The sequence below is a fragment of the Amblyomma maculatum genome, chromosome 11 (genome assembly GCF_055883805.1).
Source record: "Amblyomma maculatum isolate TAMU_Amacu chromosome 11, ASM5588380v1, whole genome shotgun sequence".
Taxonomy (NCBI): domain Eukaryota; kingdom Metazoa; phylum Arthropoda; class Arachnida; order Ixodida; family Ixodidae; genus Amblyomma; species Amblyomma maculatum.
Window position 1 is genome coordinate 97,798,760 of NC_139354.1, and position 121,166 is coordinate 97,919,925.

Genomic DNA, 121,166 nt, shown 5'->3' on the forward strand with positions numbered 1-121,166 from the left:
CCTCGGCCATCGACTACCGAAGCTACCGCTGCACCTGTTCTGCCACTTGCCGCATCAACATAGACTACTTCCTTTGCTCCCATGTTCTTGAACCGTCGCTCTAGAGCTTCGGCTCGTTTGGCCCTTCTTTCGACATTAAATTCTGCATGCATAACTCCTAAATTCTGGATGCATAATCCCATTGAAGGGGGGGACTACCAAGGCATTCCTGATTGCACTATTAATCGTGGCTTTTTTTGAACTCCTCTGTCTGGGTTGAGGACTACTTTTGCAAGGATTACCCTGCCCGTCTCAGTCGTGCTTAGTCTCTCTAATTGGGAGACTCGCACTGCCTTCGCCAATTCTACCCACGTGTTATGCACTCCGAGTTCGTGCAGTCGTTCGCTCGAGGTACATATTGGCAGTCCTAGTGCCTTCTTAACGCATCTTCGAATCAGGCAGTCTAACTTCTCTTTTTCGCCGGCCTTGATGTCCAGGTAGGGCGTGGCGTAACTTATTCTGCTTATTACGTATGCCTGGACTAGTTTTAGTAAATTTCGCTCCTTGAGGCCTCTTCCTTTAGAGGCGACCCTCCTCAAGAGCCAAGAGTGAAGAGTAGAGTGGTGGTGGTGAACTGTTTTATTGCGCCCAAATGCGCACTGGTTGCGCTGGCTTAGAGGAGTTTCGCATGTATAACATTGATTTGTCGCGGCCTCCACAGCGCCCTGGATACGCCTGTGTTAGTCTGCTGGCTTGGAAGTACGCAGGAGAGACTCCCAATTCTGTGTGGTCTTTAAGTTGTCTGTGTTGTAGTGTGTACAAGCCCACGCCATGCGTATGAGAGTGGACGGAGTTGAGCAGTGCTTGCACATTAGGGCTAGCTATTTTGAAAAGATCCTGTTGTATAAGGAGGTATGTCGGAGGCTGCGGTTAGTAGTTTCGCCATTAACGTCCTTGCGTCATGTTAGATTGCGGTGTGCGGGAGGATATGTGCATCTTTGGAGTCGATAGTGCTGAAGTTTGTCTGTGTAAGTGGTGAGTAGAGAAGCGTGTGAGATATTAGTGTCAGGGGAAGCAGGGTGGCTGATGATTCTCTCGGGTCAGCAGCTGATATCTCGAGCGAGAGTGTGCGCCGGGGCGTTTCCGCTGAGCGACTAATGGGCTGGAGCCCAAAGAATTAAGCGAGATGTGTAAGATGGTTCTTTAGAACGTAGAATGAGTAACGCCTGGCAAGAGATACGGCCAGAATCGTAGTCGCGAAATAGCCTGTATAGAATCGATGGTGACGACTTTGGTATTAGGGTCGGCTAGCGCTAGTGAAATGTCAATCTCCTCAGCTGCGGTGACTGTTTTTGTATTGCGAATGCTGCAGGCTGTGTACAAGGTGCGATGAAGGGCGAGAGCTACCTGCCCATTGCTCGCTTCGAGTGATGGTAAGAGACGTCAGTATACGTGACGTCTGGGTGTCCCGAGAGCCACGAGCTTATGAGAAGCTCTGGACATGGAAAGTGACATTTCTAGCCATTTGCTTTCGGCAGACGTGAGACGTAGGTAGAGTGCTATGTAGGTTATGCGGGAGCAGATGAAAGCTTGAACGCGGCGCAGGAGGTTGGATTCTCGCATGTCAGGATGCTTGTTGGATACTCGCCTAAGGAGACGTCCGATCTGTACCACCGACTGGTCGATGCATTTAAGCATGATGTTAGCTTCTACTGCTGGACGTGTCGGGTGCGTTTGATAATATCTGCAGCGCTCTTATTCTCGCGACGCTTCAGAAGGCTGGCGCGGGCGGACGCTTGCTACAATACGTTCCGAGCTTTTTCCAGGCGCGCTCCATGCGCGTTCGCGTGGGGTGTGCTCTCTCGGCGCCTCGCCCGGTTGGGCTAGGCGTGCCGCAGGGCTCTATCCTGTCACCTTTTCTGTTCAATGTGGCGATGTCGGTGGTGCCGGGATGCCTGCCTGCAGGCTGCCGGCATCATGTGTACATCTCCATATACGCAGATGAGATTGCTCTGTGGTGCCTGGGAACGCCGGGCGAGACAGCACGGGTGCGCGCGTGCCTGCAGGCAGCTCTGACGGCGGTGAGCAACTGTTTGCACGGCCTAGGTCCCTCGCTCAGCGCGGACAAATCCGTCGCAATGGCCTGTGTTCTGAGCTCGCGCAAGCGACCACCGCCGCTCACACTGGACAGGACCCTCCTGCCGTGGCGACGTTCGGTGCGGTACCTGGGGTTGGACATAGACCAGCGCCTTTCCTTCCGACCCACAGCGATCAAGGCCTACCTGCAGATGAAGAGAACCACCGCTGCCGTACACAGGCTCACTGCTCGAGGCCAGGACATGTGCCGGCAAGCTGCGTTACGACTGTACAACTGCGCTGCTGTGGGGGAAATATCTACGCGCTACCGCTCATCACACTGAGCAAATTATGCTGGAAGAAACCGGAGGTCGAACATCGCAAGGCGCTTCGCATTTGCCTCGGCCTTCCTCAGAACTCTCAATGCGCAACTACTTTGGCCGAGGCAGGTGCGCAGACTTTACAACTTCTAGCCACGCGGCGGGCGCTCCGACACATCGATCACCTACAGGTCGCAGAGGACGGTGGCCCGCTATTACATCGGTTGCGAGATCATTGCCACTTGCGCTTTGGAGCGGCGCTGCTCGAGTACAAGCAGCTCACCAAGGCAACGTCCCTCTACAAACTCTTCTCGCCCTGGCTCGCTGCTACGGGGGTTCAGCGAGAGATTGTCGGAATCGCGGGGAAACACACCACACCGCTCTGTTCAGTGCAGCAACTGACCAGAGCCGTCATCTACGAGGAACTCCAACACTACCTCGTCGTTTACACCGACGGCTCCGTGGCCAGAGATAGTTGCTCGCTAGCAGCGGCGGCTATCATCCCCGCTATGCAACTGCACAGACAGCTGCACCTGTGATTACTGGGTTCTTCTACCACGGCGGAGCTGCTGGGCCTACGTCTAGGCCCGGGTGTAGTACTTGAACTGACTCCGCCGCCACCGAGGTGTGCCGTGCTATGTGACTCCCGCGCTGCCCTCAGCCGCCTTCGAACCACCGGCCGGGGAACTCCGCTGCTGTGTCAGATTCGCGCGCGTCTCGAGCGCTTGGCGGAGCGCGGCTGCGCTGTACGGGCACAATGGATCCCCGGGCACTGCGGCAAGAGGGCAACGAACGTGCCGACGAGCTCGCGACCGCAGCACATGAACTCCCTCCTAGCGACGAGCAACTCGCTTTGGAGGACGTGCGTGCGGTAATCGACGACCACTTCCGGACGCAGCACTCCGACCCACGCATCGCAAGAGGTGAGCGCATTCACAGTGTCAGTGGCCGCTCGCTGACTCGGCTGCACCGCGCATTGATCCTCCGTGCACGCATTGGATGCATGTGGCCACGGAACGACGGATGCGCCACACACTTGCCACCAGTGACGTGTGTGACGGCTGTAGCGCGGTAGAAACTCTTGAACATCTTCTACGGCACTGCTCCCCGCTAGCCGGACCACGACGTGAGTTGCTGGCGGCTTGGGGAGCGCAGGGGGTAATCCCGGACAGCGTAGCTGTGCTCCCTTGGCCGCTGGACAGTGCGAGAGACCGCGAGCGAGCACACATGAGCCTGTGTGACTATATCAAAAAGGCGGGCTTGATGACCCGCCTACTTCACCTTGCCAGGTAGTGCGCGTTGTGAATGAACGCTCCTCGTGTGCTATTTTGCACAATAATGGCCGATCGCACACGACAGCCGTCAGTGTTTTGTACAGTGTGCAAGTGCGTGCATTGTGAACAGTTGCCTTAATGCAGAGCTATTGCGGAGGCCCGCCCGATGTGCCGAATGCTCAGTGACCTAAGGCATTTGCGGGTGGGCCTCAAAAAAACTACTGTACACTGTACCATAGTGTATATGTTTCTTTTACTTTTACCTACCCTTTTCTTTCTCCCTATCGCTCACCTCTTTGATTTCTTCTACCTTTTCCTCGCTGTCCCTTTATTTCTGCCGCCACAGTTCAGGTGCTTCAGATATAAGATAGCAGGTACCGGGGCTGCCAAACATCTTTTGTTTTCTTTTGTATGTACAATAAATAACCCCCCCCCCACCACCACCTGTCGCCCTGCAGGTGTAATTCCAAGCTTCTGATGTGGTCTGTGCGATGAATCGGATTTCCGTGCACCTGGAGATAGATGTCAGGAAGTATCCTTGCAGGGCGTCGTCCCGGAGACGGGATGATGGTATACTCTGACTTTGTCGCTTACCAGGTGACGCCAACGGTGCTGAGAGAATCTCTGATCCGTTCGATGACGGTCTCTTCACCATCATCATCAGCCTGACTATACCCACTGCAGGGCGAAGGCCTCTTCCATATTTCTCCAATTAGCCCTGTTCTGTGCTAGCTGCATCCTTTTTAACCCTGCGAACTTAACCTCATCCGCCCAACTACCTGTCTGCCGCCCCCTGCTACACTTTCCTTCCCTTGGAATCCAGTTTGTTACCCTAAGCGACCATCGCTTATCCTCTCTCCGCACTACATGTCCTGCCCATGTCCATTTCTTCCTCTTATTTTCCACTAGAATGTCGGTAACTTGAGTTATTTCTCTGACCCACTCTGCACGCTTCCTATCTCTTAATGTCGCCCCTACCATGTTTCGTTCCATAGCCCTCTGGGTTGTCCTCAACTTAAGTAGACCTCTCTTGGTTAGCCTCCACGTTTGAGCCCCATAGGTGACTACAGGTAAGATGAACTGTTGTATACTTTCCTCTTGAGCGATACCGGCAAGCTGCTAGTTATAATCTGCGGGTGCTTGCAAAATGCGCTCCATCCCAATCTTATTCTTCTTGTTATTTCCTTTTCATGGTCCGGATCTGCGGTTACTACTTCTCCTAAGTAGACATATTCGCCTACTACTTCCACTACTTCGCTACCTAATGTAAACTGCTGTTCCTTCCCGAGGCTGTTGAACATTACCTTAGTCTTGTGGAAATTGATTTTCAAGCCTACCTTTTTATTTTTCCGGTCTAGGTCATCAATCATTATTTGCAGTTCATCCTCCGAGTTTCTTAGCAAGGCAATGTCATCAGCAAATCGCAGATTACTGAGGTATTCTCCATCTACCTCTCTCTCGCGGCGGTCTCTTGAGTCTGTTCAATCTGGGCGTCACTGCAGCGCGTGATCAAAAGCGTGAGTTCGTCAGCATAAGTGCTGTGATGCAGGTGGGGGATATCGGCCAGTAGTTTGGGCAGGCCTATCATGGGCCTGAAAAGAACAGTTTCGGCATGAGAATGCGTTTTGTGCCGAAAAATGCACAATATAGAAACCCCTAGCCAATTGAAGGTGCACACCAGGTCACGTAAAAAACTGAGGGTGGTTCTAGGCAGACCGAAGCACAGAAATCGCTGACAAAAGAGAAAACCGTTTCGTTGTTTCAACTGTCAGGAGACCGGACACGTTGCAGCAAGATGCAAAACGCCGCGGGTAGCCTTTTCCTACGCAGATGACAGTGACGAAAATTTGGAGCTCCTACGGTAGTACATTCACGAGCTCAAAATAAATGGAAAGCCGTACAGAGCCCTTAGGGACAGCGGGGCAACAGCGGACATTGTTCATCCTTCCTATGTTAAAGAGGAAGACTTGACTGGGGAAATGGCATGGATAAAGCAGGTGCTAGAAGATCAAAGTGCGTGCCTTCGATGGCAAGGGTACTGATTTCGGGCCAGTTCGGAGAGTAAGCGACAGAAGCCGCTGTCTCGCGCGCGGTTTCAGTACAGTATTCGTACCTATTTTCGAATAGGTCGAATCAGTTGCTGCATGAGCGGGGTCAGAAGCTCGCAGAGGAAAACACAACATCCTACACCAGAACCCTGACCATCTCTCTTCGGCAAGTGATTGCGACCACTGGCCGATCAAGATTTTCCCCGGCCGCGGAGGAGCTGTTAAGGATGGCGACCACGAGACGGGCGCGGGAGCTGCCGCTTTCAACCATCCAGACAAGAATTCCCGATCGAAAAGGGTGGAGGGGTCCAGAAGGGCGACAGCGAGACTCCACCTTGCTGGGCCATCGAGGAACACAAAAGCTGAAGTGAATCCCGGCGTCTCTCGCATGAGTCAGTACCTTCATGGTGGTCACGCGGTCACCGCCTTCGTCTGGCAGACAGCGCGCAGCGGCCCTTGTGACGCAGACGTTTGTGCCCAGACCGTGAGGCACCGGCGGTCAACGCTTTTCCGATTCGTCTTGCCGACGGCGCGCGGTGGCTTGTCCGACAAAGGTGAGTCCCAGACTATGCGATGCCGGCAGTCAGCGAGCTCCTCGTGTGGTGCTCTCTACACCGCCACAGCGGCTTCCTTCTTCCCCACCAAGTCTAAACTTTCGAGGGGGCGCGTCTGTGAGAGTGAAAGTGTGGCAATTTGAGTGACATTAGAGTGATAAGGACACTCCCTCAACGACGAGCGCTCCCTTTACCTAGGGAACCTGGGAAACACGGGCACTTTAAAACTATGTGTGTGTACGGGCATCATCACTTCTTCTCCGGAGTCTTTTCTATTACTAACAATGTTAATAAATCAAGTTTTCGTGTTTCGACTCCAACTCCTTCGCTCAGCGGTACTTTTTCCTGAGGTGCAGCGGGCGTCGATGCGGCCGACGATCCGCCCAGCGACACCTGCGTCCCACCTCTAACACTACACGTTCCCGCAAAGAACATAATTCCTACGGCACGTCTTCAGTAATGCACTACAAGCTTCAAGCTAAAATGAGGCTTACTTTTTACGCTCAGGTGCAGCACTTGCAATGACATATTTAAAACTTTCTAAACATGCGCCGGGTATAGTTAACGAAATTACGTTATGAGGAAATGAGCAGAAACTTGTTATCCTTGATGACAAATGCTTATTTTTCAGAAAGCTGATAAAGTGGACGCCCTCGTCCTGCAGCATATTCTACCATATATATAGATGGATTTATTGAAAGGAAAAGGCAGAGAGGTTGGCCCGAATTATTCAAATCTGGCCTGCTACTCTGCACTGGGGAAGGGGAAGGAGAGAAGAAAGAAGGTCATGATGGGTGACGATGTGGGAGAAGGCACATGAAATATATATACAGACACAGCAGCTTGCTTTACAAACGTGAATCAAGTCCGCTGGCGCTCAAATAACGGCAAAGAGCGCGCACGGCCTGGACGCCCTTCCCTTGTCCTGCCAAGCGCCCAGCAGCAGTTCCTCCGACAGAGGCCTCTTGTCTAAACGCTTCAAGGAAGCAGCTAGCACATTTCTTTCGTTCGCATACTCTGGGCACACCAATAATACATGGTCCACAGTCTCTGGGATGCCACAAGTTAAACATTCCGGTGAGTCCATCTGTCCAATTAAATGTAAGTAGTTGCGCGTGAAAGCCACGTTTAAACGAAGTCGATGTATCAAGCATGTCTGATGACGCGGAATATCACGCGGAACATTAAATTTAAATGTTCGATCAAGCCTTCTTAGACGGATGTGTCGGGCGTCTGGTTGAGCCCAGTAAGCTGCTGTAGCAATATTCATATAACTCTTTAGAAGACACGTCGTATCCGCTCTTGAAAAAGGCACAGCTGTTTGGAAGCCATTGATGAGTGCGCTTTTCGCTTCAACATCGGCCTGCTCATTCCCATGGAGGCCGCAGTGGGCAGGAATCCATTGAAACATTATCATGTGGCCTTGCAGCTAGGCAGATGTGATGAGATCCATAATGTTTAGTGCCAGGGACTGATAGGCAGTGTGGCGTAAGAAGTTTTCCAAAATTTGTAATGCAGTCTTCGAGTCCGTGAATATACACCATTTTCGAGGTGGTTCCCCACATATATAGCGAATAGATTCCCGAATGGCTACAAGTTCGGCAGCGGTTCATGTAGAGGTATGTCCCAAAAGGAAATGCAGAGTCGTTTTCTGAGCGGGTATGACCACAGCTGCAGCGGATGCCTGTGCTGACACAGATCCATCGGTGTATACGTGAATATAACTGGGATATTCTGACCAGATGTGTGCCAGAGTAAGTTGTTTGAGTCCACTAATTGGTACCATTGATTTCTTTAGTATTCCGGGAACACGAAGGTGCACCAAAGGTTTATTCATCGTCCATGGTGGTTGGGTGGGATGATATGGGAGGGCATATCCTGTCGGTACTTGCGACTGATGGCAGCGGAGTGCGGTTGTAAAACTGCAGTCCGGCTGTCACCCGTTAATAATTAAGGGGGTATTATTAACGATGCGCCCTTAACGGTGCGCACACTCCCAGACACCCTTAGAGTGAGTGGGGGTAGCTGTTCCGGTCGCAAAGGAGATGCCCTCGACTTGCGTGGCAAGCTCAGCCGGAATTCAACTACCTTGTAGTGACAGAAGGGGGGTGGTCGTTTGGTGCCCAGCGGTCGCCGGTTCAAACCAGAGTAAGGATCGGAGTCAGAGGTAACAAACAAAACCACAATTTATGCACAGCAAGAGACGATACAAAGGAATACACAATATCACTTGAAGTACAACAGACGAGAGGTTCACAGAATACAAACGCTAAGCATGCAATTACACAGGTATCCAATAACGTAGAGGCTTTACAACAGATGAAACACGAGAGAGTACATAAACAAACACCAAATTGTTCACCGGGCACTGTTGCAGTCCGACGCCTCAAGAGTCACGATGTGGCCGCCATACGAGACGAGCGCCGCTCCCTTGAAAGTCCGTGGGCTTGCCAGCAGCGGGTGATCCCCGGGAGTCCAGCCGAAGCGCGAGCACGTCGCAAAACACTTGACGAACTGAATGACTGACTCAACAAGCGGCGCGGTCGCTTTAAATAGGGCGCGCCGCGTCTGTTTGTTAACACGCGCCAAAGCTAGCGCGCACACACACATAGCTTCGCTGGTTATAGCTCCCTCTTTTCCTCCCGTCGAGACGCGCGTCGTCATTGGCCAGGTCCCATAGAAGATTCTCGATTTTTCTGGCTGATTCCAGTCCGATGAATCACCGTCTTCCCCGGGCAATGGGAAAGAGGGTGACGGCAACGCGTACAAAGCTACGCGCTCTCCCGCGCGGGGAAGGGAGCTTTTCTCTACATGCTTTCCACGCGACGCCGCGCGGGCCTCGCGCCGTGCGGACTTGATGAATATGTGCGCCGATTTCGTGACACTGCCCCTCCCTTAAAGAATATTGTCCCACAATATTCACAACAACCACGAACATCGCGCGCACATGCATGCGCTCACAAATATATGGGGCAAATGTCCACACATTGCACAAATTTCACAACTGCCATAACACATTACAAAATTCACACATCAATGCCATGATGTTCACAAACATAGCACCACACTGTTGTCGGATACACATAGGAATCAACAACACACAGCTCTTCAAATGCGAAGCGCACAAACCTAAATTTCCGAGCGTAATTCTAACCCGCGATCAGTGCGTGATACGCCTCTGTCCGCCAGGGATTCTGCCTTCGCTCTAGTCTCTCGCATTTGAGACGCTTCTATGTTCTCCGATCGGGCTACTGAAAATTCCCTGAGGCAGGACTTATCCTCTTGCAAATCACACAACCAATGTGTGCCGATAATTGCCCCTACAATCAGTAGCGCCGACGGATACACGGGAACCTGTGTCAACGCGCACAGACCAACAAAAAGAATCACTGTAATAGTGTTCTTTCCTAGGCACCGGTATTCCTTCCGCTGAAGGTGAAGTATCCCAAGTAAAGCCCCCATAAGTAGGACAAACACTTGGGCTACCTGCATCAATGACGGCCTAGGCATTCCTGACTTAATTTTCTGAGCCGTCTCTTTCTTTTCGGTTTTCTCCTGAGGTGCTCCCTTTTGGTTCTTCATGTCTCGAGTCTTTTCTTCCGGCTTCTCATAGCCTTGCTTTCCTCGCCCTGCCTTTTTCCTTTTAGATTCCTTGCAGCGCACAGGCGCGGGACTTTGTTCAGGATCCTCGGGAAATTTTGCGCCCTTGATATTTCCCAACACCAAATCGTAGATAGGGCGTTCCATGCACAGGGCTGTCAGTTTCCCAGAATAGTATTGCGTCTGCACTTCCAATTTTGCCTCAGGTAGCAATTGAATGGAGCCGTCAATCAGCCTCACAGGGCATTTCTCGCCAGTTAGATCATTCTCATGAATCAAACTGCGTCTAACGATTACGGCACTGCTACCTGTATCTCGTAGCACAGAAACGGACTTTCTTCCTATCTTTCCCCTCGAAACCGGCATCCGATTCACCGGAGATCCAGGTTGTGCATGTACTACGGCGTTCACCACCCGGATTTTCTTGTCCTTCCGATTAACAACCTTCTCTGCTTCCTCCTCCTCTAAGTCGTGCACCACGCGGACTTTCCTGCCGTTCTTAAGCTCAACAAAGCCATCGGCATCTTCTTCCTCCAGGCGACATTCCGACTCTGACAGAGTCCTCGCGCATGCCGCCTGCGGAGCTGCCTTGTCAGCGTCGGGACACGACATCGCTTTGTGGCCCTTCTGTCCGCATTTCCAACACGAGGATGGATTGTTGGTTACAAGTTTACGGCAGTTAGGTGCGATGTGGCCTAGCTGTCCGCAGAGATAGCACCTCGGGGGTGACTTTACAATAGGTTGTGTCTGTCGGAATTCGGGCTTTCGAGGGGTTTCCAAATTTACAATTTTGCTCAAATTTTCGCCTCCCTGGGCTTCCAAATACTGGTCTGCGAGCTCCATCATTTCATCTAATGTATGTGCCTTTCTTTCTTTTAAATAAAGTGACAAACCAGGGTGACAGCTACCCAGAAATTGTTCCTTAATTAGGAGTTCGCGAAGTGCGCCATACTCTAGTTTAATTTTTGAGAGTTCAGTCCAGCGGTCAAAATAATGACTCAGTCGCGCAACATACTGTGTTGCCGTTTCGCCGTCCATAGGTTTTCCAGTCCTGAACTTCTCTCGAAACCCATCCGTCGTAAATCTAAACCTTTTAAGTAATGCAGCTTTCACTTTGTTATAGCTGCCTGCATCCTCAGGAGGAAGTCTTCCAAACACACTTAATGCTTCGCCGCTAAGGCAAGTGCTCAAGATGGTAGCACATTCACTGTCTGTCCAATTTGCATTTATGGCGACCCTTTCAAAACGCAAGAGGAACGCGTCGAGATCGTCTCTTCTCTCGTCGTATTTCGGAATCAATTTACTTGCGTCTATACGCAAGCTGCTATGTCCTTCACTGGCGCTATGCACTTCAGCTAAACCGTTGGTGTTCCCTGAGTTTTGGAGCTGAAGTTTCATAGTAAGTAATTCCTTTTCTCGCTGAAATTCCTCTTCACGCTCCTTTCGAGCCTTCTCTCGCTCTTTTTCTGCTCTCTCTCTTTCTTCCTCGGCTTCCTTTCGAGCCCTCTCTCGTTCTTTTTCTGCTCTCTCTCTTTCTTCCTCGGCTTCCTTTCGAGCCCTCTCTCGTTCCTTTTCTTCTCTCTCTCTTTCTTCTTTTTCCCCTCTCTTTTTCCTCTTTTTCTCTCTGGCTAACCCATTTGCGCAGTTCGGCACCGGACAACCCCAGCTGGGTGCCAGCCTCAATCAACTCTTTCAGATTCATCTCTGAAGCGCGAACCGTCTGGGTGTAGCCTAAACACTGCTTAGCGAACCTCGCCTAAACGCTTCCGCGCGGCACTACCTCTCGCTATCGCTCTGCTGCTACACAGTTTACGACCTCTTCGTAAACTCTTCCAACTCGTTCTCCGTCCTCTGAGCTTGAATGCACCAAACGTCCTGTCGCGGACGCCAGATTAATTGTCACCCGTTAATAATTAAGGGGGTATTATTAACGATGCGCCCTTAACGGTGCGCACACTCCCAGACACCCTTAGAGTGAGTGGGGGTAGCTGTTCCGGTCGCAAAGGAGATGCCCTCGACTTGCGTGGCAAGCTCAGCCGGAATTCAACTACCTTGTAGTGACAGAAGGGGGGTGGTCGTTTGGTGCCCAGCGGTCGCCGGTTCAAACCAGAGTAAGGATCGGAGTCAGAGGTAACAAACAAAACCACAATTTATGCACAGCAAGAGACGATACAAAGGAATACACAATATCACTTGAAGTACAACAGACGAGAGGTTCACAGAATACAAACGCTAAGCATGCAATTACACAGGTATCCAATAACGTAGAGGCTTTACAACAGATGAAACACGAGAGAGTACATAAACAAACACCAAATTGTTCACCGGGCACTGTTGCAGTCCGACGCCTCAAGAGTCACGATGTGGCCGCCATACGAGACGAGCGCCGCTCCCTTGAAAGTCCGTGGGCTTGCCAGCAGCGGGTGATCCCCGGGAGTCCAGCCGAAGCGCGAGCACGTCGCAAAACACTTGACGAACTGAATGACTGACTCAACAAGCGGCGCGGTCGCTTTAAATAGGGCGCGCCGCGTCTGTTTGTTAACACGCGCCAAAGCTAGCGCGCACACACACATAGCTTCGCTGGTTATAGCTCCCTCTTTTCCTCCCGTCGAGCCGCGCGTCGTCATTGGCCAGGTCCCATAGAAGATTCTCGATTTTTCTGGCTGATTCCAGTCCGATGAATCACCGTCTTCCCCGGGCAATGGGAAAGAGGGTGACGGCAACGCGTACAAAGCTACGCGCTCTCCCGCGCGGGGAAGGGAGCTTTTCTCTACATGCTTTCCACGCGACGCCGCGCGGGCCTCGCGCCGTGCGGACTTGATGAATATGTGCGCCGATTTCGTGACACCGGCCTCTCATCCAGAATCTTGCTGAGTGGGTGAAAACGGTGTCTTGTAAGTGCTCGTAAATATACACGAAGTGGTTCGTGTGACAAGTATATGGACATTGGGCGAGCGTGTGCCTCTTCAATTGTGCCTTTGTTAGAGGTGCATCTAGGCAGTCCAAGGCATATTTTCAGTGCCTGCGCTTGCCCGCTCTCTAAAGTCCGCAAGCAGGAAATGCTCATACTAAAGAGTACTGGGAGACTGTGCCGGATGTAGCCAACAAACAGAGCCTCGTAAAGGCGTATTAAGGAGCGCTCAGTTGGACCCCATTTGATGCCAGCTATGTAACGAAGTACATGGCAAAAATTAATTAGCCTCTTCTTCACCATAACAATATGTTTCGACCAAGATAGTCGGTGGTCAATAATTACTCCCAAGAATCTGTGCCTGGAGACGTATGGTATTACGACTCCATGAAGGGTAATCGGGTAGCGGCTGACACATTTTCCCGTAAACGCGATCACTGCACACTTTTCTGCCGCTAAAAATAAACCTTGACGCCGTAAGTACATCGATGTTGATGACACAGCTCGTTGCAGTCTCGAACGTAGTTGTGGGCGCCTCGAGCCAGAGGCCCAGATGCAGATGTCGTCAGCATATGCACTTATGTGGATGTTAGTTGGCATTTCACTCACCAGGCCAATTATCCAATCAGCCCAACTTTATTCTACCACGCTTTGCACACAACCCTCTTGAAAGGATAACAATATAAAAAAGCCAATTTTCAAACGCCTTACATCGTATTAGTTATTATTCCTCGCGGCTTGCATTCACATGTTTCCCAGGATGCCGTTCAGGCAATGCACTCTTAATGCATAACTTACCACGATCACTACGTGCCTGTGGGGCAATGACTCGAGGCTTTAAATGGGGAGCGGAAATTCACACGAGCACGTAGTGGGAAGAGTAGTTTTCTGAAGCTGAATTTAAAATTGAACTGGGTAACAAATACACTGATGCAGCAAAAACTTGAATAAAGAAAGAAAGTTTTAAACCCCTTTCGAGCCCCATATAAACCCCGGTTCCAGTCAACGTGAGTACTGCTGTCAAAATGCCGCAAGAGTGCAGATTCTTGTGCTTTCATACATCCCTCGCCGCGTTCTTGATGACTCTGACCTTGTCGAATGGTTACGCCCCTGATGTGGAACGCCAAGCAGATATGACTACGGTAAGTTGCCTAAAGGCGAAATGAGTAATTACCGCAGCCTATTTTCAAACAAAAAGCGTATTCGCTAATCATATATATGCACTTCAAGAGACGTATGTAAAACACGAAAGCACTTGAGATGAAACAGGAACCACATGATGTGCCGGGAACTTAAAGCCTGTATTTTAATAAAGGAGGCATTTTTCAATTTTGCGGGTTACCTAGCACTGATCGGCGCTGCATACAAATTCAGGCTATTCTAATAATTCACTATTCCTTTTCTCTATGCAGATGTATAACGTGTGTATTTAACAGTTATGGTTAATTTATTACATCAGCGGTTGAATACCTATCACGGATTCTGCTTCAATTTTCTTCCGTAATTTGAGAAATGCATGAACATTTATTTTAGGGATGGTGTCTTTAGAAGTGTCGAGTGACAATTTATTGCTGTTTTACTTACGACCTTTGCACGGACCACCAATAGCTCTTCGAAGATCAGCAGAGACAAAGATTATGTAGTTGTTCTCAGTGCTGAGTATTACCAGCCATACTTATGTAATAAATAGGTATAGAAATATTCTGAGTGATCTGCTTGAAGTTTTTGTTAGGCGTCGGCACCGTTGCATATTTTAGGAGTTAATATAATCTGTGAGCCGGAAACGTTCCTATTTTCTCTTATGAAACATGCCCACAGTGATTATAGTGGCTCATGCACTTTGAAACATTAACTGGTAAAATATTAAAGCAAAATGTACCGCTGGCAATTCCTTGTAATATTGATAGCCCAATGCTGCCTGTATACTTTTATAAACAGGGATAAAATAGTTTGGCCAGTGTGAGAGCCGCTTTAATAAAAAAAGAGGATAAAACAATGTCACAACTCGAGAAGGTGTTTTCTGCACTAGCACTTTCTCTTTATCGAACCCATCTGCTGCTTAACAGGAACAATTCTCTATACGCGGCATGTTCATTGGCGATCAGCTTGTGATTTTAGACTTTTAGCATTCCATTTTAGTGCATGATGGCGGTTTTTGCTTCTTTAACGCGAAGTATCCATTTAATAACTTGCAGCTGCGAAGGAGGTATCTCAGGCATATTTAAATATATAAGCGCTGTCAAATCGCAAATAAATGGGAAGAATAGGTATTTACCAGTAATGAGCTTGCGCTTCCGCTAATCATTATCCCACTTTATTTCTGCATACTAATTAATTCCTCTGTAAACACCTCGGCTCAGGTCCCAAAGTGCAGTTCTTACTCGCCGCTATAGAGTTGTCGATCGAGAATCACCGTCAGTTTTAGCCTTTGTGTATTCACAAGAGCCAACTTCGAAATAAAGCTCAAGATGAAGGACAGCAACCCACTCTCCTACGTTCTCACCGAAGAGCCAAAGCTGAGGTGTGGGGTGAGAACACCAGCGGCAGCAAGCATGCCCCCTTACGAGTAATAAAGTAGGACAGCTAATAATATCCTTGGCAACAGAGCTTCGAATGAATGAATGAATGAATGAATGAATGAATGAATGAATGAATGAATGAATGAAGACGTGGAGGCGACTTTATTGATGGCCGAGAAACAGATGCTGAGCTAAAATTTTGTCTTACCGATATTCGTAACAAAGGGCAATTTTCTTGCTGACTAAGCCGCACGCAAACGGTTATCACAAATTCGTCCCTTAACTGTTTCTTACACTTAAACAAGAAAAAAAGAAGTAGGGAGTTATTTCAATAAATTAGGTTGGCTGTCTGTTACATTAGGTGATCCGCAAACAGTGTAGGTGTGTTTCGAGGAATGTCCTGGAGGCGAAGTAAGAGTAGATGTTATTGCAGCTGACGCGCAGACTAGCATGCATTGGCAGCTGTGTGGACACTGCAGGAAATGCGGCGTATCCGTCTCGTGCACTTCTGTCAGCAAAAACGAAAGGCCAAATTATCCGGTTGTGGTGACACGCAGCTGCACATTCTTGTTTTCGATAAAAAGCAGAATCTCACGCAGTTGCATGAATACCAGCAAGGCACTGCTGAGTTAGCAGCCTATTGAGCGTATTTTACCAACCCCTTAGGCTGCGTAGAGGCTGAAACGATTGCAGGTGCTATTTCTTTGATTGTAGTTCTGTTGTAGTGTGAAGTTAAATATTCAAAAAAAGCAAATTCTGCGATTAGTTCAGAGGTGACTATAATACTTGGAGCACATCTTTCTTTCGTCAATTCCCTACAACGCGGTTCAGGTATCCACAGAAACACGCGTGACAGATACGGCGACTTTCCCTTTCTGTGAACCTATTATTTTTATTAATATTGTTATTATGACCAGATGAGAAGTGTGTTCTGAAGAATTGACCGGCGTTACAGGTCAGCGCAGAATGCCATAAAGATAAATTTAGTCGTGCGCATTGCCTATTCGCAGTTTTGCGCATATTAATAAGGCAGACAGGCAGCGGGAAGACTGAAGAGTGCGCTAAGTAGCTGCAGCCCACCGAGAATATTTGGAAACAAAAGCAACGCATGGCGGCTAAGCAGAATACGTGCCTATATGCTCACCTAATGAAATGGATAACGGGTTTTCTCACCGAAGAGAAACAAAGTCTCAGTAGAAGGATGGCTGGGCGGATGAGCTTAAATTCTGCGATATTCAAATGAGTAGTGCTGGCACAAGACCATATTATTTGAAGGAAAGGGGAGACTTTGTTGCCATGGAATGATCGTTAGGCTGATGGCAATGATGATGAAAATGATGACATCTCGCCCAATCGGAAAAACTGCAGAAAAGTTGATGTTACGGTAACATTTCTGTGTGGTTTTTCACCTGAAACTTCTTGTGAAAACATCACGCTCTTTACCAACATAATAAATTTCTGTACTTATAACAGAAACGTGTTACGGAACTACAGATAACCGAAGCATACTACAGAAAAACCACAGATGTATAGAAAAATCTGACATTGGGGGGCGGTATATATTCGCCACGAAAATGAAGGGTACTGTGTGTGCGTGATGCATTATTCGTGTGATAACGCAGTGTGTCTTTGACGTAATGGTGCGTGTTTGGTGGGTGATTGAACGGTGAATAGGTGTGGACACCCTAGGTTTGTCCGTGGCATCTGTGTGGTAGGGCATAAAATTAGAAAGTGTTGCTCTAGCGGCCGTATCCTGGAGAAGGATGATTTCGGCTGATGGGGGAGGATGGGAACGAGTATAATTGGAAAGGCGCGGTCTTGCCCCGGAAGCCGCGGCAATTTCGCTGGAGAATGGGTAACTTAAGTTCCTGCCCCGCCATTGTGGAGGAGGGGGGATGGGGGAAAGGAGGGTGGGTGAGGAGGGTTGGTGTGGGGTCTGTATAAGAGAGGAAAGACAGCTTACCTCTTCCCGCAGGGCCCTGAGTTCCTTGCCACATGAATCCTCCTGGTGGGGCGGGGGGGAGGGGGGGGGGGGTGTTTGGAGATGACTTCAGCTGCTCGGTCGCCTAATGACATCTTTTGTTGGTCCTTTGCGCGGTCTCCTTTGCAAAGCGGCGTGGAGCGAGTGGCGTTGAGTGCTGTCTTCTGAGTAGTTTTTCCGGGTGGCTTGTCCTTACTAGAGAGGTGTTGAGGTGCAAGGGTGGTCGCAGGTCTTCGCCGTCTAGCCAATATTACAAGGGCATTTAGATGTATATTATAAGCACTGATATCAGCTATTGCAGTAAAGTGGATTATGAGTTTAGGCTTTCTGGTAAAGAGAGATCGACTAGGTAGTTCAGTAGCTGTAGCACCCAGCGTGCGGAAATCCACACTCTCGATGTCCATTGCTCCTCATCTCAGTCAATGCCCATTATGTGCGCAACAGCTTTGGCATCTCTTATGCATTTTAAACCTATAATCCTCCATGTCTGTGGGATACAGTATATTATGCAATAAAATTGCCGCAGTCAACCTTCACTTATTTGGAAATAATAAAATATGTTATCGTATCGGCGGGTAATCACTTGAAGCAGTCCATTGATTTTGCATATACGGCTGGCTAACAACATCCTGCGTTAATCTCAAAGAAAGGAAGGCACCATGTTTTAATAATATAATATATTGAGACTAATTTGGTCATTTAGACAACCTCATTTGACTGCACAATCTGCTCTGAGTAGCTTTAAATCGGTGGAAGAAAAATTGCGAATTGTTGCACCCATGATCAATTTTTTTTCTGTATTTGACAGTGCGAGCTGGTCCAAGACTTCGGCTATTCCTGTGAGACATTTGAGGCCACCACATCTGATGGGTACGTTCTCGAAATAGACAGAGTGCGAACACTTGCCCAAAGGAATGCGACAAATACAACGCAGCTTCAACCCGTTCTGCTTGTGCCAGGAATATTTTGCGAATCCGGTGCATGGTTCGTCAATTTCCCGGAGCAAAGCCCAGGTGACTAATTATTTACATTCCATTGCATCTCTTTCTGTCTGACATTTCTAAAACACCCCGAGCTTGACATGTCTACCTCCGAAATACGTGTAAGCGAGTAGGAAGCGGAATATGTGGAGGCAAACTTAGAATGCTGCAAATATGGTTTGTCCGCGGATATAATAGGTGCGTTGCCTGATATGAAAGCAGTTGCGCTTGCTGGACATGGTTTTTAGGTTTGTAGGAGGGCCAAATCTCTTGCAGTGTGGACATTAAGGCGTATGACTATAAATATTGCACGGGGTGCGATTGTAGAGGTGTCTTAGAGTTTTGATTAAACGGCACTGGCGATGCAGCAATAAGGGAATTGTTTTTCCAAGGGCGAATGCATTGGCTTTCATTTTCAATATGTGCGGAACGGAATGTGATTGACCATCGGCCTGCATTCACCAATGAACTATCACCATGCATTATCTTGAAAAAATGCCTTTGGGATATGTGAACACCGTAGGCACTAATTCCGAAATGCAAGCAGAAGAAATGAAAAAAAAAAAACAACTAATGTAAATCATGCAGAAACCTAGAATACATGAGAATAAAGTGATGAAGAAAAGCCCATGTTTAGATGTAAAAAAATAAACATGAAGAGAAAAAAAAACGGAAGAAAAAGGCATAAATAGGTTGGTTGGTTTGTAGGGTTTAACGTCCCAAAGCAACTCAGGCTATGAGAGACGCCGTAGTGGAGGACTCCGGAAATTTCGACCACCTGGGGTTCTTTAACGTGCACTGACATCGCACAGCACACGGGCGCCTTGCTTTTCGCCTCCATCGGCTGATAGATATGTAAGCAAAAACTAACTCAAAACTACCACCCGGTGATGTGGAAAATAACCTAAGAATTTAGGAATAGTAAAACGCCCCTGAAAAAGCTATGTTTTAGAAGTATAAAATGCGCATTAGCAATAGGCGTCACATCAGTATTTTCTGCAACGCAAAAATGTTTAATCTAGCAGGATAAGCACAGAACATAAGGACGATCAAAAAGTATGCTCCTCTCCCTAATAAACTCAACCCGTGTCCGCGCGCAGGTAAAATGAAGCAAACAGATCGCGAGGGCCACTTGTTGAAAATTCCGAGAGCAGTACGGAATTTACGCTGCAGAAATGCGAATAGCTGAGCCTTGTTACTGCACACGGTGCATGAAGAGTGCTGCCATTATCATTATCAATATAAATGGCCGTCATTGTCATCGCTACTGTAACCATTATCATTATCACGAATTGTAGCGTCATTGTCATTGCTACTAGTATCCTCGCGGTAAAGGGGCTTTAGGATGTGTGTTTCAAGATCCCAGACGCGGCGCAGTTGCTTAAAGTGCTCGGCTGGGGGTCCGAAAAATAGATATTCGATCCCCGTAAGAGACAGAACTTTCATTTTCGGATGACTCATCAGGTTGATTAAAGCTAATTTTTCTCCTCATACAGCGGTTATTAGCAAGTGACACATGAGCGCACAGATTCGACGCACAGATACCGCGCACAACTCGAGCGCAGGGGATTTCGGTTCTTGAGCCTAATAAGGGTTCCGTCTTAATATCATTTGCAAATTACCGGCTTCACGCAAAGCTTTCAAATCTCGGCTTCATCATCATCAGCCTGACTATACCCACCGCAGGGTGAAGGCCTCTCCATATTTCTCCACTTAATCCGGTTCTGTGCTAGCTGCATCCACTTGACCCCCGCGAACTTTTGACCTCATCCGCCCACCTAACTTTCTGCCGCCCCCTGTTACGCTTTCCTTCTCTTGGAATCCAGTTTGTTACCCTAAGCGACCATCGATTATCCTCTCTTCGCACTACATGTCCTGCCCATGCCCACTTCTTCCTCTTAATTTCCACTAGAATGTCGGTAACTTGAGTTATTTCTCTGACCCACTCTGCCCGCTTTCTATCTCTTAATGTTACCCCTACCATTTTTCGTTCCATAGCCCTCTGGGTTGTCCTCAACTTAAGTAGAACTCTCTTGGTTAGCCTCCACGTTTCAGCCCCATAGGTGAGTACGGGCAAGATGCAACTGTTGTATACTTTCCTATTGAGCGATACTGGTAAGCTGCTAGTCATAATCTGCGAGTGCTTGCCAAATTCACTCCATTCCAATCGTATTCTTCTCGTTATTTCCTTTTCGTGGTCCGGATCTGCGGTTACTACCTGTCCTAAGTAGACATATTCGCCTACTAATTCCAGTATTTCGCTACCTAATGTAAACTGCTGTTCCTTTCCGAGGCTGTTGAACATTACCTTAGTCTTCTGCATATTGATTTTCAAGCCTACCTTTCTACGTTTCCTGTCTAGGTCATCAATCATTATTTGCAGTTCATCCCCCGAGTTGCTTAGCATGGCAATGTCATCAGCAGATCGCAGGTTACTGAGGTATTCTCCATCTACCCTTATCCCTAACTGCTCCCATTCCAAGTCTCTGAATACTTCTTCTAAACAAGCTGTGAATAGTACTGGGGAGATTGTGTCTCCTTGCCGAACACCTTTCTTTATGGAAATTTTGTTACTTTCTTTATGCAGAACTATGGTTACTGTGCAGCCACTATATATATATTCCGGCACTTTCACGTACGGCTCGTCTACCCCCTGATTTTGCAATGCCTTCATCACCACCGATGTTTCAACTGAGTCAAATGCTTTTTCGTAATCAATGAATGCTATGTATAAGGGCTGGTTATATTCCGAGCATTTTTATATCACCTGATTGATGGTATGGATATGATCGATAGTAGAGTACCGATTCCAAAACCCTGCTTGATCATTTGCTTGATTGCAGTCTAAGGTTGTCCTTATGCTATTAGCGATTACCTTAGTAATAACCTTATACGTAACAGACAATAAGCTGATTGGTCTGTAATTTTTAAGGTCCGTAGCGTCCGCTTTCTTATGAATGAGGATTATGTTCGCGTTCTTGCATGGTTCCGGTACCGTCGATGACACCACGCACTGCGTATACAGGGTAGCCAGTTTTTGTAGCACTATATCCCCCTCGTCCTTCAACAAATCCATAGTTATTTGATCCTCTCCAGCTGCTTTCCCCCTTTTCATAGTTTCTATTGCTTTCTTAACTCGTCCTTCGTCACTGGTGGAACGTCTGACTGTTTTTCCCAACCGCCAATCGTCTTACGGTCCTGACTACTTTGCCTACTGCAGAGCTCTTTATAGAACTCCTCGGCTACTTTCACTGTCTTGTCCATATTAGTGATGACGTTGCCCGCCCAGTCGCTTATCGCATTCATCTGGTTTTTGCCTATGCCCAATTTCTTCTTTACCGCTTTTAGGCTTCCCCCGTTCTTTACAGCATGCTCAATTTGTTCCATGTTATAGTTCCTTATATCGGTCACCTTACGCTTGTTTATTAGCTTTGATACTTTGGCCAATTCTATCTGGTATGTTCGATCGGGTGCTTTCATACACTGGCGTTTCTTAATCAAATCTTTCGTCTCCTTAGCCAGATTACTGCCTACTTCTTCAGCGCACACGGTAATAATATCTCTCAAAATTATTGTTTATTGCTTCAAGGGTAATGTCTTCATGCTAGCTTAGAGCTGAATATCTATTCTGTAGCGAGATCCTGAACTCTTCAGCCCTCCCCCTCATCGCTAATTCTTTGATGGACTTCTTTTTTACTAACCTGTTTCGTTCCTTCTTCAGATTTAGACCATACAGGACCTCACCATTCTGTGATCACTGCATCACATATTCCCGACTACCTCTAACATCTTGCATAATAGCGGGGGTTGAACATAGTATGAAGTCAATTTCATTTTTAGTCTCTCGGTTAGGACTATTCCATGTCCATTTTCGATATTTCCGTTTGCTGAAGAAGGTATTCATGATTCTTAAGTTATTGCGCTCTGCAAACTCAACTAGTATCTCCCACCTGTTATTCCTAGAACCAATTCCCTATTCACCTACTGCCTGGTCTCCTGCATGCTTTTTCCCTACATTGGCATTGAAGTCGCCCATTAGTACAGTATACTGCGTCTTTAATTTTCGCACCCCCTGTTACTCCTTGAAACACCCAAGGTTGGGCATTGCACGACGCAGTTTCCATGTATCGCTCTGGCTTAGTTACCGGGGTTCAACATCCCAAAGCGACTCAGGCTATGAATGACGCCGTAGGGGAGGGCTCGGAAATTTAGACCACTTCTGATTCTTTACCGTACACGGATATCGCAAAACACACACGCGTCTCGCTTTTTGCCTCCATCGAAAAGCGACCTCCACGGCCGGGAATCTATCCCACATCTTTCGGGATAGCAGGCGGGCACCCTACAACCGACCACCGATGCAAGCGTTTTTGTTTATTATATGACAGCGTTTTATAAAAATATAATGTATGACAGTGCAGAAGTAAGAAACAAGTCGCCTACAAACACTACCAATCGATATTTACTACGAGAACCTAAAATGAAGGCATCCACGGCGCATTATGCACCTGTACTGTCCAAACCGTACGAACATTTATGAAACCAACGGCGTCGTCGAGCTACATATGCGTGGCGGTGCAGCCACGTCTGGGCCAATCAATGTCGAAAAAACTCCTAAATCTGACAGTGTCAACAAATCAGCAAGCATTGCTGAGTGGAATGCTAGGAAACTAGAACTCTGGAAAAAAAGGACAAACATATAACAGTATCATGAAGTCAGTGTGAGCAAATTCCTCTTAATCTAGAACATCACTATAAGTTTGTGGTAACCAAAACTCAACTCTTACTCCACCCATGCATGCAGCAGCCCTCACCGTTAGACAGACCTGGAGTAGACAGCCGTGCCTTCACTTTCCGAATAACGAATATTGTATTATATTGCCGCGAAACCTTCGAAACAGTATTTGTTGTATATTTAACAGCCGCCGGCATACAGGCTTATCACTCTGATTCTAGACCGCGTACCAGTTCCGTAATCTTTGTTTGTTAATGCTCGATGTCGCCAGTCACACCTTTATCAGTTTTGTTGTAGCGAAAGACGCACCGAGATCTGTCTCGAAGGTTCCGGCCACTCGGGTGTCTTTCCACAATGTTCCAGCCCGTGCTGGTAGCTGTTTGCGACGTTATCTAGATTGTTCTGTGCAGCCTTTAAATTGAGCGTTGACGAGTGTGACGGGCATTCTTTGTTCGACGATCGACGAGCACGTTTGTTTCTATCGCCGCCGCCGAGTTGCTTAGTTCTTTTGCGGGCGCAAGTCAGCCCAAATAAACAGTTTCTTTAGTGCAATCATCGACCCTTCAATTGTGTCGTGGACCTCGTCACCACAACGTGACATCTGGTGGAGGTGCTGCCTTTGATCCTTCAAGCGAAGACCCAAGCCGCGTTCCTGTCGCCCTGGAAAACCAGCCTACAGGTCACCGAGCCAGCCGCCGACTTCAAGGCCTACAACCCGAACACGGTCTGCTGCTTGACCCCATTCGATTTCGGAAGGCATCGACGCTGACAATGGCCCAGACTACAGCACCGGTTATTTTCTTTAAACCCCGGGAGCCCCCCTGCTTCCATGGACTACCGGATGAAGATGCGGGAGATTGGATGGACCTTTTCGACCGTGTGTCAGATTTCAACGGCTGGAATGACGCCGCGAAACTTAGGCAAGTCTACTTTGTTCTTCAAGGACATGCCCGAGTTTGGTTTGAAAATCATGAGGCAACTATGAAGGATTGGGAGACTTTCAAGGAAGCGTTTCTGACTGTCTTTTTAAGCATCGTCCGGAAGGAAAGAGCCCAGGCCGTCCTTCAGTCAAGACTGCAACTTCCTAACGAGTCTGTCCTGGCGTACGTTGAGGAGATGAAGCGCCTCTTTCGCCGCGCCGACCCTAACATGACTGAAGGTGAGAGAGTCAAACTTTTAATGCGAGGCGTCAAAAAATCGCTTTTTTGGAAATCTTGTCCGAAATCCGCCAAAAACAGTGGCGGAATTTGAAACGGAAGCGTTTGCCATCGAGAAGACGTTGTACACCCGGATGCGCCACTACGAGCGGCCACTTCAGCCAGACTACTCAAGCCACTACCCCAGCGCATCTGCAAGTGGAGAGAACCTTCGTGACCTCATCCGGGAGATCGTGCGAGAAGAGCTCCGCAGAATGCAGCCATCATCGCAGCAACCCCAGGTGGCGACGCTCGCGGACGTCGTCCGTGAAGAAGTCCAGCAGGCGCTGGGCGTTCGTGAAGCGACGGCTGCGACTGTTCCAGCACAAGAGGCAACAGCGATGAACTACGCTGGTGCATTACGTCGCCCTCCGCCCCGACGTGATGACTTTCCGAGCCCTCGCCGATACCGGCCTGTTCCTGAAAACCGCCCCTTGGCTCCCGCCCGCCAAGCCTACCAACGACCAACAAGCCCCAGGAAGTGCGACGCATGGAGGACAGCGAACAACCGCCCATTATGCTTCCACTCCGGTGAGGCCGGCCACATTCTGCGGCACTGCCCGTACCGACGAATCGGTCTCCGTGGATTTGCTGTCGACGCTCCACGACCACGCCCAGGTGAACGACCGCAAGAAATCGACAACTATCTGCGTGGCGGTGAGATTGCGCCACCAAGCCGTCGATTCAGGTCTCCATCGCCGTACAGGGCCCGCTTTGCGTCGCCAGGACGTAACTATGATGATAGTGTGCGCGGAAGGTCCCCAAGCCCCCGTAAGGGAAACTAGGAAACTAAAGGCAGCAACCTTTGGAGGTAAGGTTGCTCAACGGCGAAAAGAAGATCCTCCGCCGCCGACGACCACTAACGACGACGCAACCATTTCATCGCCGCTCCACACGACGACATCGCCGACAACACGACCAGAGTGCAAGCAGACACCGCCGCCCAGCGACGTAACAACGGTATGCCCCGGCCATGACCTGAAGAAACGACGGAGCCGAGATCGGACACTAAGGCCCACGTGCAATGCGAGGACGCGAACAAGTGACCTTGAAGTTGATATCGACGGTTGCAGAGTCACTGCCCTAGTAGACACCGGAGCTGGCTATTCAGTCATTAGTGGACCGTTAGCCTCTCAGCTAAGAAAAGTTACCACCGCTTGGGATGGTCCGCTGATTCGCACCGCAGGTGGCAACCCGATTACTCCATCGGGACGATGTACTGCAGGAATAACCGTAAATGGGCGTACTTACCCCACCAGCTTCGTGATCTTGCAGCAGTGTTCCCGCGACGTGATTTTAGGCATGGACTTCTTAAATGAACATAGGGCTATCATCGACCTGCGATCCAAGCTCATCAAGCTCTCTGCAGACAAAGCCATTCATGCTACGACGACGTCGATGCAACACATTCCTCTAAACGTCCTCGATGAAGAATTGACCATCCCGCCCCGATCAAGCATCGCAGTCTGCGTAGCTAGCGCAAACATCGCAACCGCTGAAGGCATCGTCGAAGGAAATATCCAATTGCTCTTTGAACGAGGTGTCGGCATCGCAAGAGGCATCAAGAAATTCCGGAGAGGTCAAGCTCAGGTTCTGGTAACAAACTTCACCGAAGAATACCGGCATCTCAACAAGGGCACGACGATCGCTTTTCTCGACAAATTAGCGGACCTCAAAGATGTATTCGCCCTCCACGACCAAACGCTGGAAGACGCACCGGACCTATTCCGTCAGCCCACATTTGACATCAACCCGGCATTGACCCACAACAGAAAAGACCAGATTCTCAGTCTGCTTCAAAGCTACGGGGAGTGCTTCTCATCGTCATCGAAGGTACGACAAACACCACTTGCCAAGCATCGCATAATAACGGACGAACACGCCCGACCTCTGCGCCAAAGCCCTTATCGTGTATCGCCGCGAGAACGCCAGGCCATTCGCGTTCAAGTTGAGGAAATGCTGCGTGATGACGTAATCCAGCCATCGAACAGCCCCTGGGCAGCACCAGTCGTTTTGGTCAAGAAGACAGCACACATCGCTTCTGCGTTGATTACCGCCGCTTGAATAGCATAACGAAGAAGGATGTCTACCCGCTTCCCCGCATCGACGACACTCTCGACCGGCTCTGCAATGCAAGGTACTTCTCATCGATGGACCTAAAAAGCGGATATTGGCAAATTGAGGTCGACGAAAGAGATCGCGAGAAGACCGCATTCATCACACCGGACGGACTTTTTGAGTTCAAGGCGATGCCATTTGGCCTCTGCTCCGCACCAGCCACATTTCAACGAGTAATGGACACAGTCCTGGCAGGCTTGAAGTGGCAAATTTGTTTGGTATATTTGGACGACGTTGTTGTCTTCTCATCAAACTTTGAAGACCACCTAAAACGACTACATACAGTGCTGGAAGCCATCAAGTCATCGGGGCTAACGCTAAAAGCAGAGAAATGTCACTTCGCCTACGAAGAACTCCGGTTCCTAGGTCACATAGTTAGCAAGGACGGTATTCGCCCAGACCCGACGAAAACAGCTGCAATCGCACCGCCTGCCGACAAGAAAGCTGTGCGCCGATTCCTTTGGCTGTGCGCTTATTATCGACGATTTGTCAGAAACTTTTCGCGGATCGCCGAACCGTTGACGCAGCTTACAAAGGCTGAGGTACTTTTTAAATCGGAAGCGCCGCAAGGAGAAGCCTTCGACGAACTTAAGCGCCGCCTGCAATGCCCTCCTGTACTTGGCCACTTTGATGAAAACGCCGAGACCGAAATGCACACCGACGCGAGCAATGTGGGCCTAGGAGCCGTTCTCCTCTAGAATAGTGCCGGACAGGAGAAAGTAATCGCCTACGCTAGCAGGTCCCTCACAAAAGCCGAAGTCAATTACTCGACGACCGAGAAGGAGTGCCTTGCTATCATCTGGGCACTTCTAAGTTTCGTCCATACCTATACGGCCGACCATTCAAGGTGGTAAGCGACCATCACGCACTCTGCTGGCTGGCTCATTTGAAAGATCCTTCCGGCCGCCTTGCCAGATGGAGCCTACGACTTCAAGAATTTGACATGACTGTTGTCTATAAGTCGGGCCGGAAGCATTCCGACGCAGACTGCTTATCCCGCGCTCCCGTCGATGCTCCCCCGGAGGACAATGACGACGACGCCTTTTTGGGACCGGTAAGCGCCAGCAGTTTCGCAGAACAACAGCGATGAGACCCTGAGCTGAAAGCGCTAGCTGATTACTTGGAAGGAAAGACCGCTTCCCCTCCTAGTGTGTTCAGGCGACATTTATCATCCTTCACGTTAAGCAAAGGCCTCCTCGTGAAGAAAAACTTCGCACCCAACAAGACCGCGCAGCTTCTCGTAGTGCCTAAAACCCTTCGGCAAGAAATTCTGCAGGCGTTGCACGATGAGCCCACAGCAGGCCACCTCGGATTTGCGCGCACGTTGCGTCGAATCCAGGAGAAGTATTACTGGCCGCGACTGCCTGCCGAAGTTTCCCAATACGTGAAGACGTGTCGTGAGTGCCAACGACGCAAGACGCCGCCGATCAGACCAGCAGGACTACTAAACCCGATACCGCCCCCAATCCTGCCCTTTCAACAAATTGGGATGGATCTCCTCGGCTCCTTTCCATCTTCGTCTGTGGGTAACAAGTGGATCATCGTGGCCACTGACTACCTTAGCCGTTACGCCGAAGCAAGAGCACTACCAAATGGTACCGCGGCAGAAGTCGCCAAATTTTTTGTCGAACAAATTCTCTTGCGACACGGCGCCCCAGAAGTGCTTATCACGGACAGGGGAACGGCGTTTACGGCAGAGTTGATGCAAGCCATCTTGGAATACAGTCACACAAGCCATCGACGAACAACTGCGTACCATCCCCAGACCGATGGCCTTACGGAGCGCCTGAACAAAACGATCGCGGACATGATCGCTAAGTACCTCGACGCTGAACACACGACATGGGACGCCATCTTGCCGTACGTGATGTTTGCCTATAACACGGCAGTCCAGGAGACGACCAGAGCGACCCCGTTTAAGGTTGTGTACGGCAGGGAGCCCACGACGACGCTCGACGCAATGCTGCCGCACGTAACCAGCGAAGACAACCTTGACGTCGCCGCCTACCTGCAGCGTGCAGAGGAAGCCTGACGACTCGCACGGCTGCGTATTAAAGAGTACAATCCAGGAGACCAATTGTGGGTTTGGACACCAATTCGCCGTCGCGGATTAAGTGAAAAGTTGCTGCGTCGGTACTTTGGGCCATACAAAATCCTTCGCCGCGTCGGACCACTGGACTATGAAGTCATTCCCGACGGAACGTCAGCATCACAACGGCGACGCGCAAGCCCAGAAATTGTACATGTTGTACGACTCAGGCCATATTACGCGCGTTAAATAATCTGTGGTGTTTAAACTTTGCAGTGTTTATGTTCAAGTTTCTTTGTTTTGGAACATCTAGGCGATGTTTTTTTAAGGGGGGAGTAATGCCGCGAAACCTTCAAAACAGTATTTGTTGTATTTTTACCGGCCGCCGGCATACAGGCTTATCACTCTGATTCTAGACCGCGTATCAGTTCCGTAATCTTTGTTTGTTAATGCTCGATGTCGCCAGTCACACCTTTATCAGTTTTGTTGTAGCGAAAGATGCACCGAGATCTGTCTCGAAGGTTCCGGCCACTCGGGTGTCATTCCACAATGTTCCAGCCCGTGCTGGTAGCTGTTTGCGACGTTATCTAGATTGTTCTGTGCAGCCTTTAAATTGAGCGTTGACGAGTGTGACGGGCATTCTTTGTTCGACGATCGACGAGCACGTTTGTTTCTATCGCCGCCGCCGAGTTGCTTAGTTCTTTTGCGGGCGCAAGTCAGCCCAAATAAACAGTTTCTTTAGTGCAATCATCGACCCTTCAATTGTGTCGTCGACCTCGTCACCACTACGTGACAATATTTATGTTTAACCCAGTAGACGTACGATATCATTTCTCCAGAAATTGGCGTCAAGGTTGTCGACGTTAGTGTTGTGGGCATGATTCTGGTAGGTAGCATTCGGTGGCTGCAATGGTGAGGAATTGAACCGCCGTAGGGTTTTCTTACGCCAGATGAGCACAAGATATCAGAGACTTGGTACAATTTGCCAACTCCGGACATGCTAGCTCTAAAATAAGTGCCGCTTTAATAGGATGAGATATAAATGTTGTCAGGCGACCTTTCACATACAACTGTATGCTTAAGGTACTGGCCAGATGAATAAAAATAGGGAGTAGCGAATGCGTTAGCAGCAAAACTATTTGTTCAAGAGCTCGGATCGTCAAGAAGAGCGGGCTAAAGAGAAACATTAATCTTATCCTTCTTTACCTCTAAAACCTCATATTATTGTATTCAAAACGTGTTTTGCATTATGTTTGACTTGATGCAGTTTGGCTGAACATGATGTATTTCGTCTTAAATGTACATTAAATTACGTGGGAACTCGGATAGCAATGTAATTTTTAGTGGAAAGTAACATTATGAGATCTATAGAACACAGCAGTTGAAGACTCAAAACTATATAGACATCTAGCCGTTCTCTGTGCGGCAAAATTATCATTGAAAAATTTCCAGATGTATCTCCTTCGACCCGTTCTAACAGTACAGGATTTCTATTAGCTTTTTAAGGCGCTTGAATGAGGAAACTTTCGCTCCTCCTCTTGTACCTCTTTCCTGTACCGTTTTGCTTCTATAATACATGCTTGTGTATACAGGTTCTAATTTTATTTTTCTTTGTCTGGCTTCATCATCGCCATCGACAACTCCTAACACCTTTCCTCGTCATATGAGAATGAAGGCATTTGTACCTGAAAAGAGAAATAATGTCGACGTCTAAACCTATTGTTATGTCTCGCGGACAAAATGCAAACGCGTGATTTTCACCGTGAGCCCAGGAAGGCTTCCACCTGAATATAATATAATGCATAATATATATAAATATTAGGCACAAAAACATTCGGCAGTGAGCCTTAACCACGGACAAAGGTTAACTCAGCTTCCTACTGTGCATAGGTGGTGTGCTTTTATACTTCACGTAGTATTATCACCCAGCCCCTCCATGAGCCTTGAACGCATCTTGTAAGGTTGCCTCGGTCAGGCAAAATGTATTGATTTCTAACAACGTTTTCCATACAAAAGATCACTGAAATAGGGGGGTAAATCGATTTCTGCTAAATAAATTCAGCGCTATTTACGTATCTTCTTTCTCAGGCTTCCTCTTGGCAGACCGCGGCTACGACGTTTGGGCAATGAATCCACGGGATATAATATTCCGCGCACATCATCTAGAACTGAGCCAAGAGGACGACCGATATTGGCAATTCAGGCATGTTGTTTCTGACATTTGCACTGATGCTAGCAATGTTCGAATTTGCTAGCATCAAAATCCCTGTTCCTAAAGTACACTTTGTTTTGCTTTCAGCAAAAAAAAAGACACTTTAAAACCTTAATTTCATTTCTACATATAAATTGTCTATGGTAAAGTTTATATATAAAGGTTATATGTTAAGAGACTTAGAATGGGAGCGGTTAGGGATAAGGGTAGATGGAGAATACCTCAGTAATCTGCGATTCGCTGATGACATTGCCTTGCTAACCAACTCGAGGTATGAACTGCAAATAATGATTGATGACCTAGACAGGACAAGTAGAAAGGTAGGCTTGAAAATCAATATGCAGAAGACTAAGGTAATGTTCAACCGCCTCGGGGAGGAAAAACAGTTTACATTAGGTAGCGAAATACTGGAAGTAGTAAGCGAATACGTCTACTTAGGACAGGTAGTAACCGCAGATCCGGACCAGGAAAAGGAAATAACAAGAAGAATACGATTGGGATGGAGCGCATTTGGCAAGCACTCGTATATTATGACTAGCAGCTTGCCGGTATCGCTCAAAAGGAAAGTATACAACAGTTGCATCTTGCCTGTACTCACCTATGGGGCTGAAACGTGGAGGCTAACCAAGAGAGTCCTACTTAAGTTGACGACAACCCAGAGGGCTATGGAGCGAAAAATGGTAGGGATAACGTTAAGAGATAGAAAGCGTGCAGAGTGGGTCAGAGAAATAACTCAAGTTACCGACATTCTAGTGGAAATTAAGAAGAATAAATGGACATGGGCAGGACATGTAGTGCGAAGAGATGATAACCGATGGTCTCTGAGGGTAACAAACTGGATTCCAAGGGAAGGAAAGCGTAGCAGGGGGCGGCAGAAAGTTAGGTGGGCGGATGAGATTAAGAAGTTCGCAGTTGTCAAGTGGATGCAGCTAGCACAGAACCGGGTTCAGTGGAGAAATATGGGAGGGGCCTTCGTCCTGCAGTGGGTATATACAGGCTGATGATGAAATGATGAAATGAAATGAAAAGTTTAGGGATATTTTGGCGAAAGAAGGAATAGATGATGCGACTACATTGCAATACGGGAAAGTTTAAGGAGAGCAAGCTAGTCCCCATAAAGAATTCAGCCTGAGAGGAAGCGAAATTTGAATTTCAGTATTAGTTTCTTTCATATTTGCATATACAGTCCAGAAAAAGAAATCAGTAAAGCACTGAATGCGCAATCACATCAAATGTGAGGAATGTACCGTAAGAAATATGAGAGAGAGAGGGAGTGAGGGACATGCTATAGCAGAACGTTTCGAATACTTTACCCCGTCTGGTCATCAATATGGCACTGTGACATTGCATGCCTAGTGGCGCTGATGTTAGGTGAAAACTGGGATTAATCTGGTAGTTTCCTTTGTTTCTTGGTTAAAGAAGCACTGAATCTTTGACCTTTGGGAATGAAAACAAGCCAATTTAATGGTACATAAATAAACCTTGTTTTAGTGAGGAAAATGACTGAATAGCGAAACATCCCGTTGATCACGATGATAGTCCGGATCAGCCCTATTCCAAGAAATTAATGCGTCCTTGCTCACTTCAAGAGATAGCTCAAATTCAGCCCGCCTTGATGAATCCTGACAAACATAAGGCTTATGCCTCCTATCCGGGAGCCAAAATGTCGCTCCAGAGCAAGTGAGTTTGAGCAGGCTAGCTTGCTGGCTAGTTGCTTTTTGCCAGACGGACAAGGTGCAAATCTTGCTTTTATAAAGCTAGAACAGTAGTGGAGTCTGATTTCTTTTCTAGAAGCACATATGACACATAAGGCGCTGCAGGTAGGATCAACCAATGGGCTACATAATTTTCAAGAAGGCAGCTAAAAAAATGCTTGAAAAGGTTGTATTGTCCGCTACCTTTTTTTTCATGAAGTCTGCTCCCATATCGTTCCGACAGTTCTCTCGGCGACTCTCTGGTGGAACAAAACGTAGGAATACTCCGTGCAAGACCAGGGGTTTATGCAATATTCAGCTTGAATTCAGATGGCGCATTTCCAGATACACAGTCGTAATAACCGTCACAACATAGCCTTTTGATTTCTACTTTCAACGGATCGGGGCCATCGGCAGTGCTTAGAAATCGTCGATCCCAGTAATACCATCGCAGATTACACCACTGAGCACTGATCGAAGGTTATCATCTGCAAGTATCTCTTGTCACTGCGTTTACTCCAGCAGTTATTAAGTTATGCAATTTTTTATAGAGTACAGAGCTAATTGTCTGTGGCAGACATAAATACTTTTAAAACAGAATTATAGCATACATGTTTTAGAACATCAAAGGACTGCAAGAGAAGTCATCAAGATATATCTGAGAGAACTTGTGGCTTTGTGGAAAGGAAGTACTGTTTTTAGAGTTAAAGCTTTTAGTTTATGTGCCTCTTATAGAAGCGGTTTTGAGATAGATCGTCATTGATATTCAAATCCCGGCATTTGAGGCACGGCAAAGGTTTTGGGTGTAATAAGTTATGAACGTTGCGGACATCAAATTTCATGCATGTAATGATAACACATATGATGGTAATTCATTTCCATTACTAAAGATTTACCTATGAAGAAGCTCCTTGTTGCCATGAAATGCATTTATCAGCTTTTAAGTACAAACGTACAGGGTTTTATAATTTGGATAGGTGCATACACTAAGAGGTGCGGTTAACAAATTCAGAGTAATACCTCCGCCAACTGACGTGCTCTTCCAAAACGCCCAGACGCAAATAATTGCATTCAGCCGATGACACTAAACTTACAAAGGTTGCAAAGTCTTGTTCTAGGTGTCGGCGGTAGAAGCGAACAGCGGCACATGCTGTCCCCAAGGCAAGCAGAGTACGCGAGGATGGGCTACTGCAGGACTGATAGTAAGGACCAGTGCACATGGCGCGATAGCCTAAATTTGCTTAATATTCGCGCCAAATGGATTCCCTCTTACGTAATTTTAATATTCATGAGTTGCTATTCATGAGAGGTCTGCTAACGACCGCCTTTATCTCTCTGTTAGAAAAGTGCTTCTTGACAGGAATAGTTTAAGTGCCAATAATAACACAGTCAGCTACCTATTCAGAGTATTCTCCTGGTTTGAGATGTGTGACACTGATTATTTCATTTTGTGCAAAGTACTATTCATTAATGTGGCATTAGACGTCCTTGCTTTTTTCTTGTAATTGAACAACCACTAATCCCCAGCGTGTCTCATTACAAGCATTTTTCTCACAGCTTTGATGAGATTGGCAGGCTGGACGTCGCTGCGGCCATCGACCTCGTTCGAAATGCCACTAAGGCAGCCAAGGTGGCTCTGCTTGGCTATTCCCAAGGTTTCACTGCAAGCTTAATACTTCTCTCCACGAGGCCTGAGTACAACGACAAGGTGCGCTATTCAAAAGGGGTTCAGCGTAGTATGCAAAGAGGAAGCAAAGCGGCAATAGGGGCTAGTTGGTTTACCATTTCAAGAATTTTCGCGCTACGATATACAGATACACAAGAAAGCAGGAACCCCGTACACAGGAAAAGCGCGCACTGACATCTAAGGTTTATTGATAACAGGGTTACATTCAAAACGTTCCACACGCATCTGTGTATCTTTGTATATCGTAGCGCAAAAATTCTTGAAGTGCAAAGAGGCATTTTAGAGTTTTACTGCTATTGAGGAATTTAGAATTCCGCTGCCTATTCGTACATATTAAGTAAGTATTGTGTAATACAGCAAGATATATTGTGCGAAGCATGTTAATTGTATTGCTAAAAGGGTTTCTGTAGCTGGTATTGACTTCGGGTTTTATATCACAGATGCTAGACAAATGGCGGAATTCTGCTGCCATTAGCGAACATTTTTGGTGTATAAATTTTATCGGCTGATAAATCTCCCGCGGGTATAAAAATATTATGTCATGTGATTAATCAGTTCGTTTTTACAGCTAGAATCATAATGTATTTATAGTGTAATATATTGTTGCGGGGTGTATCACGAAGAGGGAGGGGAAGAATCACGAGAGGGCAAATCATGGAGAGAGTTTAGGTATGGTTTGTAGGCTTCGCTGCGATCACGTAGTAGTTAGGTCGAGGTGGCGGAACCCAACGGCTGCGGCATTGGCGAGAACTGTGGCTGACACGTGAGCAGTTGAAGCAGATGGGTCGGTCGTCCGAGGTTCGCCATTGTTCCGGGTTGCGTTAGCAATAGCGGTATCGCGTCGGGAAGGGGGCAATAGGAGCTTCAGCAGCTACCACTGAAATTGTGTGCTGGACAGGTGGCTGTGTGGACAGCTGACCAGAGCTTAGGCTTACGTTTGCAGTAAGGCCCACATTCGCGAATTCTTGTCGAAAGGCAGCTTGGATCAGAGCTATAGTAGCGTCCGCCGGCTCATGTATAAAGGCAAGCAGGGATCATAGCCTCCAACTTGCTGCGAACGCTCCTGGTCAAATTTGCTGATGCGACAGTTGCTGAAGTGTTGAAAGATCTGCACACGAAGATGTAGCAGCTGTGTTTTGCAAGCGGGCTAAGCGGGGATCAATATGACGGTGTTTAGCTTGCTCACACCTCCGACATACCGCGAGGACAGAGTCGCCTCGTACAGTATTTGGAAAGGAGGAGGTCCAAAGCGTGATCAGCAATGCCCTTTACGATATGGTCCATTTTGTCAGACACGGACGCTGCGCTGTCCACCTAGCGGCATACAGCTAGGATGCCTTGTATGTAGGAGATATATGATTCGGTCGACTACTGCGTTCGCGATGCTAGGTCCTTTTAAACCCCAAGTTTGCGTCCGATCGGCTTGGCAAAGAACCCCGAAGGTTCTCTTTGCACAAATTAGAGAATGTCATATCTTCTTCGTACCTCTCAAACCAGACGTGCGCCGCAGTCGCCAGGCACAAAATGACGTTTGCAAGCATCAGGGTTGCGTCCCATTGGTTATGTTTACTAACCCACTCGTACATAGCGAGCCAGTCTTCGGTGTCGACGTCATCGGGGCCGCAAAAGGTGCCCGGATTATGAAGCTGCGCCACGGCGACAGTTGGCGCTAGTTGTACCGCTGTAGAAAGGGCTGCGCCAGACAGCATTACGCTTGCACCACGGTGGCAGCCTCTAGAAAAGAGATCCAGATTGTGAAATTGGTGATGCACACCGCACCTCTAGCAAAATGTTACGAAGCACACTCCATTGTAGCCGCAACAGTTCGCCGTTAGGAGCACAATCGGCGCACCAACACAACCTAGCTTCAGCGTCGGTGTTTGTCACTATACTCCAACACTTCGCCGTCGTCTCCAAGACTGCGTACCCTAATAATATTATGATTGAATTATTCTTTCTGTATTAGAAAATTTGCTTTAGATGCCACTGGTACATAATCGTAACTGCTGAGTTGGCATTTTATGTAAAAGTAAAACACTGTAAAAGCACTGTTTGAGCAGGAACACATTACTTCTTGAAATGTCACGGAGCCAGGTAAGCATATTTAATCCCATCAAAATCAAATTATCACCGCATCTTTTGTTTTAACATTGTATCACAAGAAATGTATCAACCTCTTCCTTGCTATTATTTAATCTTGGTCTACATGTCACGTTCTCTTTAGGTGATGTTAACTGCACTGTATGAATCATGCATATACATGGAAGGCTACCAATTGAGTGACAACAGGTGACAGCCAGAATATAGGAACTATATGCACTATCTATAAAACTCAGAACCAAATCATCAGATATAATCTCGAAGAAAGTCGTTATTATTTAAGCAGAAGGATTGAATGCGAATCATTATTTAGACTACAGCGTATTCCGTGTGGTAGCGTTGAATTAAGTGTAGTTATTCTATGAATGAAATACAATGAATGCGTATGTGCAAATATTTCCCCATGTACAAGACCGCTAAAATGTTTTCAGCCGCATCCTCAGGTACAGTCCGATCAACAGAAGTTTCGGTTCATGCGTTGACCTGAGCTAGATCAAATGTTTTTCCTATTTACGACAGATGCTCATAATTAATAATCTGAAACTTTACCTCGCAGGTGGATGTCTTAATGGGATACGCTCCTGTTGCAAATCTGACTCATATTGGTTTTCCTTTTCCGCTGTTAATAGCCATCTCGGATATATTATTCGTGAGTTCTATTTGTTTTATATACCCTAGGGCATGTTGCTGTGCAGCGCCCCTTGAGGGCTGGCGTGGCATGAATGCGTCAGATATTATTTATAAAACCTGGATCCTCAAAAGAGAACGTCAAACTGTATAACACTCGAATAAGAATAGTTTATGAGCTGAACTTTAAAACCTATTAGTGTTTAATATTCTACACCCGAAAGATACATTCTTCATGAAAATATGTCAATAAAGAAAACAGCACTTGTTATTTTGTCTTTTCATAATTTCGTCCAGAAATGAAGCGAGGTTCAGGGGTGCGTTTATACTATGCCTATAGTGTAAAGAGTCGCTTTTTTAGCATCGCTTTCGCGAACCAGGTATCAAAAAAAGTTTTATGAAACCCTCTGGACAAGTATCATTCCAATTCATTATAGAAGGTTTCCAAGGTAAATGCAATCATCCTCCTAAGAAGGCGGAGTGTCTTAAAGAGAACAAAAAATGTTGTACTGAGAGAGTGACATGCAGAGATGTTTATTCTACAGGGGTAATATACTAATAAAATAATAATATTGTGTACATACTAATATTTAATTCTAAATTCTTGGCTTGACAAACATTGGGGTCGAATGAAAAATTTAAATATGTAATGGAAACCACTAGGTTTATTATTTGTCCAAAGTTAACATTTACGCAGCTTTATTTGTATTCAGTGAAGGTTACCACGTTACCAGCTGCTTATATCGTATAGTCTATTGTATGGTCAAAGAAGTTTTCTCGAGAGCCCTCATCATATAACCTGATTTAGTTCTCTGAGACGCATACCGAAGTGTTCAAGCTTACCCAAAGGATGTGGGAAAATTGTTTATGTACCCGGTCTTTTAAAAGCGTTCAAAAAGCTATTGTACAAAATGTTACCTAGGCGCCAAAAGTTCGCTCAGTTCCTTGTGAAGGAAATCTTTATCTTCTCCACTGACAGTTTGTCCATGCAATCAATGCTTAGAATAGTTTCGAAATATCGACCAGCCAAAATGCTTTGAAAAGTAAATTTGAAGAGATTATGATAATCTTTCATGTGTTGTCTTTTACCTAGGACTCTGACATTTGTAACACCTCTCTGAAATCTACTTGAGACAATTACGTTATATGATTCCAGTGAGCATTGAAGGTATTCATTGTTGTACATGTCGCTAACACTGCAAGGAATATATGTATACAATATATATTTTAAGTGCCGCGAAGTATACTGCGTCCGTGCGGTTCCTTTTTTTATTATTCGTATCACTATTTATTGCTTGATTATGACGTGCTGCCTAAATTATATAATCTGATAGAGCTACCCCAAGACACCGAAAAAGTTTCAGATGCAGGTTTAGAGATTTAAGCATCCATGTTTGCATTATCCCAGCCACCTGTGCAAATTTCTGATTATGCCGATTATTAGGCCGAGGTTCGTCATATTATTCATAATTACCACGAATAGCCTCCGCAATTCAGATCCGCTCGGCTGCGCTACGAAGGCATGCGCCACATAAAAGATGCTAGGTACTATCCATTTGCAAACATTAGGTCATGTAGGGTTGATGGCAAGGCAACACAAATTTCACGAGCTATATATTACAGAAAAATATTAAAATAAAATCTCATCCCTCCTTATGTTAAAATCTCTAGCAAGACAAACCCTACTATTAAAACACTACAGCAGTACCTGAGTGAGTAACACATGTGCTTAAACTGCGGTTAAGAAGAAATTCGCCCTGAAAGTGTGAGGAGTACGAATGCTCCTGAGGCCACTTAAGGCTGCTTACGAACATTAGCTAAAAATCTAAGTGGAGTAAGATGCATTAAGTAGATATATACCGTGGCATAGGTGGACTAGTAGTCCAAGTGCCGTCGGCGTCGCCACCACCGTCTGCTTTGCCTCTTATAACCAGCTCCGCAGCTGGAGCAGCGCGCGCTGCTTCAAACCCCCCTCCCTTCCCCCTCCACTTCTTTCTGCGTGGCGGCGACTGCGAGTGTTCTCCGATTGCTGCGTGCACTCCTGCCGCCACCATTTGCCGCTGCGTGTACCCCCCTCATCGTCTTCCTTCGTGGCGGCGACAGTCTTCTCCGATTCATTATTAATTTCAACAGCACAAACACGAAGACAAAGGACAAGATAAAAGAAAGCCACAGTACAAGCGCTGACTCACAGCTATGCCTAAGCCCTTTACTCCAAGGCCCAGAAAAACAAACATGAAGAAAACGAAACATTCACGTGAAACAACCCCTGGGCTCACATGCTGGGCAAAAATCACTCAAAAAAGACACCTCTTTGCTTGAAAGAACAAGAGAAGTCTTGTTGACGCACTTATTGTCCGTTGAAATAAAATATGATTCCACTATCTCACTCGTCATCTGGATTGCAAGACATTTGCGAAGATGATTTCTTCTCGTCTGTAGCTTGTGGCATCAGTTTTTTTCGCCACGCAACGTTCTCATGGGCCCTCGTGCTGCCTCCTGTAACCTCCCGACAACTTAATTGCTTTCTTTTCTTCGACCCCAAAACATCCTTCATGACAGTCAGAAACTGTTAGTGGACTGTTTCTTGAAGGAATACGCGTGAAAAATTAAAAAAGTCTGTAATTGTACATACGTGTCTTGCTCGAAATATTTGCCTCAATCTATCGAAAAGGTGAAACAGCTGATGAGCTGCGCTCAAAGTTTGCATCAGGAAGTAATGTATTCATTGGCATTATTTTTACGTCTATTTAGTGAACGCCGCCCCGATGATGTAACGCCTTTATGCATTTTACATACCACGCTGCTGCGTTGCCTTACTAATTGTGTATACACGGTATACGTCATGATTAATCTTTTATATATAATAGTGCAACGTATAGGACTGCATAGCACCACGAAAGGAGAAAAAAAAAGAGTTAAAATAGGTGTTTCGTGGCACAAGGCATCATGACTATGTACTGAGACGCCACAATGCACATGCTGACATTGACCAAATCTTCTTCTTAATAGTCTTTAATAGGATTGCAGTAGAGCGTGAAAAGTAGGCATAAAGTGTAATATCTCCTTCTCTGATGTTATTAAAATTGCTTGAAGCATCATTGTTGTAACAAAAATGGTTGCCGCTTTTTTTGCTAGCCTTCTAGCTGTTATTAGCTTCTATAACCCCAACTTGCATATATCGCGGTTGGTTTGTGCCTTTTCCTATACGCCAATTCATACTGAGAACAAAAAGCTGGCTATTGCGCATTCCGTGTACATTCATAAGAATATTTGCTTGTTCCCCTGGTCTCAATCTTTTCCTTTTACCCTTCTCATAATCGTTCAAGTTCAGTCAAAGCTAATGAAGTCAGATGAAAGCAATGTTTTCCTTCAGTAGTACCGATCTTAGCTCCTATATGCATTTTCTGTTTATTTGAAGCAGCTGAAATGGCAAGCTTTTATTTTCTATTTATTTATTGTCAAATCCATGGGCATCAGAAAGTAAAGCGGTAACAATGTAATACAGAGTAGCATTGAAGGCAGGAAATCGTTATAGAAACAAACTTCTCCGAATATAAAGCTGTAGCTAAAGAACGGCGAAAGATTACTTTATCGCCAACGAAACTTTACTGGCAAGGCTGTTCTATTCCCTTTATGTCACAGGAGTATTTGCTTGAAAACATGTTTCTATAGAGCAACAAATACCGACTTTGGAATGTTGTGAATACGATGGGAACACAAAGTGACTTTGTAATTAGCTCGCTATAAGCACAAAATTGGCAAAAGGTTTATTATATGGCTTTAAAGGTGAAGTTTTCAGCCACAATGGTAGAGACGAAGGAGAGGGCTAGTTTTGATCGCTGACGTGCAGGCTATTCAGTCCTACGTAAGAAGAATATAGGAAGTCAAATTATGTTGAACACTTTCAAAAGAATTTTATAAACTCATATTAGCCGTGTCCCATTGTGATGACATGTGCTCGAGTTCCGGCCGTACTTGTGTATACAGAACAGATGTTTTAGGCAAGATGGAACAGAGCAGAAACTACTGCGAAGGTGAAGGGGCATGCGATTAACAGTATTAATAATATATATATTGGTATCCCGGGCAGTTTCAATGCTTCATAACGCCGAATTATTTTTTCTGAGATAAGGCATTCTAAAGCATTAATATTTATGCAGTAACGTGACGAACCTTATCTGTCTGAGATACACCGATAATTTTACACATGTTAGTTTTCAGCTCTTTTCCCATACGCTAGACAAGTTTCATAGAACAGTTGGATCTATTTTCAAAACTCATGAAAATGCTTTAGTTACATCTGTCGGAAATAGCGCAATCATCTGCAAAATATTGGAGCTTATTATGGATGAAATGTTATTTATCACGATAATGAGTAAAAGGGGTTCAATCACAGATCCTTATGCGATACAGTGCAGAAAGGTGTAAGCGAGAAGTTTTATTTCTCACTGTAACAAATTAGAAGTGATTAGTCAGGACAGATTCAATCCATTTCAGAGTACTACACTGAAAAGTTATTTCTTTTAGCTCGGGGAATAGAAGCCTGAGGCACCTTGCTGAATACTAGATTGCAAATAGGTAGGCCGTAGGCCGTGGCGGACTAAGATGTTATTGTTTATTCTTACGAGACCCTAGCTGAGTTTTATATGAGTATGATTTCCAAACACCATGCCGAGCGGAGATGCTAGAAACCAACTAATTGCAAAAACATCACATGTTCTACTAATTTGAAGCAAGTGCTGGTGTCAAAAGGGTGGAGCTGCTACTTCGAAGGAATCAATTCATCATTTGCACTATGAAACAAGCTTCCCGATGTTCTATTAACAAGTGAACAAGTGTAAAGTGAAGATGCATCGAATTATGAGGAAAATTCTCTTAAGAATAGGTGAAATATAAGAGCATATATCTTCTTACGCCCGTTGCTAAAATCTCGTAACTAACAGAGAAGTGGAGTCGAAGGTTATTCATTAGGGCAGAAAATGAACGGAATTATGACATTAGTCTTCGTGCGCGAGGAGATCATCAGTCGGTGTTGATTTATCCGCGAAATGTTTCTGGATTTTGTGTTCAGTGTGAATGGAAGAGCTTTAAATAAGAAGAAAGACTGGCATTCTTTAACGAGATGCTATGACACCTTAAGATGTCCCGTATTCAGACTAGCTGTATAAATGAGACGTAAGTCAAAATCTTTAAAGAAAATCAGTAAAAGAAGAAAGGTAATTATTCTTAGCATCGTGACGTCTTTTAAAACCTCGCACAAACTTGAAATCATTTCTTACGTATGACACATTACTGTTTAAAATGAAAGATAGCCTGCAGTGGTTATTCTGCAGACTGAGCTGTGCCGCATGAATTATAATACCTTCGCAAGATATTGATCTCTTTTAATAATTTTTAGAAACAATTTGGAATTGAATGCTTCTAGTATCTGGACTGCATTATCGGTTCCCAGTGGAACGTTGATAAACAATGCTATGAGATGGGTGTGGTTCTATTCTTGACGTGTATTGTACATCCTTAAATAATAGAGGAAATTAAAATCTCGAACGATTCTGTGCATGGTTACAATGCACTCAGTGGAAACCTACACAATTCTTACATATACAGAAGGTAAAAGAAGTCAAAATGTCACAAGTAAAAGTTACTTTAGAGACATTCCTATAGAAATTACAGAAATTTTGCTTTTAAACTTGCGTCAAATGTTGACCTTTAAAGAGCATAACTTCGACACTTGACTGGAGAGAAAGACTTTCCGCATACATCAAAACAATCCTTGCTTTCGTCTGCGCACGCATAGTTCACTTCAGCATCTTTCGGTGCTGGATGCACTGCCAAACGGGGCTGCAAATCAAAAAAATGAAGTTATCCAAAAACTCGTTTCAGAAACAACAGTTTAGTTATACTTAAATCGGCAGTTTTAGTTGCTTGGCCATTATTGGGACCTTTTATTATACGACTCTCGGTGGAGCTTCAAGTACAGCAGTTAAACCACAGAAAAAGTCCGCTCTCTAGGAGCGTCATTTTTGATGCCAAATCTCGCTTCTGTGTGTCTAAATAGACACGGAATGCAAGAGTAGGAGCAAGCACGCAAAATAAAAAAGCTTATTTGCCTCCTCTTAGATAAGAATTTACAAGCTACACTAGCCTTCATTGACAAAAACTTTCAAAGGTGGCCCAAAGCGGAAAATGCATCCAAAATGCAATAGAACGCAGAACTGTTCCTTTAAATGCGCTTCACAGTTTAATATTACCCGGCTGGAGTTATCATATGCTGTTTTCCTTAACGCTTCAGCGCTTTTAAACATGGTGCTTTTTGGAAAGATTGACTTTGATATTTGTATATTGAACACCCTTTTCTGGTCCATGTAATGCGGCAAGAGTGACTTTGATATTTCTGTAATGACCATGATGTACTGCAACCTAAGTTTGCAGGAAGTAAAACAGCAACAGTGTTGTGGAATTTATTCACTGCCCACGTAACACAAGCAGTCATCTCAAAAGTAATTGTAGCAAATTTAGAGCATAGTATTTTATTGGACAATTAGTTTCCTTCGATTGCAACATTCGACGACCTATAGTTGACAAAGGTAGTAGATGAGCAAATATTTCGCAATTGGGACTTAATATCAATATTTGAGACAGTCTCTAAGATTCAGGCTTTATTTTTCATAACACGAACTCAATATGTTGTTCAAGAAATCATTTTTGGCCAGTTAGACATCCTATTCTCATGTTTACCACTTACCACCGAAAATAAAAGGTATATTTAACCTCCCCAAAACTGCTGTACCAGAAAACGTTATCAACAAGGGGCCAGATAATTTAGATGCGCAACGGTTTATTTTTCTCTTATGCTCAGAATATATTCTTCACAGCTTCTTGTTGACCCCTTCGGAAACAGCGGCTATCTCTATCTTCCTGACCCTCCGAGAGAATTCCTGGAATCTTTCTGCAACGTATTTCAAGGAATGCCGTGTTCTTTGCTCTACATATTGCCACTGCTCAGCAGTCCCCAGCAGTTTAACAAGGTAAGGCACTGCGTTCAACGTTAACGACCACTGAATGGAAACCCTAGACGCCTGCACGGCCTCAATATGCAACGGTATTCTTGGCCATCAGGTATTTTCCTGCGCATATAATATTTCAGTACGGTTCGATTAGATTATTGCAATCACAGAGGCTCTCGTGTAAATTTGCGCATGATAAACACATTACTTTCAATGCTCTCTAGAGGTGCAATAATTGCATTTGCCGGAGTAGTAGCTGAATTGGCCAGTCCTACGAGCTACCTGCAATAATTTCCCTTTCATGACATTCTCCTTCCTCAAAGGTGCATCTCTAAAATGAATAAACAAAAATGTTCCTTCGTGGTTCATCGGTAATACCAGGACATATACTTGCTTGAAACGAAGGGAATGGCATTAGAGCCTAGGTCACCGTAAAAGGTGACCTACCATTTAGGAAACGCGTAAGGGAGTCACCCAAACGCAGTCATTTGTTTTATGTTTGGCATCAAACGTTTTGCGTTGATTTTGACCGTCAGGGCAGACAAATAAACGATTAAACATTTCGGACTTTCTTAAACATCTATCTCAAATCTCGTGAATGCATGGGAAACATCAGCGCAGATTGAGCACTCCTCTTTGTTAAACGGCAGGATTCCTTTTTCCTATAGCGGTATATTTAGCGAGCCTACACATCAACTTCCTCCTCCTTCACAGATGTTAGGATATGTGGCGAAGAAATAAAGACGCACAGTTAGAGCGGTGAGTAATGCGCCGGCTTCTCTTGGAGGTCGGAAGGGGAGTGACGGAGCGCTGAGAACTGAGCACAGTACATAGATCTACAGCAAAAGAATGTGAATTTACAAATGAGGCATTTACGCCCTACGGTTCTGCAAGCGGAACCGCAACAACGGGGCTTTTAGAGATAATTCGTGTTCATCAGCATGGACTACTACTTGGCCACGCAAACCGCTAGGAGCGGCCAAACCAACATGCAGATTTAGCAAATATTTCAGCCACAGAAGGAAGACCGTAACAGATTCGCACAGCTACACTAACACCACTGCTCTCGCAATAGTGCACCGGAAGTGTCAGTAAGTGACTAGAATTTTTTTTTACTTACATGATAACGAGCGTGCCTCTTCAATGGAAAGATGGCCTAGATTACCTTCTGTGCAGAGCGTACATGGCTCGTTCATTCCCATATGCGTGGGCATTGCCTTAACCAAGCATTAAGAACAACACTTCGGAAAAATACGGGCGGGATGTCAAACGATTGGTGTCATGCCATTTCTCTTTCCACTAATCAGTCATCTGCTAGGGATTGGATGCTGCTTTTCGATAGATATTCTAACTATATGAGCAACTTCTAATTTCATGCCGTTAATTATAATGTGAGGTACCTGACGAGAGTACGATATACAGACCCTTTCATTCCCCAATCAAAACCAGGTAAATACGTCTCTTTGCAAAACATTGCTCTAGTTCATTGATACCAGAATTTCGAGAAATGAAGATTGAATTTAAACGCGCTATTGCATCTACTGCTAGAGAGGAACATATGCTGCTGCCAATTTCTTTAAATTATACTGATAATCAATGAGGGGCGATGTACGAGAAAGTAAAACTTGCTGAGAACGCTAATAAGAAAACATTTTTGCCTCCCCAAACGTAAAATTAACCCAACTCTTGATGATTTGCATTGGAGACCACAACGTGTAGTCCTAGAAAACGTTCATATTGCAGTATCAAATATAGCTGATATGCATCCCTCTTTAAACGAAAATGTTGTTGTACAATGTTCTGCCATTAATGCACACAAAGAGGACGAGGTTTGGGGCAGAAGTTGCACTTGATCTTTCTTGTGTAAGAGAGAAGCAATAATCAGCATCAATAACAACTACCAAAGAAGGGCGTTTTTTTCGTCCTTGACATTGTGTTTACAAGATTGGTGTTTTGGCTATGAAACATCACAAGGTAGCCTGTAATTATATCAACGCCCCTGTAGTTAGTAGTAAAGTCAACAAAGTGATCATTTGACTTCTGAATTTTATATTCAATCGTTCTCTTTTTACTGAGAAGGTAGAGGGCATCAGAATGCTCTTAGAAGGTACAAAATACCAAGCATGATACGTAAGATCATTCAAGCAAGTAAACCTTGGGCGCAAAAAGTTTTTAGAAATTTAATAATTTATACATTTAGTCTTAGTATAACTATAGCGTTATGTTACAGCAACGTCAATGGATAATCTGTATTTAATTCGATTGTTGCTGCGCAAAGAGTGCCAAAAATCATTTTAGGCATAGAGATTGAAGCCTCCTCAGCAGCGAGTAATGTCAGTCATGTGACAAGGTTTCCAGTGATACAAATCATTCAGGTTTCTAGTTTATCGCGCTCATTGAAGTACCAAAATACCAAAGTACCAAAATACCAAATACCAAAATACCGAAAATGTATTTTACCAATGGATATCTTGGTTGCACTCGATGGGAGTTGGTAAATCTTGGTGGTGAATATTTTAAATCAAATATTCGGATCGTTAGTAAATGAAGAGACAAACGGTGCTAATCACTCCTGGGGAAAGCGATTGAATTACAATAATAAATTAAAAAAACTCGGATTCAAATTTGATTTTGTCTAAATAAAAAATAGCTTTTTTTCAGACGAGGTCTCCAGTAATTTTGTCCCACGCTCCCATCGGTACATCGTTTCAAAACCTGCGGCACTTTGTACAGGTGAGAGCAAAATTTTGAGTAAAACTGTGGACTTGATGCACTAGACACTTTATTTGCTGATGCCTTTTTATGCATGAAAACCTGTTACCTTATAACAAGGAGAAAGCTGTTGAGCTTATATACACAAATGGCTTACATTCCAGCTTGAATTTCGAGACCTTTCTTCAAACTACCGCGTGTCAAAAAATTGATTTCGATCCGTTACTTAAAACAATCAACCAGCTACATTTATTTCTTCTGCTTCAGTAAATGCTTGAGAATTATGCCGTGAATATTGCGCTTCAAAGTGATGCTTATGAATCCAGTAACAGCATTCCTTCTCTATATCTAAATTCTACGTTTGCTAGTTCTCGAAAGATGAGGATCAGAGCGCTCATAAAATCAAAGTGCTTGAGTTCATTAGATAATCAGACTGGGCAGTACGGCAGCGTAAACGGCACTCTCTCCATTAAGAACAATTATTAATGCGAAAGCATTACAGCTCTATCTTAACAAATATCTCTCCGCAGAAAGCGTCCACCGAACGGTCCGCAATATGGTGTCCGCAATGGTTGTGAGTAATTGAGAAGTGATACAGGTTAATGAGTGGTTGAAATCGATAGAAGGTGACGTACTGTTGTCCTAAACATATTTGGCCAATACTTTAGTTAGGTAATTAATTATAGACAAAATTTTTAAAAGGAAAAGGGAAATATTAGCCAATGATTTGGCATCACATTTGAATGTATAAATAGTTAAATAAATCAGTCAATTAGGTGGCGTCAAGCATGTGACGTCCCGCAACCTGAAGTCGAGCCACAAAAGGGCATAGGAAAGGATTGGCACTCAATTTGAAAGCATGAAAGACTAAACCGGGTAAACAAGAAGTCAATTAATACGATGTCAAGGATGTGACGTCACGCAACAAAGAAGTATAGCCGAAAAAGGGCATAGGAAGAAATTGGCACATAATGTGAAAGTAGCAAAGGCTACAATAGGTAAACAAGAAGTGAATTAAGCAACTAGAAGCAACCAAAAACAACCAACAGCAGCATCCGAGCTTTCGCATTACGACAATGCCGATTCTGGAGTGCGCTATAATTTTTTTAATTGTTACTTGAAGGTTTATTAGAAGGCAATAGGACAACTCGGGCAGTGACGGCAGCGGTCCGTGGTCAGACAGGTCATGTCCGAGAACACACAGAAGCGATCGTAATACCGCTCACTATAACGTTCAGACGTTCTTCAAGAAACTTATTCCTCGTTCTAATTGCCCCGCGGAGAAGAGCCGTCATGCTGGCGCATTACACCGTCCGCAAGATGGTAGAGTCATTACACGGTTTAAGGCACTGGACATGAACAGTCTCACTTTCTTGCCGGCGAAGATCCGCAGTGGGTGTCAGAGCTTCCATCTGATAATTAACCGACGTGGTGCGTTCGACGTCTCCGTAAAAACCATGAAACTTGGTATAAAGGTTTCTGGAGATACGGATTACTGCATGAAATCATGAGCCATGCGAGTCTCCAAGAGAAAAAGTGTGGAGTCGTTGATGACGGTTGTGGCGTGATGTCTGGTGATACTGGGTGTCAGTGGTGAGGGAGCGGACAATTTGGCGACACTCAACAGAGTGTCAGGCAGGTTGCGATAGTGGAGTATACTGATATGCATCTGGTTGGTACGAGAGAATATCAAGTGGAGCAGAAAGGTGGCGGCCGTAAAGAGCTTAGGACTGAGAGAAGCCAGTATTCGACTGCACTGCAGCATTGTAGGCGTAGAGGATATGTGGAAGAACGAGATACCAGTTTGATTAGTCGGAGAATACGTAGTTAGAAAGCATATCGCAAAGCGTACGAATAACTCGTTCAATAAAGAGTTAATCTGCGGATGGCAGGCGGTGCTTTATCAATGAATGACGTTGCACTTGCTAAGCAGAGCTTTGGCTACGCCTTATTAGAAGACGCGTCCTCTGTCGCTGAGCAGTTCGCGAGATGCGCCGTGAAGGACGAATCGTTTCAAAATGAAGGAGGCTACGTCGGCCAGTGAGGCGTATGGACAGGCTGCTTTTTTACATACCTGGTGAAGTGATCAGCTGCGAAGGGGGCCAATTGGTTCCCATTGAGATGTATAAGCATTGCTGCAGCTGCATATTAGGCGAACCTGATTAAGAATTAGAGAACATAAAAGTAATCAAAACTACACAAAATACAGAAAACATTCTGAATCAAATATGACTGCATTTCTGCGTTCTCGCTGTCAGTGCTGTTACAGGTACACAAGCCTCTTATTCGCAGAGGAAGAAAAGCACATTCCGTTCATATGAGCTGTTAACAATAACCTATACAATCCGCAAAGAACCTCCAGGAGCTGTATTTCTTGATTTGTGTTCCCAATACTTTCCCTTGTATAGTTAGACTTAATGCAAAATTTGCGTGTGATTATAAAATGTAATGCCAGAAACAAGCAAAAGCAGTTATGAATGATGATTGTTTTCTTCGTTTCAGTAATTGCTTTTAGTGCCTTGTGGTTTTCTCCATTAGCAAGAATGTTTCGATGAAATGAATACCGGCGGAAGAGAAGAGTGTGTGAAAAATATTTAGGTTGGAGGCAAGGTTATTACGTCGATTGCTGGTGCTTTCTTCATTTTGTTCGCAGATCAATTAGTCTTAAACGAAACATATCGATTCGATTTCGGCTTTTGCTAACGCTAGTATGTACGTAAGATGGAAGTGGACGATGTCAGGTTATTTCTTAAGCCTGCAAAATGAAGACAGGTATCTGATGTTCCCGATTTCTTGCTATGACTAAGTGGAAATGTTTTATTTTTGCATAATTTGGTAAAGTTTAATAAAGATATTACTTATTCTTAGATAAAGCGGTATACATACATTTGCTCGGCTATATTATTATCTCATACATGGCTCTAGTGTCTTAGAAAGTTCCACCTGCATTAAAAACCAAATCCTAAACCTGTCACGATTCATGGCAGTACTTATATAAGACAATCCTGTTACCTCAGTAAAAGCAATTCTTTTCAGTCCTAAGGCACACTACATTTTGTAGAGTGGCGATTATAATTTAGGAAAAAAATCTCTTGAGGATTGCCTTTAAACGTCGCGGTTCGGAACGTGCAATGTCTACTAGGCACTAGGCACGAATTGCGCCAACCTTTTCATTCTATCGCGGGCCCAATACAGTTCTATTCCGAAGTCATAAAAGTTACTAAGAATACGAACTATTTTGCACACAAACGGATATCTTGTTTCTGCATGACGAAATATGGATAAATTTGTATACTCTTCACCTCATACATTCTTTTGAATTTTTTAGATTTACAGGGCCAAGAATTTTGTGATGTATGACCATGGGCTAATTCAAAATAAAAATATTTACGGCCAGGTGAGAAAATTATGTGCAATTTTTCTTTTATTCACATCTATCATCAATGCTATAAGGTCTTCCGTTAAACGTTAATTGGCTGGTTTCCTTGCATTAATTTGTGGTCTATAGAATAAGGCCATAATTGTATGTTGAAGACATTGCCCGGCTATAAAGCTTTTCTTAATTAGCTTTTGTATTTGAACATTTGTACAGCAAGGTGCGTGTGCTCAAAAGTTCCTGATAATATTTTCTTTAAAGCTAGTAATGCCTTGATAATGGTCCCTGAGATATATTGCAGCTTACGTAGTACATTCAGGACATCTCTCAAAACCGTTTGCAAATTCTGGCATAGTTCACAAGACCGAGGCTGTCGAATAGAGTTCTCGGAGCGAAAGCCGGCCTTACCTATACTTGCGCGATATCCGGCTGCCACGTTTGCTTTCAACACTTCACGACGCGCAAAAAGAAGGCGTCGATAAGCATTGTTCAGCAACCGAAAGGGCGAGCGACACAATCGCATGCATAACAGGTACATGAGTAGAAGAAGTCTCCCCTGTCGCAACTGGTACGCCTATCATTCGTAAGACTTCACCAACTGACCTTTCTGTCGTGCTTGACTTCCACATTTCAATGCTCATATTAGACGGAAACGCTTTTCTTGCAAAGCACCCCGTAGTGAAGTACTACTTTTTTATTACCATGCAGATCTCATTTTCTGGTTATGCTGGAGGTAAATGTTTGATACGGATTTTAACCGAAGGTATTTTCCTTGGATTTCACGCCTCAGTTACTTCATTACGCCTGTACTACTGTAGAGCATCTACTGAAGAGCACGCCATTAGACGACAACACAGGATGGAGATAGCGCCGTCAGAAAAGGAAGTTGAGCGGAGAGGAAGGTTTTTTAGACGGAGAGAGAATGCAGGGGGTATTGCGATACCGAACGCATTGGGGCGCGCGTCAATCATAGGAAGGCTCACAGCTAAAGCTGTAGGTGTTCCGGCGATAGCATCTATAACACCACCTTTCAATCCGCGGTTGTTTTTCCATAATTTCGAAGCGCAGCCGTTGGCGGTCGGATTCGAGCCGGTGAACACCAAACCCGACCGCAGCCGGCTAAATTATGGTTTTGGGAACATAAGATGCTTTTTGCTTTTAGGTGGACACTATAACATCATGGACACCTACACCTAACCACTTCAAGAACAAGTTTTTATATTGTTTATTGCAAATTGTTAAACAAGACTTTAAGAAAGGAAAGGCGTGGTATCTGTTAAGGCCCGTTCACACTTGCGACTAGCAGCGGTCGCGCGACCGTTTTGGTCGAAAAGCGGCAGTCGCAAATGGTCGCATCTGTCGAAAAGCGACTGCCGCGGGCCGTTCGGGCACTGCACGAATTTCTAGTCGCGCGATTACTAGTCGCAAACCATTTCACCAATCAGCGAGGTCCCGGAGTACTCGATCGAGCACCTTCTCAATGCAATTAAAGAATACCCCTACCTTTTCAACAAGCGGCACCCGGAATTCAAAGGCAGGGATAAGGATATGGCCTGGGAGGAGATTGGAAAGATATTCGGACTATACGGTAAGCACCGTGAACTTTTGAGAAATGGGTTTTTCATGCAGGCGCAACGTTTTATATTGGTACCACGCGGTGATCGACACAGTCTATTCGTCGTCGGCATTCTCCTGAAAACACGAGAGCGCGGCATGCGTACTGGCTTGCCTGAAAAAGCTGAAGTGTCTGGCAAGCGGGAGCTACCGACGTTCGCTGTCATCGCTCCCAGCTGTGCCTGACGAACGAGAAGGCGACAGTCACAAGTGTGAACATCGGTAGTGGCGAGCTCCTAGCCTCTGGTCGCGCGGCTGGTAGTCGCGCAACCTCATCTAGTCGCAAGTGTGAATAGACCTTTAAACCTCGCGACGGGAATGGCAAGCTTTAAAATGCGTAAATTCATTGTCCCAACTATGGTGTCCCTCAATTTCTTTCTGTTCGCTGGCTTTCATTCACCAAGTTAAAGCTAACAAAACCATTACAGTCTGTTCTTGGCGGGTTTACGGCTTTTTAGAACTAAAAACATTACATATTGAACCTAAACAGGAACACACCCCAGGAAAGATGTAATTTATTTGAATGCTTTGAATTGAAAACAAGTCTGAAAAACTGAACTCAGAGGATTCGAACATGTTTTCGGTGTTGAGATAAGTAGTATTGATCTACTATGAACGTATATATGAGACTACGTCTACTCTTTCTCTCTTTCTACTTTCACTCCCACCTTCCTCCCTTCCTTTACGGCGCTGTTTAGGTGCCCACAGAAAACAAGTGAGACAGTTACCGCGCTTTTCCCTTCCTATAAATCAATCAGAACATATATATGAACATAAACTGGTTTAGATGAAAGGAAAAGCGCCGTATCGCGCACATTTTGAAGCTAAAACAAAAGTTAATAGAAATAGGGTGATAAATGGTAGATGTCCTCACGGTGGCTTTGCCCGATTGCTGATTGTAGCTGGCACTTTGGCAATATGGCGCAATTTCTGCGTGGCTATGGCATCGAGCCGGCGCCAATGTGCGCTTTTCCCTGTCCTGATGCGTCAACGAAAGGAGAACGTAAGTTTTCTCCTGAGGAACTTTTCTACCTTAGGCAGCTGGAGTTCCTTTGCTAATGATCGTGCCTTTTTGTTTCCGGGTCGGATGGACAGTTGCGGGTCGTTTTTAACCCACATTGGTACCTGTAATATAATGTAAATATCTATGTCAACTCACAGCTTTATAGGTCGCAAAACACATGTGGAAACACACCTGTCGGATGCACGCGTCCGGGGGGTTTTGACCCACATTGGTACCTGTAATATAATGTAAATATCAATATCAACTCAAAGCTGTACACATCGCAACACATAGGTACAATACAACTGTGCATGCGATTGCGCTATACGTTTCTATCTCTCTTTATTTGGGAAATTATTCTACGCGGTCTGCCCTATCTTGTACAATGCTATTAAACGTGTATATATCATCAGCACCAACAGCCAAATTTTCTAAGTAAAAACTGATTTACGATGTGTCTGCTTCTTAGGATATATGTTAAGTGCTCTTTCCTTTGTTCTTGAACATGCACGTTTTCTGTTTTGGTCATTTGTCGGCGCTCATGTTAATGTCTAATACGTGATAAAACGTTTTCTAAACACAACTTTCGCCTCTTGCCTTACGGCGCAGATCCGATGATTGCGCTGAAATTCGGGGGTAGTGGTGTAAAGTATTAATTCAATTCTATTTGCATAGAGAGTGGGGCTTGCTTTAAGGGCCACACCCTGAAACATTCAAGCAGTCGTCCCTACTCCGGAACACCTGCTGCTTCCGCGGCAGCTCGGGCTCTATCCACGGCAGATAGTTAGCTTGTATGATATTGAAACTGAGCAGGGTAGCCTCCTAGATCTCTTGGGTAGGTTAGGGAATTGGGGTTAGCGGAGATATAGAGGCCTGGCAAAACCATGTTGTATACGTCCGATAACGCGCACCGGCAACGCAGGCTCTCTGCGTTTAACAAAGCCGGATTGAAATATTTCAGCACTGCTGGGCATCAATACTACTGCGTTGATGTAAAATGACTAATCTAACTCTCATCGGTTGTGGTTACCACTTACGCAGGGAGATGAGAAAAGCTATTCTGGAATTGATATAATTCAACAGTGTATTTGTAAGTTATATCCGGGATAAGTTCTAACACTCCAAGTGGCGATTGTTAAGGCGATTCTCGATGGTTGGTCGCGCGAGCTGAGGCGTCTGGTGTATTGCTTTTGTCTAATCCCGCTAGTGCTATCGTTCACATTATGACAAACGTCCCGGTTCGATTTTGCTACTCACACCTAATTGTGCCAGTACGTCACGAGATGCATACTCGGTTTACATTCCGGCCGGCATCCAAGGAGTCGGTGATGATTACCCTGGAATCTGATTCTGCAGCGGCTAATAATACGGCAACCTCTTCTGCGTGTTTAACCTTTGGGGCACGGAAAGTGAGTTCCTGAATGTACGTATTTCGTAGATTACTGAGCTCGTATAGCGTCCCCTGAGGCGCAGGACAGCAGCATCTATGTAGAGCCACTGCTGTCATTAGCCATAGCTGCGCCGCTGGCGTGGTCGCGAGTAAAGCAGGGAAATATGACACTTGCGGCGTCACTCTTTTCCTTTAGTCGTCTGCAATTATATACATGAAGTTTGCTTGCTTTAACTTTCATCTGAATTCAACGTCATTGAGTTAGACCCAGGCGACTGTAAGCCTGTAAAGGCTGCGGCTGTGACGACTGTCATGAATTTTATACAGCAATGGCTTTTAGGGTTTGTTAAGCAGCAATGGTCTCTGCAAAACTTGTGCGTAGGTGACAGCAGGCTGACCCAGATTAGTCATCTGCCTTGGGTTCTGGAGAACTAAGAATGGCTGGAAAAAGGGGAGTTCAAGCATTGCTTAAACCATAGATACGAACGAAAGATCGAGTAGCCACGGTAATAGTTGTAACACCACTTTTTGTATCCGCTATATTTTACCCTTTGAGTTAGGTTTTAGTGAAAGGAAGGCGTAGTGTACAATTTATCGGCAGCGCTGATTGTTAGGCACATACCCTTATTAGGTAAATGTCACACCAGATTTTTGAATGCCAAGTCGGTGGTTTTGGGGGGAAAGCGCGGTACGCTCATTGCCCACGCTAAAATGTATTAGATATTTAAAACGTCATCACAGCATCTGGCTCAATCCAGTGTTAACCTCATATGCATAACAGCCGTCTCAGGCTGCTCCTTCACTTGAGGATGAAATGCGGTACCGATGACCTTGGCTCTTGCTAGGCCTGCAATGCTTTTGCCCAACACGGAGTCGACCACTTGTACCTACGTTCTGATGATGAAATGGAGAACGGTTCATTTCTTATCCTTTCAGTCGACCTTGCGTAAGCACAGTGTGTAAAGTGCATGCAAGATAATTCTCACTGGAAATAATTACTATGTTGTGCTATGGATTACTGCTATGTATTTCTATAATTATCGAAACGCAATAAAATTTTATACTTTCAGGTCACACCGCCTTCGTACGCTCTGGAACGCGTCGCTGTTCCTGTGCAATTATTCTGGTCTGAGGGAGATTCAGTAGCCAGCTCTGAAGACGCTGCTGATCTCATGAAGAGGCTGGGTTCGAATCTTGTCTACCAGCAAAAAATGCCTCAGAAGAACTTCCGACACTTTGATTTCATCACCGGCTCCCAGGCCGCAAACTTTCTTCACAAGCCAATGATTGATGGGCTCGATAGTCGAGCTAGACAGTAACAGTGATGCGTACATTGTAAATCGCAGATATCGACTCGAAATTAACACATAAACCACGAAAGAAAATATTTGAAAAGAAAGATGGTAGACGTGTTTCATTTCTCACTATGTCAATTCTCTCCTTTCTTGCAAATATAAAAAGAGCCCTGCGCACAACTTTATTTGAGTGTACAAAGTCAATCCTGAAGATGCTGTAATAAAAACGGTTTGTGCATCTATGGAAATCAGCAAATTCGATCTCATTGGACGTGCGATCAAGACAACATTGTCTTTTTGAGCCATGTGCATGGATTGAGTAGCAACGGAATAACAAGTGTACATAACAAATAGGCCAAACGTACAGCCCTTTTGACATCATTTGCACCCCCTACGACGCTTTGGCAGGAACCACAAATGAACGCCACGTTTTTTAGATACACGCATAGCGCAAAACAGAACACATAATATGTGTGTTCAATACTGATAACCTACAGACTGTTTTTTTCATCAAATAATGAGGACCCTGTGATATGTAGCTTGGGTCATGAGAACGTTTATTGTTTGCGTGCATGCTCTGGGTTGTATGGGCTCTATAAAGACTTTCCAACTACATGCAATTATTTGTGAAGAATCTCTGTGCGTAACCTTTTACTCAGCCTGCACGAGGTATTGTGACTGTCCATGGCAAAAGCTTTGTATTTGGCAGGGCGTCTTGCCTTATTTAGCTTTATACAGTATCTTGAGCGCCAAAAAACACCTTCACATCAATTTACTACATCGAGGCCTGGGTAGACGGATTAAGAATTGTAAACGTACTCAAATATATTAGTGATTGAATGCGGAAAGCAGTTTTACAATTATAACGTTTCATTAGCCTTCCTTTCGCTTTAACAACTACAGAAAACGGTTTTCGGGGCCGTTGTAACTATATAGGAAGTTGCACAATCAGGTACATAATAAAATGCGTACTTGATGTGTAGCTTTTAGAATACTAGGTAATCTAGAACACCATGTAGTCGTTCGCTCCCATAGCTTCTAGGCATAAGCACGAAGCCATTTCATCGGCCCGGAGCAAACAGATGTGTTGAGTTTTGTTGCAGTATATTTCTACGTTTCTTTTGCCTGAAATGCAGTGTACACGTTCTCGGCTTTGCAATCACTTGAAACATATTTCAAATATCTTAGCTTTATATTGAGTTAGCTGAAACACACAAAAAAGACACTTTCACTAAGGTGCTTGTTTGTGCGAGTGAATAATGATGAACTGGTATATTTGCAGTACTATAAAATGAGCCATTTGGTCCTCAGGAGGAGGAAAGGTGGCAATGATGAAAATGGACGAAGTGTTCTAAAGAATATGAAGCAAAGAGGAGTAAAAGAGCAAAGCCAGTCACTAAGTGAAACACGCGCTATTACGTCATAGCTTAGCGTGCAGGCTTGACGCTCTTAGGAAACGAAGCAGTGCCCAGCTGTTCTTCGCCGCAGACAACCGCCGTTGTCACTGTCGGGGATCTCTTCCTTCGTCGGCGAACGTGAGGCTAGATTGCCTAGTGCGTGGGATTAGAGATCGGTTTTCGGCGTTCATGCTTTGCACCTACGAGGAACTTGTGAAATCTTTTCCTCGCTACCACAGATGTCGCACGCAGGGTTATCGGCCTTCGCGGCAACAAAAAAAAAATGGTTTGTGAGGTAATTATACTAAGCCACACTCGACACATATTGCTATCCCGGGTAGAACCCGGATGTTATGTCGGGGTTCTAGTTTAGGAGACGTTGTTTCGAAAGGTGGCCATACTTCCGGGAGACAGGCGTGATTTACATCGCCAGTGTTCGCAATGTACTCTCTGTGCCTGTTCTCTAAATGCGGATGGAGACAAAAACACCTTCATGATGGGCTTTCCGCACAACCTCTTCCACAGTATCATTGGATGAAAAAAGGTCTAGGTAACCACTGATAAATAATGTTTTCCCATTTATTGTTGGCGAAATCATATATCTTACGGATTTGCCCTACGAATTTCTCGTAGGTGACATAACGGGTGTTTTGTAAAGTCTCGAGCACTATCGATTATGCGTAAATATATACCATTGCTGGAGTTAGAAGCGGAAATTGGGGCGAGGGAGTCAATGACGGAACAAAGAGCCGTAAGCTCTGAACCAAACTATGACACCTTTTCTAGTTCTTCACACTTGGTTCACTGTTTCATACCGAACTGATTAGAAAGTGGTTTGCTGCATCTCATTGTATACCCGTTCGAAAACCTGTCTTATAGAAACGTTTCACTCATTATTTTATTTTCCTAGTGGGTACGTGTCTGGACTGTACCCAGCGCAGTGTTCTCAGGAGAGTGTACTTAGCACAGTGTACCCAGCACAATCTACTCAGGAAGAATTTAGGGGGTGGCTTCACCGTATATGGACTTCTTACTATAGGAAGCAATGTGTGCGGTTAACACAGCAGCCACTTTGCAGATATTATTTCAAAACGCTCAATATTAGGGGCGTTCTGTATCGCCAGATGCAGATGCATCCTTGCAGAGTACTTCATCGGAGGCATCCATTTGTTTCCGCCATCAAGGAGACAAGCATGGAGAGTGATATGGATACCTTGGGGGCGCTGCCGTCTACTCAGGCAGATTTTAATGTCATTATCAACCATGTTCTACGCTTGTCGGTTTGTTTTCTGTTTCTGTAAAATGCTCTCTTTCGTTCGGGCCTGCCATAAAATAACGCCACTGAGGGCCTGTTTGGCTGCAATGTTCTGCCTTTTACAAGGCTGTTATGGCTAATTAATGTTTATGATTGGATACTTTCACTCAGTTCGCCAGTTTGTTCGAAAGTGTTGCTAATTTATTTCACTGTCCGTGAGGTATCGTATTAATGGGTGAGTTATATTTAGTTCGTGCCAATTGTGATGCACGCGACAAATCAGGCGGTGAAATTTCATTCTGTGTAGGAGGTACCTCAGTGATGGACGCAGGAGTGTCCTTCTCTGCTTCTGTTTATTAGCCCATATTCAGGCTTATCTCATGCTCGTCTAGAAAGGAGTTATGCATCTTACAATTCATTATCTGTTCGTCGCTCAACGTTGTTGTTGTTGTTGTGGCTGTAGGAAGACAGTAAAGAAAATGCACGGGCCTGCTACTGGCTCTGTAGCTGAGCCACCTCCGCTTCCTCGTGCGGACAGAGGAGAAAATAGAATAGCCCAACGTTCCTATGGGTCCAAGCGCTGCTTTGTGCCACTTCCCGATAACTCAATTGCTCTCTTCATTTCTCCGACCACAGAGCTTCTTTCATGACAGCCAAGAACCGTTAGTGGAGTATTTCTTGAAGGAATACGTGTGAAAAATTAAAAACAAACGTTGTCTGTACTTGTACATACGTGTCTTGCTCGAAATATTTGCCTCAGTCTATCGAAAAGCTGAAACAGATGATGAGCTGCGCTCAAATTTCGCATCTGGAAGGAACGTAATCATGGATAATTTTTTTTCTTCGTCCTTCAGCCACAACGACATGCTCTATAAGCGCATTCAAAGAGGGCGCATATCGCCCCGACCGACCTGTTACCACGATCGGTATGCAGGAAATTTAATGCTCAATGTGGTGGCGCAGTTTATAATTTTTGCTGTATTTCAATGCTCATGCATAACACCTACAACTGGAAGGGTAGGTAGGCCTCAGGCAAGCTCATGAAACCTAATTACCTTCATACCGAATCTAGGGTCATGTCTGACACCTAGCTGCTGCACGTCTGATTGGTCCTGAGTAGAGCCACGTGATTTGGTATTTGAGTTTACCAAAAGTCCCAGATAGATTCAAGCGATCATTTGGTGACTTATTGCGGTGGAACGCAACCTTGATACCGAACACCTAATGGTATAGGCATATGAAATCATTATGCCAACAGTTAAGAGAAAAAACCGTATTAAAAACAATATGCGTTAAATAAGCCCTTAGTTTTACCTTGCCAGCGAAATCATAAATATGAACCTGCTACATCGAAGTTGGCCCTGCTTGCTATGATGCTTGCGTTGCACCCGACCTGAGAAGAATACCCAGTATTTTGTGATAATCTCCCTTTGTTCGCCTCCACAACGGTATGGTAGCATACTGGGCATCGCCTAGTTAACCTCCCTGCCTTTCTATTCTATTCTCTCTCTCTTTCTCTCGGAAGCAATGCAGTACAGTTTTGATTGCACACAGATGAAGCTGCAGTAATAGGTGCTTTACACAATGCTCAGATTCTGCCACATGAATTCATGGTCATAGGGCGAATTGATCGATCGTCCCAATTAAACGTTTTTGAAGCTAAGCAGTTTCAAAAGTGTCCTGCAGAATCTTGGACAGGGCTCATACGGAAACAGAAGTCAGATTCCTATCCATAATTTATCTCCAAGGTTTAACTGAGACAGTCAACCTTTGCCTGTAAAAAACGAATGCAAGATGCCAAAACCCACGTTTTACATCATCAAAAAGGCTACTGGGTTTATTGAGTGGATAGAGGGTGTCCCTTTTCGCCAGGTTACATGAAACCTTTCACAACACAATTTCTCCAGTGCTGCAGAAGCTGTTATGACTGTGAAAACCTTAAGCTAAAGCACACCCACATGACCGCAGACTTCCGACATTGTCAGCCTTTTCTGTGAATAGCTGAAGAGTAACACTGAATAAAATACACTTTTGAAACTTCCGCCAGCATTTTCGCAGCAAGCTATCTGCACAAAATGGAAATTAAAAAGCATCCCAAAGGAAAGGCATTCTGGCTGAAGTACAACAGTAGCAGGTAAAGTACATGAGATAAAGGTTAGAACAGCCACAGTAAAGAACGAGTGGACGTCTGCAGCAGATTTTTTTATTATGACTGAATAATTCGTCATTTCCTGCTATTTTCCCTAAAACACGACAAAAAAAAACAATTTATATTTGGTTTTATTACTTTTTGCGATGTTTTGAAAAATTCATTTCGCGAGTTTTGCCCATATGTTCAGGAAAATAACTGCTGCACATAAAGTCGACACCTCCAAGTGAATGGCAAAAAAATGGCAGGAATTTTTGTAATGTCTACGTCATAAGATGCTGCATGACCTTGCAAGACCAGAGACCTATGGTAGAAAGCACTAAAAAAGAATGTGAGCCTATAGGCATTCAATATATATTTTGTACTCAAACATATACAGCACCCAGACTTCAAATATGTGTTTGGATAGTTGTTGAGAAGCTGAGTCTAGATCTTATTGTGATATTAGCTGCTTTTATGTGCAGATGTTATTGTAATACCGCCGGGGCACTCTCCTCAACACTATTCTTGAATGGTTGTGCTTCCTTCGCGGTGTCCAGCCTACTACCTACGCTTCACCCAGCTCCTAAACCTCGTCTCTTCCTCCATCGACCTTTCACTGCAAACCACCAGGCTCAACACAGTCCACTGCCCTTTCCATCGTTGGTGGACCTTGCCTGGAATGCACCTCTCGCGCAGCCTTCTATTCCTGCAACACCTTTCGCACGAAAAGGCTATAATGCCTCAACACTGCTACCCATGTCCAGCCTCTTGCGTCAGGACCAAATGCGCAATGCAGACTACCACCTCTCCCTGCACTACCTGGCCATGTGCTGATATAGCGCCCTGAACCTGACACCAGTTCAACGTAACTAGCCCCTTCCATCTCGACCCTGCACCCCATGCCTCTTCTACTTGCACTACATTTTAGCCCTCGCGTCTTTGTGTCACCTCGTGGAATTCAGATTCATATGAGTTCTCAATAAATTGTTTTTAAAAAATGTTTTGTTTGTCTCATTCATTTGCATTGTTTTCGCGGGTCCTTAGGTTGATAATATGCAAGGTGGCATTGGGAAATATCTGTGCCAAAAAATCACAGTTGTCAGACTGACAATTATTCAAAGCAAATGGCGACAGTAGGGGCAAGGTGAAATAACTAAAGGTGGCTTAACAGTGGCAGTATCAATGAAATGTATGCCAATGAGTCCATGTTGCATTCCAATAAATCACGTTGCACATGCAAATACTGGTTCAATGTTGGCATATACACGGTCCCAATATATTGTCACGTAAACGGCGACTAAGGATACCAGTGATAGCAAGGGTAACCCAGGCACAATGGCGACAAGCAGCACAGACGCAAACGCGCAAGCGACACTTCGTCGTCCTTTCAACTGCATCCTCCTTTCACACCTCAGTCATGCGCCACATGGCAACGCTAGGTGGCATTACCCCCCTTCCGAAAAAAAAAGAAAAAAGTGAGGACTGCCGGTAAAAACGGTGTGAAAAGCAAGAGAGTGGTCACAGCGGGTAGTCATGCGCTATCGGTGGTAGTACGGCCTCAGTCGCACAATGTGGACAATGTCCGAGCTGGGCTTTCGACGTTTTGGTTGTGTGGCAACGTCTGGGATAGCTTCATAACTGAGCCCACTCACACGACGCAACACTTTGTACGGCCCGAAGTAGCGGGAAAGGAGTTTCTCTGACAAGCGTGGACGGCGAACTGGTGTCCATACCCAGACTTGGTCTCCAGGTTTGTAGTCAACCTGGCGGTGCCGGAGTTTGTAACAGTGCGCATCAGTGGTCTGCTGCCGCCCGATGCGCACACGGGCGAGCTGGCGGGCTTCCTCAGCGCGGATGGCATATTGCTGGGCATCTGAGGAAAGCTGGTCGTCATCTGGGCACGAGGCATGGAATCGAGCATGCTCTGAGCTTCGCGTTCGTAAACAAGTCGAAATGGTGTGAAGGGCGTTGTCTCTTGTAAGGCTGTATTATACGCAAATGTGACGTACGGCAGCACCTCGTCCCAGGTCTTGTGCTGCACACCGACGTACATTGACATGTCCGCAATCGCCTTATTCAATCTTTCTGTAAGACCATCGCTTTGTGGATGGTACGCTGTGGTCTTGCTATGGGTCGTGCAACTCAGCTCAAATATGCGGTCGATGAGCTGCGAAGTGAAAGCTGTTCCTCTCTCAGCAATGACGTATGAAGGGGCGCCATGCCGCAAGACTATGTTGTGCATGAAAAACTCTGCTACTTCGGAAGCTGTGGCATGAGGGATTGCCTTTGTCTCAGCGTATCGAGTCAGGTTGTCAGTAGCGACTACAATCCATCGGTTTCCCGCCTGCGGCAAAGGGAAAGGACCAAGGAAATCCATGCCAAATTGGTCGAACAGAATTCGGGGTGCTTTAACGGGCTTGAGAAATCCGGCAGGCTTTTGGGGCGGTGTTTTACGGCGCTGGCGTTCGCGAAAGCTTCGTACATAGCGTTTCACAGCTGTGTAGAGTCCTGGCCAGTAATACATGTTGCGCACTCGAGCAAGCGTCCGTGAGCAACCCAAATGACCAGAGGTCGGTTCATCGTGGCAAGTAAGGAGATGATCCTCAGGAAGCTTGCATGGCACTACCAGAAGGTAAGTTCTGTCTTTCTTGGCCCTTGCAGTTTCTTTTATACAAGTCGCCTTGCCGCATGCAGAAGGAACTAAGGTGCCGAGATAGGTGTCGAGGCAGGGTCGTCTCACGGCCTTCCAGATAATCGATGAGTGGAAGGATGTCTGGATCAGCGCTTTGTCAATCCCTGAGCTGAGATGCGTTGAGGCTCCTAGGAAACCGCTATCGTCATCGGCTGCAGTATCGCCAGTGTCAACGGGTGCTCGTGACAGCATGTCGGCGTCTTCCTCTTTGCGGCCGGACTTATAAACAATAGTTATGTTAAACTCCTAATGCCGTAATCTCCAGCGTGCATGTCGTTCAGAAGGGTCTCGCATATTTGCCAGCCAGCACAAACAATGATGGTCTGTGACGACTTTAAATGGTCGGCCGTAAGGATAGGGGCGAAAATTCATAGTGGCCCACACGACCAAGGCATTCCTTTTATGAGGCACGAGAGAAAGTGCGGCTAGCATAGGCTATTACTCGCTCAAACCCGTTTTGATGCTGAACAAAGACCGCGCCAAGACTGATACTACTGGCGTCAGTGTGCACCTCACTGTCAGCCGCTTCATCGAAGTGCGCTAGAACAGGGGATGTTTGAAGGCGCTCCCGAAGCAAAGAGAAGGTCATCTGCTGCTCAGAGTTCCACACAGAGGAGGTGTCTATTGTGAGGCGCGTCAGAGGTTCCGCGATCCGAGAAAAGTCCGCAATGAACCGCCGATAATACGCGCACAGGCCGAGGAAGCGCTGAGCAGTCCTCTTATTAGCTGGAACGGGAAACCGTGCTACGGCAGCAGTCTTATCGGGATCCGGGCGCACCCCATCAGCGCTTACAACAATGGCCGAGGAACTTGAGTTCTGTATACCCGAAGTGGCATTTCTGTGGCTTTAGCGTGAGATCAGCAGAACGGAGGGCTTCCATGACAGCTCGAAGGCGTTCGGGGTGTTGATCAAATGTTTCGGATAAAACAACTACGTTGTCCAAGTACACAAGACATGTCTGCCACTTGAGGCCAGTGAGGACGATGTCCGTCATCCTTTGGAATGTAGCTGGGTCAGAGCACAATCCAAATGGGAGTACTTTGAATTCATATAGGCCATCTGGAGTGACAAATGTGGTTTTTTCTCGGTCTCTTTGTCTACTTCGATTTTCCAATAGCCACTTTTCAAATGAATAGATGAAAAATACTTAGCACGTCGCAATCTGTACAGTGAGTCATCGATGGGCGGCAAAGGGTATACATCTTTCTTTGTCATATTCAATTTTCGATAGTCGACGCAAAATCGGAGAGTGCCGTCCTTCTTCTTGACAAGGTCTACTGGTGAAGACCATGGACTTGGCGTAGGCTGCCCAACACCATCATCTTGCATCTCCTGAACTTGCGTATGGATCATTTCCCGTTCTTTGGCAGAAACACGATAAGGCTGCTGTCGTATAGGGCGACCGTCTTCATAAGTAATGATGCGATGTTGTGTGATGGGCGTTTGACGAACCTTAGAGAAAGAAGCAAAACAGTGCTTGAAGTCCAGCAGCAGTTGCTCTAAGGCCCACCGTTTCTCTGACGAGTGGAAGTTAATGTCGATGTTGTCAAGAGATGGCTCGTTAGTTTTTACTGCCGTGGATGCAAAACCGACCGGATCGTGCGCAACATGGTCAGCGAAAGCGATAGTAGTTCCCGGAAACAAGTGCCGGTGCTCATTAGAAAAATATGTGAGAAGGAGTGCAGCCCGGCCATTGTGAAGCGACAACAAACTTCAAGCAGCGCAAATGCGTTTAGCAAGCATGCGTGAATGGTTCGCCTCCGCTACAGCATCACCGGTACGGAAATCGTCACAGGTCGAGCACTGCTTCGCGGCGGCAGCGATACGCTGTCGCCGGAAACCCGAAGTGCGGCATTGCAAGGACTGCTACTATCTTGTTCGGCAGATTGTCTCATCGAAAATGTGACGAGTCTATTTCGCAGGTCGATAACTGCTCTGTACTCCCGGAAAAAGTCAATGCCGAGGATAAGATCGCGGGAGCAGTCACTTAAACAACGCAACTAACAACGAACGTACGTCCGTTAATCTGAAGCGAGCTATGCACATCCCCTTTGGAGTAACTATATGACCGCCGGCGGTTCGAAGGTACACACCTGGCCAAGCAGTGGGCACCTTCGTCAAAACAGTCGCCATGCGACCGCTCAAAATTGAATAATCGTCACCGGTGTCCACTAATGCATTGACCGTAGTGCGACCGTCTAAAATAACCGGGATGTCTAGAGAAACGCTTTTTGCTTCCCTAGGTGACGGTACCAGCAGCTCGCCGTCGGATCGAAGCGGCGCCGACGGGAAGTCTTCAACGCAGCGACTACCAGCGGCCCCGCCCCTGAAGGTCGCTTTTTTCAGTTTTCACGATAAGGGCTAGATGAGCGGCCTTGGTCCTCTTGCGAGGAACCGTGGGTGAACATCGAGGAGCGCCTTGATGAGTGGAGCGGGACTGAGGCTGCAAACAAGATGAATGCTGCTCCACAAGGTACTCCTCAATAACTCGGGGTTGTTGACCAAACCGGGGAGGAGGCGAGTCGATGCGGAAGCCGTGAAGACCGAGGCGTCGATGCGGACAATCCCGGTAGAGATGTCCTGGTTCACCGCAGTGAAAAGCAAAGCGTACGGCGGTCAGGCGTGCGCCAAATGTCGGCCTTGCGTCGGGGCAGCGTACGATTGCCGAGGTTCTGCACAGGCTGCATCGAGGGCAGCGGAACTGTAGGTGGCGCGAGTATGGGCGGCGGTGAAGGGGGAGCCTGACTCTGTAGAACTTATGCATATGTGGGACGGTTGTCGGTCCCCGACAGCAATGTGGGGCTCGTAACTAAAGGCGAAAGAGGGCTTTTGAGCGCCTGTCGCACCTCCTCCCACACTATAGCAGATACGGAAGCATGCGATTGTTGCAGAGGGCTCCAGAACCTGCTCAGTTGTTCACGCACGACGCTGCGAACCAGTTCGCGCAATGATCTGGATGCCGCTCGGAAGATGCAAATGATTCCGCGATTGTGCCTGTATAAAAAGGTCGGTCATAAGCCGTGGCACGTTGTTGTAGCATCATTTTCATTGTGGTGGCCTCCACATGAAATCCGTTTATAGTGGACGATGGGTTGCGCACAAGGTCTGCGAACAACTGCTCTTTCAAACCCCGCATCAACTGCCTGACCTTTTTGTGCTCGGACATGGCGGGTTCGGCTCGCCTGAAGAGCGCGTCATGTCCTCGTCGTACGCTTGGACACTCTGATTCGGCATTTGGATGCGAGAGTGAATGGCACGTTCTGCCTGCTCGCGACAATCAGCGCTAGTGTAAGCCTCGAGCAGTAAGCCGCCACGATGTTAACACTTGCTCTCGGTTCTCGAACCAGATACGGGCGCCGTCCCCAAGGCTGAAGTAGACGTTCCTTAGTTTGGCAACATCGTCCCACTGGTTAAAAGCAGCGACACGTTCAAACTGAAGGAACCAGTCCTCCACAATCTCAAAGAGGTCCCCATGGAAAGACTTCGGTACCCGAGGGGCCTGCAAGGTGTAGTTACAGGCCGGTGCGACGCCCGTTACGTGCTGAGCAGAAGCACTGGATGTCATGGGGGCTGCTAATGGCTGAAGCTCTGGAGACTGTCCCCGGAGCCGTCGACTGGGGCGATGCACTGGGGTGTCTAATGGTACAGGGCTTGAGCGACGTCTTGCAGATGGAGACTCTTGCATGAGCGATAGTTTTACCCAGCAGCTCTACCAGAATGTCACGTACATGGTTACTAAGGATACCAATGATAGCAGCGGTAACCCAGGCACAACGGCAACAAGCAGCACAGACTCAAACGCGCCAGCGATACTTCGTCGTCCTTTAAACTTCGTCCTTCTTTCACACCTCAGTCATGCGCCACCTGGCAACGCTAGGTGGCAATATGATCATGTAGTAATATCTTAAAATTCAGCGTTATGCCAATGCTCGTTCCACTTTTTGCCAACATTGGACCGCGGTTTGTGCGGTGTTGGTGTGCAGCCCAGGCGTCTGATCTGCAAACCCAACGTTTTCAATTACATAATTCTAACAAAACATGTGCGCAAAACGACAAAGGAGATTATCGAGGCGGAGGCAATAGCTAATGTGTCAGCACACCATCGATTCTGCTATCTGAAAAAGAGTTGCCTTTCCTAGATGTGCGAAGGTAACCCGTAATTATAGATGCCGGGGAGTCCACATCTTATCTTTGTTGTGTTCGTTTTGTTGCAGTTGTTTCGTAATAATTCTGACATGCTCCCGAATAAACCTTTAGTTGTATGTTCAGCGCTTGTTCCTCTTCCTGACCGCGTTTCCTGGTGCGCTGTTTATAGTTCAGTTCAGTCGTTCAGTCGTGTCCGACTCTTCATGACCCTATTGACCATGTCACGCCACGCTTTCCGGTCTCTCACTATCTTCCTAACATCACATAACTTCATCTGCAGTGCCTCGAGGATGCCATCTAACCATCGCGTTCGCTGCCTACCATTCTCCGGCAACCCTCAACCTTTCCCAACATCACATCTTTCTCCAGCGACTCCTCTCTTCTCATCAGATGACCAAAGTAGCTGAGCTTTAACTTTAGAATTTGGCCCTCCAATGAGCAGTCAGGGTTTATGGTCGACAATATTGACTGATTTGATCTCCTGGCAGTCCAGGGAACTCTCAAGAGTCTTCGCCAGCACCACAATTCAAACGCGTCAATTCTTCGGCGGTCAGCCTTTTTCACAGTCCAACTCTCGCATCCATACATCACAACTCGAAAGACCATAGCACGAGTTATACGGATCTTGGTTGGCAGACTAATGTCTCTGCTCTTTACTAGGCGGTCAAGGCTAACCATTGCTCTCTTTCCCAGAAGCAGGCGTCTCCTAAGTTCATGGCTGCAGCCTCCTTCCGAGGTAATCTTGGAGCCCAAGAAGAGAAAATCTGTCACAGCTTCCACTTCTTGTCCCTTGATGCTCCAGGACTTGATAGGGCAAGACGCCATGATCTTTGTCTTTTTAATGTTCAGTTTAAGCCCAAACTTCTCACTCTCTTCTTGTACGCGCATCAGAAGTTTCTTGAGTTCCGCTTCACTTTCTGCAATTAAAGTGGTATCATCCGCATATCTAAGGTTGTTGATACGTTTTACAGCAGTCTTCACTCCAGCTGAAGACTCGTCCAGACCGGCCTTCCTCATGATGCACTCTGCATATAGGTTAAATAGGCAGGGCGACAGTATGCAGCCTTGCCTCACTCCTTTCTCAATCGGAAACCAATCAGTAAGACCATGCCCAGTTCTGACTGTGGCCTCTTGCCCTTCATATAGGTTCCTGAGGAGAGAGACGAGGTGAATTGGAACTCCCATCTCTTGGAGAGCTTGCCACAATCTGCTGTGATCTACGCAGTCAAACGCTTTCGCATAATCAATAAAGCAGAAGTAGATGGGTTTCTGGAACTCTCTTGCTTTTTCCATGATCCAGCGAAGGTTGGCAACTTGGTCTCTAGTTCCTCTGCCCTTGCGAAACCCAGCTTGCACGTCCGGAAGCTCCCGATCCACATACTGCTGCAGCCTACCTTGGAGGATTTTCAACATCACCTTGCTAGCATGCGAAATAAGCGCGATCGTGCGGTAGTTGGAACGATCCTTGGCACTGCCTTTCTTTGGCTTGGGGATGTAAACTGACCTCCTCCAATCCTGTGGCCACTGCAGGGTTGTCCAAATCTTCTGGCATAATGTATGCAGAATGTTAATGTATGCAGAATGTTCCACTCTGCACGCTTTCTATCTCTTAATGTTACCCCTACCATTTTTCGTTCCATAGCCGTCTGGGTTGTCCTCAACTTAAGTAGAACTCTCTTGGTTAGCCTCCACGTTGCAGCCCCATAGGTGAGTACAGGCAAGATGCAACTGTTGTATACTTTCCTCTTGAGCGATACTGGTAAGCTGCTAGTCATAATATGCGAGTGCTTGCCAACTGCGCTCCATCCCAATCGTACTCTTCTTGTTATTTCCTTTTCGTGGTCCGGATCTGCGGTTACTACCTGTCCTTAGTAGACATATTCGCCTACTGCTTCCAGTATTTCGCTACCTAATGTAAACTGCTGTTTCTTCCCGAGGCTGTTGAATATTACCTTAGTCTTCTGCATATTGATTTTCAAGCCTACCTTTCTACTTTTCCTGTCTAGATCATCAATCATTATTTGCAGTTCATCCCCCGAGTTGCTTAGCAAGGCAATGTCATCAGCAAATCGCAGATTACTGAGGTATTCTCCATCTACCCTTATCCCTAACTGCTCCCATTCCAAGTCTCTGAATACTTCCTCTAAACAAGCTGTGAATAGTACTGGGGAGATTGTGTCTCCTTGCCTAACACCTTTCTTTATGGGAATTTTGTTACTTTCTTTATGCAGAGCTATGGTTGCTGTGCAGCCGCTATATATATCTTCCAGCACTTTCACGTATGGCTCGTCTACCCCCTGATTTTGCAATGCCTGCATCACCGCCGAGGTTTCAACTCAGTCAAATGCTTTTTCGTAATCAATGAATGCTATGTATAAGGGCTGGTTATATTCCGAGCATTTTTCTATCACGTGATTGATGGTATGGATATGATCGAGTGTAGAGTACCGTTTCCGAAACCCTGCTTGATCCTTTCCTTGATTGCAGTCTAAGGTTGTCCTGATTCTATTAGCGATTACCTCAGTAAATCACTTATACGTAACAGACAGTAAGCTGATTGGTCTGTAATTTTTAAGGTCCTTAGAGTCCCCTTTCTTGTGAATGAGGATAATGTTTGCATTCTTCCATGGTTCCGGTACCGTCGATGACACCAGGCACTGCGTATACAGGGTGGCCAGGTTTTCTAGCACGATATCCCCCCCGTCCTTCAGCAAATCTGTAGTTATCTGATCCTCTCCAGCTGATTTCCCCCTTTTCATAGTTTCTAGTGCTTTCTTGACCGCGCCCTTCGTCACTGGTGGAACGTCTGGCTGTTTATCCTTACCGCCAATCTCATTACGGTCCTGACTACTTTGGCTACAGTAGAGATCTGTATAGAACTCCTCGGCTACTTTGACTATCTTTTCCATATTAGTGATGACGTTGCCCGCCTTCTCCCTTATCGTATACATCTGGTTTTTGCCTATGCCCAATTTCTTCTGTACCGCTTTAAGGCTTCCCCCGTTCTTTACAGCATGCTGAATTTTCTCCATGTTATACTTCCTAATATCGGCCACCTTGCGCTTACTGATTAGCTTTGATATCTCGGCCAATTCGATCTGGTCTGTTGGATTGAAAGCTTTCATACTGTGGCGTTTCTTAATCAAATCTTTCGTCTCTTTAGACAGCTTACCGGTATCCTCTCTAACTATCCTACCGCCTACTTCTACCGCGCACTCAGTAATGATATCTCTGAAATTATTGTTCCTTGCCTCTAGGGTAATGTCGCCATCCTCATTTAGAGCTGAAAACCTATTCTGTAGCGAGATCCTGAACTCTTCTGCCCTCCCCCTCACCGCTAATTCGTTGATGGGCTTCTTTCTTACTAATCTGTTGCGTTCCTTCTTCAGATTTAGGCTAATTCGGGACCTCACCATCCTGTTGTCACTGTATCGCACTTTCCCGATTACCTCTACACCTTGCATAATGGCGGGGGTTGAACACATTATGAAGTCGATTTCATTTTTAGTCTCTCCGTTAGGACTTTTCCATGTCCATTTCCGGTTCTTCCGTTTGCTGAAGAAGGTATTCATGATTCGTAAGTTATTGCGCTCTGCACACTGAACTAGTAACTCCCCCCTGAACCAATGCGATAGTCACCTACTGCCTTGTCTCCTGCCTGTTTTTTCCCTACCTTGGCATTGAAATCGCCCATTAGTACAGTATACTGCGTCTTTACTTTTCGCATTGCCGATTCTACATCTTCATGCAGTAGAAGCCTCAATAACTAAAATGGTCGACCTAATAGTTGCTACTGCCACAGAGCGTTTTTCAAACGTTCTGGAAGTTCAGCTAACGCAAACCCTGCAATCAGGAACAGCCCCTTTCATAGCAAACATGCCCTCTGAAAGCTCTCTACTTCTTAAAAGCACTATTGTTGCTTCGCCTCACAGGACTACTCCTCCAGATGAGGATGTAAACATTATGACGCAGAGATGGTGGAATCAGATGTAAGAATTCTAAAACGGTGTGGGCCTTTCTGCGGCTGCCCAGATTTCGCAATCATAGGGCAACTAAAAGTTATCCAGTGGAATTGTCGTTCAATTCTAACAGCTTCAACAGATTTAGTCTACACTTCTTCTGAATATTATCTACATATAATTATGTTGCAAGAAACTTGACTAACACCCGAAAAGCATTTCTATTTACAAAATTATCATTCATTCCGACAAGGTCGCCAATGAAACGGATTAGGTTTAATTATATTTGTCTGTACAAAATTCTGTCACAGGGCTAAGATTTCTTTCCAGTTATCTTCTATAGATTGTGAGTTATTGGCCCTAGGCTTTTAAATCCCAGGACACTCTTCATTTTCCTTAGTGAATGCTTATTTCCCTAGCGGTGCACAAGGTACAAAACCTCTAGATCTGCAATTAGTTAATTGTCGAAACTCAGATCTTCAGGCAGGTGATTTTAATTCGCATCATAAATCATGGGGCTACAAGACAGATAGTTGTCACGCTCAATCGGTGTTAGATTTACCTTTTACTTCTCACAGTCGTTTCGTTAATAATTGGTCGACAGTTGGTTGTGGCACCTCTAGTGACCACATGCCGATTGCGTTTGATGTTAATCGCCCGGTAACTCCGGCGACTTCTCAGTTTAAGTCATTTATCAACTATATTAATTTTCAGTTAACGTTATGCTCTAATCTTGAGTCAGTGATTACCACGGATAAAAAACAAAAATCAAAACGCTTATGCTCGGTGATTGAGGATTGCCGTAGGAAGTCTGAGATCTTGGTACTGAGATCAAAGGGGAATACTTCAGCTGTTTGGTAGAATGCTGATTGTTCCCGAGATTAAAGACGAAGAAAGGCGGCATGGAAAAAGCTTCTGCACAACCAGTGTCCGAAAAACTGGCATGATTATAAGTTCATTGCAGCTACATTTAAACGTAAAGTTGCAAAAGCGAAGGACGAGTATGATGTCAAGCATTTTGATTTTCTGTCGAAATCTGGCAACTGAACTGCTCTTTTTGGTTTTTTACACTCGCGGAAAACGATTCCGCAATCACAAAATCTACATTCCAATATTTTGACTCCCCATGAAGCAACAGACCCAATTGAAACAATTCCCAAAGGACTGGAAAAGCGTTTCTCATTTACACTTCTTTCATGGTCGATATCTGTAATGCCAATGGAAACAGTTAATTATGATCCTCAAGTTTCCGTTTCTGACCTTTCTCCTATAGTTGAGATTATCAGCCGCTGCTCCCGGTCCTGATAACGTAACTTCAAAACTGTTAAAAATTCTTTTTGACGATTCACCTGAGGCGTTATTAGAGCTAGTAAATTATAACATCAAACATGCTTGGATACACCCAGAATCGAAACTTGCCAAAATAATTCCTTTCCTTAAGAATAAAGGCGGTGCCTTGTCCATTGATAATGTTATACCAATTGCAATAACATCAAAAATTGCAAAATTGATTTAAAGAGTCATACTTATACGTATTTCGGACTTAATGTTTAAAGAAACTATCCTCAGTCCTTGTCAAATTGGTTTCCGTCAAAAGAGTTCTATCTGGAATGCGCATGCTGACCTCGAGAGTCAAGTTCTTTTAGCGCGGCGCCAAAAAATGCACGCTGCTTAATAACGCTGGAGCCAAAGCCTATGATAGCGTTGAACAAAACATTATGTTGTGAAAAAATAAATCTCGGCAGTTTCCACATTTTTTAGTAGCCTGGATATCTGAATTCCTCAAAAACCGAGAGTTTTACTGTGCATTAAATGGCGTTCTTTATGGCAGATATCAGCAAGCCAGGGGAGTGCCACAAGGAGCAGTCCTCTCACCAGTCCTTTTCAACATACTACTCAGCTCAATACCAGCTAATCATGACGTTCGCACTTACGTATATGTAGATGACATTGCATTCTTTGCAACTGCATCGGATATTCAATCCCTTTATCTCCGCTTGCAAACGTACCTAAACTCTATTGAGAATTGGTTGTGTGGATTGCGTCTAGCATTAAATGTGAACAAAAGCGCGGTCCTCGTATTCAATATAAAAATTCCGTAAGTCTGCAATGTATCCGCAGCAAATATTACCGAAGGTTAAATCATTAAATTATTTAGGGGTCACTTATGATGATAATCTTTCATGGCAGCCCCACATTTCCGACTCTCTATCCTTGTGTTCATTCCTCTCTTTGTCGATGGATTCTGCAATAGTTAAAACCTTTCTCTCCCTGATCCCTAGACATTTCAAAATTGTACATAAGGTATGGGTACCAGGTCACAACAATGTGACTTTAAATGAATATGCCGACAGTGTGGCAAAAGAGTCCCTCAATGGCCATGTATTATCTATCCTTCCGGCGACAGCGTACGTCACCGCAGCCAGGTTTGGAAGAAACGTTCTATTAAATATGAAAAATGGACATCTTTTAAGATCTGATGACTCCCTGCATGTACATTATTCTTGGAATAGAAAATTATGTCATTCACGGCAACTTGAGATTTCTCTAACAAGGCTGCGATGCCGTATCCCACCTTTATTTCTATCTTTACAGGTCTGGTTTGGCACTGTCTCCCGTCTGCGCATTTTGCGGTGAACAAGAAAAATTAGATCACTCTTTATTGTTTTGCCGCCACTTCACTACGTTGAGAAGACAGTTGATGGAAAGGCCATTGCAACAGCTTAGCCTTAGTTTAGGCAGCCCGACATTGTTATCATTTGGCGCCACCATTCTTGGGCCCAGTCACAGGTCTGTTTTTATCGCCATGCAAAATTTTTTACTGGAATCAAATCGTTTGCCTTGCTAAATATTTAAAGATCACTTGTTCTACAAATGCAGTGTCAATCTCCCGGGAGTGTTTCCACTTTTCATTTTATATTTCTCGTATTTCCCGTTTTGTTTCCTTTCATCTACTCCTCAAATCAATTCTGTTTATGCAAGTATACTTCAAAAATTTTCTTTGCTACCCTATTCTTGGCCGATCCCCCTCTGTTGGTATGTGCCATAAGTTATTTGGACAACAATAACAACAACAATATCACCCGAAAAAGGACGACGACCGGTATCAAGCTAAGAACTGGCGCATCAAGTGCCCGAATTAAAAGCAGCGCAGTTGCGCGCCTACTGCCCTTCCCTGGATTCAAATGGTGATCCGTGTATTTTTGAAAACGACTGTGCTTCCTCTGGCTGTTTAGCTGAAGTTAGCCGTGCAAACGGGAGAAACTTTCACGTGTGAGGGGATATTTACGATTGCCATCTGGTCTGCTGAATATCACTGCCGAAATCACACAGAAATCACAAGTGAAAGATTATAGAGCTTGTGCAAGCAACAAACGCACCCGCAGAGCAACCGTCATCACCCTCGTCATAGTAAATCACCCGTCATTTCTTTAAACATTAATCTCAGAATATTGTCACGGAACTTTCTAGTACAGTGACGACAGCAATAAAATGTTACTCAATGTCTTCACCGTGCCAGCATCATTTTATTGTTTTATTTTTTACAATGGAAACCATTTTAGTGTTCGACGGCCTAGGAGTGCCTTGGCCTATAAATTGTAAGCTACTTTCTTTCGATTTTCGTGAATAGCAGCGCGTAAATTTCCATGCTCCTAACACAGGGCTCTGAACAGGAGTGGTTTTAGTGGGAATTTGAACCAAAAACGTGCGCCCTTCTGTTATTGGCTAGGCAGCATCTCATCCGAGTGAAAATTTTATGTTAGGGGCTTCTTTTAATCGGTTCAAACCAAACATTTTTTTTCGACATCAACGAGTGGTAATCATAGTCAGGAAAGTATTCTACTTTCATTACTTTTCGCATATCAACGGGTATTTAGGTAGCAAACGTGTTGACATTTAGGTTGGCCTCTTGTTGGGCTAGTTGGTAGATTATTATAGGAAATTTAAAGGCACCAAATACCACACACACACATTCACACAAGCGAAGGCACTCTGTCCGGTTTTCTTCGCTTGTGTGTGTGTGTATGTGTGCGATTTGTGTCGCCTTTCACTTTACCATAAATTGATATTGTTGTTTAAGTTTTACGCGGTAGTTATCACAGCACCTCTTCTAGCTTTAAAGTACCGAAAGGAAAAGATACAAAGGCTGGATTCCCATGCGTAATTAAATCTACATTATTTACCTATATTTGGTACAGGCTGATGGTACAAAATAGAAAATGTTCGTTGTGAGTGCGTGATATATATAGCATTATATACTGCATGACCTCACTATTGAGAGTGGTTTGAACTTTGAATATACAATAAAATTTTGATTTTACTATTTTTGTGCGCACGTACCGAGAGTAGTAGAAATCTCCTATAGATAATCGGCGAGCTTTGTTTATTTCATTACTATTAGAACACAAGTAAAGTTCATTTCACTAAAGGTCTGTGATTATATTGATTTTTATTGTGAAGTAGACGATCGTCTTAAATTCAGTTCAGCAGTGTTTTCAAAAAAATGCCCCAAAGGACTTCATACATCTTGGTACGATACCTCGAACTAAAACCAGGTATATGTGCCGTCATCCATGATAAATTCATTGCTTCAGCATAGAAGAGAGATAGTTAATATCATTGAGTTTAGTTTGAAGACCATAAAAATTGTCTCATTCCATTAGGGAATAAGATAGGAGCATTTTACAACTGCTGCGCCTTTCCAGGGGGCTGTTTACAGACATTGGGTGGGATGTTATCAATTTCTTTCCTAAGAAAGCCTCAAGAACACAGTCCATTATGATAAAGATATCACTTAATCTCACAGACGGAAAGCAATGTGCGCCAACGTAGCTCTTTCTATGTGACTTTACTTGATTCCTTGTAATTTCCAGTGAACTGCTGAAAAATGTTATCCACAAATGCGAAGTAATTCTTTCAGTGTCAGTAGTGACGAACGCTCTTTCTTGATCATCATAGATTTTATGATTTGCGTGATAGGCATGACTGCCCATACCAAAGACCATATAAAAAATGTTGAATAGAACATGTTCTTCCCAGTACGCTTGCGCTTGCCACACGCACACATTCACACCTAAAAAGGAAGAAAGAAAACGTTAATGGCGGTATCTGGCACGGAGCTACAGAGAGCACGGTCCATGACCTGCGCTCCAAATTAAACTTGTCATCGGTAGCATCCGGTGCCCCGTAATCAGCTGTCGCTTCTCAGCAACGCTATTAGGTCGGGAGAACCAACAGCTAGCGGAACCGCGGAGCCTTTCCCACTTTGTTTCCGACAGCGACCGTAGCGGATCGTTCCAAATAGATTTCGAGGCCATTCGCCCCGCTCTCGTCTGTTTCTGCTCATATTGCATATGATAGTACGCCAGTCTGCCTTCGACCTAAGTGCAAGAGTGGGAAGAAGGTGATGCAGTTTTTTTTATTGACACATTTTCAGTGTCCGAGGAGACACTGAAAATGTCTTGTGGGGATGAGTTACAGACACAAGGTGCAGTCATGTCGCCCCAAATATATTTAGCAGGACCAGCTCAGCCAGGCCGGAGCAGGACAACGCGACGCCATTATTCATTTCATTTCATTTATTATTACTGTCAGTCTATGCAGGTTATTACCGGAGTGAAGAACAAGCAAAATCCACAAAAAAGGGAGCAGATTTCAACAACTACAAAAGTCCGATACAAAAATGCAAGCAAATACAGTTTACGTAAAACAGAAAGTCAAACAATAAAGCAAAAAAAGAGGAAACTCATTATGCAGACGGACAACTTTTATATAGGTACGTTATGTTCAAAGTTTATTTTCAGGCTTTCAAGAAAGGCATCTAGAGTATTACTTTTTACAATTACGTCAGCAGCATATTCCATTCCTTAATCTATTGACCAAATTATCAGTTGACCAGCCACAAAAACCTATCTGCGCGCTGTTGTTGGCCTCTTAAAAAATGGGACGTGCCTGGTAGGCGTGCTAGGGCTGTCGTCATCGTTTCTGCCGGGCCACAATAGTACGCAATTTATTCACATGCCCGATTTGTAAAATGATAATTCATAGGCTTAGAAAACTTTTTGCAGGTCCCCCTGAAGTGACTGTCCTGCATTTGCTAGCCGTCGGTAGTGACTACTTCACCCTTGCTTGGGAGCGACCAACTGGGCGTTTCGACAGCTACAGGGTTCACGTCATCGAAAACAGTCAGAAAAGTGACAGTGGTCAAAGGTGCCGACTGGGGTCGTGTGTCAATCTCACCACCCTCCACACAAGCCAGACGGAGTTGGCGGAGGTGGCTTCGCCGACTGTTGGCTTCTTTCCTTGATGTATTATATTGAGTACCCTCATTTGCCCTTCATTTATCTGCTTGTAGCCTACGGGGGTCCGGGTCTGGCAGTCTTGAAGCCATAGGTAGCGTACGAGGGTTCTAGCACAGCTTTCGTCCTCGCTCTTGATCACATTCTACGTGCCGCCGGCGGTAACACGACGTTCCATGTCCATCGCTATGGTTGAGGGTGGCGCTGGTGAACGCACTCAAGGTTCGTATACAGACGACAATAATACCCAAGAAAGTAGCAGGGGGGACAGCGGCCGATGTAGCTCAGTTGGAAGAGCACCGCATTTGATATTCGAAGGTCGTGGGTTCGGTTCCCACCATCGGCAGGTTGTTTTTTCTTCTACTCTGTGTTTAATTATCTTTCCCCTAAACAGATTACATTACTAATTTATGTTATTACCGAAGCAACATTAAAAAAGCAAACTACAATCCCTAAGGCTTTCCTTGGCCTCGCCGACTGTTGGCTTCTTTCCTTCATATATATATATTGCCTTGCTAAGTAACTCGGGAGATGAACTGCAAATAATGATTGATACCTAGACAGGAAAAGTAGAAAGGTAGGCTTAAAATCAATATGCAGAAGAGTAAGGTAACATTCAACAGCCTCGGGAAGGAACAGCAGTTTACGTTAGGTAGCGAAGCACTGGAAGTAGTATGCGAATATGTCTACTGAGGACAGGTAGTAACCTCAGATCCGGACCATGAAAAGGAAATAACGAGAAGAATAAGATTGGGATGGAGCGCATTTGGCAAGCATTCGGAAATTATGACTAGAAGCTTACCGGTATCGCTTAAGAGGAAAGTATACAACAGTTGAATCTTACCTGTACTCACCTATGGGGCTGAAACGTGGAGGCTAACCAAGAGGGTTCTGCTAAGTTTAGGACAACTCAGAGGGCTATGGAGCGAACATGGTAGGAGTAGCATTAAGAGATAGGAAGCGCACAGAGTGGGTCAGAGAAATAACTCAAGTTACTGACATTTTAGTGGAAATTAAGAAGAAATGGGCATGGGCAGGACATGTAGTGCGAAGAGAGGATAACTGATTGTCTCTTAGAGTAACTGGATTCCAGGGGAAGGAAAGCGTAGCAGGGGGCGGCAGAAAGTAAGGTGGGCGGAGGAGGTTAAGAAGTTCGCAGGGATCAAGTGGATGCAGCTAGCACGGAACCGCGATAATTGGAGAAATATGGGAGAGGCCTTCGCCCTGCAGTGGGTATAGTCAGGCTGATGATGATGATGATGATGATGATATATCGAAGTCGAAAAAAACTACAGACCGTTCTCAAAAATACGACAAAATATCCTGTAGTTCTGACGTAGCCATCAGATTGTTCTGTGGTTCTGTAGTTTTTCGGTAGTATATTTTTTTAGGATATAACTGTGCATTGTTGTCTAGCCACAGTTGATGCACACACAGTCTACGGCAACCGACCAGGCAGTACACTGTCAGTGCTACATTTAACCTGCTTAATCCTTGAGTCAAGTACGATAATGAACCAGGCTGTCTTGATTCATTTTAAAGTACTGCAGGTCAGAGCCCGAACCTTATATGTGCGTGGCTTTGACCCTAACTTTGCGTGTCTCATTCGAACAGAGTTGAAAATGCGATGGGAAACTTAAAGCTGTCTTTAAGCACGTGGTACTCTTCAGGCCTAAGTATGAGGCACATGACTGCGATACCACGTAAATGCGTGCAAAGTGATGCCAGTAAATATAAAAGACGGGTGCTTGTGTGCCTTGTTTTCCTAATATCTGCGCTTCTTCTGCTGCATTGGCGAAATCCAGAATTTTGTTTCTGTAATATTAGAACACTCTAAATAGTAAATCGCTAATGCTTTACAGAAGGCACGTTTTCATCGGCAATAAAGCCTCTGTAAACTTGGAAGCATATTTACGTAGTGTGTGTTTAAGCGAGCGCCTCCGGCTGCTGATCTACAAAATCGGAGCGATGGCGGCGCCACCTCTAGGTCAATTTCACGGCGAAGAAAAGGGGGGAAAATTTCATACATACTGAGCTCATCAAAATTAAACAATGATAAAGTCTCAGGATGTACACCATGCAATTAACCTTGCTGTAAAGTTTGTCCTGTGATTAATGTAGCCACGACGGTCTAATCAAGCTCTTCTTTTGCATTCAAAATTTTGAGAGTCTTTAACTGTAACACGAGTCCTGCGTTCTGCCTTCTCGAACGCAGCGTTTCCGGTGAGCAATATATTGGGCAAACAAAAGCGTCTTTCCTATTAAGAAAAAAAAATCATCGCGCATATACATCACTGTCAAGTCTTCCGATCTTAAGACACGTAAGCACAAAACAGCATTCGTTTGACTCCTTCAGGGTGATGGTACTATATCCAGGCTTCCTAACACATTATCACGGGGAAGCTTGCAAGTCGTGCTTAATATACAAATTCAGCACCGTGAATGCTGGCATTAATGAGCTCGCAGGTAAACTCTCCTGTCTTTCCCCATAAACTGCAACGTTACCCGCTGTCTACAGTTTGAGGAGTGGATGTTATAATTCTGAAGACTAATTAAGTGTTCATAGGCTTCATTTTATTGCGATAGTAATACTGCGCCAGGTTTCGAGCAGTCGCGTGGTCTTGGCGGAGGCCATGCTTGACCTTGAACAGCCGAAGAGGAGGATGAGGAGGAGGAGCAGTAGAAGAACAAGTAGGAGAGGAAGGAGGAAGAAGAAGAACAAGAAAAAAAAGAAGACTGGTAAATTACGCTCTCACGTTACACTCTTCAAGGATAAGCTTAGGTGTCCCTAATAATGCAACACCTTACACTGATAGGGCGTGATCGGAGAATAATGTAGCAGGCAAAATAGGCTTCCGCTGTTGCTATCGCAAGTCAGCTAGGGTTAACCAGAGTTAAACCACAACTAATTTTTCTTTTTAGACGCAGTTGATGTTTGCTTTTCTTTCATGTTTGTTATATTGACGATGAACACTGCCTTATTGTGGGGTGCCACCCTTTGATGAATGTCTGTACAGTGACAGCTTCTGTTGACCTGAGGGACAGTGCCGCTGAGTGACATTCATGTGGTGCTTTCTATGTATTTGTTCGGATACCTTGAAACTGTTATGGCGTGCTTTCATCGATAAACCTGTATAGACTGATTTTGCAGAGTCATAAGTTCGCTTATCTCTACTGCTTTAGCTTCATTTGTTCCTTCTCCCTCTCCGTGTCCTTATGATTTTAACTCCTGGATTTACTTCTCGCTCACGCACTGAACATCACATTCTGCGCTTTTTACATGCTGTATCTACCTCATGCTACAACCGCATTGCTTCACCGTAACAACGCAAAGCCGCCTCAAATTCCTACCCTCAAACAAATGCGTAAACCCGTCGAGATGCCCCGTCACCCTCTTGGGTTGTTGACCACCCGCTCTGGTTGTCGTTTTCCTGTTTGCCTTTTTCGTTGCGTGCGAAACCCGGTCCTCTGTGGTGTTCGCCCTTTATACGCTAGAGTGGCAGCGAAATTCTTCCTACGTTTTCTTGTTTCTTTTTCCCCTCTCTCGTTCTTTCGTTAGTTGTCCCTATGCATTTCGCCTTCCTCTGCCTTCTGTGGCTGCCATTGTCAAACCTTTAAGGAGGTACCGGACGCACTGTAAAGACTTTCTTGAGCAAGGTCAAGTAACGATCGAAACATCGAAGCTCTCATAACGTACTACATTATATATATATATATATATATATATATATATATATAAAGGTTTTTTCCGTGTGTGCGTGTGCATTTTCATTGAAGTTTTCGGAATTTTGCTGTGCTCTGGGTGATTACTAATAATGTGTATTTTATTGGTTCAGCCGGACCGTTGCCTGACATATTACTAAAATTACTTGGTCGTTTTTTTTTTCGTTTCTGTTGTGTTATTCATTAGATATTGAAGACAACCCTTTGGATGTGCAAATGATAAATTCAACGACAGTACAAATTACTTCCAACCTGTCCCACATCAACAGCTGTCTGAAAGCCGATTGCGCTGTTTGGCTATTTGTAGTTGGAAGAAAAACTACTGGTCCCATTCCTTGCACTTGGACGCGGGAAAGAACCTTGTATTCTTATTACATCATGTTCGGCAGCACGAATATAACGCGCTGATCATAGTGATTAACATACCTCATATTAACGAGATAATTTATAAAGCAGTTTCTTTCCAGCTTGCTTGGCAGAAGAGAATCCTTCCAGTAAAAAAGGAGAATATTGAATAACGTATAATTCTAGGGGCCAAAAAATAACAAATATTTGTTCGATATTATCCTGACTGCATTCCTATAACCCCGTCCACTGAAACTTCATATAAACTTTCATCAAACTGTGGTCGTCTTTATAAACGAAGGTGCTCTTCAACGTTTCCTGTTCTCCCTGTACTCCTTTGTTAGCAAATTATTTTCACCGGCTCTCACCGGGTCTTATGTATGCTGCCGGCAATCATAAAAATAATTATTCATGACATAGCGCACTTAATACAAAATATTTTTCTGAATGAAAGCTAGAAAAATATACACCCCCCGGCCGGTTTAGAAAAACATTTTGCATGATTACGTTTAACACTTTTTAGATCTGATTTTGCGAAGATGTGAACACGGCCGCGAAGGTCACAACAGCCTCTTCAGACGTTGCAACACACAGCGTCGGCAAAGACGCAAGTATAATACTTGTACAAACAGTCACATGATGGATCTCTTCAAAAAGCCCTTTCGCCGACTTGTAAGGCGCGGGTCACGTATCCTCATATGCGTTGAACCAACTTCAGCGGTTGCGTTGGCATCGACAAAAAAAAAATATCGAAGTTTATTCTATCAAAGCAGATGTTTCTTCATTAAAACTACCTTTTGGGCAAGTTGGTAGTTCGTCGTGATGTATGGTTTTTAGCACAAATAAATACGAGGACAAGAAAGGCGAGACACACACACACACAAGCGCTATAACGCGCTTGTGTGTGTGTGTCGCCTTTCTTGTCCTTTGTGTGTGTGTGTCACCTTTCTTTTCCTTGTATTTGTTTGCGTTAAAGAAACCCTACATCAAGATGCTTCTTCAAACATCGCAAATCTCGTCCTTGCCGTTGTGACTGTGGGCGACGAGCCACTGAGATCGGAAGGAAGGGCATGCCTTGAGGGAGCGTAGCGGCTATATCGGCCCGCAGACGCCCTCAACATGCGCACTGTCCCATACATGCGAGGACGAACGAACAAGCCCGTACGTAGAGATAGTAATCGGTGCATGCCCTCCACGATGTCTTTGCGCTCAAGATACTACTTCCCTCGCGTAATTGCTAGCTCATTCATCGTGCACGCAAGGGCTGCATCGCTTCTCATCTATATGTACCCGCTCTCTTCGTACTTCTGTCAACGGATCGTCAAAAGGGCATACCGCGTTCGGATACTTCAATCAATTGGCATAGAAAATGGTTTTCTGCTTAAAATGCGGTCGTTCGTCGCCCATTCCTCTCAGGTGATGAAAAGCAAGCTGCTGGGCGTCAGTTTGCGCCACTTGCCGATGCCAAAATGTCCTTACTGATGAAAGAGAAGGGTAGAAATAAACAGCGCTCAATGCGGTATCATGCAGTCAACATTTGAAGAAATGTCTCGCGTTAGGGTTGGTTGGAGCGGCAATATATCTACCTAACATAAGAAAATAGCGCAAACGAATATCGCGCATGGTGGTTTTCAGGATGTGTTTATATTTTGAAGCAACAGTGGGACACTGCAAGGTAGTTTCATTCAAAATTTGATTGGAATAGAATAAAGCTCCCAAACGTAGCTCAATACAATTTCAAATTTCTTCCGCGCTCTAAATGAGTTTCGAAACAACCACAAATATCAAATTCTCTGCATTTTAAATTATATTGGAATAACTGTAGAACACTTATTCTACCAGACATGTATTACATAACCGCAATTTTGTAATGTGCTTATTTGCATCAAAATTGTTCTTCTGAAGCTCATGCTGCGGTGAAAACGATATTTTGTGGCTGCCGTTGCAACGCAATGGTACGCATTTCTTAATCAATATATCGCAGCTGAGGTAGTAGTCAAGATACTTTTTCCATGTGGGAATTAAGATGTTATATTCTTCGCAGGCATAGCAAAATTCTCTCCTGGACTTTCTTCCTTTCGGAACATGAACACAGGACTGCCCGCAACTTTGATGCTATTAGCGTTTGTTTTCCAGTCTCACGAGTACAGCCTTGTTCAAAAGTGTATAGATCCGGGGTTGGCTTAAGAACCGCGTAGCAGCATTTTTTAGCATTAGAAGTGCCTCTTCCTACTCGCTAGAGTAGGAAAAAAATCTTATATCCAACTAATTCGCAACACTGGATATGCAATACTACCCGCACGAAGTGGCTCAGGAGTCCACCACCCGGGCTCTACTTTGTTGAGAGACCTTACATCTTCGGGGCATGTCAGAGGCGGAAGTTAATCTGAGTGTGATCGCTAAACAGCTCTCGACACAAGACTGAGGAATTAAAATTTTTTTTTGTCATATCGGCATAAATATTTATCAAAAGAGCAAAAAAAAAATTTTTGCACACAAAACACAATTTCCTTGAGTGTCGTGATTGCTTGCAAGGGGAACATGTTTTCGGAAAGTTCAATAGTAATTTGCAAACCATTGTTATCTTATCTTTTACCTGCTGTACATATTTGACGAAGCATATTGATTACGCTGATATCGGTGGGTCCCAGGGGGTATTTTATACGATAGCATAGGCGTTCTAATGCAGCGTTTCTTTGACCACAGCAATGAAATAAAATGTTTGCGAGCTTGTGCTAGCATATAATATAAGAAGGAGTTGAACTGGAGATGACAGAAATTATGATAGCCTTTAAAGAAGCGGAAATAATTTTCTGTAAAAGTTACTTTAGATATAAACATAAAAAACTCCAGATGGGAGTAACATAAATACACCAAGGTGAAAGAAACCTCTTGAGTAAAAGGCTGCTGAAACGGAGCTCGGTTCTGATTTTCCATTTCCATTGATTCCTTATGTTCATTTTTGGTTGTTGATGTTTATTAGCTTGTTTGAGATACAGAAACAATATTGTTTTTGCTCTGGTGTGTTCTCAGAAAAGCAAAGCACTTCATTTAGACACATTGTTAGCCACTAAGCTTTTTTTACCAATCTCTGTTCAAAAACAGTAGACGTAGGTCTGGACAGGGATGGATAATATGTTGCGTTTTGCAAAGTTGCACAGCAGTGGTGTTGGTAGCACGCCACAGGTGGGTCTCTTTGGCATTGCCGTAAGGCTTTTCTTTATACTGAAGGGCATCTTCCTCTCCGGTGGTAAATGAAAGCGTATTGCGCAAGCACTGATGTCGGAGGCAAGCTGGTTAGTCAGCTTAATTCCCGCGATTCCACTGTCCCAAAGGAACAATCGGAAAGTTGTGGACATTTTCTCGAATGTGGACAGTGTGTGAAAGTTTTTAAGTTGCCTCATGTCCAATATAGAGCATGCGTAGTACGTTGTTTATAGCTAATTTTTCTATTCTTTATTCTCTTACCTTTCCAAGATTTCTATTTTGCACAAGCCGTTTTAATATGAAATGGAAAAATCAGTTTGCACAGAAGACGAACTTTGTTTTTATTAGCTCAAAAAGACTCTTGAATGTTAAGCACGAAGGGCAAATGTAAGGGGAAAGGACGTAGAACTCTATATGTCACACATAATAATGGTTTAATCATTGTAGATCATCATAATATAGCAGTGTATAATAAATATAGTCCGTGCAGATTCGCGTTTTATTAGTGTACAATGCCTTCTATTCGCGCATCGCCTCAGCACCGCATCTGGGGCATAATATTCTCGTGCCGCTGATGATGTTCGAGTCATTCAGCAGTCATTATAGACACTGAAGCTCACAATATTTTTTTAGGATTCAGCAATTGTACAAAATTCGGCTAGCAGCTGCTACATAATTTAGGATTGATCAGGACCTATAATGATACGCTTTCCAGCTGATGTTGTCATTCCTGCCAAGCAATAAATTCGCAGAATGCGCAAAGCATTCAGCTCATTTCTAGAAAAAGTTACAGCGGGAAAGGAAACACGTCATGGAGCCCAATACCTCCCTGTGAATGCTCTTTTGAGCCAATAAATGTCTTTCACCAACACACCACTGGAAGCCGTGTTGCTGCCTTGGTTGATTTTTTGCCTGACTTGCGCCGTTAGTTGCTGCTAACCGTGATCTGTTATTTGTAGTTCATATATATATATATATAAATATATATATATATATATATATATATATATATATATATATATATATATATATATATATATATATATATATATATATATATATATATATATATATATATATATATATATATATATATATATATATATATATATATATATATATATATATATATATATATTGTAACGTATGAAATTGTTTTAATACAAGTTAACGTCGTATGAAGGACGGACGCACCCGGCTCAGAAACCCGGATCAGTCTGCGCGTGCCTCGCTTCCTCTGCTTCTTCTTCTTCTGCTCCTGCTGCTTCTCAGAGCGCCGCTACGCGGCGTACGAATTCCCCCCGGGCAAACGATTCTCAAGAAACTTAGGCAGATTGAAGATGGCAGAGCTTCAGGTGAGCCACATGAACAACTTGTGTCTTGCGGGATCGGCGGTTATCTGTCTTGAGTTTAGCGATGACGTAATTCACGTCATTCAGTTGGTCCAATACGACGAAGGGGCCATCGTACTTGCAGACAAACTTCTCATATAATCCTCGCTTGCGAATGGGTGCCAAAAGCCACACGTAGTCTCCAGGGGAGTAAGCAACTGCACGATGATGTAGATCGTAGTGTTCTTTCGAGCGGCTCTGAGAAGCCAGTGTGCGTAAGCAGGCTATACGACGAGCTTCTTCGGCACGGCATAGTATCAGGGAACGAGACACATCGTCGTTGGGGGAAAATGGGAAGATAGTGTCTAGAAAAACGTGGGGAGTTCTTGCACAGAGTAAAAAGAAAGGATAATAGCCGGTAACTTCATGATTTGTAGTGTTCTAAGCGTACGTCACATACGGTAGCACTGCATCCCAGTTGCGATTGTCAGACGAGACGTGCGTGGACAGCATGGTTGTCAAGGTGCGGTTGGTGCGCTTGGTGAGACCGTTGGTCTGCGGATGATACGATGTCGAGTGTCGGTAGTGTGAACCACAAAGTCGGAGCATTTCTTCCACGACATCAGCAGTGAATTGCCGACCACGATCAAATATACTTGAGTAAAATTTGTCGGGCTAGTTGGTTCATAGTTCAATGCAATAAAAAGCTGCGCTAATAAGGCACGAACGAAGGAAAGGTAGGACGCACACAAGCGCAGACTCACAACTTTATTTCGTGAAGAAAACCATGGCATATATACGCGATCTCCGCTACTATCTAATCACAAAAAACAGCAAGCGAAGAGGTGATGTGCACTAAATCAACACACAATATCAAATTCTACTCCAGAGATGATAAACTTAACTAGGGCCGGCCCACTAAGTAAACCAAACCCAAAAGGCTATGTATAATGTCTGCTTTGGCCTTCTTTCATGTGTCTGCGTTGAGGGTTGCGTGTTGGTCGGATGTCATAGCTTCGCGAAATTTGTTGTTGTTAGTGTTGTTGTTGTGGTTGGAATTAATGTTAGACAATTGGTTTTAGCCTGACTTGGTGCCTTTTTTCACTGCATTGCTTGTTTCTGACGAGGCTTGTATAAGGTGCTTGTGTGACCTGGTTTTTATACCATGTTTTGTTTGTCTAGCCTGAAGATGGTGTTATGATGTACTATGGGTTTTGTCTTGCATCACTGTGTTGTATTCGTGCTTTACCATTTGATGGTTGTGCTGATAATCCATCAGACTGGAAGATTTTTGGTTTACTTAGTGGGCCGGCCCTAGTTATTTTTAGCATCTATGCAGTAGAATTTGATATTTTGTGTTGATTTAGTGCACGTCACTTCTTCGCTTGCTGTTTTTTGTGATTAGATAGTAGCGGAGATCGCGTATATATGCCTTGGTTTTTTTTCACGAAATAAAGTTTTCAGTCTGCGTTTGTGTGTGTCCTACCTTTCCTTCGCTCGTGTCTTATTAGCGCAGCTTTTTATTGCATTGATCAAATATAATACCACGGGGTGCGTCATGGCGAAGAATAACAGAATGCAAAAGAAACGACGAAACATCATCAGTCTTTGCGGCACCGAGAGCAGCGGTCTCCGCGTATCTGGTAAGATAGTCAACGCAGACGATAACCCAGCGGCAGCCCTCTACAGTCTTTGGAAATGGACCGAGCAGGTCAATTCCAATCTTTTCAAAAGGTGAGGTAGGTGGCTTGACAGTTTGTAAAGGCCCGACCAGCGTGGTGGGGCGTGCCTTAAGTCGTTGGCATTGTTCACATGTCGCAACGTATTGCTTGGTTGTCTTATAAATTTGTTGCCAATAAAAACGCTAGCATATTCGGTGTAGGGTACGACAGAAGCCTAGATGTCCAGAGGTAATATTATTGTGCATGGCATGCAAAATTGTGCACGGAGACTTCTTGGGACGACCAAAAGGAGGGTAGCATCGTCAACTGAGTAGTTCTCCTTGAACAAAACACCGTCTTCGATAGTAAACTGCGTTTACACTGCTCTTCCTTCGGCCTCTTGTATAAGAGGCTGCAGTGACCGTTCGTTGCGTTGTTCTCGCCTGAAGGTCACCATACTAGGAAACGTTGACGCGATTGAGGTTAAACAGCCGTCGAAACCGTCTTCATTATTAACGGAAGTCGGCAATGGGTGCCGTGACAAGCTGTCTGCGTCACTGTGACGTCGTCCACTCTTGCACGTGACACCAAAGTTGTATTCTTGTAGGCGCAATGCCCAGCGCGCCAGACAACCAGATGTATAGCGAAGTCCGATGGTCCAGCATAGCGAATGGTGGTCAGTAACTATGCTGAAGTAGCGTCCATATAGGTATGGTCGGAACTTATGCACAGCGAGCACAACTGCGAGGCACTCCAATTCGGCAACTGTGTAGTTTCGTTCATATTTTGTGAACGTGCGGCTGACATATGCAACAACGTGCTCGGCCACACTACGCAGGTGCACAAGCATCGCCCCAAGACCGATGCCACTGGCTTCAGTGTGAACCTCTGTCACAGCAGAAGGGTCGAAGTGACGCAGCAGTGGTGCTGAAGTTAGAGAAGACTTGAGCAGATTGAAATGGGATTCGCACTCTGGGGTCCACACAAATTACGAATCTTTGTGCAGTAGAGAAGTAAGGAGGTGGGAAAGTTGCGCAAAACGAGCAATGAAGCGCCGAAAATAATAAGAGAGGCCAAGAAAGCTCCGAAGACTTTTCAAGGGGCCTGAAGTTTCGAAGTCGCGTACTGCATCAATCTTCTTTGGATCCGGCATATTACCATCAGTAAACGTCAGGTTCTTCTTGTTTCTTCAAATCTTCCACACCTCTCCAAGGTGCTCTTCGATTCGGCAGGTGACGTGTAGTTCACAGACAAACACACTGAGATGTAGGACGACGAACTTGCAGTAACAAAACGAAAACTAACTTTATATAACAAGAACACGAAGCACAAGGTACAGAAAACTTATTTACACGAGGCAGTGAGCCATCACACTTTACAAACGAGACTGAGCGAAAGACTAATTGCAAACTGAGCGCATCGCCCCTTTTACGACTTCTCAGTCGGGGCTTTCCTGCTACGCTATCTTCTCCGAGCGAGAACCAAACCAAAATCAGAACCAGAACCGTCGATGGCTGCGTGGCGCGTTCTTAAAATGTCAGCGCAGAAGCTTCTAGGCGCGGAGGGGGAACGGAAAACAGCTTATCGCTACCAAAGCTATGCCTCCCCGCCCCCCTCGGCCCTCTGGAGGGATCTCGAATTTACTCGAACATGGTCAGCACGCGCGGCCCTCCCGCGCGAAGCGAGAAGGAGGGCCGGGACCGTGCGGAGGAATGCACGCGTGACTCCGCCCATGACGACAAGGGTGAGGAAGCGCAGCGCGGTAGCCGAGATTGCGTAATTGGTGGTGTCGCGTTCTCGAAGCTTGCAGAACTTTCCATCGCCGTTTTCTGCGGCGCCCGCTCCGAAATATTAAAGAAAGGGCCACCGCGGCCTTACACCATCCTCGTTGACGAGGAACCCAAGAACTAAAGTTTGTCGCTCTCCAAAATAGCACTTCTTCGAATTCAAAATGAGGCCCGCTTTGCCAATGCATTTAAGAATATTATGGAGCGTCTCATTGGGTGCGCATGGAAGGTATTTCCAAAAATGATAACATCATCAAGTTAACACATGCATATTTCCCATTTGAGGCCACAACGGATAGTGTCCATAAATCTCTCGAACGTCGCGGGAGCGTCGCATAATACAAAGGGCATTACATTAAATTTGTATAAACCATCTGGTGTTATAAACGCATTCTTCTCACGGTCGGATGGATGTAGAGGAATTTGCCAATAGCCAAGATATTTGTTTATATATATCTTTAACTAACTTATTCACAGATCGAAATGGTCGTTTATTCAACTATATAGCAGTGCATTTTAACTTGGGAACCGTCGTTTTCTTTGACGCCCATGGGCCTGGGGTCTAAATCCCCAAGGTAGCTGAAGGCTAGGGTCAAGGCACACACCAGATCGTTCGTTTCGTGTCTCTGGAAAACAATGACATCCCAGCTTGCATTGCATTCGCAGGTCCATTGGATCGCACTGAAAACAGCAAAAAGTTTTGCGTTAGTAAAGCTTTTTAAGAAATGATATATAATTAAATCAGTTTTTATTTGCAGCTTCTACGCTAGATACGGCAATAGCTATCTATTAGTTTTTCTAACACCGGTGCAGAGGGGAAATGGTTTCAGCCCACCAAATTTGAATTTTTACACGGCGGCAAGAATAGTTGCTTGGACACGGCGATTGTCGTGCGCTTGTTTGTCCCTGAGAATGCGTCTGACCACTATTATCTACGAGGTGCAGATGTTTAGTATAGCAATTTTACTGAAAGCAACTGTCAGGTGTCACTTGACCGACATTAAGGCTTGGGTACCATTTTCACGCTAGGAGAACAACATACGGTTTTGTTTCTCATAATTGCGAGATATATAAACTGCTTGAATTATATATTCACGCTTTTGGTATTATATAGCATCTATTCTCTGAAACTGAGCAGCAGCAAAGAAGCACCTAATCCCAAATGGGACTTTGATGCATTTGAAATTATTGTGGACGAGACCGTTTTGCATGGACTCAACTGGTAAAAAAAGGTAATTGAGCTGTACTTCCAATTAACTTTTTGTATAGGCCAATGAATCAAAACATTTTCATTTCAAGCTAACTCTTAATTCTAGGGGCGTAATCTGGGAGGGCAAAAATTTAAAACTGGGCTTCAGTGATTTAATAGTTCCGTGCACAATGAATTAGGCAGATCTACACAGCGTGCGCATGCTCTGAAAACCGCCTAAAACGAAATTTCTTTTGCTGCGAGGTAAGCAGCACGACGCGCTGCTTACTTCTTCTAGTGAAATCAGCCAGGTATTGCTCGAGTCTTCTGTAGACACGCACAATATTGTCTTACAAAGCTCCAAGGTCGAAGTGATAATGTTCATAGTGACATTTTCCTGCTCGGGCAGCGCTGCTGCCTGTAGTATTCAAATATAAAATAAAAAAGGGTCGCCCTTAACTGGACATACAAACATACAACATTCGTACCCATAGGAATGGCTTGTCTGATTCAACCCAACCTATCGGGTCAGATCTCTTCACACCTGCTGAAATCAAATGTGCTGCATATGTTAGGAGCTCCTACTAACTCTGCAATGATATATATAATGTGTGACACCATACAATCTGGGCACCAACCTGTGCGTGCCTATATTACCTAGAAATTGGCACCTGCAAGGAGGATACTTGCTGCATGTCGCTCACTCCAGCGACAATGCCAAAACCAGGTTTTGCTGAGACCGAGTCCTTTAACGGTGTCGCGTAAACGAGCTTTCCAAACCTTAGCGCCGTGAACGTCCTGTTCTCGGCACCTTAGAGATTGTATACAGTGCGCGTGCACGTGATATAGGGTTTCACTGTGAAAACTACAGCCCCTTAGCTCGGCGCATACCATTTTTCTCGTTGATTGTGTGCAACTTGTGGCGTAAGGAATTACACTTTTCTATAGCAAGTTTTGCTTATATAAGACGAGAAAGAAGGTGTTTGATTGAACACCTGAAAGAATATGAATAAACATTAAACACGAATTAGCTTAATGTGCTAACTGGGAAGTATGTCCGCTAGCTTGTAGCGTCCAATGTCGATTTGGTTCAGACCTACAGTTTCAATGTCAACGTTAAGAATTGGGAAAATGATCAATGGGGATTCTGCTGTTAGCGCATAATAACATTTGTTGGCAGCCTAGTGAATCTTAAAATTGCAGTGCGAGAGCGAAGCGTTGGGGGATGATTGTATCAGTATCTTGGAGAATTCGAGTGATTGCACCACATAGCGGCAGTGAGTGCTAGCTATGTAGGCTTAGCACTTGAAAGGCAGAGGCGGGTCGATGACTGAGTGCTTGTATGAAATGTTCATTGCAATGGATCGTTTGGCACAACTTCGGGATGGAATTCCTTCTTCGGAAATGTTTACCTGTATTTAGGTTATTTCTGTCTGCGGCTCTTCCTGGTTTCAGATAAGCACAGCGTCTAAAGTTAAAATAGAGATACATCAAGTTGGATGCTACGGATTCCAACATAGAAAGGCTATTTCCTTTGTAACGTATAAGCTGTTCATAACCAGGCAGTCTCACAAGAGAATGCATGCCGTTATGACCTGCAGAAATAATTAAAATTGATTGTGCGAAGTATCAAAGCGCTTCTATTTTTTCCTCATAAATACAGGGTATTAGGATAACGTAATCAGCAAGCTATAGTTAGTTTTCTGACTGTTAAATCCATTCAGAAGTCAGTTTTCTTGGGCTTATGCTTAAGATCTACATGGCTCGGAAACAGAAAAACGCTTAACACGATAAAGTGTTATTTCCATTTACTTCCTGAATGCTCTTGTACAAAATCTTGTGACTCACGTTGGCGTCTACAATACCATCTGCACAGATTAGTTTCGTTATGCAACCTCTTAGTTCTGTTCCAATTTGATGTATTCACTGGAAATCATATTCCTTCTTTAGTTATTTTTACATTTGTATTTCTCCGTTACTGTGTGAACTAGACACCGTTAGAAAAAATTGACAACTTCGTGTAAGGAAACAGATAAGCTAGATGAAATGCACAATTTCTTTCAAAACGTTTGCTTCGATCGTCGTTGAAGCTAACCTTCAATTTTTATATTTACGCTCCTACTGTACTGTTGCAATGCATACTTTTTACTGTTATCAAACATATATGGTAATTACAATTGGCATGTGTGATATAGCAGCTGCTGGGCAAATTACATGAAAACGTATTTAGCCAGCCTAAAAACCCGGAAAAAAGAAGTAGATGATATGCCGAGTCTTGAAGTTTCCACTGGAACATTTAATTATCGCCTGTGCATTCGAATCGAATAAGTAGATTATTGGAAAGAATATTTGCCCTAACATTGTCTCACCCTATTTTAAAAAGCTAAAAAAACTTGGCTCACAGGAAAACAAGCAGCTGTACAATTCTATGAAGCTAATATAATTAATATCGGTCGCAACGGGCACGCGACTTTTAGAGTGCGTCAATATTTCCGCTATCACCAACGCCAAAATATTCAATTCTTGTAAAGACGTAGCCACAATACAAAAACCTAAAATATTTAAAGAGTGAACACTAAGTTTCGTCAACCTTCGAGAGTGCGCCAGTGGCATTTTAGATGCGATAGATGGCCGACTGTACACCTTACTTCTGGGCTACTTTTCAATGGCAGTGGAAGACAATGCTCCCGGGTATTGTGTGTTGTCTCAGCATGCACATTACTACTCTACGACGATTGAATTTACCATCACTTTACCACTTCAGCTTGCTTCATGCGCCGTGTAATTGTTCCACGTTGTACTATATAGCATGACGCGTTTGAATTGTGGTGCTGGCGGAGACTCTTGAGAGTTGCTTGGACTGCCACAAGATGAAATCAGTCGATATTATCGGCCATAAACCCTGACTGCTCAATGGAGGATCAAATTCTAAAGTTAAAGCTCCGCTAATGTGGTCATCTGATGAGAAGAGAGGAGTCGCTAGAGAAAGATTTGATGTTGGGAAAGGCTGAGGGTTACCGGAGAAGGGGTAGGCAGCGAACGCGATGGTTAGATGGCATCCTCGAGGCGCTGCAGATGAAATTATGTGATGTTAGGAAGGTAGTGAGAAACCAGAAAGCGTGGCGTGATATGGTCTATAAGGTCGCGAAGAGTCGGACACAACTGAACGACTGAACTGAACTGAACAATATAGCATACCAATAATCCTTTAGTGCATACCTTATGGGATCAAATGTCTCAGGAAACATTATAAGTCCAAGCTTTGCAGTTAGCATGCTCTACCACAGTTTTACATATTTGATAAAGCCAAATGGCTTCCTATTCTTTAATATGTCTCAGAAAATAAAAGCCACGGCCATCGGTTATAGAAGCAAGCCTAAGAAGTAACCAGACAGTAGACTACTAGCTAGAATTAGTCAACCGCTGGTTAGTTACTTTATTTATTCGTAGTCGCTCTTCAGGTGCATAAAATTAAAAAAATTATGCCTTGAGTTAACGCGTTGGTATTGCTTAGCAGTAAAACCAAATGGTGTAATTCAAATACGTCTCGGCCTACAGAGGCGCAATAAGTGTATTATATTGGTGAGATCTTAAGCGCACCTGGACTTCCTTCTTACTTATCTGTTACTATGATAGGTGAATTGCCGCTCGTTGTTTTCGTGCCAATATAATCAAATTTGGGAGTAAAAATAACAAAACAAGCACAGAATAAAGTTAGTGGTTTATGAGGTTTTTCTTCTTTGGAATAGACATTTTTAGCAAAAACAGGATGGGAATTTAAAGGCTTAGGTGCGTAGGAGTAACCTGACATTTTCATCAAGGCATCTAATTCTGATGTTTATTTTCTGCATAGCTGGGCTAATAATGTTTGCAATTCATTAGGAGCATCGGCTCGCTTTGTCGAAGGAAAAAATGCCAGCGCTGTTTTATACGTTTTAGTTAACTTCATTAACGCTACCTCACGGATTAAAAGCTTTGCGATGCACGCCTTCGGTAGCGGGAGCAAGAGTCGTTTTAATCACAAGAGCGCTTCATTTTGCCATACAAAATATAAGGCGTAAACTATTGACTTACCGGTTTCATGCAGCTAAAATGGTTTCGCGATGGAGGTTGCGAGACTCCTTTTCTGAAACATATCAAGGTAAATGTGCATCGCAGTGAATTTTATTTATAATACAATGATGATGGCGGCCACATCGTATTCTAAAGCAAACAAATACATGACAAAATAACAAATGCACGCGAAACACCTCCCGGAAAATCAAATATTTCACATATTTAGAATGCCTAAAGCTATTTACTCTAGAGAAAGCTCCGTTGAACCTAGTAAGGCATGGGTTGCTTCTCTAGCAACTCCACTACGGGTCCAAACGGGGCGGATAAGTTGTACCTGTGGATTGTATCTTAAAGGGCGCTCTGTTTACATGACTACGCCTGATGGAGATACTGATACTTCCTGCTATCAGGTCGGTCATGGAGCTCCCCAGGGAGATATCCTCAGCCCAACTTTATTTAACGATGCGCTAATTGGCTGCATGAGTGAACTGCCAACTAATATCCACATCAGTGTATATGCTGATGACATCTGCATCTGGGGTTCTAGTTCGACGCGCTCACAACTACGTGCGAGATTGCAATGACGCTGTGTCATCTACATCGATGTACCTACAGCGTCCATGTTTGCTTTTATCGGCAGAAAAGTGTGCAGTTATCGCATTTATGGCAAAATGTGTCTGCTGCTATCCGATTACATTTCTTTATTGATTTATAGGAAGGGAAAGGCGCGGTAACTGTCTCACTTGTTTTCTGTGGACGCCTCAACCACGCTGTAAAGGAAGGGAGGAAGGTGGGAGTGAAAGTGGAAAGAAAGAGGAGCCGTAGCGGAGGACTACGGAGTAATTTCGACCACCTGGGGATCTTTAACGTGCGCTGACATCACACAGCACACGGACGCCTCTTCGTTTCGCCTGCATCGAAACGCAGCCACAGAGGTCGGGTTCGAACCCGGGTACTCCAGCGCAGTAGTCGAGTGTCTTACCACTGCACCACCCCAGCGGGGCTACTCTTCATCAAGTTCTAATACTTTACTTCTCCAATGTCAGATACTTGGAAGTAATTATTGACCGCAGACTATTTTTGTAGATTTATATTATTATGGTGAAGAAACGGCAGGTGAATTTTTGTCACTTTCTTCGTTTCATAGCTGGAATCAAATGAGGTGCAACTGAGCGCTCCTTACTATCGCTTTACGAGACTCTGTAAGTTACATCCGCTACAGACGCCTAGTACTTTCTGATATGAGCATTTTCTTTTGGTGAACTTTAGAAAGTGTGAAAACGTATGCACTGAAAATAGGCCCTGGACTCTTCACATGCACCTCTAACAAAGGTGGAATTGAAGAGGCACATGCTCGCGCATATTTATAAACTTGTCACACGAGCCACTTCGAGTATATTTACGAGCGCTTACACGACACCGTTTTCACTCATTGAGCAAGATTGTGGACGGGAGGCCGGACTTCAGTTTTAAAAGTGCACTCCGCTGCCATTAGTCTCAAGTACCAACAGGATATGCCCTCCCATATCATCTCGACTAACCCGAATGGCTGATGGATAAACATTTGGTGCACATTTGTGTTCCCGGGATACTAAAAAAATCAATGGTGCCAGTTAGTGGGCTCAAAGAACTTTCTCTGGAGCTCATCTGGTGAGCATATTCAAATTATATTCACATATACACTGACGGATCTGTGGCAGCACAGGCAACTGCTGCAGCTGAGGTCCTACGCGCTCAGAAAACAACTCTATATTTCTTTCGGGACATATTTCTAAGCCAACCACCGCTGAATTTGTAACCCTGAGGGAATGTATTCGCTACATATGCATGGAACCACGGTGTATATTTACGGCCTTGAATGCATGGTGTATATTTACGGCCTTGAAGACTGCATTGAAAAATTTGGAAAATTTATTACGTCACACTGCTTACCAGTCTCTGGTACTAAACTTTAAGAAGCCTCTTACATCTTCCCGACTGCAAAGCCACATCATAATGTCGCAATTCATCCCTGCCCATTGCAGGCTCCTTGAAAATAAACAGGACGATGTTGCAGCAAAACGTGCCCTAAGCAATGGCCTCTAAACCGTTGTGCCTTTTTCAAGAGCGGATGTGACGTGTCTTCTTACCAACTACATAAAAAATGCCACTGATGGGCCCAGCCAGACGCTCGACACATTCGTTTAACAAGGTTTGATCAAATATTGTCACGTGGGGGTGACCAGGGTCGATGACACAAATGAGGACACAGGCTTGATGGTACGGAAATTAATTCTTTATTGGGCTGACTTGCACCCGCAAAACAACTAAGCAACTAAGCAAACAGATAGCAACAAACGTACTGGTCGATCGTCGAACAAAGAATGCTCGTCGCACTCGTCAACGCTCAATGTAAAGGCTGCACAGAACAATCTAGATAACGCCGGAAACAGCTACCAGCACGGGAAGGAATATTGTGGAAAGACACACGAGTGGCCGGAATCTTCGAAGCAGATCCCGGTGCATCTCGCGCTACAACGAAACTGATAAAGGTGTGACTGGCGACATCGAGCATTAACAAACAAAGATTACGGAACTGATACGCGATCCAGAATCAGAGCGATAAGTCTGTATGCCGGCGGCTGCTAAAAAACAACAAATACAGTTTTGAAGGTTTCGCGGCAATATGGACATTTTATGTTCTGCGTGGACTTCCGCACCATCATACATGTTTTCTACATAAACTTCTTTAAATCGTGACTTTCGCGCGCCGGTACTTGCATTTAATTAATGTTCAACTTGTGTTTTCCCCAAAACTGTGAAGCATATATTATTGATGTGGCCAACATATGCGCGTGGATGAAATGTTGTAGTCGTTTCCTTGAAGCGCTTTGACAAGACGCTTCTGTCGGAGGAACTGCCGCTGGGCGCTTGACAGGGCAAGGGGAAGGATGTCCAGGCAGTGCATGCTCTTTGCCGTTTTTAGTGCGCCAGCGGACGTGCTTCGCGCTTGTAAAGCAAGCTGCCCGGCTTGTATGTTTTTTCATAGGCCGTCTCTTACATCGCCACCCATCATAATCCTCTTTCTTCTCCATTCCCCTTCCCCAGTGCAGAAAAGCAGGCCAGATTTTATTCATTCTGGCCAACCTTTCTGCCTTTCTTTTCAATAAATCCATCCATGTATCTTACTGCCGCCTGAGTTGCTCGATAGGAATAAAATGAGACCAATATGAGTGTTGTGGTCTTTACTTTCAAATTGATTGTGATGTTCAGCAACTGCCCCTTGCGAATAGAACAAACTGAAATGCAACAAAGGAAGACACGCAGTCCCCGCTACGAGTTTCTGGTTGCCAATATGCAAGTTTGAGAGTTGCTTTGTTAAGTTTGTCGTGATATGCTATACATATGGCCTATATTCTTAGGGTTAATGCACTTCTTGAAAGCACAGATAATGATAAAATGTCCATTTTTGGGAACATCTCTACTTTTGGCACACACATGCGCAGTACGCGCATGATAAATTTCTACCCTTGGTGAAATTTGCATTTATTTCCTTGTCGGGGAAAATTGTTTACTCGAAGCGAATGCTCGTTGGCCCTTATATTTACTTGTTTGTTTGCTACGAATCTCTGGTAGTGCATGTTATTGGCACTCTTCTAAACTCTACTATGAAAGTTTGAACAGTATATTATTTCACTGGCACCCTTCCTTGTAGCGAATTCTTGTGTAGGTGCACTATGGCACTTCTTTGTTGAGGGATCAGGAGAGAACAATTTCTAATTTTTCAAAAAAAAACAACACACGGTTATAAAAAGAAAGAAGCCTACACTAAGGTAATCTATAGATATATGCCAGTATTGTACTTTTCGGGTTGTAGACATTCGCCTTTAAAGAGCAAGAAACTGCACCCTAGACGGTTCCGATCCCTCTAGTTGATCAGGATCTTCGATTGTCATTTGTTTCCAGACATTCTTGCGGATGATGATCTGGGGAGCCTTTAAAATCATGCCATACATCTGGCTGGTGTTGAAAAGCACTGCAGTCCCTGGCATCACCGTATTGATCTATTCTAGTGCTCGTTTCAGTTCTTCCATACGAGATCACTGAATAGTGCTGACAACTTCGAAATCCGTGGTTCACTTGAATAGGTGGTGCGTATTTTTCGCAGCAGCTGTACTGCGAGACCTGACTTCACAGGTAGGTGGGATAAATGGCAACCCACCACGTTATGTTACGCGCCCGCCAACAGATGTTTCTCGATGGGCGTTAGAGCACAACGCATGCCGAGGCATCGCGAAAGTCAATATTGCGAAACTAAAGCTGAGTATTAAGTGATGCTTTTCTCGATTAACGGATACAACTTAGCGATTGCAGAAAGAACCAGTCCGTTTTTTGAACTGGGCAGTCCACATTTACGCATGCTCAAAAAACATGTTTACGTAAAGCTCAAATATCTTGAGCAATATACAGCGTTCTTTTATGACTTCTGCGTGGCTGCTGCCATGCAAAAACTGCCGCTGTTCTGTCGATAATAGCGTTCGCAGCAGCTTCTAAAATGAACCATGAAAATTTGTAAAATATGTGCTTTTATGGCAAGCTTTATATTTTCTATATTTGACAGCACGCGGATGTACTCGACCACCAACCTTTAACAGTTTGGAGCTTCAGCAGTGGTAGGTGGCGGTGCAATAGATCAAATTGCATTTATGCGACAATTGTCGAGCTTCGGTGGAAGGAGTTATGGATAATCCAAGATTCTTTCATATTTATGCTTTTTGAATTTTAGTCACACGCTTTATCTGCTCTAGAAACAATATTTACAGCAGCCGATGCAATTAGACAGCCTCCAGCTTGTTACCGCTTTGTTTCTCTATGCTTCTACAATGATTCTTGTTTTGTTTGTGATTTGCATACTTAAATATCTTAGAAAACAAGCCAGGCATAAATATATATTACCTATTTCAAGTAAATTATTTGGGTTCTCCCGGCGCTTCATTTATATGAATTTTTTTCTTTAATAAGCTTGCAGTTGAAAAGAGCAATGCGTATGAAATTGACTAAACTGCAGAAACAAAAGACGTGTTCTGATAATATCTGATGATCTGCGATCTTTTTGAGGCAAATAAGCGCATATTTTACTTCTCTTCAGCCCAGGTCGAGGCGGCTGGGTATGGCCCTTAACAAACACATAAGCTCTGGCATAAGCAAAGCGCGATTGTATTCGCACTTGCACCACAAATAAAGCGGGTGTTATCAAGAGGAAAGTACCTAGACAGAAGGACATTCCCTCGGAAGCAGTTGTCAGGGGGTGCCGAACAAGAGCACCTGAGTCCTATACAATGAACAGGGCAACAGCGAAATTTCGAAATATAATGCCTGGCTCCTAAACGGGCATCAGTGCTGTAGACTCCGAAAAGCAGCCCTCGACCGACATCAATATGTTTGTGAAGAAATAAATCATTCTTTTTTTAAGGCTAGGTTTTGGGCACAAATATGTTGATATGGACAAAATACAATAAAAAAGTGCGTTTATCTAACCGGAGTTTCTGGTTGCCTGGCAAGAGTTCGTAAAAAGTAAAAAAAGAAAAAGATGTGCTGGGAATAAATATGAAATATATAAAACGCATGCTTCAGGATCACAATAGGTCTTAATTTGATTGAATCCCTGCCTATTGATCTTAACATCGAAGAGAGTGGTTAGCATTTCAGCAGCTACGTTGTGACCAACACGAGTCGCACTTTCTGGCACTCTGTTACTCCGTGACTCCGGGACAAGGGCGAATATTCCGCAATAACTGATACGGCGACACCCTCCACCACCATAGGAACTAGGCGGTCTGAAGCTGAATATCTCAAACCCTGTACACAATCATGAAGACTCTCTTTATACGGCCAGTGTCTGCCAACTGAAGTTTGAATGCTACTGGTCGAAATAAATAATAGAAATACGCTTGGCGTCTCACTCAGCAAACTGGTTGGTTGGTTAGTGGGGTTTAACGTCCCAAAGCAACACAGGCTATGAGAGACGCCGTAGTGGAGGACTCCGGAAATTTCGACCACCTGGGGTTTTTTAACGTGCACTGACATCGCACAGCACACGGGCGCCTTGCTTTTCGCCTCCATCGAAAAGCTGACTCAGCAAACCGTTTTACTTCTAGGTAGATTACACCTGTAGCTTCGACATGCCTCAACATATCCGGTGATGATGTTTCGCTTACGCTGAGTAGCTGTAGAGCTTTACTCGGACGCTCTAAAGTGGCAGCTCTATATTTTTTTAATATTTGCCTTGCTGTTCGCCGCTCGTCTCACAGAGTTAGGTAGGTTTTGATAAAAATATGTCTATGTTTAACGCTGCTTGACCCGTTTTATTATAGCGCAAACATTACACGTCAGCCAATATTATCGAATTTGTAAATTCTCCAAAACGCTATGAACGTGTACAGCGGTTGTAAGCAACATCCAAAGAACTTATCGACGGGTAAGCTAGTACCAAGGTTTTTTGGAAACCCATCAGAAGAGGGCGTCCTTATGAAATCTGAGTAACATGTTAAAACAATGGCTTGCCTTGAGGCTCTAAATCGCCTGGTATGAAAACCCTACCGGCATATGTTTTCTAGATCAAACGTCTCCTAGATCCTTTAACGCGCCCTCATAAAAAATCGGACGTCTACGAATGTTTTGTGTGACATTGCTCATTATAGTGACGAAAGCTTCCTTAATTAGAACGCTCGTACTGCATTCTGCGTTGACGTTCTATATGTCTCTGAAGGATCTAAAATTTCATTTGCAGAATATATAAATGCGGTTGAAGGCCATTGTTTTCTAGGGTGATTATTTTGATCTATGATTCATTAGAGTTGATTTTGCGCTCATAAATATGGGGATATGGACGCTCTCAAGTGCGTGCTCGCGCCTCACTGAATTCGAAAATTGCCATAAGTGTGTGTGTGTTTGTGTGTCTATATATGTCGCGCCTGCGTGCGTGTGCATGTGCGTGTGTGTACGTATGTGTGTGTGTCTATATATGTCGCGCCTGCGTGCGTGTGTATTTGCGTGCGCGCGCGCGAGCGTGTGTGTGTGCGTGTGTGTGTGTGTGTGCGTGTGTATTTTCGTGCGCGCGCGCGAGCGTGTGTGTGTGCGTGTGTGCGTGTGAGTGTGTGTGTGTGTGTGTGTGTGTGTGTGTGTGTGTGCGTGCGTGTGTGTGTGTGTGTGTGTGTGTGTGTGTGTGTGTGTGTGTGTGTGTGTGTGTGTGTGTGTGTGTGTGTGTGTGTGTGTGTGTGTGTGTGTGTGTGTGTGTGTGTGTGTGTGTGTGTGTGTGTGTGTGTGTGTGTGTGTGTGTGTGTGTGTGTGTGTGTGTGTGTGTGTGTGTGTGTGTGTGTGTGTGTGTGTGTGTGTGTGTGTGTGTGTGTGTGTGTGTGTGTGTGTGTGTGTGTGTGTGTGTGTGTGTGTGTGTGTGTGTGTGTGTGTGTGTGTGTTGGGGGAGTGCATAGTCGAGAAACACTGCGCCCGGAGGAATATTAATTCTTCCTGGCCGCGACCCGCGCTTCGGGGCTACAAGTTGACGCCTCTCGCGACCGCTGGCATTTCGCAACCAACCACTACTCTTCTGTCATAGGAAAAGGAACTGCGGAAGGAGTACGATCAAACAGTGCTTTGGCGAATAGGACTTGGAGAGAGAGAGTGACTTCGAAGAGAGCCCATCGATAAAACAGACAAGACAAGAATGAACTCGAGTGCATAGACGATAGGCCACATCATGAAGGAGAAGTAGGGCTGAGTGTGTAAATATCAGTTCAAAAACTTTTGTTATAAGTAATTAATGATCTATGTTAATCGGGAGAAGTGACATATGAAGAGAATAAAGCAGCATGTAGGGTAAGTGAAACTAAGCGATAGAACCTTGACGCTATACAGAAAACTGGAAACATATTTCGTATTGAAAGCAAAGAGTTGCATGAAAAACATTAAATAGCCGGCCTTAAAACATATGTCAGCGTTATGTTTTATGATTATATGTTTCTACGGCGCGTGCATGCATGCATAAAGCTATAGAAAATTTGAGACTAGGTTTCAGGCAAATAGAAAAACTGCAGAATGTTGTCTGATACCAATATGTTCACTGATTCTGGTATAGTTCATTTTTGTTCATCTATGCCGCCATTCGGGGCGAAAAACTTTCTTATGATCGATAATGTTCGGCGAAAGTTTTTTGTGTAGACCACATGGATACTGAGAAAAAATAATACTCACTCGACAATGACGGCAAACATAAGCAAAACGCATAGGCTGAGCGCGGGTTTCATCGTTTCCCGAATTACGGAAGCAGTTTCCTTGCAAGCTAAGTATAGCATTTAAGTGTTTATCATTTATAATAGTGGGAGAACTGTCATGCGAAATACATTGTTAGTAGCACCAAAACTCGCGAAATCACGATTCGATAGCAGTGACGCTTGCGGAAATGATAAAGCCGTTGCAACGACTGTATGTCTGGCCTCATCAATATGCAATGAGCATTTCGTATTTCATAAACATTATTATGCCGTTATGAGCTGCTAAAACGGAAGAGTGATTACCAGGATAAGAGCAAAGTATGCACGTCGCCGTCTTTCGTATTCTCCTAGAGTAATATATTGTGCGAAATTTGCACGGACAATCAGGCGTGTCCCAGCAGGGCTCTTTGTAGCGTTAATCTGAACCATCATTTTTTATTTACGAGTCCCCAGGAAGTTTTTTTCATATATACAGGACGGAGACATGATATTCGGATGATTACTAATGATTCAAAGAGTGCAAAAAGTAGTGTGTGCGAATGAATGGGCAGCAATATAACTTTAAATGTCAACCGGCACAGCGGTCGAGATATTCTCGGTGCATCCAAGTGATTGTGTATCATATTTCGCTGTTCTTCGGAACGCAATACATTGGCCTTAGTGGGAGATGTGCGAATGAATGGGATGAGAAATTGAAAAAGCAACATGAGGGAATCTGGCAGCAACCTTGCATTGGAATGCAAATGCTGCAAAATTTTCAAGAAATAAAATTGCCCATCCAGCCTATATAACGCTGAAGATTGTAAATAAAATATCGACGTGTTAACGCAAGACATTATAGAAGCCTGAGCACAAAAGCGTCGCGTGTCCGTTTTTTTTATTGAAGAAGGAGGTCGAATTTCTCTCTTATTGTCAGGACCGTGAACGAAAACGTTAGCTGTAGTTATATGAAGTGAAGAGGAAAGAAGATCCGCGGGCATGAATAATTGTCGCATGTACAGAGGAGAGAAGTTATGGTTGGCCTCTTGAGAAGTGAGTTGTAAGGGCAGCATCGTCTTTATATGTGTTTCTCTTTGTATTGTTGTCTGTTCAGCTGCGTTGTTCATTACCTGCTGGGCGTTATTAAAAATGATATAAATAAATTTCTGATATAGTTATGCAAGTAGCAATTATAGTTTCGTCGTACTCGTGGCGACAGCTGTGTGAGACGACTGCAGATGATGGGACAGGGTAACAATCTCCAAATGTCAGTGAAATTGATCAAAGGTTTTCATAGAATGCAGGCGTTTTGATGTTATTTTTACGAACAATTGCCCCAAATACATAAAAGATCAAACATGACAACAGAAGTGTCATATTTTGCTTCCGCCGTTTGCCTAAAACGGCGTGCTTCGAAAAACAGCGAAACGCCTATGCACACGTACTCCTATAGACATGGAAACATCGTTTTCATCATCAAGCATGATTTTAAATCAGCACAGCCGTAAGTGCTAACGCTACGGGAACTATGACGATATAAGTTCTCCATAATTCATAATGAGGTTCAAATGCACCACAGCACAGATGCTGCAAGATTTTAGTACCTTCTATAAATATAAATTATATAGAACAATGCTAAGGACAAGGTTTCCATGATACATTTCAAACTTGTTATTAACAAAGATGCGTTTCTATGGAATCGTGACGAGAGCAAAACGAAGAAGAGGAGTGACTCCGTCTGAACGTCGCACAGCGTCATGTGTCAGCTTGCTCTGTGCTTGCGAGGAACTGTCAAAAACGTCAAACCAAAATCAATGCATTCCACGTAATATCGATGATTTTAGAGCGATACATCTACCAAATAATATTTCTGCAGCCGAAGCCTGGCTGACATTTCTGTGAATGGGCGCGAAATACTTCCGTCGAAATTCCAAGTATTTCGATTTCGAAAAGATTGACGATCTCGTGGTCGCTTCGTATTGATTGGGGGGGAACACCGACATAAAGTGAACAAAAATATAAATCCAGTATAAGGTGTCAAAGACCGTATGCTAAACCCTACGCCCCCGGGAAGGTGAAACACTGGTTTAGAAGACATTTTCCCGGTCATTCTTCTTAGACGCAGGCGTTATTAATCCCTTAGATTGTAGCCTGGCCTATTCCTCGGCTGCGAGTGCAATATAAACTGGGAAATTCAATGCTCCTGACCTTACCTGGACTACAGTTCTTAGAAGTTTTCTTCCTAGTGATCCGTGCGCCAGCTCCATGCAACGGCAGGGCGTGGCACCACATGCGATGAATACGCGTAGCTGGCGCCAGGTGGAGCAAGCGCATGGGAGGGTGCCAGCCCAACGCACTTGGCCTGGCTGAGGCGGGTGGTTAATGCGTGGTGTACAAGTTGTTAAGGGCCTCTTTTCGTGTTTTCGTGGTATGAAGCGTTATGTGCTTGGAGCTTCGACAACAGTTCTGAACGAAGACTGAATCAATCGGAAATGTCTACGCCGAAGCGCCAATGTAAAGAAAAAAACATGTTTTGTGCCGTTATGCAGGAGCGGCTACCGTTCAAACAAGGACCCTGTTTCTCTATTTACTGCACCAACGGATACTGCGCGGCTTGCAGTGTGGGAGGAGAATATCAAGAGAGAAGATAGAAGGCTGACACCTGGCTGTGTAGTGTGCGAAAAGCAATTTGAAGAAAACTGTATTGAGCGCTCCTTCAGGATCACTGTTAATGGAGACGTGAACGAGCTCCCTCGTGACAAACCGCGCTTGAAGCCCGACGCTGTTCCGACAATATTTGATGGATATCCGAGGCACCTTCTCCCCAACAGGCTACAAAGAGAAATACGAGGGACATCTGCGAACAGCAGAATAAGCGCGAAAGCACTGAGGCCTAGTGCAGACGCACAATTTCTAGAAGACTCCATAGCCTACCTGGAGAAGTGGGAAATGCATGCAAAGCCAGCAGGTTTTTTTGTCAAAGAGTACTGCTGCTGGTTTTAGAGTGATTGTCAAGAGCACCCTAGATCTAATGCAATATTTGACTTCAGTTGTAGAGTTTTCATACCTTTTAACATCCTGCCTGTGCCAAGATAAACTAGAGAATTTATTTGGTATAATCAGACAGTAATCTGGTTGCAACAATCATCCTACAGTCACTCAGTTTTTAATCACGGTAAACTTATTGACTATGTATAATCTTGCTGAGCCACCAAAGGGAGGAAATTGCTCGCCAGAAGTGATAAATGCATTGCTTTACCGACCAGCACAGTCTCAAAAACCCCAAAAATGCCTTTTGGACACTGTTTATGATTTTTTGGACCAAGGGAAGCTTAGCGAGCTGGGAGTAATTATTCAGGCTCTTTGCTCAAATGAGGATCATGTCAGCTACACCGAGAAAAGGAGCAAGAGTACTTTGATGTATTGCACAGCAGGATATGTGGCACGAAAAGTTATTGCTAAAAGTGCATGTCCAGATTGTGCAAAGCGCCTGTGTGTGTGAGGGAAGCACAGGCAGATGCTAACTCGTGCTTAACAGCCCACTTCGACAACGGTGGCCTTATATATCCGAGCCAAGCGCTGTCCCTAGCTGTAAAGCTCATGGAAAATGCTTTTACTTCCTTCTTCAGTAAACATAAATTACATGCAGGAAGCTTGGCTGACTTTGCAGAGCACCTTGAAGCATTGACGCTACCACAGCTTGGTTGCACAGAGCATGAAGGAGCCACATTATCCCAGGTTGTGAAGTTTTATGTACTGCTTAGATTTCGGTTTTTTGTGAAAGGCGCAAACAAAGAAAGGGATGCTCAGAGGCAGAGGCATAAATTGCTGGAATTAGGCCACTGCCAGTGACTAGCCGCTTCGCAGAGTTTAACTGCTGCCTTCGAAATTTGTCCGATTCCGGATCTGTGTATGTGGAAATTTTTTTCTTGTTATGCCATCTGTGTTAATTTTTCATTTTACGCAATGCATTATTACTGTGTTTGCAAGCGAGCAGCAAATATTGTCATGTCTAGGCAGCCTTAAAGGCGCCGATCACTCGAAAGGAATTTCATTGTTGCAGATTTTAGATAAGCTGTTACCGGTCCAGCTTCACACTGCTTCGTCGAAAAAAAAAATCCATTCGGTAAGTTCCGCGGCTGACAACTTGGATCTACCACCCCAAGTATGTAAGAGAAATCACCCGAGTAGTGCTAGGGGGGCTCTTTTTATCCGAAAACAGTGTAGCATGCCGCAACAAATTTGTGGTCTTTAGGGCACTTCCCGATGGACAACGAAAGCCCAAGCAGAAACAAAATAAGAACGCGCAGCAGTTAATACGGCTGCGAAAGAAGAAAGCGCGGAAGGCTCGCATCAAAAAGCGGCTACCCGCTCGCACCCTCTCGCACGGCAGCGCCCCATGCGGCAGCCGTCGGCATCCATTGCGTGCGGGGCCTCTCGGGCGCTCGGGAACGACACACTAGGAAGAAAACCTTCCAGGCACTATACCTGGACGTACCATCCGCGACCTACAGGAATCCCATCTACAATTTACACAGGGATAAATAAATAAATAAATAAATAAATAAATAAATAAATAAATAAATAAATAAATAAATAAATAAATAAAATGTAAGATGGGAGTTTATTGGGCAGATTAGCAGGACTGGGTAGATGAGCAGTGAACACAGCGACAACGAGCACTGTCAGGTCCAACACGCGCAGCGATCACGATGCCACTGACTGGCATGTTCATTGTGCACTTCTTCCTCTTCACAATTACCCGCGGGACGAAGAGGAGACATCCTGGCGACCTACGGCGTGAGCAAGACGGCAGGGTAGTAATAGGGTTTGAGGCGCTGGGCGTGAACAATCTCGCGTCCATGCTGGCGTAGATCATGCGACAGTGTAACAGGATCCACCAGATAATTAACCGGAGAGGTGCGCTCTAGAACTCGGTATGGGCCATGGTATTTAGCAAGAAATTTTGAAGACAGTCCAGGAGCATTATAAGGTATCCACAGCCACACAAGAGCGCCACACGGGAAGTCCGGCGTCGAGTGTTGGCTGTCATGGTTGGATTTATGGCAGTACTGGCCGTGAATGCGCGGGCAATTCGTTGAGTCGTCCGCATGCCGGGCTGCTTGACACGCAGGAGTATACTCTGATATGGCTGGCTGATACGGGAGTATGGTGTCGATTGTAGCAGAGGGGTGATGGCCGTAGAGCAGAAAAAAAGGAGAGAAGCCAGTAGTAGACTGCGTAGCGGTATTATAAGTGTACGTGACATATAGAAGGACGATGGCCCAGTTTTCAGTGCTGGGAGGAGACGTACATAAAGAGCATGACGCCAAGGGTACGATTGAAACGCTCAGTGACGCCATTAGCCTGCGGATGATAGGCGGAGGTGGTTCTATGAATAATGTTACACTTGGTGAGCAAGGCTTTCACAACATCACTCAGGAAAACGCGTCCTTTGTCGCTGAGCAGCTCTCGAGGTGCGCGATGGCGAAGAACAAATCGCTGCAAAATGACGGAAGCTACTTCTGACGCTGTGGCAGATGGAAGTGCGGCGGTTTTTGCCTACCTCGTCAGATGATCAACGGCTATAATAGGCCAGCGGTTGCCGGCCGCTGATGCGGTCGACTTCAATGCTGACACAGCCGAAAGGCCATGGCGCGCTGAGTAACGGCAGCAACGCTTCTGCAGAACGTTGAGGAGATGTCTTGCGACGTAGACAGGTGAGGCATGAGCGAACGTACTTGAGTTCAAAGGTGTACTACATGCCCCGCCAGTAGTAACACAGCCGGAGACGAGTGCAGGTCTTGAAGACGCCCGCGTGACCGGATTGTGAGTCAGCGTGCAAATAGTAACAGATTTGTGAACGCAGCTGCCGGGGAATAACTAGCAACCATTTGCGGTCATCTGCGCAGTACTTGCGGTGGTAGAAGAGGTTATCACGAATGACGAAGTTGGAAGCATGGCGGCGGAGAGCACGCGATGGAGAAGCAGCTGCAGGATTGGAGATAAAATCGAGGATAGAATTTATCCAATATCTTGCCATTGCGCTGACGGCATGTCATTGATGTGAAGCGATGGCGGGGAATCGTCGGAAGAGGAAAGGCTCTCGACCTCAGCTGTAAGCGGGCAGCCGGAAAGAGCATCGGCGTCCTGATGCTTGCGGCCGGAGCGGTAAACAACGCGGACATCATATTCCTGAAGGCGAAGAACCCATCTTGCCAGTCTGCCGGTCTGGTCATTCAGTGAGGAATGCCAGCACAGCGCGTGGTGGTCCGTCATTGCGTCAAAAGGGTGGCCATAGAGCTAAGGGCGGAATTCAGCAAGAGCCCAAATAATCGCTAAGCACGCTTTTTCAGTGACAGAGTAATTGGATTCAGCCTTCGTGAGTGTACGGCTAGCATAGGCGGCCAAGTATTCAGTGTAACCTGATTTTCACTGAGCGAGCACTGCGCCGAGCCAATACCACTGGCGTCTGTGTGGACCTCGGTAGGCGCTGTGGGGTCGAAGTGACGCAGGACAGGCGGTGCCGTGAGGATGTGGCGTAAAGCATTGAAAGCATCGTCGCACGCTGGCTACCACGACGAAAGGTCGGAACTGCCGGACAGAAGTTCTGTCAACGGAGCAGCAATAGAAGCAAAATTTAAAAAAAGCAGCTAAAATAAGATAACCGCCGGAGGAAGCTACATAGATCTTTGATGGAAGTAGGTTTGGAAACAGCTGCTACGGCACGAAGTTTGGCAAGGTCTGGAGACGCACGTTTTTTGGAAACAACGTGGCCGAGAATGGTGAACTGGCGTGTGGCAAAACGACATTTTTTGAAATTCAGCTGCAGTCCCGCATTAGATAGGCAGATCAAAACGTGCTGTGTGTGTCAAAGCCAGGGGAAAAGACGACAATGTCGTCGAGGTAGCAGAGGCCCAGTTTCCACCATCCGCTCAAATGTTGCCGAGCATTACAAAGGCCAAACGGCATAACTGTAAATTCGTACAAGCCGTCGGAAGTTACAAAGGCTGTTTTGGGGCGATCAGCCGCTTCCAAGGGAACTTGGAACGTAAATCTAGAGAAGAACAGAGCTCGGTGTCTTGCAAACAATCGAGAGCGTCGTCGATGTGTGGGAGATGGTAGACGTCCTTTCGCGTAATCTTATTAGGGCGGCTATAATCGACCCAGAAGCGGATAGAACCATCTTTCTTTTTTACGAGGACAACAGGTGACGCCCAAGGGCTGCTTGAGCACTGAATCACGCCATTCTGGATTATTAGGTCGACTTGCTCTTCAATAGCCTGGCGTTCGCTTGCAGACACACGATAGGGGCGCTGTCATAGTGGTGCGTGGGTGCCGGTCTCGATGTGTTGAGTGACTGTAGAAGTTTGGCCCAAAGAACTTTGATGAGAGTCGAAGGAGGAGCGAAAGTTATGTAGTAGGTTCAAAAGCTGAGTGCGCTGCTCTGAAGGAATATCGGCGTCCATGGAACAGATGAACAAGTCTGTAGAGGGGGGAGACGCCGCAGGTGAAGGTGGGCTGAGCGTAGACACGGCAGAGTGGGGCGCGTCGTCAGGTTCCTCAGAGATCAGAAGAGATGCGATTGGCTGGATAGTTCCGAGGTATTCTCCACGGCGCAAAGCAGTAGGGGGGTTAAATGGGTTAGAGACCCATAACATGGAAAGGCCAGCAGAAATAGCGAGCACTGCCTGGGTCATTGGAAGGCACTTGCAGCACAGGAATGTATGGGCTGATGTGAAGAGAACGGCGTCATCGCTAACAGAGGCACAGGCGACACGGACAAGCCCAGAAGAGCAGGGAGGAAGGTCGATATCTTCAGCGACGAGGGCTTTAGCACATGAATTTGGTGGATCAGCGTCTGGTAAGGCATCTGGCACAGTCGAGAACCCCACTTCAGCTCGAGCACAATAGATAATAGCAGCGTGACGCGACAGGAAATCCCAGCCTAAAATTACAGCGTGTGAGCAACTTGGCAGCACGACGAACTCAATCGTATAAAGGCAATTCTGGATAACTACTCGAGCGGTGCACGCTGCTAAAGGCTTGATATGCTGAGCGCTGGCCATTCGCAACGAAAGTCCCTCAGTTGGCGTCTTAACTTTCTTTAAAGTCCTACATAGTTTTGCGTCCATAACCGAAATCGCAGCACCAGTGTCAACTAGAGCCATGACAGCAACACCCTCGACGAAAACTTCAATTAGCTTGGCCGGCAAGAGATGAGGACTTATGAAGTCGACGGGGTCGCAGTTCTCGCCTCAAGAACGGCGGTTTCTAGTTTTCCTCACGTGAAGCGTTCTGTCGACGTCGCGTCGGAGAGATAGAGCGGCGTCGCGGCGACGGTGAACGGTGGTCGGACATGGCAGAGTTGTCTGGGGAGAAATGACGGCTGGCTGGAGGCTCAGTAGGCGCGGAATACTGAGGCGTCGGAGACCAGTACCCAGAACCGTGAGTAGGTGGTGCCGACACTGGGAGGCGGTTGCGGCAATAGTGAGAATTATGTCCAGCAAGCCCACAAGTGCAACAAATTGGCCGGTTATCTGTCGTGCGCTAGGGATTGTGTGGTCTTAGAGCCGGTCGAATAAACTGCGCAGGTTTTCGCGCAGTCTCAGGAGGCGGCTGAACGTAGGCAGGTGGCGGCGGAGCATATGTAGGTGGTGGTTGGGCAGCATATGTCCCGCATATGTCAACGGCGCTGCGACAGGCATGGATTGAAGGGCTTGAGGAAGAGATTCAGCTACCTTTTCTTGAATAATTTGGCGCAAACTGGGAGCTAGGTGTGAGGAAGATTCTTGATGGCAGGATTTAAGGGACAGCTGTCGAGCAACTTCTTCCCGGGAGAAGCTCTTGATTTGTGTGCAGGAGAGCAAAACTTTCGCCTGCATCCGTCAGGCCAACAAGCTACTCAGAGTGCATGGTGTTCGCCCGAGTTATGGGCCTTTTTTGCGCAGTTCATCATAACTTTGACACAGTGTGACCACTTCCGCGATGGTGCGGATATCTCGAGCCGACAGCATCTGAAAGGAGTCGTCATCAATGCCTTGCCGAATGTGCTTGATCTTGTCGGCCTCTGACATCTGTGCGTTCACACGCCTGCACAAGTCGACGACGTCCTCGATATAACTCGTGAAATTCTCGGCAACGTGCTGAGACCGCGCACGTAAGCGCTGTTCAGCGCGGAGTTTCCACACAGCCGGACGGCCGAAAACTTCAGAGAAGCTGGATTTAAACACGGACCATGATGGAATGTCCGCTTCATGGTTCCGAAACCATAGGTTTGCTGCGCCGGTGAGATAGAAAATCACGTTGCTTAACTTCGTTTCCGCGTCCCATTTGTTGTAAGCGCTCACTCGCTCACAGGATGTGAGCCAGTCCTCGACGTCATGGCCGTCAGTGCCGCTGAAGATGGCGGCGTCTCGCTGGCGGAGGGAGCCGGGACAGATGATGGCCGAGCCAACTTGTACGGCTTGATGGTTAACGTCCTCAGGCATGGCAGGAGGTGGTTATGTGCGGCTGCGGAGTTCCAGGGCGAGAGGATAGATCAGAACCGGCACCTCCACCAAATGTGAGATGGGGGTTTATTGGGCAGATCAGCAGGACTTGATCGGCAGGACTGGGTAGATCAGCGGCAAACACAGCGACAGCGAGCAAAGTCAGGTCCAACACGCGCAGCGGCGATCACGATGCCACTGACTGGAATGTTCCACGTGCACTTCTTCCTCTTCACAATATATATATATATATATATATATATATATATATATATATATATATATATATATATATATATATATATATATATAGTATATATATATATATATATATATATATATATATATATATATATATATATATATATATATATATATATATATATATATATATATATATATATATATAGTATATATATATATATATATATATATATATATATATATATATATATATATATATATATATATATATATATATATATATATATATGCGAGAACATCTAACGCACTTGGCCGCTAAAAAATTAGAGTGAAGAGTACGCTTCATTTAAACAAATATTTTATTGGACTCGACGTTTCGACCAGCAGCTCGCCTTCTTCAGGAGTGCGAATGCAAACGATGAGGGTAGGTTCTATAGGCGAAGAGTGGAAAAGAAACAGATGGCGGAGAGGTGTACAATGACATTGTAGTGGTGGGTGGGGTAAAAAGCAGGTGCAGGCGGGGAGTGGAAAAGAAAGGGCAGGTGGCTAGTGCGAGAAAAAAAAAGATTGCATGGAAGGAAGCACAGTAATAGGTATGACCACAGGCGATAAAAGCAGGAATTGTGTGGCTTTCGTTGTGTGTATGGTGGGGGAGGATGACATTCCTTCGGTCTACTGGCAGTAAGCTTGACTTGGCAGTTTGGGTGAGTTTGCGGGGGGAATTTAGGGGGTAACTGAACTTTATTTATTTATTTATTTATTTATTTATTTATTTATTTATTTATTTATTTATTTATTTATTTATTTATTTATTTATTTATTTATTCATTTATTTATTTATTTATACAAGTACCTGCAGCGCCCAGGGGCATTATAGCAGGGGGGGCAATAACGGTAAAAGAAATACCTAAAATGAGCATGTTACTATACTGAAAGTATACAGTAAAGCACATTTGTTTAACAATAAAAAGAACAACACTGAAAATGTGAGTGCGAGAAACAGGTTTAAAAGGGTGGAAAGCAACTAAGACAAATTGGAAGCCAGGAAAGACTGAAAATGTTTACCTGTTTTACATTGTTCTATGCTCTTAGGAAGACTATTCCAAAGTGAAGAAGTGTGAGGAAAAAGGAATTACGGAACACGTCAGTTCGACATCGCGTTACAAGAACTTTCAGCTTATGGTCGCGGCGTTCAGAGATAAAATGTGGAGGTAGAATGTACAAGCTCTTGTTTATTCCCGTAAGATCAGAGTATATTTGGTAAAAAAGTTCTAATTTTGCGGTTAGTCTCCGGTGAGCCAATGTTTTCCATCTAAGGTTTTCTTTAATTATTGTGATGCTACTACGGAAGTTATAGTTGCCGGAAACAAACCTGGCAGCGCGGTTTTGGATGCGTTCAAGTTTTTCCACAAGGTAAGAGCGTTAAGGGTCCCATGCCGCACAAGCATACTCGAGTATTGGACGGACGTTAGTTACGTACAGCAGTTCTTTTACTTTTGTGGGGGCTTTACAAAAATTTCGTCTAATGCGATTTAGCGTTCTAGATGACTTTAAGGTTAAATATTCTATGTGTCGGTTCCATGTCAAATTTTCTGAAAAATAGACCCCTAGACACTTGTAATGTTGGACCTTTTCAAGTGGTAGGCCGTCCAAATTATAGACTGATCTCACGGGAAGACGTTTACGGGAAAATGACACATACTGGCATTTAGCAGTGTTCAAAGACATGCCCCATTTAGTGCACCAACAATGAATTTTGTTCAGATCACTCTGTATTCTACTTACATCAAGATCATTTCGTATATTTCAGTAAATGGCACAATCGTTAGCATATAATCTCACTTTACATTCAAGCCCTTCAACAATGTCATTTTTAAAGACTAGAAATAGCAAAGGCCCCAAGACAGACCCTTGGGGCGCGCCAGAGGTTACGGTGACATTCGTTGAATTAGTACCATTGATTACAACACTTTGAGTTCGCCCAGATAAGTAATCTCTAATCCAGTCTACTACTTCGGGGTGTATACAGAAAGAAGATAATTTATATAACAATAAAGCATGAGGAACAGTATCAAAGGCTTTGCGGAAATTCAAAAAGATGCAGTCTACCTGAAAACCAAGATCAAAATAATAAAAGAGATCATGAGAAAATTCTACCAGTTGAGTCGTGCACGACAAGCCAGGCCTGAAGCCGTGTTGAGCATTAGAGAAGAATTTATTGTTTTGGAGATGTTTCATCACAGAGCTGTAAATAATGTGTTCAATAGTTTTGCAGCATATGAATGTAAGAGAGATTGGTCTGTAGTTTTGCAATGCCTTTTTGGGACCACTTTTGTGGACTGGGATGACATTTGCTGCCTTCCAATCTGCAGGTAAAGAAATGCTGTATGGTGATTTATTAAACAAGGCTACTAAGAAATGCGCAATTTCTTGTGAGCAAGATTTCAATACATGCGACGGGATGGCATATGGCCCACTGGCTGATTTGTTTTTTAGGCTAGAAAGTAACTTGAGGACACCGTTATATGTGACAGTAACCGCGGGCATGTCCTCGTAGGCTTTTTCTTGTGTTTCAGGCAATTCACCAGAGAATGCGGCAGTAAAGACGGATTGAAAATAAAAATTGAAACAGCAGGCCTTCTCATAATCGTCGGACACTGTTTTCTCGTCAACTAACAAAGTAGGGACAGAGGTCACCTCTTTACTATTGATTTTAACAAATTTCCAAAATTCTTTTGGATTTTCTCTTAACCTTGTATCAAGCGATGAAATATATATATGTTTATTTACCTTTATTTCTTGTTAATTTTGTAGCTTATCTGGCGCATTTCCTGGAAAACAGACTGCTTGTGATTTCTTATATATGTGGCATACAGACGGCGTTTCTTATTAATTAATGCCCGAATTTTCTTATCCACCCATGGCTTATCATTCCGGCCTCTACGTGTAATAATTTTTGAAGGGATGTGTTGCTCAATTAAAGCCATTAGTTTATCTCTGAAAAGAATCCAAGCTCCATCTATATCCAGTGACTGGATGACTTCATAAAAAAGAGGGCAGAAACTAGAAAGTTCTCTTGAAATTGACATGTAATCACCTCGGTCGTAAGAAAACACTTTCCTGGGATGTTTGTCGGCAGATCGGACTGAAGTGGTAGAGCACGCGGCCACAACACTGTCATGGTCACTGATACCAGGGATGACAACTACCTCTTTAATCAATGACTCAGAGTTAGCAAAAAACAAATCCAAGGTACTCTCACTATCATGACCTCGTCTGGTGCTCTCAGTCCCGAATTGGGTCAGGTCATTAGTTGTAATAAACTCTGAAAAAGCTAGAGATAAGTTAGTCGAATCAGCGAAAACAGGTTTCCCATTATTCCAGTGAACGGCAGGCATATTAAAGTCTCCTCCAAGTATATAATCACTATTTATGGTAGTTAAAAAGCTTGATAACTCATTAAATGATTCTGGACTAGAAGAACCAGGAGGCCGGTAAAAGGACCCAATAGCGATGTAACTGCCATGGTTAAGTCTAATCCTGCACCACACAGATTCAGAATTATCAAAAGAGCTAGGTAACTCACTACTCTGAAGGCATTCATCAATAAGGACAAAAACACCACCACCATGTGTGTTTCTATTACACCGGTAAACTTCATAGCCACAAGGAAAGACTTCGATATCTGCAACGGATTCATGAAGCCAAGATTCAGTCCCGATAATAGCATGTGGTCGAACAGAGGAAAGCAATGCAGCAAATTCGTCTACCTTATTTTTCAAACTTCGGCAGTTAACTAGCAAAATACTAAGCGGAAGGCTGCAAGAAGAATCAGATTTTGCACTGGCGCACGAAGCTTTAGACTTTGAGCAGTGGTTGACATTTAGCTATCTATTTATTTCCGTCACCATGTCATCTCCGCTATCGTAGACAAAAATTTTGTTGTCAATATGTAGTTTTTCGAAACGCAGTTTGAATGAGAGGTTTGTGGTTTGAGCATATTCATACAGTTTTGAGCGAGCGCGTCTAACAGCGGGACTGAAATCCTCACGAATAGCATATCGTTTACTCTTTAGCTTTGATCCGCACGACAACAGTAGTTCTTTAGCTTTAAACCTACAGAAAGTTACAATAATCGGCCGGTTCTTTCCTTCACGAAAAGTTTCGAGCCTGTGAGCACGTTCGATATCATCTGCGTGGGTGATCTGGTCAAGCTCAGTTTTGAAAAACGCGATAACATTTTTCTCAGATTCTTTCCAACTTTCATTTTCACAGTCAGATAAGCCAAAAACTATCAAGTTATTTCTGCGTGTCCTGTTATTTGCATCCTCGAGGGACGATTTGGCGTTTACCAGTCTACGCCGATTATCTGAGGCGCCTTCTTTGACTGCAAGTAAATCATTTTGCAGTACAGCGACTGAGTTTTGAAGTTCCTGTAGCGAACGAGAAAGAGCATTCTGTTCCTTCATAACTACTTCAAGATCGGCAAGAAAGCGTGTCTGTCCCTGCTCTAACCTGCGGACAACTGCATTAATGCCCCCAATAGTACATGCATCAATACTACCACTGTCCGGACTAGGGCCAGGAACATCTCCCGAGAGGAGTAAAAGCAATGCAGAGAAAGCACGATGGGACAAAGTACGTAAACCCATGCATTTCTTAACCCACTCCAACAGACTGTCGGGGCACGACACCGCAATCACACATCGGTTCGAGCACCGGTAAGAAGAAGCAGGGTTTCGATAACCAACCTGTGCGAGAAGACGCGGTAAGCTCATGTCGACAGCGGTGTAGCGCCCCGGCAGTCGAAAAAGATTAGCAGGGCTCTCAATTATACCGGCCTGCAGGGCATTAAATTTAAATATAAAGTGCGATTCTCGTTGTTCCCGTTCGCGGTTGCTATGGAAGCCGCTCTGGAGTAAGATAACTTTAGGTTTGTCGAATTCGTGACTTTTCTGTTAATGGTGTTTGAACAGGGGAAGGTGGGGGAGAGATTTAGTGTGCGCGCGATGGTTGTTGAATTGAATTAGAAAGGGGTTTTCGGTTTGCCCTATGTATTGCATTTGACACTCACCACACTCGAGCTTCTATACCACGTTCCTGGAGTCACAATTCAAATTTCCGCAAATGGAGTGTTTAAAATCAGAGTGTGTGCTCTTTGCCGTGAACGTTATTTGCATGTGTTTGCAAACTTGGTATCTATTCTTTCTGCACGGCACGCAACCCACAGGATCTGCTTTATCGGCAGTAGAGTGGAATCCATAATTTTGTAAATTTTTTGGTCGCATGTATGTAACCCGCGGAACCAAAGAAAACTTTTTGGAGAGGCGATCACTTTATTTGATGATGTTAAAGTGTTTTTTTTTAGTATTTTTAGATGTTCGGAAGGTTGTTAGGGTGGTTAGCAAAAGTTCAGATCAGATTTGAGCGGTGGTCATTTTTGTGCAGTCGGCCGGCCTTCTCCAAATGTTCCATTACGATCAATTAATCCCGCTTTTCGGATGGCATCATCAATAATAGGGGGCGGATAGTGCTTGCCTCAGAAACTCCTGCGGATAGTGCTCGTTGCGGTGTTCAGCGTCTAAATGTTGCGTTGTAGGCTCTTATTCAGTCACAGATATGGAGGTACACAAAAGAAATGACGAGCAGCAATTGCTGCATGTAATGAACGCTTACACTCGCTGTTGAGAACGAGTAAGAAGCCATGCAATGCACGTATATTCTTGTCAGCTGGGGTAAGCTTCGATTGACTCATATCTTTAAGGTATATGCGGAAAAACTATCTCACATGTGCAGAAAGGTTGTATTCTACACTGCTAACGTTTTCGCGATTACCAATTCACTGTCATTATGTTGCTTACCCCTAACTACCACGCAGGCGCCTCCGCACATGCAAAGACCCCGCTCACTTCACTGCTAATTTCCCATTTCCATACTGTTCAAGAAAAGCGCCTCCCCCGCACCATTTATTGTGCACCGCGCCCAGGCACCATGCGCAAGGCCCTTCGAGGTTAGGTCTCCATCCATTCCAATGGAATCCTGATTTGCAGTTGTAGTACAGCCTTGATTAGATTAAATGTAGTCAGAGGTGCCTGGTGGGACAGTTCGGAGTGTTGATGGTGTGATAGCAATTGCTCTTGCATACACTCCGCATAAACTGAAGCTGACAAATTGTGTCCGACGACCACAGCGAGCTACCCACCCAATGCGGGTGTGTTATGAAGCAAGTTGCCGCTGTGACTGTGGGAGCTTGCCCTGAAATGAATTCAAAACAACCACAGCAACATTAAGATGTTGCCTCGATCTGCGTTCGTCGACGACGGCCGCGGAGCAGAGTTCTGGCGCACACTTCTTGTCCCGATCCCATAAAAATAAAATTTTGTCTGCGCCATTTCGATTTTACCGGCGATTCCACGATAGCGATTCCTCTCACATTGCAGGTAATTTCCACCAGCTTAGAAAGAGGCGCTTTCTTGGAATGTTTTGCTAGCCATTTTGATTGAGCTGCATCGATACGTCCTGATTCTGCTCCGAAGGGGATATACTCTTCCCGGAAGGTTTGAATCGGACAGGGTGTGTCCGTTGTGTGAGCTTCATGCTGAAAAGGTACGTCCCGTTTGAGCTCAAAACCAGACCTGCTATCCGCTTTTACAGGCATGCTGAACATGGTTCATCAGTTATGAGCTCCAACCCGGACCGGTATGTCTGATTTCAGATCCACCACACAATGACGGCCCCATTAGACCTACATACTGGTCGTAGTTCGTTCAGTATGAACTTGATTCCGGACTAGCCTGTCTGATTTTTGCATTATACCGGTCCGGTATCCACCTGCTTAAGCATTACACCGGTCGGGTCACAACAGTTACAAACTTGTGCTTTATCTCACAGGTCAGGTAAAAATCGGTCAGGCGCGGTACGCTATATTTCAAACGGGCAGACAGAGAAGTTGCCGTATTGTGCCTTCTCCTCACACTGTACATGAGCACCCTGCATTTTGCTTTCCTTCATCCACGCGGTCAAACCTGTGTCTTGCGGCTCACTAACCCAGCGCACTAGATAGTTATAAAACATGTAAGGTTTTTTTAATAAATGACGGTCCACTTGGCGGCGTTGCGTCAAAGCGGAGAAACAGATTATGTATTCCCCACATCCTTCTTTAAAGTATGTGGCCGTTCGCGAACATGACAGATTCGCAAAGTCCTCTGAACATGCCAAGCGAGGCTCTCAGAGATGAATTCCTTAAGCTGAGAAAGGTGCCCTACATAGTGTTGTCTATAGCGACGACTCTTTATTTTGTTGAGATATGGTGCAGTTCATCACTGTGGTCAGGAGCTCTATGAGCGAGCTGACATGCTTTGAACGGCAGCGTTTTGCAAAAGCTACGCCCGTGGATGGACTCCCACAGCAATGCCAACTTTTTAAGCACGAGGCTTAAATCCTTGTTCCGTAGGTTGCAGCACTGCCATCACTTTTGCCAATTTATATTTTATGACAATCGTATTTTTCTTTGGAGATTGCTTTTCTACGGTTTTCTTCCCTATCACGTTCGAAAACTCATCCGACGTTATTATGCCGAACAAGGAGAATTACAGACTATTATTAGGTAGTCAGTGTGGAGTAGTAGTAATAGCTCTCGGATGGAAATCAAATGGAATGCGGATTGACATCAGTCGGTGACACGATTTTGTGTCTACCAAAATGAACATTATGCGGTCACATTCTGCCGCCCAAATCCTATGACGTGATCTGCTCATGCCACTCAATAGACACTCAGTGCGTTAAGGATAAAATATAAATATACGATTTCATCACAAATCTGTCCTCTGTAAAAAGCGTTAAAGACTAGGAGTTTTGTCATGGTAGCTATTAGGCGCGCGTATTATTAAGCTATTTTATTTCTTTCTTCAAGCCAAAAGATCACAAAACTGCGTAGAACTACGCACGAGCCTAAAAAATTGATTGCTACATTGAAAATTCCTCCACAATTTATATTACATAATTACGAGGACATAAACTTAGCTATCTTCTACCCTTAGCCTCTTCATGCTCTAACATTTCTCTGTGCACCTTTTCTGCATTCATGAATATCTTGCTGCTCACTGTCACCTCACGCATGCTAGCGAGTTTCTTAGATATGCCAGCATAAATGAAATTTGCCGTTTTACGTTTTCTACTAATGTAATATGCTGTTGGCTGAAGGCGTTACCTTACCAGGTAACTTCTGACCGCTAAGGCAAGGTTCGAGAGGGCAGTCTGTCAATCGAGCGACGTTAAGTGGGCTTTACTGATAATTGCATAAGTGCCTTGACAATCCCATGAGATTTCATAAAAGGCAGCTCTCTAATCTTCTATTTGTGCTTTGTATATCTCGAATTTTTCTTACAAGTCTTGGAAAAGTCTTATTACTTGCAACTAAGCGTTACCCAATCAGAAGCTCACGTTGTATTGTTAAAATACGCGTGTGGTCATGATAGGAGAATCTGTGGGATCCATGAAGGAAAGAAGCCAACAGTCGGCGAGGCCAAGGAAAGCACTGAGAATTGTACTTTGTCTTTTTTATATTTTTAATTGAAATTGACATAAATTAGTAATGTTAGGGGAAAGATAAAAAAACAAAGTAGAAGGAAAAACAATGCGCCGATGGTGGGAAACGAACCCACGACCTCCGAATATTGCGTCCGATGCTCTTCTAACTGAGCTACATCGGCCGCTGTCCCCCCTGCTACTTTCTTGGGTATTAATGTTGTCTGTATACGAACCTTTACAGTGTTCCCAGCGCCATCATCAAGTGTAGCGATGGACGTGGAACGCCCTGTGTTACCGCCAGCGACACGTAGAACGTGATCAAGAGCGAGGGCGAAAGCTGTGCTAGAAACCTCTAACGCTACCTACGGCTTTAAGACTGCCACAACCGAGACCCCCGTAAGCTACAAGCAGATAAATGAAGGGGAAATGAGGGTGCTCGGTATAATACATGAACGAAAGAAGCCAACAGTCGGCGAGGCCAAGGAGAGCATTGGG

The 121,166-nt window shown here is 44.9% G+C and overlaps 1 protein-coding gene and 1 non-coding gene across 2 annotated transcripts; both read left to right on the forward strand.

Annotated features, from left to right (window-relative positions):
• The first annotated feature begins 13,841 nt into the window (after positions 1 to 13,841).
• LOC146174469 (lipase member N-like) lies at positions 13,842 to 55,245 on the forward strand. Its single transcript, XM_084585402.1, has 9 exons — positions 13,842 to 13,904; positions 18,071 to 18,275; positions 30,409 to 30,523; positions 33,784 to 33,934; positions 36,570 to 36,662; positions 43,519 to 43,671; positions 46,312 to 46,383; positions 49,691 to 49,759; positions 54,816 to 55,245. Exons 1-9 carry the CDS (start codon positions 13,842 to 13,844, stop codon positions 55,062 to 55,064), a joined length of 1,170 nt encoding a protein of 389 aa, XP_084441528.1. The 3' UTR covers positions 55,065 to 55,245.
• Positions 55,246 to 77,193: 21,948 nt separating this feature from the next.
• On the forward strand, positions 77,194 to 77,266 carry TRNAS-UGA (transfer RNA serine (anticodon UGA)). Its single transcript has one exon. It is a non-coding gene; the product is annotated as a tRNA-Ser (tRNA).
• Positions 77,267 to 121,166: the final 43,900 nt, after the last annotated feature.

What these genes read in the sequence shown, in the direction of transcription:
- LOC146174469 (XM_084585402.1), top strand. Translation starts at nt 13,842, where the DNA reads ATGACTCTGACCTTGTCGAATGGTTACGCCCCTGATGTGGAACGCCAA. An exon ending in TTTCCCGGAGCAAAGCCCAG is followed by an intron (nt 18,276 to 30,408) that starts GTGACTAATTAT and finishes CTTCTTTCTCAG; the next exon opens with GCTTCCTCTTGGCAGACCGC. An exon ending in ACCTGCGGCACTTTGTACAG is followed by an intron (nt 46,384 to 49,690) that starts GTGAGAGCAAAA and finishes TGAATTTTTTAG; the next exon opens with ATTTACAGGGCCAAGAATTT.